Source organism: Cenococcum geophilum (assembly GCF_001692895.1).
Source record: "Cenococcum geophilum 1.58 unplaced genomic scaffold K441scaffold_4, whole genome shotgun sequence".
Lineage (NCBI taxonomy): Eukaryota > Fungi > Ascomycota > Dothideomycetes > Gloniales > Gloniaceae > Cenococcum > Cenococcum geophilum.
This window is the reverse complement of record NW_027137562.1, coordinates 2,738,882-2,876,866: the sequence shown is the minus strand read 5'-3', so window position 1 is coordinate 2,876,866 and position 137,985 is coordinate 2,738,882. Positions and strand designations below refer to the sequence as shown.

Below are 137,985 nucleotides of genomic sequence, written 5' to 3'. Positions count from 1 at the left end.
ACGTGCAACACAACCGGGTTGGTTCGATTATTGGGACGAACCCAGCCAGCCTCTAGATCGCCTAGCGTTAATGAGTGCGTTCAGTGGAGGTCCTCTTCCACGTAAAGATTTCGCCAATCAAGCGTGTGGCTTAGGCTGGAACTGCTCATACACAATATCTTTCACGGCGCCGGGCTACCAATGCAAAGAGCTTGCAAACGGCAGTTACCCAAATACACAAGGCCTTGAAAACATTGGAGCTCCGTTCAATATTAGTTCCTTAGCACCTATTGGTCCCAACATCTACAGGGGCGAAGTAAAGATCGGCGAATACCAACGCCCACAAGTACCAAGTAGTCGGGATGGCACACCTATGCAAGGACCTCCATATCCGGAAGACCTGGGTGTCTTTAAGATGGAACCAGTGATATGGATTGGGTATACTACCAATACCAGCCAGCCACTACCGCCAGGGTCTCCCTTTGCAAGCAAGTGGTTGACCGTGATGATGCCCAGGATTTTCTCCTGCACGCTCTACAAAACTCAATATTCTGTCTTCTTCGATCACACAGAAAGCTTCTCAAATGCCACTGTCACTGAAAGAAGATTCCTCGCACCAGTTATCAATACCACCTTTGGCTGGTTTCCGAACGGGACAGTTGATACATCCTCTGTCGTCCCAAGTTCCAACCTCGTACGCCCAGACACCAACATTACGAACTACAAGCTCACAGCGGCATATCACGCAATAGGCTATGAGTTCCGATCTTTTTTGCAGGGCCGGATTGAGCGAGAGCCAAACTTTCCTGGGCCCAGCTATTCCAGACCAGTGGATACTGACATAACGAAAACACGCCTAATCTATACCAAAGATCGCTTCAACCGAGATGTCCCTGTCGAAAATCTACAAACCCAAATAGAATCATTCTGCGATGACCTGATCCTTTCGCTTTTCTCCAGACCCAATCTCGTCATCTCCTCTACTACGAACGCGCATTGCGTCAAATCCCGGAGCGTTAACATCTTCTACTACGGTTCTCGCAACTTGTGGATTGGTTATGCCATTGTTATAACTATAGCCCTCGTTTTTCTCATCGTAGGCCTTCTAGCTATACGAGCAAACGGCATCGCCTCCGACATTGGGTTCTCCCGAATCTTGGTTACTACACGCAACCCTCTCCTTGATGATCTGAGTGTGGGTGCTTGCCTCGGGAACAGTCCTTTTCCGGCAGAACTTTCAAGAACGAAACTCAGATTCGGTGTTCTAGAGGAGGGTGCCTATGACGAGAGCGTGGGAGATCGGGGCGGATTTCAGGGCGTACAAATCTCGCACTGTGCTTTTGGCACCGAGGCGCAGACTGGGCAGGTCGTGGTGGGAAGGGCATATGCCTAAATGAGCACGCGGAAGCCTAAGTTAAGGCCACTCTACCTAGGGCTTGAAGTTAGCGGCTACCTACGCTAGACTATTTTGATTCGTAGCGGTCGGGATATTCGCCCACCTGGCTCCTTACAACAGACAGATTATCCATCAAGAAAGGAAACAACCTCAGGAGTGTTGTCGGGATAGCATACCAAGCAGTAATTCCGCAGAGGATCATTTCAGATTATGCTCCCATGGCCAACGGCGTGTACAGTACCTCGTTTCGGGAGTTTAAGGATTCGATACCATTTATTCCTCCACGCGGCCCCTAAATAGGAAGATAACGACCCTTGTAGAGTAGTGTCTTAAAATATGGGATTCACTCGATCGTCATTTTGCTCTTATGTCGAAACATGGCTAACTCTCATCAACTCCAACGCTGAAGTACAAGCAAAAGCAAAATACAGAGTGACAATGCCTGCGCCACCACCCACCAAACCAAAACTCCTTCCACTCCTCCCCCCGCTGAGTACGCGGTAATTCAACCCCCAAATATAAAACGGGTGCTTCTTGAGCCAAGCCGGTCAGTAGCCGAGACCTGAGACGCCATAGCTGTCGCGACAGTAAATTTTCTCCGAAATAGTCGGCAGTTCCTGGGCCGTCGCCGTCGGCTTCTTCAGCTCGTGCAAACCCATCCATAGTGAGCACGATGAGGACTCCGATGAGAGAGTGTCTGGACGAGCATGAGCAGCGTCACGAGGACGGAGCTGCCGCTGTTGGGGGGACTGGTCATGGCGGTGGTGGAAGAGGTGAGTATGAATGCTGGGCTGGGCTAGAGCTGGGCAGCTAGATTCTGGAATGCGTTGTGTGATGGGGGTGCTTTTTAGGGTTTTTCTGAGACTTCTGGGTTGTTAGCAACTATGGGCTCGAGATTCCAGAAATGGTAAATAATCAATCTGATAACTTACTAAATCCCGCTCCGCCCAATCCGTCCGTCTGCTGGGGTTTCTCTTCAAATGCTGCGCGAAACAAGCAACAGTCTCACCAGCAGCCCTATGCTCTCTTCAAATCCTCGCCTCCGTGTTTCTAAATTCATCCTTCGCTCTGCAACGGGGTTACAGCTCGGCGGGGTCAGAAAGTTCAACGTGGTCAGAACCCCCTGACCACGCTCAGCTTCTCACCAGGCTGAGCTTTATGCATATGCAGCGCATAAAAAAAAATAAAGCACTTAATAAATTAAATTTATATAACGCTTAAGTAGCATATGCGGGGCATATGCTTCCTACTAACTACAGCATTATAGGGGGCTAACTTATTATAGTATATGCTGTGCATACGCGTTACATACAGCTTGTACGAGCTTCGGTGTCCCCCCCCCCGTGCGCGCGCAACACCACACACCTAATTTCGCTACGTCTGCAGCTAAATTAGTATGTAGAGCTAGCAGGAAGGGGTGTAGTACGTGGCCAGGGCTTGAGCCACGGCCCACCTCGAATTGAGACCTCGGATTTGAAGCTGTTCTGAACTCCTCTCTCTCACCAAAAGTCGTGATATTGCCTCCAGATCTTGGTGTTTTACCCGTTGCTTTCCTTAATATGGCTCTAAATATAGGTGACTGGCGGTACGCCTTTATTAAAATCCTTCTTATAGCCGGCGCCAGTAAGCGTGTATACTACACCCCTTCCTGCTAGCTCTACATACTAGTTTAGCTGCAGACGTAGCGAAATTAGGTGTGTGGTGTTGCGCGCGCACGGGGGGGGACACCGAAGCTCGTACAAGCTGTATACTAAATATATACTTAATATATACACTCTACAAATTTTATATAAGGTAGGCTGCGCTATAGAATCTACTATATATATACTTAGCACCTAGTTCTATATTAGTTTAAATTCGTCCCGCTGTTCCTTTAGGGTGGAAGTTATGTTATAAGTAGGAGGACCGGCGTATATATATATAAGGCATTTAAATGGGAGCGAGGGCAGGCATATAAGACCTTATGTCAATCTTACGGCAACTATAATTAAGTAGAAGCATGGTATAAATGGTAGATAGGGTAAGATAAGCAATTAAGACACTTCCTTACAGGGGTCTTAGAGTAGTAACCTAATGGTATCTTTCCTCCCGTTAATGTACTATAGGTATTACCTAGGGGGTATATACTATACCACCTCTCAGGTCTCCCTTGGAGGTTTTTTATACCTAACTTAGTAGAATTCGTCTGTATAGACTAATTAAAACCGTATTAGACATTAATTAAGAACGAATATATATATACTTACCGAAAAGCCGTTTAACTACCGCGATATATTCTCGTAGGTGTATATATATGCTTAATATATGCTTGGTGCATGCATCGCATATTCAGTGCATACGGTCGCTTAAAGGCAAATTGTGGCGTTCTGTATGGGTAAAAGTGTGGTACCGCCGACCATTTTCCGGCACTCCATCGGTGACCCCGTTCAGCTTTCGCCGACCCCCAATCGGTGACCCCGTTCAACTTTTCCATGACTCGGCCGAGCTGGACGCCGCCCTGCAACCATAACCTTGGTAATTTTTTAATCCCAAGGATCTTGTATCTGCCCTCCTTGGCGCCACTCTTCCTGTCGCTTGGCCCCTTGGCTGCAAGACTTCCGCACCCTTGGCTTTTGTACGCTGCGACATGAATGATTGCGGGCGCTAATGCCGGGATCTACTCGGCTCTGCTTTATGGCGCGGGAAATATCGCATGTGCACGGCAGCCGGAGAGCGGTGACTTCTAAACTGCTTTTGGTTGGGCGGAGAGAAGAGGCTAGTGATATTTAATTTGGGGCTTGGTAGTCTGTGTATGGAGTTGGGGTCGCGTGGCGTTGTTGCTAGACGTTGAAGGGCTTCGACTACTCTTGGAATATTGGGCTATACATTAAAGAGTTGCTCTCCTATGCATTGTTGAGGTGTGCTAGTTTATACCCTTGTGATGAACTTTAGATATTGATTTAAAAAATTGATACAGCATGGTAGAAACTAAATAAATAGTTCGGTGGGTCACCCTTTTATTAGTTATGCATCAGACATGTTTCTACTCCTACGAGAAGGTTTATATTAAGCCGGATATATTCGGAAGACCTTCGCGCGTTGATTACAAACACCGTTTGGGTGACAGTAATTCTTCGAGGCGTACTTACGTACTATGCATATATTTCATCTACATAGCAAGAATGCAAGATGGCTGATGCTAGAGGAGAAGATACATATTCTCCCTCTCCCGACGAGTTTGAATGCTTACGCCCCGCAACACCACCTCATCATCAGGGACGCCGACACTCCCACACGCAAGCTGTGCAATGTACCCGCCGGCGTAGCTGTACGCTACCGAAGAGTATGGAGAATGGCTATAGAGGGTGATCCCGAAGAAAGAATTGCAGAATCGTGGTATATCATGAAGAAAGTCGATTTTTATAAGACCATAATTGTAATTGTGGGAAGATGAACAGACGCGACAGTGTAGGTGATTCATTGTCTTCGTGAGCTGGATGATAGTAAGATCGCGAGTACCAAGAGTAAGGGGGCAGTACGGCTACTGTTGTGACGATAGTCTGGGTTGTTGTCACGCGGGCGAGTATCGTGAGAGACCTAACGTTAGTGTAGCTGCAGGTGGAAAGGGCGCTGCAGACATATTAGAAGAGCCGGCACTATGCTATCTAGCAAAACTTACCAGTTTCACGTTGATATAAACACTCCCTCACTCACGAACAGCAGCGACTCTAGAAGAAAGCTGATAGTCAGTTATGACGGGAAATCGAAGCAATGTTCCTTCAATATTGGTAACTGTATGTGGAAAGCACTCCGGAGCACTTTTCAGTCTCGGAGTCAAGTTAATCTCTTCTTCCATACGGCCTTTTAGAAAAGCGAAGATTAGATCCCTGGGTCTGTTAAAGCTCATAGTTCATGGGGATGGTGTTGATGGTGTTAGTGGTGTTCATGATGGATATTGAAGCGATAATCATGGCAAAGTCAAGAATGGGATTCCGGGGAAGGAGAACGAAGAGCTTGGGCCACATGAATGTGATGCTTCGTCGACGTCATCCTCCTCCCATCTTCAAATACAACTGGGCAGGCTCAGTCGCCTCTCTTCTTCAATTCTTCACTTCTTCCTAAAATCCTCTTCCAGTTCCACTCCTTCTTCTCAAAACCCGACCCAATTGAGGTTCACCATACGCTAAGCTTTGAGCATACACTCCGACTCGATTATAACCCGTCAAACAAGCAACAAGAATGTCGATGCTCCGCACATCCTTGACGCGCCAGGCTAGACTCTTCAGCACATCGCCGGATTTCCGCAAGTCAGTCGTCGATTCGGCTAAGGATGCAGCAAAGAAGGTAGATAGGACGATCTCAGATGCTGCCGTGAAGGGCATCGAGACGGGAGGTAGGTTGTACTTTCTTGTTCTCGGTTAATTTGTGACCCTTTTCTACTATCTTGTGGGGCGGAGAGTTTCATTACGAGGAGGAACGAGGACAGATGAGTTAAAGCTTTGATAGGAGGGAAGAGTTACAGTTAAGGATGTTGAGCTTGAGGGGTCGAGTGCATGGGACTCAGTGATCTATTTGGACCGGCGTGAACACTCGCGCCAATTAGATCCAAAATGGCGGGCTAGCCTATATAGGTAACTATTGTTCCTATTTGGGTATGGTGGATTGGAATGGATTTGACCTCAGATCCACACCACGCCAGCCCAAATAGATCACCGATATTGTCATTGGGACTATTGGCAATCCGCTGTGCCTCTGCTACTCACTCTTCTGTTCATACCCTTTCTGGCTTCCTCGCTTCCTTTTATGCTTCCTTTGCCTCATCTCCCAGTCCTTTTGCTTCTAGTCGATTACTTACCCTTTTAGTTCTCTATCGCCATCGCCTACCATTATCTGAATCATTGCTGACCTCTCGTGAACAGAGAAAGCCGCGAACGCTATCAAGTCCGCCGTACCCAGCACCACCAGCGAAGCCAAGGGCAAGGCCTCGGAACTAACCGGTGAAGCCAGCGGCAAAGCATCAGAAATGACCGGCGAGGCAAAAGGCAAGGCGAGTGAGCTGGCGGGTAAGGCGGAGGGGAAAATTGATGAGGTCAAGAGCAAGGTTTAGAGTCCATTCAACTACTTTCTGACGGAACCCGGGGGAATGAATCAAAGCTGCGGAGGCACAAGTAGTGTTAGGATGTACGATAAATAAGGCAGATCACCAGTGGTTGCGAGTTGGGAAGAGGAAGCCAAGCGTTGTATCAATAGCGTGGAAGCATGTAATTGAATTGAACCTGAAGCGGCCCATGGGATGTTTACACAAGAGCTTTAGATCATCACGCCTCCACAATTATGCTTGTACATACTCGGATACAAAAAAAACTCCCTCCACCTACCGACCAAATTTCACTCGCAGACAGCAGCGAGACGTGACACATAATGAGAATGGAGACATAGAACGTGCAAGGTGACGATATTACACAAAAAGTAACCCACCTTATAATCTCCGCTCCAGGAAATGCCGCTATCCCTACCAACAATGCATCAACATGCAAAGAGAAGAAGAGAAGAGAAAAATGGTCATGACCTACCGTCCTCACTCAATGAGGCGGTACACAAACATCGTTCAAGTCATTACACATATGCAAATCATCATCCATCATGCCTACGCTCAGCTTGCTCACCTTTGCGCTTCGTTGAAGCTCCGTCGTTTAGAACACATGCGATGCAACCGAGTCAGCCCATCCCAAAGGCCGGCCCGAAAAATGCTGGGCTCGAGATAATCTCCTTCCGCGCCTTGCCTTTGCCCTTGCCCAGCGCGCCGGGCGTTGGGATGCCAGACGACGCGCCAGGCAAACACCGCGGCGCGCTGATGGTCCTGTTATGTGCCGCTTCGCCTGTCCGAGAGGCCATGCTGCCACCGATGCCGACGCCGAGGTTGAGCGCGGGATTGTGCGGCGAGCCCATCGCGATGACGAACGGGATCTTGCTGGTGTCGACGGCAGAGCCGCGCGGGAGTTGGCTGGGGGCCTGCATCTGGCTCTGGCGTTGCGTGCTGAGGCTGGACGCGGAGCGCGAGTGAGCGCGATGAGGTGAGTGCCGCTCCGCTTCCGCCATCACGTCCATCTTGACCGGCACGCTGGCCGAGCTAGACTTGGGCGACTCGAAGAGGCCGTAGCGCGGGCGTGGAGGCCGCTCTGGCGTCATCTTGCCGGTTGCTACTGGGCCTGGACCTGGTGCAGAGCCCGAGCCTGAGCGCGAGCGTAGACCAGGGCCGGGAAGGGATCCCGACCTGGAGCGCGTTCCAGTGCCGGGTGTGGCGCCGGTTCCTGGGGTTGACTTGGGCGGCGACCAATCTGGTGTGCGGGCCGTAGCGTACATTGTGATGATCGAGTCGCTCATGCTGCGCTGTGTGTCGACGCGTTGAGGGGCGGCAGGTGTAGAAAGCGGAAAGTTCGTTGCCATGTCGCCCTTCTGTTCTGCATCAGGAGAAGGAGGCGTAGGTTTTGTCCTCGATGGTGAGAGGCGCGAGACGGACCTCGGCGAGATACCTGGGCTGGAATTGTCGGCGTCGTTGGCAGGGTTGCGGCCAGGTCGGCGAGGTGGGGTCTGCGGCGTCATGGGGGTGTTTTGTGATTTTGGTGAAGGAGCTCTAATGGCTCTCTTCTGTGCGCCTGGGCCGGTGTGAGTAGTGCGTGAAGGAGATAGATGCGGCGTCGACGGCGCAGCGGAGGTGGCTGGAGTAGAGGGCTGAAAGGAGTTGGACGCTGACATAGGGGCCGACGTTGGCGACGATGAAGCAGAGATACCTAGGCCTCCAGCGGCAGCAGAGTTGAATCGAGAGCGTACCGGTGTTCCCGCCGAACTGCGGTAGCACGCCTGGGGATTCGGAGAATTTGCTTCACTGCGCACATTCTGCCCCCGGTTGGTGGTACGTTTGAGCTCTTTGATGTCTTTCTTGTAGCCGCGCACATCGAGCTTGTAGTACATGATTTCCCGTACGTAATACTCGTTTTCTTTCTTCAGTAGTTTGATTTGACTCTCGAGGTCGGTTGATTGTTCGAGGAGTTTCGTCTCACTGTCTGCAGACATATGTGCTTTGAGACGTTTCTGGAGACCTTCGATCATACGGTCCACGTCAGCTTTTGAAGCTAACGAACGCGCAGCCTGGTCATCTGGTTCTACTGTAAGTATGGCCAGAGTCGCCTTCCTCCTGATTTCTGCTTGCAAAAGCAGCACATGATATTCCAACTCTTTTTGCATTCTACGAATAGTCGATTTCAACTCCGAAATTTCTGCATCGGCCTCTTTCGCCTGTTCTGATAACTTGGCGTGAATCTCTTCTTGAAGTTTTAGTTTGGTGTTCTCGTGGAGTAGTTCGTTACATCGATGTTCATGATCATCTATATCAAGCCGGCGAAGCTGATTGTCTTGTTCAAGGTCGTTGATCCGAGATTCCTTCTCTTTCACCTGGTCTTGAAGTCTCTCAATATGTTCGATAAAGGTCGCAATAGTCGAGGGTGCTTTGGTCTGACCGCCGGCGGCTTGAAGTTGCTTTTCTAGGAGAAGGACCTGCGCTTCAGCTTCCTTCAACTTGACATTGAGCTGGTCGGCATTGGGCCTCGCGGATTGTTGGGATAACGACTCGGGATGTCTTGACAGACTCCGGTGTTGCTTGTGCATTTCTCTAATTTCAACTTGGAGATTGTGATGCTCCTCTAGCGCATCGACCTTCTCGACGTTGGCGAGTTCCAAACGAGCTTCTAGATTGTCCACGGTATTCTGTAAGGCCCTCTCGGCTTTTCTGGACTGATTGAGCTTGCTCATCAACGCCTCGACCTGTCGTTCTAATGCTTGGTTCGCTTGCCTTAGTCGATCTCGATCCATCACAACATCAATGGGCCCAATGTCTGGCTTCTTGGCTGAGCTCAGCCTTCTCTTCAATGCTTGCATTTCAGGGCTTGTGCAAGTTGACTCTTGTGAAGGCCGTTGTGGGTCCTCAAAGGCCGTTTGGAAGGATCTAATGCTTGTGGCGGATGGACCGGCAGTTTGCGGTTGAGAGGTGTTTTCTTTAGTTGGCGATCGAGGTTCGGCAGTATCAAGCATGAGTAAGAGATGGTTACTTGAAGCTAATGTTACTCATGTCAGTGATGGCCCTTGGTGAACGCACAGGCGCAAAGCCGCTACCTACTGTGGTGAAGAGTCCTCTGAGACTGCTGTTCCTCCAAAAAGTGCGTGTAGGTTTTCAATGTCGAAACTTCTTTTGCATGCGCTTCCATCAAACTTTCAACATGCGCTTCATGCGACTTACGAAGGCTTGCAAATTGCGCCGACAGGGCTGAGATGGTATGACCCTGGGCTGTAATGGTAGATTTGAGCTCTTCTACTTGCTTGTTCGGATTGAGCTGTCATTCTTTAGTATATACTATATTCGCAATGAGTGGCGATAGGAGGGGATATGAGAGTGGGGTGGTTAGAGTCATTCAAGGCTCAATTCAAGAAGCCGTACGTTGCGCAAACGTCAGGTCGTCGTCTTCACTCCGTTGGGGCGCTTCTCAACAGTTTTCAAATTCTTATATTTTCTGCGTTTGGGTCGCTGAAGCCTTCCAAGCAGATCGTGATTGCGCTTAAACAGTGTCGCGGCTGTTCAGGAACCCAAACGGTTGACGCGGCAACGTTTTCTTGAACAGAATCTCTCGCCGGGCTTACGGTGCAAGGAGGGGGGGATGATGTGACGAACCTCATTGCGCCGAACTGCTGCTTCGTTATTCGATATCCTCCCGTTCTTTCTCTCAACAATCAATGGCGACGGTCGCAAAGACCTACTACTATCCGGGCCTGTTCTGGCTCGCGCCGAGTCATTGCTGCTTGTTAGACCTTCAACTGTGGAGGCGGAACAGGTCGTGAGCTTGCCCTCCGAAGAAGAGGGTGAGTGATTTTGCGCCGGTCTTGCTTTCGCCCTCCTTTGCGCAATGCTTTCGCTCGAGGTTTTCTTATGTTGCGGTATCCCACTACGAGACTCTCGTGGACTTGGGCGAGGACCTGGAAGAGATGGGCTGAGAACATTTACACTGCGAACAGATTTCATGGTTTGGCTTGTTGCGGATCCCGCAACGAGCGAGCCTGGTGAAAAGCCCTGATTCTCTAGAAGAAGGGAGCCGGGCAGCTCAGCAATATCCGGCGTCGCTGGCAGAGAAATAGAACGTGGCCTGCCAGGTAAGGGTTTATTATGTAGCGGAGATCTGGGGCAGACATTTCCAGCTAGTGCAGGAGATCGGAGCATGTCATTGACAACAGCCAACAGATTTGACGCAGAGCTGACCGAACTGAGCGCGGCACTATGGAGGGCCGATGCGGGAGCCAGACACGCGCCATGAGCATCGTGGATGGGGACCAGGGAGAGGTTGAGAGGTTTTGGTCGATTGACCCGTCTGGGAGCATTCTACACAGATGGTTAACGAATCGCTGTCCAACAACGCAGACCCAGTTCCCTGCAGATGCTTTAGACCACCGTTAATCGCAGCGCCATGGGAAATGCACAACCACGTTGACACGCTTCACCCAATTGATGCACCAACAGCGCACTGCTCGGAAACTAGGGAAAGTCCTATCGTACCTTCGCTCTGCCATCGAGAAACACCTCGTTTCTCGGGTCGGAGAAATCTGTCACGATAGGCAAAGGCCCGCCTGTTCGATACGCTTCTGCGGCATTCCGACGGTCGCCCTTGGTCCAGGTGAAGAATTTGGACGCCATAGCGACACATGTTAGGTGTCTCTTCAGCCCTCCGACGCTGAGAGGAGGCACACGGGTACACGGGCACGATAGAAACGAGAGACAGCAACGAGCGACAGCAACGAGCGACAATAGCGGAGGAGAGCTGTAGTTGTAGCAAGCTCACACCAGGGCCGGTCGTGTAGAAAGCCGCTGAAAGCCATAAAGCCACCATGGTTAGAATTGCTGCAAGATGGAGTCTGCAAGCGCCCATTCCATTATGGACTGGTGCTTAACGTGCATCTCGGGACCCGAAGCAGCAAGAGAAGGTGTGCGGCGCAGAAAGATGGCGGGGTTTAACATGGGGCTGCATCCCGACTGCAGCTGAATTGAGTGGACACAAGCTTCCTAGTGCCGGCATTGAAACTGTGAATAGAGATCCTCTGAAACTGTTGCTGTATCTCCACTCCGTATGGCCAATTGGTGATGCGGGAGAGCCGCTGCGGCGCTCGTCAACGGCTCTCGCTTGATGGTGTTGCTCGCCTTTCGAGGCACCCCGGGGCCTTATAACCCAAACTTTTGGATATCAGCGATTCTTTTGCAACACTACCTAGACAACTCGCTGTCTGCCTCGACATCAATTCGCATGNATCAGCTCCTACCGCAGCCCTAATCACATTCGCCAAAGCTCAGAGCACCAACTTTCGCCTTCACAGCCCCCAAAGGCGGCATAATCTCTCCGCTTGCTGCGTTCTCAGCTCCATGGCGCATGATACGCCAGCGCCCGTATTGCCCACTCATAACCAAGGACGACCGCGGTCCCAAGAAATAGGCCGCAACCCAAAGGCCGACAGGCGGTCTAAATATGACAGCAGCAGCATTAGCAGAACCAGGAATCGCTCCATCAGCTTAGCGGACGAGGAACATAGGCGGACAGGACGCCACGACAACCCCAAGCGGCGATCGCTAAGCGCATCAGAAAATGAACGGCCTCACAGACGCAGACAGCGTTTAATGGATGGAGAAGAAAGTGAAGAACATACCCGCCGCCGCATGAGGCGAAGCAGAAGCCGGCACCGGAGTCGAAGCAGGGATAGACAAGTTACCCGTGAACGTAGAGCAAGACAGGGGCCTGGAGAAAGGTCACGGAATGTTAGGTCGAGGGAGAGGTCGGATGAGAGATCGCGGGGGCATGACTCAAGAGAACGTAGGCCCAGAGACACAGAGAGAGAGCGGAGGCCAAGAGACAGATCCAGGGAACGAAAGATTGGAGATAAGCCGAAAGATCGTAGGCAGAGCGATGTATCCATGGATTTGGATCCGAGAGATGAGTTAAGGGAGCGCAGGTCAAGGCGCAGGTCAAGAGATCGATCAAGATCCAAGGATAGATCTCGAGACAGGCGAAAACATCGAGATTCCCGTTCAGCAAGCCCTCTTCCCTATAGACCGTTCAAGCGTAGGGATCACTCTCCCTCGCCTCCACGTCGTCGAAGAGGCTCTCGTTCAAGACACAAACGCCAGAGACCCTCTCGAAGTCCTTCACCTCTTCCTCGGAGCCGTAAACCTCTCCTGTCTCAGGAAGTCTCCTTCCGCCGAGACAATTCCTCTAGTGCGGTCACAAAAGAAGAACAACCAGACAGGCAGAAACCTAATTTCGCCCCGACTGGCCTTCTCGCTCGCGAGGCCAACACCGTAGCCGGCACCAAAATTGCCCTCAAATACCACGAACCACCCGAAGCCCGCAAGCCACCTCCCTCCGCCCAATGGCGTCTCTTCGTCTTCAAAGGGCCTGATATGCTCCAGACAATCGAGCTGCATACACAATCTTGCTGGTTACTTGGACGGGCTCAAGAAGTTGCAGATATACTGGTGGCACATCCGAGTTGTAGTCAACAACACGCCGCCATACAATTCAGGTACATTGTAAAGAAAGTGGAGGATGAGTATGGAATCTCGCAGAGAAAGGGAAAGGTCAAGCCATACATAATTGATTTGGAGAGCCTCAACGGAACCATGCTTAATGATGACCGAATTGAGGGTGGCAGATATGTGGAGCTACGGGATGGTGATCTATTGAAATTTGGTGGAAGTGAGAGGGAGTATGTGGTAATGCTGCCGCCACCTGATATGTCATGACCTTAACACGATATTAAGGAAAGGGAAGTATTGCAAAAGAAGAGAGCATGCCGAAAAGCGATGTTCTTTCCACCGAAATTCTGAACACAGTACAACAATGCTAACGGGGCCTCTACGGCCTGAAAATCAGAAAAATATATAGCAGTTTAGGAGCATATAAGACAATGGTGGTTTGCACACCAATTTCAAACACATTGTCTTTATCCGAATTTAACACGACGTATTGAAGGTCTTCACAGTTATATCTACCAACCAAACCGCGATAACACCTCTAATCAAATACAGTTTTCCCTCGCCTGGTCTCCAAGCAACCTGCAACATCCCCTCATTTGCTCTCCCAATGACTTCTCTATAAAGTTCCGGCCTTCTCGCTGCTCTATACCTATACTCGCCAGCTTTCTCCAGTTTTTCTCTCGTGCACACTGCTGTTACCACCCCCTCCCCCAACTCGCGGCACTCCGCCACCACATCCCCAAACGGATCAAGCACCACCGCACAGCCGTTCTTCAATTGATCATCATCCATCCCAACCGGATTGCTGAAAACCGCATACACCCCATTATCATACGCGCGCGCCGGCAGCCACTTCATCAACCACTCCCTCCCCTTCAGGCCCTCAGACTCCGCGCGCAGGGACGTTGGGTCGCGCTCGCGGTTCGCCCACAGCGCGGGCTCGACAAAGCCAGCCCCGGGCCGCGGCGACGCCGTGCACATAGAGACGTGCGGGGCGAAGAGGACGTCGGCGCCGAGCAGTGCGGTCGCACGCGCGTTCCCGACTACGTTGTTATCGTAGCAGATCAGGATGCCCGCGCGCCACCCATGCGTCTCGAACACCGTGTATGCAGCCCCCGCCGACAGGTGCCGCGAGATGAAGGGGTGCAGTTTGCGGTGTTTGGCCAGTAGCCCGTCGCCTGAGATGCAGGTACGTGTTGTAAATCTTCTCGGTCCCGGAGTGCGGGTCGGTTTCTTTTTCGAAGAGCCCCGCGAAGGTGGTTAGAGAGGTGCTGCGGGCGATGGAGATGAGTTCCTGTGTGCTTGGTCCATTGGGGACGTGCTCGGCGAGCTCGAGGAGGGCTGCGCGTGAGAGGTGCTGCGCAAAGGTGTAGCCACTGATGGAGCACTCGTGGAAGGCGAGGATATCGGTATGAGGAGCTATGGCGGTTGGAAAGCAGCGGATAGTAAGTAGATTTGCGGACTTGTTGTCAGAGGCATTTTCGAATTGGGTTGTTGAATGCGGAGAGGATCTTTCATTTTGTCGAGGTAACTAGGTGCAGCTTGCGAAGTACTTTAGGAGGTGAGGATCTCAGAGATTGTAGACCCGACAGATAGTAAAGATGTATATCCATTTTACAGAGGAAGCCTTTCTTCGGCTGTCTCTTTTCAGTCCACTGTTTTTCGTATTCCTCGTATACAGACACGTAATGTAACTCTCTATTGTAATAGGCACATCTAGCTTTGACCAAACTGGTCATCAGTTGGGCTCCGCAGAACCAAGGCAGTAGCTCAATATAATTTTCAAGAGGACTTTATTCTACTTTAGCTTCCAGGCGGTTTCAGTGACTAAGAAAACTCCTTCCTCTTAACTGGTAGAATTGTGCTAGGAATCATCAGACAAGGCCGGTTTTCTTAGTATATGGGACGTCTGGGATTCTCACAGGTGTGGGTCACGAAACCGCATTAGGTGCACCGATGACTCAACACAAGTCTCTAAATATACCGTGGTGGTGGAGATCTTCGCCGCGGGGCCGGAGGCAGATGTCAATCTAGGGGAGTTTGTAAACTGACGACCACGCTAATGCGCGCGCAGGCCAACGTCGGTGCCCACAAGAAACCGTTTCCCCGATGTTTACTATGAGCGCGCCATAGTCAACAACGGGGAACGCGTCTATCAAAACATCACCCTCTGCCACCACCATACACCATCGTCGCCGGTTATTTTTAAAGCCAAAGTCCTCGCCCAAATGTCTATATTAATTGAAATCTTAGTGTAGTTCGTCTTCCGCCACTATATCGTCCTCATCACCTAAACAAAGCCTTCCTGCCGACCCTCCTGCTGACCCTCCTGCCGACCTTCCTGCCGACGCTACTACCATCACCCATCTGCTCCTAAATAACCCCCCCTTTATTAAACAATGGTAATCGGCCTTTTTCCTTCTTATCTAGGACATGGAGTTTAATTAGGACCGCTTCTAAACTCTCTAGCCGTATATAGACAACTTTTAGTCGCGTATAAAGATAGGAAAGATTAATAAAGGATAACGCGATAACCTCTATCGCTGTTGGTTCTAGCGCTCGCAGGGTAAAAGCGTAAGCACGGGTAAGAAGAATAAGCCTATAACGATTGTAAAGGAGTGCAATATAAGGCTTAAGATATCGATGTACTACTTAGATGGCTTCGCTGTTCCTAATTATATTAAAATTATGTATTACGGCGACTGTAAGGAATATAACTATACGCTTAAAGAACTAGATAGATTTAAGCATAATATAAAGCTTTAAAGCATTGCTGGAGAAGAGATGCAGAAAAGATATAGGGCCCGTGATATTAAGGACGCGATTAAGTTAAATAACGACCCTACTGCAAGTGCCGAATTTGAGGCTGCTAGTAGTTAATTTTTTAATATATTTAACGTCCACAACGCCGGCAAAGAGTGGAAGAAATTAAATCCTAATCCTATACTACTTGGAGCTAAATTAGATATAGAAACTTAGTGGTTAGAGCTGGCAGAGTACCTTAAGGGAGGTATATTTTTAACCTAAATTTAATAACTTTGGTAACTCTGAATAACTTTAAGTAATTAAGTGCTTACTTTATTAATTAATAGCAAGTTATAAAAGTTAAAATCTTATAGCCACGCGTACCCTAGACGGGTTGCCTAATTAGGGGACTATATAGGTAGACCCCTTGCGTCTTTAGACCCTTTCTAAACATAGCCGCTGGCTTATAATAATGGATGCCACTTATAATATAAATTCGCTTAATTAGTTCCTATTTACCCTTATAGTCCGCAACTCTTACAGGTCCTAGAGGCCTTACGCCTACTTCCTTACTAAATACCAAGACGGTAATATAATATTGGCGTATTTAAAGACGATTATAATATGGTATATATTATAAGGTATATTAGGGGAAAGCAGTAACTCTACCTAAACCCTTTACTTAACCTTTAGTAATGCTAAAACCCTTAACTAATCTAGTATAGGTACGGGGGTAGAGGAGGTTAGAACCTAAGATATTTCCTTACTAATAATTTAGCCGCTAAATAATTAGCGGTTAAACGTATATTTCCTAGCTACTTAGTTACTACTAAGATTATTTAACATCTGCTCTGCTAGAAGCACTTTAGCAATACCCTTAAACGTAAGTTTAGTAGTAATTAATATAAGGAAATGTTATAACACTATCTTACTGCGCTAAAGTATAGGTAGACAGTAAATAGCTATATAGAGTTAATTAACGCGGCTCTATAGGCGCTGCCTATTTAGAACTATAAGAAGGGTAGGTAGTATATCTAGAAGGAACTAATTGTTACGGACGCTTTAAGTACGATGTTACGACTACTAGGAGAAGAGTCGGAGGAAGCTAGTTAGTTGATTTAGGCACGGTCCAGGATGGAGCCGATAGAGCTATGTGACGAGGAATGGTAACTAAGGTTACGTGAGGTGATCTGTATAATCTATACGATCTATATAATCCGTAATAGAGTAGATAGAGTATACGTATATTATATATAAGAAGGATTTTATAGGAGTACGGTTGTATATTTAAGGACCCTTAGTCCCTACCTAGATAGTTCCTTCCTTGTAGTAATTCTCAGAATATAATTAGAGTTAATTTATTAGGCAACCACTCCACCAGTTATTATTACGTTGTTGACTTTTATACTTACATTTCCTATATACCTAGCCTAATAATAAGCCTATCGTAGTTCCTGCTACAAGGTTCCGTTATATAATCACTACCTAGTTATAGTATTAATATAAGAAGTCGAATAATATGCCACCAAAAGCAGCTACTATAACGCCATTAACGGCAGCAACTACTTTAAGGTTAGGTAACGATACCAGTATAGCAGACACTGACTTATAGCAACCTATAACGGTCAGACAACTACAGAAAATAGTTAACTAGTTAACAGCTAATAATGCGGTGTTAGAAGAAAGACTTAATAGGATAGGAGCGGCAAAGATTAAGCTACTATCAATTAAGAGATTTATAGGGGAAAGATTAAAGCTTAAAGGATTCCTTACGTAGATGCATTTTAAGGTCTCGCAGGAAGGGGCAAAGTTACCTATACCCGTGGATTGAATAGCCTACGCAGGACTATTTTTGTTAGGAAAAGTACTTAAGTAGTTTAAACCTTATCTTACGGAGATATAGGTAAATGGAATGACGACTACTAACTAAGACGTGCGATTTATGTTCTTAAGTTAGGAAGGATTCGCAGAGCGACTTACGTAGATATTTAGAGACCTGGAAGAAACAACTATAGCGGAAAGAAAACTCTAAAACCTTATGCAACGAACTTTAGCAATTAAGTATATAATATAGTTCCAGACACTAGTAATATAAGTAGAGTGGAATAATAGGGCGCTTATAGCATAGTATAAGTAAGGACTTAAGGCTAAAGTCTAGGACGTGATTATCCTAATAGAAGATGCGGACACCCTAAGGGAGTTAATAGATTAGGTAATTAAGATTAATAATTAGATCTACTAAAGGGAACAGGCTAAGAGAGGCTAGGATAGAGTTCTATAGTTGTATAAGACGTAGAGTACGCAACAACTAAAGCTAAGTTAAAAACTATGGTATGGCGCGGAGCTAATAGACCTAAGTGGTACTAAAGAAGCCTATAAGAGATGGAGCAAATTATAGAAACCTAGAGGATAAGGATTAAGTAATTAAAGGTTTAAGGAGTAGAGGCCAAACCAGGGATCTTAGCAGTAGAAGACGTTTAGGCGGACTCTATAATAAGAGAAATGGTTTAAAGAAGGAGCTTGCATAAATTACGGAAAATAGGGTTATTATATTAGAGACTGTAGAAGTAGGCAGAGTTATTACGCAGTAAAGGGTATAAGACTAGCAGACGACATATACGTACAGAGGGATAATAATGTGCTACAAGGAACAAAAGAGTGTTTAATTAGAAGTTTTGCGTTTTGTTATAATAACACATACCGAATTTATAAGGACGCTAAGTATGGCGTAAGCTATTAGCTATAAGAGCTAACACCTATAGAATGCAGAGGGACTAATAAACTAGTTCGCAGATTGGACATTAAGGACGATAAGTTCGATATAGGCGAAATATTCCGTAACAATAAGGTAATAAGAGTAGCTTACTAGGAGTAAGCGGACCTCCAAGATATTATAATAGAGGTAGAGGATAATTCCACTATAGAATAGGGAACATTAGTAGGGATTAAAACCCCACTAGACACGATGTCTATCGCTTTGTAAGACGTAAGAGAAGTAGGATAGCGAACCATTTTAGTACTCGATAAAGGCAAAAGGCTAAAGGCTTAAGATTTTTAGGACGAGATAAGAGATAACTAAGATTCTTAAGACGAGATAAGGCAAGCTTAAGGACCTATAATGGACAATAACCGATGGAGCAGAGCAGTAGCTTAGTTTAAGAATATATAAATAAGCTCGGGATAGAGATTCCCATAGGCATAAGATTCTCAAGATAAGATAAGTGAGATTTAAGACTTTTAAGATAAAATAAGAACACTAAGTAAGCCTAGTTAGACTAAGGCTAGAGCTAAGCTTAAGTTAGAAGCAAGCTTAGGATTAAAGAATCTAAGGGATTAAGAATTTGGAGTACGAATTAGGATACCTATAGGTAAGAGGCAAGGAGCTTCTTTATAGATTAGAGAATCTATAGTATAAATAGCAATTAGACTGGGAGACGAATATATAGACCTAGAAGATTTATTAGTAGAATACGTTGTTTAGATTAAAGATTAAAAAGTTAATACCAAGATTAAGAAGTAAGAGAACTTTAAAGATTAGAGCGCAAGGCGTAAACTAAAGGAAACTATAGAAGAGTTTAGATAAAGAATTATTATATAGTAAGAACAGAAACTAGATAAGAGATCTAGTATATTAGGACGTATAAAGGACAGAGCACTAGTATAAAGAATTACTAATAGGCCTAGGGCAGGCATACTAAGAGCTAAGTGGCTTACCGAACTGGAAGATAAAGAGAATCTAGGGATTCTAACTAGGTTCGAAGAACGACATATAAAGGGCTATTACGACGCAGTAATAAGAAGATACTTCCTTACGGATAGACTATATATACTCTAGCAGCTATACTAAAAGTGGTATAGGCAAAGGCATAATGATAAGTGGAAAGATTTCTATATATAGTTAGATGAAAAAGTTATCCAGGACTACCCAATTATAGAAAAGGCTATAACTTATATTAAAGGAGCCTTAATTATAATGTTAAGGGATCTAGAGGAATAATTAGAGGACTAGAGAAGCAAGAGGCGCATCTTAGTACCTGTGAATAAAGTTATAACGTTTAGATTAGCACGATAGAGGTTTAAACTTAGGGATAAAGACGAGCTATAAGTTAACCCGAAGCACCTAGCACACTATACGTTATTATAGATTGCGTGCGTGGATAATATATATAAGATGTATAAGAATCTAAAAGAAAAGAATCGGAAATACCCTATAAGGATATACTAGATAATAGACAAGTAATAGTATAGAAATGCCAAATATATGCATAGATAGCATCTAGTAGAGGTTTAAGAGGAAGGAAGCTTAGTACTTTAACTAGGAAGATTCCTTACAGAAGAATGCTTAGATAGATAATAGTAGTGGGAATACTTAGAAAATACGTGTCTATAGTATATTAAAGACAAAAAGCGAACTAGGCATTAGCTAAAGAATAAGCTAAGTATAATAGGATTAAGCAGCTAATAGTTAGAAAAAGTAAAGGCCCACAGAACTAGAGGGAGCTAGTAGTAAAGCCTTAGACCCTTAAAGGAATTTAAGGACGGCACCTAAATTTACAAGTTAAATAGCAAGATTAACAGTTTAAGGCATTAATAGATAGTGGAGCAATAAGGAACTATATCTTGCTAGCAACAGTTAAAAGGATAGGATTACCTTATAGATAAAAGAAGGAATTTTACCTATTAGTTACGATTTCAGGAGATCTAATAACCTATAGAGGAGGGATTATTAATCTTAAAACAGAACCTATTTAGATAACTATTAAAGGAAGACAAATTAAGATGTCTTTTAATATCCTACCATTAGGACGGGATAAGGCAGTACTAGGAATACCTTAGTTATAGGAATATAATCTAAGGATCGATTGGATTATAGGTTAGGTTAATATTAGGGATACTTAATGCCGCAAGATGCGATAACAAGCTAAGATAGTATAGTACTAAGTCAGAGTAATATATAAAGAGACTAAGCGAGGCTTAAGTTATATACTAAAGAGATACTATAAGTACGGTAAGAAACTATAGTTACTAGAAAGTAAAAAGCTGTTAGAGTATATAGCATAGGACTATAAGATAGAATTAGAACTAGAAATAAGTCTAAGGTTCTTTCCAATCTACAAGCTTACTAAAAAAGAAGGTAGAGTATTAAAAGAGTTTGTCCAGGAAAACCTACAAAAGGGATATATTAGACTATTGTAGTCATTAGCGGGTTATCCAGTACTATTTATACTAAAGAAAAATGGCAAACTAAGGCTATATATCGACTATAGATAGTTAAATAGCATTACTAGAAAGGATAGGTATCCTTTACCCTTAATTAGCAAGATCTAAGACAGGATAGGCAATACGCAAATCTTTACGAAGATAGATCTAAGATGGGTGTACTATTAGATTAGAATTAAGGAAGATAATAAATAAAAGGCAGCCTTTAGATTAAAGAAAGGACTGTATAAACTATTAGTTATGCAATTCGGGCTTATAAACGCACTAGTAACGTTCTAAAAGCGTATTAATAATATATTAAGAGAGTATTTAGATAAATTTGTTATGGTATACCTTAATAATAATATTATCTACTTAATAACTAAGGAAGAACACGGGGAATATATTAAATAGGTCTTAAAGAAACTATAAGAAGAACAGATGCTAGTAGCAATTAAGAAATGCAAGTTCTTTACTAGGAAGACTAATTTTATTGGATTTATTATTAAACTAGGCTAACTTAGTATAGATTTAAAGAAAATCGAGGCTATAGTAAATTGGTAAGAACTAGAGAATGTTACGCAGTTAAGATTGTTTTTAGGGTTTTGCAATTACTATAGAAGGTTTATAGCGTAGTAGTTAAAGAACATTAAGCTATTTACGCGATTAACGAAAAAAGAAGAACTATAGGTATGGGGAGAGGAATAAAGGGAACTCTTTAAGAAAGTTAAAGAGTTGTTTACCTAGGAGCCTGTCACGGAACCCTACCGCAGGGGCCTCCATAGGAGAGCCCCGTGCTCTCGCATATACCTCGCGTACAGCTTATGTCAGCTACGCGTAGGTATATCACCTCCTTACGCCCTCGACCCTTACGATCAATCGCGCAACGTCTTGTAGACTCCTCGAATACATACGTCTTGTAGCCACTGCCCCGTCCCNTNACATTACGTTGCGCCTTTTTACCACCGACACCTAGCCTATAACCAATTTTACGTCTCTATAATACTATAGGCGCTGCCAAAAGCAGCGTGCCTATAAGTTACCTTACTTTATACTTCTAAGGAACCTATAATAGTAAGACAATATTCCTTACTAGCTACTATATTAAACCTAAAGAATAATTTAATACCTATACTTAACCTATAACGCCAATTAATCCTAGAAGAATTTAATTTATTAGCCCTAGCCTTAACCCCTAAGGAGATAGACACTAATAATGTCTTATCTTTTATTAACTATATAACTACGGATAAGCAAGCAGAAGGGCTATTACCTATTAAAATTAAAATATAAGATGCCGAGACGTTTATAAAAATGGTAGCACGAGAACCTAATAAATATTACCGCCTTTTACAGAACTACTATTTAAAGCTTATACGAGCCGAGATGCGTATTGCCTAAAATTATAATATTATCTAAGACCTATAAGCTCGTAAGGCGCTTGCTAATAACACGCGTTAAGAAACCGAAGATAACCTCTGTGTATCTGAACGCGATATCTAATAGTTAAAGAAGGCTGAGATCGCACTTATTGCTACGGTTACTAAAAGAGAAGGCATAATTAAATACCTATAATCTTAGCTTAACGAGCATATTTATAATAACGCTAGACACCTCTCTACTGCATATAACGCTACTTAAGTCTCTATACCCCTAGCAACTTTACCTACTTAATGCTTAATAAAGGGTTAGCGCTAAGTAGCCTCACCTAATAGGAACCCCTACTAAAGCGACGATAAAAGCTATAATAACTAAACCTAAGCTGCTACTGTAGGGTTTAATACACGTTACCCTAATCCCCTAGTTTTTTAGGGAGACTGTAAAGAATATAGCTACTAGAAGATGTAAATCCGTAAGAAACTAACTTAGAGTGCCTGCCTTTTTCCTACGGAAGATATTAAGATTAGCTATATTATCGGGCGAATAAAAGGTATACTATTTAATAGACTCTTTACCTAATAGGAGATTAATAGCCCCTAGAAGTGGCAGTCCTATTAAGAAATCCTTAATAATTTTAACCTAATATACCGCGACTATAACCTACTAGCCACTAACCGAGCTAAACTACGTGCCCTAAAGATAAGCCCTACTAAATTATTTAATGAGTTCTATGTTAAATTCTAGAAATACACTAAAGCCCTCACCTAAGATAATACTAAAGACTAGGAAGATCTCCTTAAAAAAGTTACTTATTGCCTTAGTTACGTAGCCGCCAGCCACAACTATAATAATGTTTATAATATAGTAGCAGCTATACGGAAGATTAAATAACGACTAAATTAGATCGCTACTATAAACCCCTACCTAAAGACCTTCTTATAGAAGCCCTCCGGACCTACTAAACTACTAACGCCTACTACCCTAAGTAATACTACTGGTCCTAATATCGACCTTTTTATACTAACCTTCCCGTAGAAGCTACTAAATAGAGAATATAAGCTACTCTAGAAGCTAAAGCGTTACTATAGATATCGTTAAGAAGGCTATTATAGCTATAGCCTAAACTGCCTAATAGCTAGGTTTAGCAGCTACTACCTAATACCTAACCTAGTACCTTAAACACCAAATACGTTATTATATACCACTACTGTATAAGATAAAGACGTAGTAATAGTAGTAGAGTTAGATACGGAAACGGAAAACGCCAAGTCCTAGCCCTAAGTCGTAGGTTAGGACGCCCTAATAATAAGGGGATCTATATATCGGCCTGCTTAATAGATAACTTAGTAAAGATAAATAGACGGAAATAGATAGTTTTACCCGTAATAGGAACTACTGCTAAAAAATAATATAAAAGCCGTTCTATAATTAATTGCGGAGCTACTAATAAATTTATAGATACCTAATTTGTGCGTACTTATAACCTACCTACCTACCTTACCCCTTACCAAAGCCCGCGCCCTATAACTCGCTAATGGTAGTTATACCGCATAGAAGATTACCTATATAGCATAACTCTACCTAGATATAAATAGGCACTAGGAAGAACTCTAGGCCTATATTATACCACTTGCTAACTACCTTATTATCCTTAAAATAAACTGGCTTAAATAATATAACCCCGCTATTAACTAGAAAAAGAGAGAAGTAACCTTTAACTCTAAATACTGTAGAGAGACCTGCCTAGGATATAGCCTAGCCGCCTCTATTTACTCCCTAGGATACCAACCTAAGGAACCCCTTATTATCCTACCTATAACCAACTACTACTATATAAGTGCCGCGGCCTTCTACCGTATAGCACGTAGGAAAGGCTAAACTATTACCGTAGCCTCTTAATTATAACTATATAAGCTTAATAAAGAATAGGACTACGTCCTCTATAGTAATAGGATANATATAGTNNACCTNNTAGAAAANNATNCCCCNNNANAACTNTANNGACTTTTACCTTTAGACTTTAAGAAGTTTATAAAGCTTAAAAAAGGACTTACTAATAAGAAACTCCGTAAGCTCCTCCCTAAGAGGTACTATAACTTTATTAACGTGTGCTTATAAAAGAGCGTAGATATACTCCCCCTATATTAACCTAATAACTATACCATTAATATTAAATAAGGAAAAACGCTACCCTATAAGAGACCCTACCTAATATTAAAAGACGAACTTCTAGTTGTTAAAAAGTATATTAACGAACACCTTAATAAAGGGTTTATTCGCCCTAGTATATCCCTAGTAGTCGCCCCTATCCTCCTTGCTAAGAAGCTAGAAGGAGGTATTTAATTCTACGTTAACTATAGAGGACTTAACACTATTATAATTAAGAACTAATACCCCGTACCGCTTATATATAAAACTCTTAAGCGGCTTAGCTAAGCCAAAATCTATACCAAGCTTAATATTATTACTGCCTTTAACCGCCTTTAAATATAAGAAGGTGACGAATAGAAAACCATATTTATATTACGCTTTGGCTAATTTAAATATACCGTTATGCCCTTTGGCGTATATAACGGCCTAGGCAGCTTCTAAAGCTATATTAATAATACCTTATAGGACTACTTTAATGACTTCTGCTTTGCGTACCTAGATAATATACTTATTTATAGCAATAACCCTTTTAAGTATACCAAGCACGTTTAAAAGGTCCTATAGCGCCTTAGGGACGTAGGACTTTATATTAATTTAAAGAAGTGTGAATTCTTAGTTATAGAAGTAAAATACCTTAAACTAATTATTACTACTAAGGGTATCTGTATGGACCCTAAGAAGGTATACATAATTACTAAATAGCAAACCCCTAACTGTATTAAAGACGTATAAGCTTTCCTTAGTTTCGCTAACTTCTATTAAAAATTCATATATAACTTCTTAGGTGTTATAGTATTACTTATAGCAATAATGCGAACAAAGGGCCTTTTTATAAAAGGAAGAAAAATATATTTATATTTTATCTGGACGCCTAAATATAAGAAGGCGTTCTAAGACCTTAAAGATGCTTTTACTAAAGCACCTATCCTAGCTTACTTTATACTAGGACGACAACTCTATCTTAAGACTAACTCCTTAGACTATGTTAACGCAGTGTTACGGGACGGGGCAGTGGCTATAAGACGTATGTATTCGAGGAGTCTATAAGATATTACGCGATCGATCGTAAGGGTTAAGGGCGTAAGGAGGTAATATACCTACGCGTAGCTGACATAAGCTATACGCGAGGTGTACGTAAGAGCACGGGGCTCTCCTATAGAGGCCCCTACGGTGGGGTTCCGTAATACTACCCCCCCTCCTATAGAGGCGGAGCTCCGGCAACGCTGTGGTTACTATATATATATAGAAGGGACACTTAGGGTATAGAAAAGAAGAAAGGGGGGTATTGCTAAAGGCTTAAAACAATATTATATGATAAGGCTTGGCATCTAAGAATCCAACTAATTAAATAACTTTAACTGCTGGTCGAAGTTCCTGGATATCTCAACGATATTCCAGTCACGTAATCGCACTTTACCGCAATCTAACGGCAATCTAACGGCAATTTGCCCCTACGTGGTAATGTATAACGGTTTAACTCTATAAGGGCTCCTATAGAGGATTAGGTATAAAATCTCTGCTTAGGCCCAGTTTCTATGGGTTCGCGTAGTAAAAGTCTTTCTATAGTTGCCATTCTGGCTAATTTATGTCGAATCCTGTATATATAGCTCTATAGTAAAGCCATCGTCCTCTGCCTTTACCAAAGTATTTAGAGTTAATAATTTGTTTAACGGTCCACTCCTCGTGGTTCTTATCTTCGTTCTCGTCTTAGATTAGTACTAGTAGGGGTTTAGGCTATGTCTACCCCGGTAAGGGGTTAGGCTGGTGAAGGTATAGTAGCTATAGGTGAAATATAGGCTATATCCCGCGGGTGGCTAGGGCAGGCGGAAGCTCTAGCTCGTATGCGGCTCCCCTATCAATGACTCGTTTAATTAGGTAGGGGCTAAGGTTCTTATAATTAAGTGACTTTATAGGCCTCTGCGTAGAGATATTGCGTGCATCTAGCCATACCTAGTCGCTAACACGTATCTCCGGTGGTGGCGTTCTATAATAGTTAGCGAAGTAGACCTACTTTGCTTAAGCCCAGGCCATTTCTCCCTTACAGTAGTTGAGTAGATTTTTTATACGGTCTACATGCTGGTTAGTAAGTAGTATCTTAAGGCGTTTTCTATATAGCAGTTTCTTATTAATAGGTTCTAGTAGTTCTATGCCAGATTAGGGGTAATATTCCTTGTTCGCGAAGAACGGGGTAAGTCCTATAGTAGTTAAGACGTAGTTATTCGCTGCGAATTCACCTAGTGGGAGGTAATCCACCCAGTTATCTTGACTATAGGCGACTACCTGTCGTAGGTACGCTTTTATACTAGCATTAGCGTTTTCTAGTTACCTAGCAGTTTCGTAGTGAAAGGATATAGATATCTTAACGGAGATGCCAAGGCGTTAGTAGATTCGTCTCTATATATTAGAGCCGAACTATATACCTTAGTCGGACGTAATTGAGTTAGGTAACCTATGTAATCGGTAGATTTCGCGAAGAAAGGCGTTAGTAACGTCGCTAACGGCTACGCCTTCGGTTAGGACGTAGTGGCGCTCTTTTATAAGTCGGTATATTATTATAAGGATATTCTTATAGGTATGGCTATGTCGCTTATAGGGTAATAGGTTAATAACGAAATCTATGGCGATATCTGCCTATCGTTATATAGGTACTAGTAGAGGGTATAGTAGTCCTTGGTACTTTATATTAAAGGCCTTAGCGCGCTTATAACCATAGCAGGCGCCTATAAAGCGTTTAACTAAGTCTATTATTTTAGGCCAGAAGTAGTATTAGCTAAGAAGCTTATAGGTTCCTTCTTTACCTAGGTGGCCGCTTAATCGGAGGTCGTAGGCCATTTAGATTAGTTGCCGTTATAGATTTTCTAAGTTGGGGATAAATAGACGGCCTCTATAATAGAGCCTATTTTCTTTTACTTCTAAGGCTGCTATATTAATCTGGCCTAAGCTTTAGAGTTTAGTCGGCAGTATATAAGCGCTGGCGGTCTTTACGGCAATAAGTTAATACAGTAATAGGTTAATAGAGGTGTTATATGCCGTAGTAATAAGCTCGTTAATTTTAGGAGGTAATTCTAGTTCTGTAGTATGGAGCTAAGGTACAGTTGGCTCTATTGTAGGTAGTATACCTAGGGCCAAATTCCGTGCTTTTAGGATTATTTGTTGTTAAAACTAGTTATAGGGGTTATCTTTGGACTAAGGAAGGTCTTATAAGCGGCGTATTAGGCTATTAGGCTTAGTACCTTATACTCCTAGCCTGTATGCGATTTTAAAGTTAAAACTAAAAAGGAACTCGTTCTAGCGTGCTTAGCGTCGGTTTAGCTGTTTTATAGTTATAAAGTACTTAAGGTTGCGATAATCTGTAAGGACTTTAGTTGGCTAGTTAGGTTCTGCTAAGGAAAGTTCTAGTTAGAATTCCTTAAACGCTTATATAATCGCGAGAAGTTCCTTATTATAGATCTTGTAGTTATATTCTTATAGTATAAGCTTAGATAAATAGAATGCGACTAGGTAGAGGAGACCGTCGTCACCTATTTAGGAGAGGACGCCTACATTAACGTGGTCTAAGGAGTTAGTCTCAAGATAGAGTTGTCGTCCTAGTATAAAGTGAGCTAGAATAGGTGCTTTGGTAAAAGTATCTTTAAGGTCTTAGAACGCCTTCTCGCATTTAGGCGTCTAGATAAAACGTAGATATGTTTTTCTTCTTTTCGCGGAAAGGCCCTTCGTTCGCATTATTACTATAAGTGGTGCTATAACACCCGAGAAGTTGTATATAAATTTTTAATAGAAGTTAGTAAAACTGAGGAAAGCTTATACGTCTTTAATGCAGTTAGGGGTTTGCTATTTAGTAATTATGCGTACCTTCTTAGGGTCTATACGGACACCCTTAGTAGTAACAATTAGTCCAAGGTATTTTACTTCTATAACTAAGAATTCGCACTTCTTTAAATTAATATAAAGTCCTACGTCCCTAAGGCGCTGTAGGACCTTTTAAACGTGCTTAGTATNCTTANAAGGGTTATNGCTATAAATAAGTATATNNTCTAGGTACGCAGAGNAGAAGTNNTTAANNTAGTCCNNTAAGGCGTTATTAATATAGCTTTAGAAGCTGCCTGGGCCGTTATATACACTAAAGGGCATAATGGTATATTTAAATTGGCTAAAGCGCAATGCGAATATAGTTTTCTATTTATCACCTTTTCGTATTTAAAGGCGGTTAAAGGCGGCGATAATATTAAGCTTGGTATAGATTTTAGCTTAGCTAAGCCGCTTAAGAGTCTCACGTATAAGCGGTATAGGGTATTAGTTCTTAATCGTGATAGCGTTAAGTCCTTTATAGTTAACGTAAAATCAAATATCTCCTCCTAGCTTCTTAATAAGGAGGATAGGGGCGGCTGCTAGGGACATACTGGGGCGAATAAACCCTTTATTAAGGTGTTTATTAATATACTTTTTAACAACTAGAAGTTCGTCTTTTAATATTAGGTAGGGTCTCTTATAGGGTAGCGTTTTTCCTTATTCGATATTAATGGTATGGTTATTAGGTCGATATAGGGGGAGTATATCTGCGCTCTTTTGTAAGCACACGTTAATAAAGTTATAGTACCTTTTAGGGAGGAGCTTATGGAGTTCCTCGTTGGTAAGTCCTTTTTTAAGCTTTATAAACTTCTTAAAGTCTAAAGGTGAAAGTCCGTAAAGTTCTACGGGGGCATCGTTTTCTAGGAGGTTAACTATATCTATCCTGTTACTATAGAGGACGTGGTTCTGTTCTTTATTAAGCTTATATAGTTATAATTAGGAGGCTGCGGTAACGGTCCAGCCTTTCCTATATGCTATGCGGTAGAAGGCCGCGGCACTTACGTAGTGGCAGTTAGTCGTGGGTAGGGTAATAAGGGGTTCCTTAGGTTAGTATCCTGGGGAGTAGATAAAGGCGGCTAGGCTATGTCCTAGGCAGGTCTCTCTATAGTATTTAGAATTAAAGGTTACTTCTCTCTTTTTCTAGTTAATAGTGGGGTTGTGTTGTTTAAGCTAGTTCATTTCGAGGATAATAGGGTAGTTAGTAAGTGGTGTAATATAGGCCTAGAGTTCTTCCTAGTGCCTATTTATGTCTAGGTAGAGTTATGCCATGTAGGTAATCTTCTATACGGTATAACTACCGTTAGCGAGTTATAGGGCGCGGGCTTTGGTAAGGGGTAAGGTAGGTAGGTTATAAGTATACACGAATTAGGTATCTATAAATTTATTAATAGCTCCGCAATTAATTATAGAACGGCTTTTATATTGTTTTTTGGCAGTAGTTCCTATTATAGGTAAAACTATCTATTTCCATCTATTTATCTTTACTAAGTTATCTATTAAGCAGGCCGATATATAGATCCCCTTATTATTAGGGCGTCCCAACCTGCGACTTAGGGCTGGGACTTGGCGTTTTCCGTTTCCATATCCAACTCTACCGCTATTACTGTGTTTTTGTCTTATACGGTAGTAGTATATAGCGATATATTTAGTATTCAAGGTACTAGGTTAGGTATTAGGCGGCGGCTACTAAACCTAGCTATTAGGTAGTTTAGGCTATAGCTATAATAGCCTTCTTAACGATATCTATAGCAACGCTTTAGCTTCTAAAGTAGCTCGCGTTCTTTGTCTAGTAGCTTCTACGGGAAGGTTAGTATAGAAAGGTCAATATTAGGACCAGTAGTATTACTTAGGGTAGTAGGTGTTAGTGGTTTAGTAGGTCCGGAGGGCTTCTATAGGGAGGTCTTTAGGTAAGGGTTTACAGTAGCGATCTAATTTAGTCGTCGTTTAATCTTCTGTATAGCTGCTACTATATTATAAACATTATTATAGTTATAGCTAGCGGCTGCGTAACTAAGGCGATAAGTGACTTTTTTAAGGAGATCTTTCTAGTCTTTAGTATTGTCTTAGGTAAGGGCTCCAGTATATTCCTAGAATTTAATATAGAACTTATTAAATAATTCGGTAGGGCTTATCTTTAGGGCATATAGTTTAGCTCGGTTGGTGGCCAGTAGGTTATAGTTGCGGTATATTAGGTTAAGATCATTAAGGACTTCTTAGTAGGACTACCACTTCTAGGGGCTATTAGTCTCCTATTGGGCGAAGAGTCTGTTAAATAGTATACCCTTTATTCGCCCAATAATATAGCCAATCTTAGTGTCTTCTGTAGGAAAAAGGTAGGTACTCTAAGTTAGTTTCTCGCGGATTTGTATTTTCTAGTAGCTATATTCTTTACGGTCTCCCTAAAAAACTAGGGGATTAAGGTAATATACATTAGACCCTATAGTGGCAGCTTAGGTTCAGTTATTATAGCTTTCGTTGTCGCTTTAATAGGGGTTCCTATTAGGTAAGGCTGCTTAGCACTAACCCTCTATTAAGCGTTAAGTAGGTAAAGTTGCTAGGGGCGTAAAGACTTAAGTAGCATTATATGCAGTAGAGAGGTGTCTAGCGTTATTACGAATATGCTCATTAAGCTAAGATTATAGGTATTTAATTATGCCTTCTCTTTTAATAACTATAGCAATAAGTGCGATCTTAGCCTTCTTTAACTATTGGACATCGCGTTTAGACACATAGAGATCGTCTTCGGTTTCTTAACGCGTGTTATTAGCGAGCGCCTCACGAGCTTATAGGTCTTAGATGATATCGCGATCTTAGGTAGCACGCATCTCGGCTTATATAAGCTTTAGGTGGTAGTTCTATAGAAGGTGGTAGTATTTGTCGGGTTCTTATGCTACCATTTTTGCGAACGTCTCGGCGTCTCGTATTTTGATTTTAATAGGTAGTAGCCCTTCTACTTACTTGTCCGTAGTTATATAGTTAATAAAAAATAAGACATTATCGGTGTCTATCTCCTTAGGGGTTAAGGCTAGGGCTAATAAATCGAATTCTCCTGGGATTAATTGGCGTTATAGGTTAAGTATAGGTATTAGATTATTCTTTAGGTTTAATATAGTGGCTAGTAAGGAATATTGTCTTACTATTATAGGTTCCTTAGAAGTATAAAGTAAGGTAACTTATAGGCACGCTGCTTCTAGCAGCGCCTATAGTATTACAGAGACGTAGAATTAGTCGTAGGCTAGGTGTTAGTGGTAAAAAGGCGCAACGTAATGTTATGGGACGGGGCAGTGGCTATAAGACGTATATATTCGAGGAGTCTACAAGACGTTGCGCGATCGATCGTAAGGGTTAAGGGCGTAAGGAGGTAATATACCTACGCGTAGCTGATATAAGCTGTACGCGAGGTGTACGTAAGAGCACGGGGCTCTCCTATAGAGGCCCCTGCGGTAGGGTTCCGTGACACGCAGGTATCCTTTCCTAGATAGGTAATAACGGTCTCCTCCACCTAGTCGTATTCTATTTATCTAAGCTTATACTATAAGAATGTAACTATAAGATCTATAATAAGGAACTTCTTGCGATTATATAAGCGTTTAAGGAATTCTAACTAGAACTCTCCTTAGTAGAACCTAACTAGCTAACTAAAGTCCTTACGGATTATTATAACCTTAAGTACTTTATAACTATAAAATAGCTAAACTAATACTAAGCACGCTAGAACGAGTTCCTCTCTAGTTTTAACTTTAAAATTATATATAGGCTAGGAGTATAAGGTACTAAGCCTAATAGCCTAATACGCCGCTTATAAGACCTTCCTTAGTCTAAAGATAACCCCTATAACCAGTTCTAATAATAAATAATCCTAAAAGCACGGAATTTAGCCCTAGGTATACTACCTATAATAGAGCCAACTATACCTTAGCTCCACACTATAGAACTAAAATTACCTCCTAAAATTAATAAGCTTATTACTACGGCATATAATACCTCTATTAACCTATTACTATATTAACTTATTGCCGTAAAGACTGCTGGCGCCTATATACTGCCGACTAAACTTTAAAGCTTAGGCTAGATTAATATAGCAGCCTTAGAAGTAAAAGAGAATAGGCTCTATTATAGAGGCCGTCTATTTATCCCTAACTTAGAAAATTTATAATAGTAACTAATCTAAATAGCCTATAACCTCCGATTAAGCGGCCACCTAGGTAGAGGAGGAACCTATAAGCTTCTTAGCCGATACTACTTTTAGCCTAAAATAATAGACTTAGTTAAATGCTTTATAGGCGCCTACTACAGTTATAAGCGCGCTAAGGCCTTTAATATAAAGTACTAAGGACTACTGCACCCTCTACCAGTACCTATATAATGATGGGCAGATATCGCTATAGATTTCGTTATTAACCTACCACCCTATAAGCGATATGGCCGTACCTATAAGAACATCCTTATAATAATATGCCGACTTATAAAAGAGCGCCACTACGTCCTAACTAAAGGTGTAGCCGTTAGCAACGTTACTAACGCCTTCCTCCGCGAAATCTACCGATTATATAGGTTACCTAACTTAATTATATCCAACTAAGGCATATAGTTTAGCTCTAATATATAGAGACGAATCTGCTAACACCTTAGCATCTCTATTAAGATGTCTATATCCTTCCACTACGAAACTGCTAGATAACTAGAAAACGCTAATGCTAGTATAAAAGCGTACCTATAACAGGTAGTCGCCTATAGTTAAGATAACTGGGTAAATTACCTTTTATTAGGTGAATTCGCAGTAAATAACTATGTCTTAACTACTATAGGACTTACCCCGTTTTTCGCGAATAAGGGATATTACCCCTAATCCGGTATAGAACTACTAGAACCTATTAATAAGAAACTGCTATATGGAAAACGCCTTAAGATACTACTTGCTAACTAGCATGCAGACCATATAAAAAATCTACTTAACTACTGTAAGGGAGAAATGGCCTAGGCTTAAGCAAAGCAGGCCTACTTCACCAACCGTTATAGAACGCCACTACTAGAGATACGTGTTGGCGACTAGGTATGGCTAGATATACGCAATATCTCTACGCAGAGGCCTATGAAGTCACTTAATTATAAGAACCTTAGCCCTTACCTAATTAAACGAGTTATTGATAGGGGAGCCGTATACGAGCTAGAGCTCCTACCTACCCTAGCCACCCGCGGGATATAGCCTATATTTTACCTATAGCTACTATACCTTTACTAGCCTAACCCCTTACTAGGGCAGATATAGCCTAAACCCCCATTAGTATTAATCTAAGATAAGAACAAAGACGAGAACCACGAGGAGTGGACCGTTAAATGAATTATTAACTCTAAATACTTTAGCAAAGGCAGAGGACGACGGCTCTATTATAGAGCTATATATATAGGATTCGATATAGATTAGCCAGAATAGCAACTATAGGAAGACTTTAAAAATGTAAAGGATCTAATTAGCGACTTTTACTACGCGAACCTACAGAAACTGGGCCTAAGTAGAGATTTTATACCTAATCCTCTATAGGAGCCCTTATAGAGTTAAACCGTTGTATATTACTACGTAGGGGCAAATTACCATTAGATTGCCGTCAGATTACGGCAAAGTGCAATTACGTAACTAGAATATTGTTAAGATGTCTAGGAACTTTAACTGGCGGTTAAAGTTATCTAATTAGTCGGATTCTTAGATGCCAAGCCTTATTATATAACATTATTTTAAGCCTTTAGCGATACCCCCCTTTCTTCTTTTCTATACCCTAAGTGTCCCTTTTATATATATATAGTAACCATAGCGTCGCCGGAGCTTCGCCTCTATAGGAGGGGGGGTAGTGTTACGGAACCCCACCGCAGGGGCCTCCATAGGAGAGCCCCGTGCTCTCGCGTACACCTCGCGTATAGTTTATGTCAGCTACGCGTAGGTATATCACCTCCTTACGCCCTCGACCCTTACGATCGATCGCGTAACGTCTTATAGACTCCTCAAATATATACGTCTTGTAGCCACTGCCCCGTCCCGTAACAGAGCAAGTTCTTAAGATCTATTAACTAGGACTAAAGACGGTTGTAGAGATGGATGCATTAGACTATATACTAGGGGTATACTTTATATAAAAATATTAGGATAGATAGCACCTAGTGGCATACTATAGTCGGAAGATAACACTACTAGAGTTAAACTATAACATCTACAACAAAAAGTTGTTAGGTATAGTTACAGTATTAAAGGAATAGAGAGCATTCTTACAAGGCATAAAGAAACTATTTATAATTAAGACGGATTATAAGAACCTAATAGGATTCCTAATAATAAAGGAACTTAACTAAAGATAGGTTAGATGGGCAGAGATGCTTACGGAATACCATTTTGAGATTTAGTATACTAAGGGTACAGACAATACGCGGGTAGACGCTCTAAGCCGTAAAGCTAAACTATAAAATGACAAGAAGCCATTAGGGGCTTTATTGCGAAAAGATATAGATAGATTAATTAGGTATAATTATTTAAAGATTATAGTAACTCAAGAAGATAATAAGTTAGAGAAAGTCTACGAGATACTAGGAAGCTTTTGGGAATAAAGAATTCTAGAAGTATAGCTAGAAGATCTACAGTCGGATATATACGAAAATTAAGAAGTAAAGTATATCCTAAGAAGTATGGTAGAGTAGTTTATAGAGGACTTTTATAAGGGACTAACTTAAGGACACAATAGAGCTATAGGCTTAGTGTCGAGACTCTAAGAGGAGTATATTATTAATAGAATCTGGAATATCGCAAGAAAAGTAATAAAGGAGTATTTAGATTGCTAAAGGAATAAACTAATAAGGTATAAGCTATATAGAGGGCTATAACCTATTAAAATACCAAAGAGACTATAGGAGGTTATATTATAGGACTTTATTATTAAGTTGCTAAAATTAAGAGATTCTATTACCGGATAAGATTATAACGCAATCTTAGTAATAGTGGATAAGCTTATAAAGTGGGGATACTTTATAGCATGCATAGAAGAAATCTTAGCGGAAGATGTCGCTAGAATCTATATTAAAGAAGTATTCGCAAGATATAAAGCACTAAGCAAGATTATATCGGATAGAGACCTAAGATTTATAGCAGCATTCTAGGAGGTATTTTTAGCGGAGTAAGGAGTTTAAGCAGCAACTTTTACTATATATTATCCGCAGACAGACGGTTAGATAGAAAGATTAAATTAAACACTAGAGCAGTATCTAAAGCATTATATTAATTATATATAGAATAATTGGGTATCGTTATTACCAGTTATATAGTTTATATATAATGCAACACCTTAAGAAGGAATAGGCACATTACTATTTAAGGCAAATTATGGATATAAGCTAAGAATATCGTTGTTACTACGGCAAGTGAAGAAAATAAGTAGTACAGCTAAAGAAAGAATAAAGATGTTAATAAATCTTTATATAGACCTTATGGAATTAGTAAAGAAAGTATAAGAGAGAATAAAAAAGTACTATAATACTAGGAGATCTAAGGGACTAGATCTTAAGGAGGGAGATAAAGTATAGCTACTATATAAAAATTTTAAGAGTCGATAACTAAGTAAGAAGTTAGACTACGTTAGACTAGGACCTTTTAAAATTACGTAGAGGATTTTACCGGTTACGTTTAAATTAAACCTACTAGCTAAGATAAAGATCTACCCTATATAGCATATTATAATGCTAGAGCTAGTATATAGGAATGTTAAGCTACTAGTTTATAAAGTAGACACGTATAGAGGATAGGAAGAAGATAAATAGTAAGTTTTAAAGATTATTAGTTACGAGGATGTTAACGATGAAATATAGTATAAGGTAAAGTAGATAGGCTATACTAAGACTACCTAGGAACTACTAGAGAATTTAAAGAATACTATAGGAAAGGTATAGGAGTATTAAAAGAGATTAGGTTAGGTAGCATTAATAAAAAAGAATCGCCAAAGAACGAGCTACCTAAGGGGGACTTAAGAAGAGTAGTTACTGAATTACTTAGATCTATTTCCTTCTCTATTAGAGGAGAATCCGTTCTTTTATTACTAAGTTCCTGTAAACCTTATTCCATAAGTTTCTACTCCTTAGAACATACCTTCTTACAAACCTTCTTAAGATGGATTAATTAAGTAGACGCAGCGAGACGAGACTTAAGGGCCCGTTGCTGAGTATTAGCAGCCTCTTGTTTAGCATTACAAGAATAACGTAGTTCCGCGAGAGTAATAGACAGTTTATTATCTAGCTGCGTAGCAGCAGATTAAATATAAGACCCTAAGATAAATTAATTAGGGAATTAGACGACTATTAAGAGTAATAGGTCGCGTATATTTAGCATTAGAGATAAAGTAAACGTCACAGGACGAATAAATATTCGCTTTAGTATACTTTAAGTAAGAGGACAGTTGTTATAAAGATAGGTTCACTAACGCAATATAAACTAACCCCTCTTTTAAACAGCGAGAATACGGAGACGGTATAATCTCACTAAGAGATAATATTGCAGCAATAGTGCGAACATAACAAGCGGTTAAAGAAGAAGAAATTACTTTAGGTATAATAAGTAATAATATTAACCAAATTAATTAGACGGATATTACACCTTTAGTAAACGACTTGGAGATATTTTAAATCTTTAAGGACGAAGATAAAGAGGAGGGAGATGGTGTTACGGACGCTTTAAGTACGATATTACGACTACTAGGAGAAGAGTCAAAGGAAGCTAGTTGGTTAATTTAGGCATAGTCTAGGATAGAGCCGATAGAGCTATGTAACGAGGAATGGTAACCAAGGTCATATGGGGTGATCTATATAATCTGTACGATCTATATAATCCGTGACAGAGCAAACAGAGCACACGTATATTACGTATAAGAAGGATTTTATAGGAGTACGGTTGTGTATTTAAGGACCCTTAGTCCCTACCTAGATAGTTCCTTCCTTATAGTGATTCTTAGAATACAATTGGAGTTAATTTATTAGGCAACCACTCCACCAGTTGTTATTACGTTGTTGACTTTTGTACTTGCATTTCCTACACACCTAGCCTAATAATGAGCCCATCGTAGTTCCTGCTACAAGGTTCCGTTATACTAATTAAGAAAATAGATCTCTAGGCGCAGTATAAGCGGGAGTACTTAATAATACTTATTTAAATTTGGACGATAAACGCTGTTAAATTGTGGCATAAGGTTCTTAAGCATTTAATTGGTAAAGAAAAGCTTTAAAAGATAAGCCTTACTAGGTACGCTATGCACGTTATAGTTACTGCGAAGGACTATAATCGGCGAGCGCATATAGTAGAGCTTAATTTCCGCACTAAGCGCCACCCTAAGGTAATAGAATAGCTATAGATGGAAGGCCTTCCTTACCTAGTTTAGCTGCTTATAATTAAGGAGCTATAGAAGGCCGAGAAAGCATAGGAAGAAGCTGACGATAGCGACGGAAGAGAGCTTTAAGATAAGGTTTACTGTAATTATAAGTTCTATTAAAGCTACTAGCTCCCCTGTGTCACGGGACTCACACGTTCTTACGTCCCTGCGCGTTTTGACGTTCTTGACCCGTGCTCACGTTCGTCCCGAGACACCTACGCACGTTCCCCTACAACCCCTATTTATACCCGACCTGGCACACGAAGAATCTTCTTCTTCATCCAAATGTCTTTGTATCAACCACGCATAGTTACGCGTACGTAGCCTTCTTCAATTACTACCCTGTTTAGTACATTGTATTCCAGCTCGTGCCCACTTCCGTAACACCCTACCGCTATATCTAGACTAATAACTTCGCCTTTAGCTGCCTTTGTGATAAGGATTTTAAACGATATAAGTGTATATAGGAGGACTGTGGCTTTAAAACGTACTATAGTAATAATCAGAAGTACATGGAACAGGATATTAATAATAACCCGTTTGCTCTGGTTCGGCGGAGGCTTTAAATAAGAGAAGCGTTGGAAAGTATAAAGGATCGGTTCTATTAAATGGAAGAAGCTGCATCTAAATATTAGGAGGATAATCCTTAAATGGCAGAGAAGATAATAGATTAGTGGCTTATAAAGCTTAATTAAGTCGCCGGCGAGGTATCCCTTAACCTGCTGATTCGGGTCCTACGTTATTGATAAGAACCTGGCCAATAGGAAGCTCTTATTCGAGCCTCCGTGATGAGAACTGCAGTGACCTGAGGTTCTTCGTACAGCTCGGTCAGACCTGGCACCGATACGAACCAATACGAACCGATAAAATATCGGTTATCGGAAATATATCGGCAATATGATATTGCCAATATTGGGTAAAAAATGAAAATAACTAGCTTTACGCAGCCTTATATTATAAAAGAGCCTTACTACTTTATAAAAAATCTTTTTTATAAGGTAAGATATAGATAGAGAGTTTAATTAATAGAATAATATGGTATATTATAAGAATAGACGAATCCTTAAGGAAAAGGAGGTATCCGGCTACGAGCGCACGTGCCCCATATGCGAGTCGCCGAGGTTTTAGGCCTCTTTAGGGGGCCTTTGGCGGGTCTAGGGGCATAGACCGCCTAAAATCTCGTTGCTTAGGCGATAGAGCCCCCATAACTTTGGCGACCTTATAGGGGCTCTGTTGCCCAAGTAACGAGATTTTAGGCGGTCTACACCCCTAGACCCGCCAAATGCCCCTAAAAGAGGCCCAAAACCTCATGCTACCTACCCCCCCTATCCCCCCCCCCCCCTCCCCCCTCCCCCTCGTACCCCCTCTACACTCCCCCTCTACTAATAGTATTAAAAATAAGAGATAATTTAAATTTTAGAAGATATATTATATAATATTATATAGATAGAAGATAACCTTTAGGCATAATATAAAAATTTAATATGCCAAGCAATATTGCAATATTATCCGAATATTGGCAATATTGGCAATACCGATATTTTATTGGTTCGTATTGGATAAGATTTTATCGGTGCCAGCACTGCAGCTCGGTACGGTGTTCGTGCACGGTGCATCTTGGCATTGCACCCTAGCAGGCTAAGGGATAGCAGCAGGGAATTGAGTAGTTTATTAAGGAGGAAGGCCTTCCTATAGAGATTAATAAGTGAGCAGAGGTAGAGGATAGATACTACACCAGAAAATCTGTATATAATCGACTTCTTATATATTTGGATAACCTCTTTTTTTAACGATGCCTCGTAAACCTTAGAGGTATGCGCGTTCCCCGTTGTTAACTCTAGCGCGCCATAGTAAACATCGGGGAACGGCTCCTTGTTAGCACCGACTGTGGGTCGCGCGGGCACAATTATGTAAGTAGCGTGGTCGTCAGTTTACAAACTCCCTCAATCCCTCAATCTAGTGGGGCAGACGTTTTAATCCCCGCCATCGTCATGGATCGTGGATTGTATCCCATCCGTATCCGCCGTAAGCAGGCATATATAAGTCAAATCCCCTCGGATCGGATCTAGAACTATCCTGCCTCGGATCCCGACTACGTCTAGCAAAATGGGTACGGAAAAAGATATCGTATTGGCATTCGACGCGTATGGTACCCTCCTCTCCACCGAAACCATAGCCAAGAAGCTAGCGGAGCATTTTGGGCAAGAGAAAGCGCAGACGATAGCAGCGACATGGCGGAAGTATCAATTGGAGTACACATGGCGGTTGAATAGTATGAGTGCGTTAAAACATCTCATCCGAATTGTCTATTTAAACAAAGCTAAATATCCCCAAGATCAATATGAACCTTTCTCGATTATGACAATGCGTTCTCTTAGGCATGCTTTAAAAGAATCCAGAGTTTCTCTAGATCAAGCGGGGATTGATGGACTCATGAAGGCATACGATTCTCTCTCGACGTTCCCAGATGTGAACCCAGCATTAGAAAAATTGGCACAAACACCAGGTATTACTGCAGTTGTGTTTTCTAATGGAACACATGAAATGGTATCGCAGTCTGTGAACCATTCTCCCGATCTGTCGCCTCATGCCCAGGTCTTTAAACAGATTGTTGTCATAGAGGAAGTCAAAAAGTTCAAACCTGCGCCAGAAGTGTATGAGTACCTAGCAAAGAAGGTGGGAAGGGATAGAACCGAGATGGGGGATATCTGGCTCGTCAGTGGTAATCCATTTGATGTGGTAGGCGCCAAAGCAATGGGAATGAAGGCTGCCTGGGTTGACCGAGCGGGAAGTGGGTGGGCGGATCAGCTAGTTGAAGGTGACCAAGGGCGGCCAACCGTTATAGTGAGAGGGCTAGATGAGGTTGTAGATGCGGTTAATGGTTACACTGAGGCGTGAAAAGTTGTCACGAAATAGCCATTAAGACAAAGTGCCGAAATATAATCAAAGGGATCAGGACTAGTATGTGAGAACTTTGTAGAGGCAAATTAGGAAACTCGTTGATGTTCTCAGTATGCTGATATGTAACCCTACGTCTCTAACACCTTTATCTCTTCTTCCACCTAACTCTCCCAATCCACTTCACCCAATCTTGAACATCATCCCTCCCTCTTAGCAACTCCATCGTATACCAGTTCTTTGCCAATTCTTCATTCGACCCGATGTGATGTACAAATGAGTGGCAGGCTCGACACAACCATGCTACGCTATTAAGCTTCTCCTCCGGATGCCAACCGCGTTTAGTGACTTTCGCATGTGTTGATCTGGGGATTAGATGATGGTAGGTCGTCGGTATCCACTCTCTTTCGCACAGTTCACAGAAGTCAGTACGGGTAGCTGACCAGATGGGTGGCAGTGCTGTTGCAGATGCAATGTATGACTCTAGGACAGGCGTTATGAAACGTCTGAGATCGTTAAGGTCATAGTCAGATTGTAAGAGACCATAGCTGCCCAGTGAGTCTGCAGCCGAGGATGGAATTGCAGCTACGAGGATCTCCACTGAAGATGTGGAGAGGGGTGTGCTGTACTGATCACGCAAGGCAGGAGAGGACTGGAATGCCGTGTAGGAAAGAGTGCGAACTATTTGGGGGAATGAGGTGAACACTTCATTTGCGAGGTACTAAATCAGGGAATTAGAAACTTCTGTACTGTAAATGGATGCGGGGAGAGTGGTGATCTGGAAAATAAAACATGCTGGTAAGAGAGGTCAGTAGAGAGTTTTCATACATCAATAAACTCCCCCAAGTCCTCTGCATCATTGCTTTCTTCTTGTCCCACACCTTGATCGCCCTGTCCCTCCTTCACCGAACCCGTTCTCTTCCCACCGCGACGTCGTCTCTTCGGCTTCTCAGGCGTTACGGCCAGGGTGCGCAGGACAGGTTCAGAGAGGCATTCGCGGAAAGTTTCATAGTTAGACTGCTCTTTTGCAGGTACCACGGAGATTGGAGGCGCCATTGTAGCATTACAAAACTACATCGGGGGTTGTTTGCAGAAGACATGTTATAGGCAGCAGATGTGTGAGCCGTGACCTGCAGGAGCTGAGGCCTTGGTGCGTTGAAGAGCTCCATGGGTCCAAGCTTTTCGCGCATCATACACCGCAGTCTTGCGGTCGATACTCGATACCCCCGATACGTATCGCCGATACCTCCGTATCCCGATACGGCCTAGTATCCGATACGTATCGCCGATACTCGTACGAAGGCTTGGCATTTACACAAATATCTAAAATTTTACTTATATCTTATTATAATAAGTCCTAGTATACCCTAAATAAAATTTCTATTACCTTTTTCTTTATTATTGTATAAAATATAGCTTCAGAAGTAGAATTAGAAACTCTTAACTCTATTAATACCTCACGGAGGCTCTGCGCGAAGCTCTGTAGAGGCTCTGCACGAAGCTCTGCAGAGGCTCTGCACGAAGCTCTACACGAAGCTCTGCGTACGGAAGCTCGCACAAAGCTCTACGTATGGAGGCTCGCACGAAGCTCTGCACGAAGCTCTGCACGAAGCTCTGCACGAAGCTCTGCACGAAGCTCTGCACGAAGCTCTGCACGAAGCTCTGCACGAAGCTCTGCACGAAACTCTACGGGAGGCTCTGCATGACGGCTTTTGTCGGACGGACAAGCCACTAAGAAGAACTCTGTCGATTAAAGTAGGCTCTAGAAGCTCTCTATATATATAGGGTAGAGACTAAAAGACTAACGACGACGCTAACGACGCTTGCCACTATGGACGTTGCTACTTAGTAGGTAATAGGTAATAGAAATAGGTAATAAGATATATAATAGCAAGAAACAGGGTGTGAGTTATAAGGTGGTACCTGATAGTGACCTTAACATTTAACAGCTTTGCGTATAACGGTTCTATGTATAACGGTTCTGCGTACAACGGTTCTACGTATGACGGCTCTACTACGGAGACCATATAAAAGCTTTGTGCAGAGCTTTGTGTAGAGTTTCCGTACGTAAAGCTTCGTGTAGAGCTTCGTGTAGAGCCTCCGCAGAGTTTCATGCAGAGCTTCGTGTAGTGCCTCTGCAGAGCTTCGCGCAGTGCCTCCGTACGCAGAGCTTCGCGCAGAGCCTCCGTACGCAGAGCTTCGCGCAGAGCCTCCGCGCAGAGCTTTGTGCAGAGCTTCGTGCAGAGTAAGCATAACAAGTGCACGGGGCAGAAGTTGCGGATATTTCGGGTATTACGGATATTGCGAGCGGATATCGTAAATATTACGAATATTGCGGATATTGTAGTATTATAATTAGTCTTTAATTACTGGGTTGGTAGAAACAGGTGGACGTATATAAGGTATCATGGGGGTGTCCTATAATAGTAGCGCAAAATACTGCAGTATCGGATACGTATCGGGGTATCGGCGATAGTATCGGCCGATACTCGGGTATCCTGATACCGGGTATCGGAGGTATCGACCGCAAGACTGATACACCGTTCAAAGTGCGTTTTATTTCCGTTGATCAAAAGCATCCTTCTCTTTCTATACAAAATAAAGGCCCAGATCAGGTAGCATCAAGTAAATCTAGCTGTGTATTTCGGTTAAAGAGGATGATGGGTTTATCCTATTTAACTAAAGATTAAAACGTTATTTTGATGGGATACCATAAGACAGTATTGGACGGCTCAGCTTCAGAGAAATAGTCCAGCTTAAATATTGGTCGAACATCATCGTATTCTTCTTTTATTTTGAAGCTCTGTTTGACCAGAACCATGCCCTCAACGAAATCTGTTTGCTGGAAGCCTTATACCGATCGACCCAACACTAAGGATTGAACCTAGATAGAGCTTCTGCTAAGAAATAGTCAAATATTAACGGCTTCATACGTAGAGCTTGGCAAAAGAATTCCTCTTTTCTCATTGGTTACTTTAAAAGATTATCATACATCATTGGTCGGATAGCCTGTATTATCCTTGTCAATAATCCATGTCAGATGGGACGTACTAACGAAACTTATGCCTGATACCGTAGTAGATTCTTAGTGTTGTATGCACGGGCAATATCCTTATCGATAACCTGGTACCCTAACGGTGCAACTCCATACCTTGACTCTCAACCAAACATTATAAACACACCCAGAAAACCTTTACCTCTCGACAGCCATTCTCATGGAGAGGTCATATATTAGTTGGTAATTTAATGACTGGCACAGCCGCTCCAACAAAAAGGCGCGACCGATTCCGGCAATTACACAAGTTCTTTCCCCTACGAACCGCGGCTAATCAGACTGGTCTTTCCTCTACCCCTCTCTCAGCCCAAATCCCTTCAACCCTAGCACCGTCTTCAGTGGCACAGCCATCCCTTAAATCAGACCTCGGAACGCGTCCTGCATCGCCTGCCCGCGAAGTATTGTGTCCAGCCCAGCCTTGTTCAAAGGCTCCAGTCGCCCTTGGGCGAGAGCTCTTGGACAGGGCATTACAACTTCTCCCACAGCAAGAACGAGCAACAATAAAATAAAAATTCCTGCCTACTACAGACGATATAGATTCGGCGCTTCAAAAGGCATTCAATGCTACCCAAGAGAAGCAGAACCTCTGCCAAAACAAGAGGTGGACATTTACTTTTGGAGAACATACAGTGAGATTGGCACAGGAGGCAGATAAAATTCTGCTATGGTTGGATAGATTCAAATCAGTGGGGGATATTGCCGTGAATACGGATTCAATCCACGCTGGCTTGCCCTGGGCTGGGATTCGTCTTGCTTGAGGTATGGAGATTCGTGCCTAGTTGGTTTCAAAATACAAAATAATTCTATAACCTTCTAATTCGGTATATAGGCAGCTGTATCTGAGAGACGTCAAATGGCCGCTCTCCTAGCAGGTCTTAAGACCTCACTTTGCATGATAAATCGACTGAAGGCCTACATGGACTATCTACGGGACCTACCAGTAATACAAACGCGGGACAATTTCGAGACGGCATTAACCGAGCTCCATGCACTCATATTAAAATTCCTAGCCAAAGCAATCTAGTCATATCAGAGGAGCTCTCTTACTCGTGCTTTCGATGCGTTTTGGAAGCCCAAAGAAATGCGTGATTTTGAGGATGAGTGTGAGAGAATTGCAACACAGGTCGAGACCGAGGCTAGTAATTGTGACCGTACTCTAAGTGCTTGTGAGCGAGAGGAAGCAAATCTACGCAAGGAGCATCTACAAAGAGTATTGGAGGAGTTAGAAGAGCTTCAAGATATTAAAGAGTCGGTTAGCGTCCTAGAGAGCAAGATTGACCTAGCGACACTACCGACTGCTAAATCTGCCGCTCTCAATTCCTACGTCGATGAGCTCGATGCAAGATGTCATCCTGACACTCGAATAGACCTGCGACATCAAATTAGGGAATGGGCTGAGGACTCACAAGACAAATGTATCTTCTGGCTGAATGGCATGGCTGGCACTGGAAAGTCTACAATCTCTCGAACCATCGCCCAGTCTCTCGACAACGATGGTCAATTAGGGGCCAGCTTCTTTTTTAAAAGAGGCGAGGGTGAGCGTGGTAATGCCTCTAGGTTTTTCACCACCATCACTGCTCAACTCTTGCGTAGGGTGCCCGCGATGATACCTCACGTCAGAAATACAATCAACACGGAACCTGAAATCTCCGAGAAATCATTGAAAGAACAGTTCGAGAAGCTTATATTTCAGCCTCTATCACAAATTCGGACAACTTCCACACAGGCCTCAACATTGGTTATAGTAGTTGATGCATTGGATGAATGCGAACGAGAAGGGGACGTGAGAACGATTCTCCATCTTTTGTTGCAAACCAAGAATCTCAAATCTATTCGTATGCCAATTTTTTTGGTCAACGATAATCATACACCCCCTAAATGATAGGCGTACACCCCCCGATTGATATGCATACACCCCCCCCGATTGATACGCATACACCCCCCAATTGATACACGTACACCCCCCAATTGATACGCGTACACCCCCCAATTGATACACATACACCCCCCAATTGATACGCATACACCCCCTACCTTATTTGGTTTGGACGCCTCCCCATTAAGTTAGATGCTTCCTCATTAAGTTAGAATATCATGTGTGTTTAACTTGTTTGCGCCTGTATCACGAAAATTAAAGTATAGTATAGCCAGTATTTCGCTCAAATGCTAAGGGCTCTCTACGAATAGATCTGTTGACGCGATTTGCAATTGTAGAGCCGGTTATAGGGTTAATTGGCCGACTGCCGCGACGCTCTATAATTGCAGGCCCTTAGATGCGAAGCAGAAGTGTTAATTTAAGTCCCACCGGGCGCGCGTGGGTGCTTGGGTGTGTGGGCGCGAAGCAGCACCTAAATTAGTTTGCGCGACGCCTTATAAAGCACTACGTAATCCAATTAATCGACTTAGTCGCGATCTAAATTTAGACTTTACTACTTATACTATAACTAAAATTAAGACTTAATCGTAATATTGCATATAGCGCACTTTGGTTTTCGCGATTTAAGCGCAAACAAGTTAAACGCACGTGATGTTTTAACTTGAAGTGGGAGGATCTAAGCTTGTTTGGGTAGGGGGTGTATGCGTATCAATTGGGGGGTGTATGTGTATCAATTGGGGGGTGTACGCGTATCAATTGGGGGGTGTACGTGTATCAATTGGGGGGTGTATGCGTATCAATCGGGGGGGGTGTATGCATATCAATCGGGGGGTGTACGCCTATCATTTAGGGGGTGTATGATTATCGTTGACCATTTTTTTAACCAGCAGACCTGAATTTCCGATTCGCCTTGGCTTTATGAAGATGTCGTCAGACACGCATCAAGACGTAATTCTCCAAGACATACCTCAAATTACAATTAAACATGATATATCAGCGTTTCTAAGGTACGGATTTACAAAGATTAGAGAAGACTATAACTGCTTACATCCTTCTGATGCTTTACTACCTTCATCTTGGCCTGGCGAAGAGCACATCCGAGCTCTGACTGAAATGGCTCTTCCTTTATTCATTTTTGCGGCAACCGTGTGCCGTTTCGTGGGAGATCCTAAATGGAATCCCAAAAACAGGCTGACCGATGTACTAAAGTACCAGATGAGCAGGCAGGCGTCTATGTTGGACAAAACGTACCTTCCAGTCCTAAACCAGTTGCTAATCGATCTCACCGACTCGGAGAAGGAAAGCTTGGCCCAAGAATTCCTAGAGATTGTTGGTTCCGTCGTCGTCTTAGCCGATCCCCTAAGCACTTCCTCTCTAGCAGGACTTCTCGGTATCGATATAGAGATTATATATTGCAGACCAAATTCGCCACACCCCATCCTCAGCATCCCTCCCGACCGGGACTCTCCCGTACGGCTGCTCCATCTTTCGTTCCGTGACTTCCTTCTTGACCCGGAAAAGCGGGGAAAGAGTCCGTTCTAGGTCGACGAGGGGGAGACGCACGAGATGTTAAAGACCAGGTGCCTCGAACTAATGTCTAGATCAAAGAGTCTCCGTGAAAATATCTGTCGTCTAGAGTCACCCGGAACGCTAAGAAGAGAGATCCACAGCCAAACTATAGACGACTGCCTTCCAGGAGATGTCCAATACGGTTGCCGGTATTAGGTCCACCATTTGGAGCAAAGCGGAAGACACATTCGCAACCGAGATACAGTTCATATTTTCCTCCAGGAGCACTTCCTTCATTGGCTTGAAGTTTTGAGCCTAATAGGGGTGATATCTGAAAGCATTGCCCTGATTGGTACTTTACAGTCACTTATCGCGGCAAGTTAATTAATATAGCACATTAATTACTGCATTTATACTCACATAGAGTATTTAGACGGATAGAGGTAGCGAACTATCACGCTTCCTCTATGATGCAAGGTGCTTTGTCCTACAGAATCGGGGGATGATTGACACTGCACCGCTTCATCTATACTCTTCGGCGATTATTTTTGCTCCAGAAACGAGTATCATTAGACACATGTTTAAGGACCAAATTCCTAAGTGGATTCGTAGGTTGCCAAAAATGCACTCAACTTGGAGCCCGGAGCTACAGAAGCTCGAGGGCCATACCAACTGGGCCACCGCTATTGCATTCTCCCACAACGGCCAGTTGCTGGCATCAGCGTCATGGGACAAGGCGGTCAGGCTCTGGAATCCGGCAACGGGAGAGGAGCTACAGAAGCTTAAGGGCCATACCAGCCCGGTCAACGCTGTTGCATTCTCCCACGACGGCCAGCTACTGGCGTCAGCGTCACGCGATAAGACGGTCAGGCTTTGGAATCCGGCAACGGGGGAGGAGCTACAGAAGCTTAAGGGCCATTCTGGCCTAGTTAATGCTGTTGCATTCTCCCACAATGGCCAGCTGCTAGCGTCAGCGTCATGGGACGAAGCGGTCAGGCTATGGAATCTGGTAACGGGAGAGAAGCTACAGAAGCTTGAGGGCCATACCGGCCCAGTCAATGCTGTTGCATTCTCCCACGACGGCCAGCTACTAGCGTCAGCGTCACGCGACAAGACAGTTAGGCTATGGAACCCGGCAACAGGAGAGGAGCTATAGAAGTTCAAGGTTAACGTTACAGTTGAAATGATATCCTTCTCTACTAAGGGACCATTTCTAGAAACTAACAAAGGCCTTTTAAAAGTCGAACGCTACACGACTCCGGTTTCTCTACTACAGACCGACACGATAACTAAAATATTCGTCAAGAAACATTGGTTTACTCGGGATTTAGAGAATCTTCTTTGGCTCCCTCCTGAATATAGACCTATACGCTCTGCCTTTCAAAATAATGTCTTTACTCTATGGTGTCCATCTAGTATTCTAACCTTCGTGGAATTTCGTTAGTCCTTAGTAGATATAGTACCTACCTTTTGAGAAAATCTAGTCGTGTTCTAATGTTAGGAATATCGTAAGTATTATTTTTAATGTCTTTTTAATAATCTCTATTTTATTAAGGGGTCTAGGGGAGTAGAAAAATATATAATACGATAAAGTCTACCACTACGATTCTAGTATCTTCTAGAGAGGTCCGGTGCTTTAGAACCGAATATTACGAGTTAACACTTGATAGAAACTGCCGGAAATGTGTAACTCTTTGTCTGCGATATCTCTAATTTCTCACTTTCTTAGGTAGGCCTTTTCCTAGTTTATAATAGGGAAAAGGGGTGATGCTAGTCTTTGAATATTGGGGAGAATTGTAATATACAGTAAAACAAGATTAACCCCCTAAAGTAAAAATGATCGGATAATGACACCCAATTTCATTTAGTTAATAAAGAAGCGTCTTGGTAAGGAGTAGGAATGGGTTTTAGAGGAGCACTTGGGCAGAAGCCGATTTCGCTAGTGACTGTACTGTGACTATTGCTGTGCTTTCATGAATCTCGTCCTTATTCACTATGTTCTTGCAAGGATGAGACTCCTTGTTGCTCTCGTTCTTGTAGCTGCAACCTCCCTCGCTAGTGCTGTAACTTTTTCTCACTCTCTCCACTCTTTGCCTTGTATAGAAGATAGGTTAGTGTCAAATGAGGATTGAGTGCGTAAGTAAATTTTATCATCTTTTTAGATAATTCCCAGTCTGCCAAAGAAACCTAACATTTTACTCCATTAAGTGTATCGCGCTATCAACCCTGCTTCCGGGGAAGGTTTTCTACCCAGATGGAGCAGAATATCAGGCTTCAATAATATCATACTGGTCACAGCAGGAGGAGGCATTCATGCCCTCATGTGTAGTAATTCCGGCTGGCGCTACAGACATTGCGACTGCCGTGAAGCTGCTCCGAGATGCAAACCTAGTTGCGCCAAGATCTTGCAAGTTTGCCATTCGTAGTGGAGGGTAAAGCAATGTCTGCACTGTGGAGGAATCCAAATATCCTAATTTACGCTAGTAATACCCCGTTTGCCGACTCAGCGAATATCCAAGATGGCATAACCATTGATTTGTCTCAATTGAACGAAATTACAGCCTCTGAAGACAAGACAAAAGTCACAGTTAGTACTGGCAATCGCTGAAGCGGTTAATCATAAGCTCGACCCTCTAAATGTCTCCGCACCTGGCGGCCGTATTAGTGGTGTTGGAGTTGGTTGTCTAGTTAGCGGAGGTACTATTATGGCGCTTTTCGATGTTGCAAATATCAGGTTAACTTGTATTTTTAGTTTCAGTCAACTCGCACCTACCTCAACCCCTTCGATCGTTATTCTTTTTCTACCACAAGGCGTGACTCAAACCCCTTCTTATCTCAGATCTGTTCTCAGATTCCTCATGTAGGTTGTTCTTTCCTCAGGTTCCATAGCCAACTTGACACATAGCTCCGGCCCCTTCCGCGCTCTCAAAGGTGCCAGCAACAACCTCGATATCATAACCCGCATCGATCTGCCTCTGATCCCGAACGGAACCATCTGGGTTGGCTTCCTAGCCACACCCACCGCCTACCGGACTCAGGTCTTCTCATTCTTCGCCAATCTCACTAACAGCTCGAACTACGACCCGTACGCCGCCCTCATCGACACTAATGTCTTCTCCAATGGATCATGGCACACGCTTCTACACATGGCATACACGAAACCCGACGTCGTCAACCCTCCAACCTTCGCACCCCTGATAGCCCTCCCGTCATTTTACAATACGCTAAGGTCCGCAACGCAGGGCAATCTCACTGAATTCGAAGCCGGCAGCCCCGCGCAAAGCCGGGCTCTGCTGGCGACCATGACGCAGAAGAACGATGCCGCATTCATGGGGACCTTTTCCCAGCTTGCGAACGCCACCACGCGTTCAAGGATATGGACAACTGAATGTCGATATGCTAAGGAGTATGACCAATCGCAGCTGTTCCAGGTCGGGGTTCTGGGAGGATTCAAGCTTTCTGAGTAAGGGGAGAATGAAAAGCAATGTGTGGATGTGGAGAAATGGGAGACATGTTAACGTCCCCCAAGCACAGATTCCTCCGGTGGCTGACGAATTTAGACGAGAAAAATACTCTGATGCTAATTCTCTTTCCTAATCAATCGTAGAGTACATGGGTATAGGCATAACCTAGAGAGTAAAGTAACTCTCTAAAGCCCCATCTAGATTTCCAAGGGTAGCTAAGGCCCTTGAAAGCCGTGCAAGAAAACTTTATGGTTCATTAATTACCGGTGTCTTCAGGGACCTGATGAACTGGATCTGAGGATAAATGAATGAATGAATCTATGGAATCTATCTACGAGGAATATAGGCCTTGATATAGGCCTATATCTACGGGGTCCGGGGTGACTACTGCGGATACCGAAGTAGTTGCTGCGGAGACCGAACAAGAAGGGACTCTGCTTATGTAAGCAGGAAACGCGTGTAGACGCATGTGGAGGACTCTTCCAGAGCCATCGTCAGGACCCAAGACCCATGGAACCTTACTCACTAAAGAGCGCTTGATTCTGCAAACAACCGTACCGCACCTGGATCCAACGATGTACCAGGGCGTGAGCGAGAGCTATACTTGGAGCAAAATCGGCATGAATCAAGTTAGTAGTTTCCATCCTATATCGTAATATAATCCGCCTGGGAGACCAAGATATCCACCCTGTTAGTGTACAAGGGAACTCTGGACAGGGAATCCCCTATACGGATGGAGGAGCCACTTACTGTAATAAATATACCCCGAGCCGTTTACATTACGTTAGTTACTTACAGGCGCTAGCCATCATCAGACATCCTAGGAGCAAGCTGGTAAACCCGCGAGGAAGTTTCTAGGCGGCCTTTACCGTCACACGTCATCAATAGCAGATGTACTGGTTGCCCATCCTACTCAGTCGACGTCCTCCGCAACACGTGTCACAAAGGGTATAGAGTAGTATGGTAACAGGCACTATCAACCCTGCGAGTCCCGCGGAATCGCCGTTTTCCCTCCGGGTGCTATTCTATGCCGAACCCATCAACAAATGCAGTCTTACCAATCTAGTAGGAAATCCGGCCATTCGATCCGGAAAAGGCTCTACAGATCCTATTTCTAGAATCCGGGTGTAGGGGACCGCGTATGGGTGAAGCCTCGCTGCAACAATCCAGCACCATCTAAAGCCATTCTATATTGTCATTGTTGCAGGACTAAGGCGAAATCGGACTCGAAGTGCAAAGAATGTAATGAAGAGACCCGGTGATGAAATTACGACGGGCAAGTTATTCGTAGGCAGACTTGCTGATAAGCAAGCAAAACCCTGCTTGCTTGCTTGCTTGCTTGTCTTGGCAGTAAGCAAGCAATCAAGCAAGAGGCCTCATTTTGGGCAATCAAGCAAGCAAAGGAAGGGCTTGCTTGCTTGCTTGCTTGTTTATTGCTTGTATATAGTTAATTTAGTAGTAGCGGTGGTTGGTAATAGACCTTTAGTGTTTTTAGAGTTAATTTCTAATGGCCAAGGCAATGCAAATAGTGCAAACAAGTCCTTTTAGGCAACCGCTAAGCCTATTTAAAAACGGTTTTCCGCGCCGACCCAAAGTCTCACGCAGCTTTTTTCTTCGATCCTCTACACCACGCCAAGATCCGATATACGCGCTGCCTTTACCACGTCTACCTCATAGACTGCCTCCGAGCCGCGCGAATGAGCTTATACTACAATTGATTGATGGTGGAGGAGCTTAGTGGGCAATATACTGCTGCTGGGCGAAGCCATAGCGGATTTTCTATACAACTTCAGATTCTATACTGTCTTGGCAAGCAATTAACAAGCAAGCAAGCAAGCAGACGTGATTTTGAGACCAACAAGCAAGCAAGCAAGCGGAGGGCCTCCAAATCGGGCAATCAAGCAAGCAGAGGGGTGTTTTGCTTGCTTGCCTGCTTATCAGCAAGTCTGTTCGTAGGTGCGTGCGGGGAATGGCAAATTGCAACCGCAATGTTTTATTGCTCAAGGTCGGATGGCCCGGATTCATCAATCGGACAAACCGGGAGAAGGGAAAAGCTAAGAAGACTTGACCAGCGGCTGATGGATACTTCGTTAAGAAGAGAAGAGCCCCTGGTGAGGATGGCATTAGGGTAGATATTCCAAGGATAACCATGTCTGCGCTTTGTGGACGGATCATGGGAACTTATTTCAAAGCCTCCTTGACTCACTGTTGGAGGGGTACGTGCTTCTACAATGCCAAGTAATAAGATGTCAGAAGTTATCCAGGCCACAGTCGGTTCTAAGCTATTCCCCGCATTTGTAAGTTTCTTTAAAGGCCTTCTGATTTTTATCTTGGTGTGGAAATGTCGATCTGGAGAACTCGTGTATTAATTGATCTATGAAAGAAAAGAGACTATATATACATAATGTAGGTGCAGGACCAGTGGGGGGTACGTAATAGGGGGTAGGTGATCGAGTCAAGCAGGGGGTAGGTGACTGGGTCGAGGTGTAGGTAACTGAGTCGGGTGGCAAGACAACCTGATTCAGGTCGACAGGAGATTGTTAGATGGATCGTGCCTCGTACTGTTCCTTCTAAAACCAACCGACATGCGTAGCCTAATATCAACTATAGTAGGAGAGGCTTAGGGAAACTTCAGTAATATATCAAGTCAAGAGCTTAACTAAACCAAAACTTCTTTTAACCATAGCAACATTCCTTACGTCGTTAAGTAACATCTGACCTGTGCGCAATGATTTGGTTGGCTCGTCTACTGCTGGACCTCCATCGACGGTTTAAGGGACAGGGTTGTTTTGGATAAATCTTATCGCGATAAGTCTTGGCATACCCCAAATAAATTTTCAGTCGCCTTCTTCTTCTTTATTATTGTATAAAATATAGCTTTAGAAGTGGAATCAGAAGCTCTTAACTCTATTAATACCTCTAAATTAAAAAATATAAGAGGTTGCTTAGCTCTTTTGATATAGAAGCATACTTATCTACTAGGTAGTAATAAGCCCGTATAAAATAAAAAAGCCTGTCCTTTATTCTATTCTAAACACTGCATAGAGTTATACGCTGTATAGTTAACTTCTAACTTCTAAAACTACTTGGTGTTAAAGTATGGCATTATAGTTAAGCCTAAAACTAGTTATATAAAAGAAGCAATATAGGATTAATTAAAAGACCTTTACCTTAAAGCGTTATCTTAAAATAAAATAAAAGAACTAGATTTAGAAGTACTCCAAGTAATCCTAAATAAGGAAGTTATTAATAAGGCCCTTATTATATTAATTATCGTACAAAACTTACCATTTTAGATAGTTAAGTAGCTAAAGTTCTATGTTCTTCTACAGTTAATTAATCCTAAAGTAGACGGCCATATAACTATAGCCTATTTAACAGTTAGTAAAAAGATCTATAACTTATAGCTATTATAAAAGGATATTATATAAAAGAGGCTATAGTCTGTATTAACGAGTATTTATCTCTCTATTAATATCTAGACCTCTCTAAATAATTACCTTCTCTTTTGTAACGGAATTCCCCAAAAGGTACATATTAGATAAGATAGAAGGAGGTCTTATCTATGTTCTAGAAGGAGGTCTCATCTATATTCCAAAAGGAGGTCTTATCTATATTCCAGAAGGAGGTCTCATCTATATTTTAGAAGGAGGTCTTATCTATATTCTATCTACGTCCTAAAAGACACGGTTAGATAGATAAGGGGTAAAGGGTTTTACTAGCGTCTTAGAAAGATTATATAGGGAGCTAGTTCTCCTCTAGAGAAGAACTAGCAATTAGTCTCTAAATAGAAGTAGTTAGAAGCATTTATCCTTCAATACGTAAAACTTATTCTACCTTTAACTTACCTTCTATTTACCTTTGACTTACCTTCTATTTACCTTTGACTTACCTTCTATTTACCTTTGACTTACCTTCTATTTACCTTTAACTTACCTTCTACTTACTAGTAATACTGTCAATTAGATAATTATACGTTCCGGTTAGGCTGGCCTCTTACAATTCTAATTACTTACAATCCGTTAGGAACGTACGGCTATTAATTAACAATGACGAATTATACTCCTATACCCCATAAAGCAACGCCCTTACCGTAAGAGGCTTAAAGAGTCTCCCTAGAGGAGCGTATTCCCTCTTCCTATAAAGAAGCTACGGCTAGTCCATTTAACCTTACAAGACCCTTAGGAACAATTACCGCTAGGGAGTTATTAAAGCGGTCGCTATACGAGACCCTATAAAAAATAAAGGAGTTGGAGATATAATTAAGATAAGTATATTAAGACTACTAAGAACAATTATAAGGACAATTAGGGGAAGTATAGACACCCTAGACACGAAGTGGACTCAAAGGGGTAACGCTATACTATACTATAACGTTAGAAAAACCTAAATTCCGCATAAAGGAACCTAATAAGTACTATAGTAATAGTCTTTAGAACTATAATCGTTTTATCTAATAATACGAAACTAAGTTTCGGCTAAATCCGAAACGTTACTCTAATAAGTATAATTAGACACTAATTGCTTCTACCTTCCTACGTAGCACCGTTAAGAGTTTATAAATACGCTATAAGAAGAAACTTACTATATCCCTTAAATTTAGTAAACTTAGGACTTAGTTAGTTAATTAGGTCTAAGACCCTACTAATTAAGGGATGGACTATAACCAGCGATACTATAATACCAAACAGCAGGATAGTTAGACTGTGGTCCAGTTTATAAACTACTTAGAAGAACTAAAAAATAATATACCCTACTTAGATTTATGGGATAACGCTATACGACTTCACTAGCTACTCGCTAAGCTACAACCTAAGATTCAATAGGCTATATAAGAGAAGGGCGAAATTCCTACCTCTTAAGAAAAGCTTATCTCTAAAGCTACTTAGATTAAAAGTGCTAAAAGAGACCATTTAGGCAAGTGAAAGGAACGAGACGCTAACGATAAAGAGCGTAGGACTAGACCTAGCTTTAATAATAGGGGCAGATTCCGACCTAACCGCTCTATAGAAGGATAACGTAAGTAGGCCTCGCAGCCCTAGAGTAACGCTAGTTAACCCTAAAATAATAATAGGTAGAGACCTAATCCGCAAGAGGGGAACTAGGAGATACGTACCTATTATAATTGCGGTAAGAAGGGCTATATAAGCTGCTTCTGCCGGTAAAAGAAGTAAGAGTCGGCCTAATTGGGAAAAGAGATAGCCTAGTGGATCTTTACTCCCTTATACTAGGCTAGTAAGAGAAGGAGGGAGTAAACTACCGTATGGTTATTCCTGTCTCCATTTAAGTTAATAATAAATAGGTGATATAAGACTGCCTTATAAACAGTGGCGTAAGTATAAAGTTTATTTCTTAATTACTAGTAAAAGAATTAGATTTAGACCTTAGCGGCTTATAAGTGCGCACTATTTAAAGTATTAGAGGCCACTAGATTCCATACTATAGGGAATAGGCTTTTTCCGTAGCTAGCTAGGACCGCGATAGTCTATAGGATACGCAGGAGATGCGCTTCTGTGCCGTAGAAATTAAGGGGTATAACCTTGTTTTGGGATACCTATAGCTTTACTAAGTTAATCCGGATATTAATTGGCCTTTAGCCTTGTATTAATATTAAAAGTCTTAACCGCGCATTATAGTTAAAGATTAAGAGACTTTCTTAAACTATATATAAGAAGAAGGGTGGGTATATACTATATATACCACTCTTAACACTAAGAACGGGGACACAGGATATTTATTTTTAAATATCCGGCTATACACAGTTAAGGAACTAGAGATTCTATAGGAATATATAGACTTAAAGGATATTTTTAGTAAAGAGGCTATACAAACCTTACCTAACCCTATATTGGTTAAGTATAAGATAGATATAAGGGATAAACAACCTCCTTTTAGACTACTATATAACCTATCAGAAAATAAGCTAGCGGTACTACGTTAATATATAGTGGACAATCTTTAGAGAGGATAGATTTGGCCCTCTATAAGCCCAGTAGGGGTACCAATTATATTTATACCCAAGAAGGACGGGACCCTTTACCTTTATATTAACTATTAGGCGCTAAACAAGATTACTATAAAGAATTGCTACCCGTTACCCTTAATAGGGGAGCTTATTAATAGGCTGTTAGGCGCAAAGATATTTATAAAATTAGATCTAAAAGATATATACTATTAAATCTGGATTAAAGCCGGCGATAAGTAGAAAACAGCGTTCCAAATATGGTACGGCCACTTTAAGTACCTAGTAATACCATTCGGGCTTACTAACGCACCAGTAATATTTTAGGCCTATATTAATAAGGCATTATTAGGCCTATTGGACACAATATATATACTCTACCTTAATAACATTATAATCTACTCTAATAACTATAAAGTATATACGCACTATATATAAATAGTACTAGAAAGACTATAGGAATATAAGCTCTATATAAACCTAAAAAAGTGCACATTCTATACTACTAGCATTAATTTTTTAGGCTTTATTATTAGCGTCAACGGAGTATTAATAGAGAAAAGTTGGGTAAACGCTATTAGGGAATAGCCCTACCCTATAATATTTAGAGAAGTATAGGTTTTCTTAGACACGGCGAACTTCTACTAAACGTTTATTATTTACTACTTATAAGTAATACTCCTAATTACTAATCTACTAAAAGAATTTAAGAATGGCAGGAAGTTAGAACCCTTTATATTTAGGGAAGCTACTAAATAGGCTATAGACCGGTTAAAGGATTTGTTTATATCGGCGCCTATCCTAATATACTTTTACTAGGAGCTATATATATACCTTAAAACGAATATATTCGGCTTTACCCTAGGGGCAATTATATCTTAATTAAAAGACGGAAAATAGTATCCTATGGCGTTTTAGTTAAGGAAAATAACCCCTATAAAGCAGCGTTATATAACGCACAACTAGGAGCTACTTATAATAATCGCAGCAATAAAGCACTGGTAATATTATTATATAAAAAGCAATTATTTTATTAAAGTCCTTATAGACCACAATAACCTAAAATACTTTATAACTATAAAGGTGTTAAGTAGTTAATAAGCTAGGTGGGCAGAGGCACTATTATAGTACGATTTTAAGATTACGTACCGCCTAGGAAAAATAAATCCTACTAATAGGTTATTAAGACGTCTGGATTATAAGATAGAGAGAATCTAAGACAGTATAGGGGAAATAATCCCTATATTGCAAAATTTGCTTAAAAAGAAAGAAGACTCTTTCCCTAGAACTATAGAATTTTATAATAGGGTAGAGGTCCTAGTAATATAGCTACAAAGCGACGCAATTATAAAGCTATAGGATATAGTTACAGACTAGGTTATAGACTAAGCAGACGTTATAAAGTTAGCGTACCCTAGAATTAGCGAGAATTCTACGGGATATGCTAAAGGTATCGCGGCACCTTTAACTTAACGGTGTATTAGCTACAAGTTTTTAGATCTAAGGGGGATAGGCGAGATACCTATCTATAGCGTGGCACACTATATAACAGTAGGAGAATCTACTAGCACTAATAGTTTAAAACGTCTTATACTACGCCTTAAGTCTGTAATAGCGGTAGGCGAAATAAAAGCAAGTAATCTATACAAAACCTTTCCAGATCTTCTTCTTTAAGCTTAATAAAGGGACGCCTTTGCCTCTAGGGAGAGGTAGAAAAATATAGTAGAGACTAACTTAGCTAGAGTTACTAAGAAGCTATAGCAGCAAGACTAAAAGGGTCTATTGCGCTTTAAGGGTGCTATATATATCCCAAAGGACTAAGCGATTTAAGATAAAATTTTAAAGGTCTTTCATAATAACCCTTTTAGGGGTTACTACGGTGCTAACAGAACCCTTAAGGCCGTTTAAAGGAAATACTTTTAGGACGGAATATTTAAAGAGGTTAAGGACTATATATTAAGGTGTAATACGTGCTAAAGGATATAGATATCCAGGCATCGCCTATACGGCGAGTTATTAGTGCTTCCTATTCCGTAGGGACCTATATTAGAATTAACAATAAATTTTATTATAGGCTTACCCCCTACTAAAATAAGAACTAGAGAGGTTGCTAACGCTATCCTAATAATCGTTAACAGGTATATAAAGTTTTTAGGATACTTTACTATTATAATAATAATTATAGTAGCAGAACTGGCAGACCTGTTTTTAGAACGGTAGCTCTTATTTAGCATGCTAAGGGGAATTATGTCTAATAGAGGCACTATATTTAATAGTGCATTTTGGTCTTTATTCTATCTCTTATTAAAAATACGGCGAAGGATAAATACTACCTTTTACCTATAAATAGACGGGTAAACAGAGCGTCTAAATACGTTATTAGAACACTACCTCCGCTGCTATATTAATTATTAACAAGATAATTAGATATTGTAGTTGGCTCTAGCGCAGTACGTATATAACATAAGCATCTATAGTAGTATAAAAATAACCCCTTATAAAGTATTGTTTAGGGTAAAAGTAAATAACCCCTAGAATGTTAAGGATATTATTCCTAAAAGAGAGGCACCGGCGGCGTCTAAAAGAATTAAGTAAATAAGAATTTATAGAGAGAAACTTAAAAAGCACTTACTAGACGCCTAAGCCGTGCAAAAAAGGTACTATAATAAAAAATATATACTAAAAGAATTCGAGATAGGAGACGAAGTCTTACTATTTATAAAAAATATTCAAATAAAACGCATTAAGAAGAAGCTGGATTACTAGTAGCTTAGACCCTTTAAGATAGTTAAGAAAACTAAAGAAAACTAAGCCTATAAATTGGAATTACCGAAATCTTATCTAATATATCCCATATTTTATGTTTCCTTACTAAAGCTATACTAGAGAAGAAATAGTGCGGAACCGCCTCTACCTAGCGAAATTAATAGGGAACTGGAATGGAATGTAGAAGATATTCTAGACCAAAGATGGCGCTAAAAAAAAGCGCGAATTTTTAGTTTATTAGGAAGAATACTCTTAGGCGTATAACAGTTAGGAACTTAAAAAGTACCTTTAGCTGGGATGCGACACCGTAATTAAAACCTTTCTAAGAACTAAAGGTAAAGACTTAAAAATAGTTCCGGATATGCCATAGGTGAAGTAATAGGGAAGACCCCGTAAATTAAAACTATAGGATTAAGCATAGGTATTAAAAATAGAAACGTTTCGCTATTATAATAGAGATCCTAGAATTCTATAAGAGGAAGCCTATAAGGATCTATAGGAGAACCACTAGGGATACTATTTAAAGAAGACGCTATATAAGAAGGAGCAGTAGTACTATAAGAAGTGGCCTTGGGGATTTAGAAAGATCCCCTAGGAATAAAAGGAGAGTATCCGGCCTAGCACTAGAGATACGCAGTAAAGTTAATAGTACGAAGAGGAGTAAAAGGATAGTCTATAAAGAATTAGAAATTTTAAGGAATTATAAGGCACCTATAGGAACACTACCCGTTTATTATATATAGGGATTATAGTAGTGCACTGCGTTTATATAGATTATTACTAAAGCTTAGAATAAAGGCATCCCTAAAGTATAAAGTTAATTCCTAATAATAGGGCATCCTAAAGGTACCTAAGAGGCACTATATAAAGCTATTTTATAAAAAAAAGGAAAGAGCTAGGTAATAACTTAAATACTAGTAGTAGTAATAGGAGCCTCCTCTTCTATCTTAATATTATTATTAATAGTATTATTAGCTCCTCTATCCCTAAAAGCATTAGCACTTCTACTAATATTCTTCTTAGAATAATAGGTACTAGAAGGACTAATACGGGCGGGAGACTAGCAAGGAGAACGTTTATCTTAACCTTTATTACTATCCTTAGTATCCCTAAGTTCTAAATTGGCGTCTAAGTAGGGATTAGAGAGATATTAGCTAAAGGAGTTAGTATAGTTCCTAAGTAAGTTACTAGAGAAACTCACCTAGCTAAAGTAGCCCGTGTAAGAGTATAAATGTTATTATTAATAAGGATAAGCTGTTTGCATATACGCTCCTAGACACTATATATCCGAAAACGTTACGTCTCTATAGTAGTGGAAACCCTTATAGAATTAAAGAGTCTGCAAGTAAGGGAAGACACCTTCTATCCCCACCTGTTACTATTAGGATATTAGCAAAAATCTTAGATGGCGCGTTAGAGCCTATAAGTCTTATACGCATAGACAGCGGGGATTTAGTATAATTAGCGAAATCTAGAATAGGACGGAATGGGAAATACCAGGACGTAGGTCTTTCTCCTACTACAATAATAGGAGCACTTAGATTTGTTTTTGCTAGAGCGAGGCATCTTATAGACGTAGGAAGGATCCTACATAAGAGCATAAACGCAGCGATAATAGTATTTTAGGGAAACTACTATAGGAGCAACAGACGCTGTCTAGGGCGTCACTAGGAGATTAATAATACTGCCGCCGGTCTGGGGACCATAAGCCATTATAAGAGAATACTCTAAGAAGTTAGTATTATTATAAGAAGATAAGGTAGGGATCCTATTACTTATAGACGTGTTATAAGAAGAGAATAAAGTAGCTATAAAAGAATAGCTAGAGATATAGAAGCTAAAAGTAAAAATATAGAGGAAATAGCCTGCTAAAAGATAAGATAAATGGTGTTATTAATAAAAAGACGTATAAGAGGCGACAGCTTATAAACTAAAAGAAAATTAAAATAAAGACGTCATTATTAGAATCCATTTTAGGTGAATGGGAATAGTAGCTTATAGACACGTTGTACAGGACAACCTCCAGATCAACTTATAATAAACTCTTATAATAAGAAAGGTGAATCCCATCCAATTATTATTATTATTATTATTTTAGTTCCATTATAAAGGCATTATAAGGAACTATAGTAGGAAAAGAGCAGAGAAACTAAGGACAAAGTAAGGTTCTACGCTAGTAAAGAACTAGCTATAAGCCGCATTATAGAGTACCTTTCCACTAAGAATTTCCTTAGTGGTTTTAGCCGGAACTCTATAAAAGCTTAGTAAAGGCGAAGTTTTAGAGGACCAAGACCCTTAAAGGGGAGGTAATTGTAACGGAATTCCCCAGAAGGTATATATTAGATGAGATAAAAGGAGGTCTTATCTATGTTCTAGAAGGAGGTCTTATCTATATTCCAGAAGGAGGTCTTATCTATGTTCTAAAAGGAGGTCTTATCTATGTTTTAGAAGGAGGTCTTATTTATGTTCCATCTACGTCCTAGAAGACACGGTTAGATAGATAAGGGGTAAAGGGTTTTACTAGCGTCTTAGAAAGATNATATAGGGAGCTGGTTCTCCTCTAGAGAAGAACTAGTAATTAGTCTCTAAATAGAAGTAGTTAAAAGCATTTGTCCTTTAATATATAAAACTTATTCTACCTTTAACTTACCTTTTATTTACCTTTAACTTACCTTCTACTTACCGGTAATACTGTTAATTAGATAATTATACGTTCCGGTCAGGCTGGCCTCTTACATCTTTATAATTTGCGGCTATTTTATAAATAGTTAGAAAAAGCTTATAAACGCTCTTCTTAGCCTCTATATAGTAGCCTCCTATAATAGGGACGAGTAATAAAATACTCTCCTTTTAGTGCTTAAGGACTATGGGATTATATAAAAGCTAGGTGCTATTATATCTAATAACTATACTATAAATAATAAGCTCTGTTATACGATAAGCGACTAGCTTTTTTAGAAAGAAGGAATTAAATAGATTCCCGTCTACTAATAGATCCGCTATTAGGGTTATATTCTTAACCTTACTATATAGGCTTTCCTCTTTAAAAACTTAATTAGTTTTAATAATATTAAGTTATATAAAGAAGATAAGGTAAAAGGAAAAGAGTTAGATCTAAAAAAAGAGAAAGAGAAAAGTAATATATTTTGGAAACTTAGCGTACTTAGAAAGCTTTATAATATTATTATATATACCTATAGCTTAGCTAGTCGTATAAGGGAGTTTAAAAGTCTTATAGGGAGAATAATTCCGCTTAATAATTATATAAGATGGAATAGCTAGTATTTTATACTTAGTGTAGCAATTAAAAAAGAGTCTGCCCTTAATATATATACTAAGCGTAACCTTAATACGCTTAAAAAGAACTATCTTAGTCTAAAGGACTGGGAGGCGCTTTATATAATAAAAAGTTTTCTTTAGATATTCTACTAGGTAACCCTAAAATACTAAGGATATAAAGTAACGCTTAAGTATGTACTCTTTATAATAGATATTATAATTAAGCACCTTAATAAATCCCAGGTTAGTTTATCCCCCCTTTTTATTCCTTAAGTTAGCTAATATTATATAATAGAGGGAGTATATATCTAATAAGGAGTTCTCTAAACGTATTAAAAATGCTTAAAATACCTTTAATAGATATTATTATAAAACAGATAACTTGCCCCTTTATACCGCTGCACTTATTCTTTATTTAGCCCGTTATATAAGATATATTAAGTAGGTTTAGAAGAAAAAGTAACGTAAGCCTATACTTAATAGCGTTAAAGAGCTTTAGGAAAGATATTAGAATAGAAGTTTTACGCCTAGAAGTATATTATTATATAAAAGGCTAGCTCTAGCTTAAGACCTTAATAAGTTTAATAAGATTACTAAGGATTTTAATAGTATAATATTTTAACTAAAAAGTTAAGATAAGTATAAGGACTTTATCTCTAAGACGCTATATAAGATTTTAATAACTATACTTTAGTAGTGGTCTTAAGAACAGCAATAAAAGCGCTAGCTATGGCTCTCGCTTATAGCAATTAAAATTCTCTTAATTTTAGTAATAAGCAATAAGCTAGAAAGAGTTTTTTTAGGAGGACGTTGTATAGTATTATAGGAGAGAATATAGATAGATTCTAAAACTCTTAAGAAAACAAAGTGTTTAAAGAATTGGCATTAGAGAAGAACTATAAAAGAAATAGGTAATTTTTCTCTAAGTATTTAGCTATATAGTTAGGGGGGAAAGGTATTGTAATATCCGTAATATCTACAATATCCGCAATATACGCAATATCCGCAGTATTCGCAATATCCGCAATATCTGCAATATCCGTAATATCCGCAATATCTACAATATCTGTAATATCTGCAATATCTGCCAAATTCTGCTAAGTCTACTAAATTCTGCCGAATTCTGCCAGGAGTCTTACCAGTTGGGGTAGAAAAGCTCCGCACGGGCACTTTTATCCTTATCGATTGCGATATTTTATGCATTTTCTATTGGATAAAGGATATTTTATGCTCGCTTATTCGCATTATCCAAAACAACCCTGTTAAGGGATATACATTAGCTAAAATAGTCTAATCTTTACTGGATTATTCGTATCTCTAGAGTGTCCTATTAATTTGGAGTTTGTGCCTCTAAACCGTCAACGCGTCTCCTTTTAACTACGTCGTCTTTCCGAATGTCAGATAGAACTAAGTAGACCTCTCCTATTTCCAAAGTCATTCATATTATCAGAAATACAAGGCCTTCTGCCACCAGACACAGCGTTGGTTGGCAGTGTCATCGAGAATGTGGGAAATGCTGGTATAATTTAGATCCAGGATGGTTGCGTTCGGCCCATACATATTGAATACCGGCATGCCTTTCGCGCTTGGCTGCCCCGTCTTCACAAAGCTCGTGAAATACTCTTGCATGGCGACCGCTACCGTTGTGTTTGCCACGGAAGTGGTTGGTGGACCGCCAGTGTAATATGTATATGGGACGTCTTGGCCGTGCAGGGCTGGTGGAATGGAGAAGAGATATGCGTAGGTGCGATTGGCGAACGCCGTATCCAAGTAAAATGTATTACACGTAAACACCAAGTCTGACAAGGTGAGAGATGTGCGCTGGGTCTCGTTGATATAGCCATATGTACCGTCAAACACAGGCGGATAGAGCTGTTGAGCAAGGTAGTACACAACCGCAGATGAGACGCCTGGGAACGGTATGCGGAAGTATTCTTCATAAAGATCTTCGGTTTGCACGTATGGACTGGTAAATATCAAACCCTCATCGGAATTATGGCCGACCATTACGCGGAGAGATTTGTCGAAGCGGCCTTGAGCGAGGAGTTGGCCCGCGGGCGCAGGAGCAAAGTCGCCATCCACAACAGGTCCGTAAACGAACCACCCATAGCTAGCTTCGCTAATTTGGGCGATGTTGGACTGCATAATAAGTGCTGTCGGAACTTGCCTGAGATCCTGCAGGCTTGTGCAATTATTGAGTTGTAAGGCTTGGTTGTAGATTTGCTCCTGTCTGTAATTTGAGGCCAAAGGTAGGAATCCTGGTGACTGAGAAATTGCTTGCTGGAATGGTACTGAGCCTTGGCTTCCCCCGTACGCCTGGATATAAAGTTGAGTAGTGAATCTTGACCTGAGGCTGAACGCCGATTTAGAAGAAACATACTGTAATTTGGTGCATCACACTTCCCCCACCTGCACTCTCCCCCATGACGGTCACCCTATCCTTATCACCTCCGAACAGGCCGATATATTGCTGTACCCATTCGAGGGAAAATCTTTGATCCAACAGCCCGGCGTTCGCTGCGCCACCCTGAGCTTGGAACGAGGGGCCGGAGAGCCATCCAAAAGCACCAAGTCGGTAGTTCATGGCAACGTAAATGATCTCGCCGTTCGAAGCATTTCCACTTGCTGCCAGTAACCCGGCGGGGTTGTGTGAGGCTTTCTCACCGCTCGTGTAACCGCCTCCGTAGATCCAAACAAGCACGGGGGCGCCATAACCAAGGCCGGCCGACTCGAATACTTGCCGCGGGACGAATACGTCCAAGAACAGGCAATCTTCGGATATCCTGGGGTCTGGTTTTGGTGTGGTCGTAGGAGTGGGGATTGATGAAGATGGGTTGAAAGGTATTGATAAGAGAATATCTGAAACAAATATTCCTGCGGTCGTTACCCACGACGGAATTGCTTGAGGGCAAATCCTTCCAGTACTACCATTATCTACTTTTGAGCGGTTCGTAGTAGGAGTCTGGGGAGGTGCGAATCTCAGGTTTCCAACAGGGGGAGCAGCATAACGAATGTTACTAAAATTATAAAAACCACCCGCTTGCTAGACGTTTGTGAGCTTGGAGGGTTCAGGGAGTCTGCTAGTTAAACTTGAAAAGAAACCCACATTAAAAGATGAAGCTTGTTGCAGTTAGTAGCCTAAATCAACAATAAGCAAGGATGAATTAGTAGAGGCCGCATATACAAGACTAAATGACGAAAGCACTAATTCTAGTGTTTTGAAGCTATGGAGAAGCATTGCGGAGGAGTTCACAAAAGTAACAGCAGTCGCAGCAGTAGCTAGCAAAACAAGATGAGGGGGAGAGAAGCGCTAGAGGGTCAAAAGCAGGAAGCTGCGAGGAAAGTTTCAAAGTCATATATATTGCAGCAGGTATAAAATACTTCTTTCTACGAGTATCTTCTCCGCGTCCACAGCCTAGCCCAGCCCCAGACGGCGCGAGAGAATTGGGCCTTTCCCACGCCTTGGGATTTAAGTGTGAGTACGTCACGCGCGGGGAGCTTCCTAGCAGCAGCATAAGCCGGTGGCTTATTGGACGGGGCGTTAGCGGAATCAAGGATAGATGAGCCTTTGCTAGCATGCTGTAGTGAAGTTGCGGGGCAATAATCTGGAGTTTTTGGAGCGAGGGTGCACAGGCCATTTAGACGTCGTCAGCCAGCTTTGAGGCCGTGCCAGGCGTGGACAAATAAGTCGTGGCACACTTTTTTTTGCCCATGCGAAGAACAACTGAGGTTTAACAACCACACGTTGAATAAAATCGTCTAAAGTTTCGTATACACAGCCCATTAATAACTTTATACTTAGCATAAATTTTTTAAAAGTTTATCTCTTACCAGCTTTTAGAATTTTACGCTAAAGAAGCTTCTTAGTAAGAAAGTTGTGCCACGACCTATTTGTCCATGCCTGGTGCCCCCGCGTACGACTCCCGAGGGTGCAGAATAGCTCCAAGGCGATTGCGGCTGAGGGCTGAGGAAGTTGCTGGTTAGCCAGGGTAATGACAAGAATTTCGCTACACGGCGCAGTCTGAGGTCGTTGGAGCTTTCATTTGTGTTGCGGCCACGACTAAAGCGAGCGCATCACCGAACGCATTTCAAAGCCTATAGGGAAACCTCGGCACCTGGGGGAAAAGTACCGCCATGCTGGAGGGCAGACTTGTTCCCCCCCGATTCGATCCCGACTTGATCCCTGCACTGCTTATTCATGCGCCCAATGCCATGATAGGTAATGAATGCATGAACTATGCCACTATCATGGAATTGTTCAACCCATATGAGCCGAAAGAGCGAAAACTTGTTCATTTACACCAGACGCCTCCAAAGCCAGTGGTATGAATATCCAGCTATGTACAGTTGAAGTCCCACAAAGCGCCCCAGCCATCATAAATATCCAGTCTCCTACTTAGGAAACTAGTAAGAATACTCGACCCGCCGACTCTTCAGCTACGATTTACATCACATACAGTAAATTGGTATCTAGCGGGATCTGGCGGTTAGTTATAATGCAAATGGAAAACGGGCGAATGGTGAAGCTTACTCAGTGGATGGCTGCAGCTGAGCTGTGGCTTTTGAGTGTACTTGCCCTCCAGCTCATCACGGATACTGTTGAGCAGTTGCACGTAGCTCTGGTTCGGGTTTTTCTTAAGTGCATTGATGAACGCCCAAGACATCGCTCCTGTCGCCTCACCGCCAATTGACGCGTCCGCTCTAATAAAACACCTGTTAGATTGTCGAGTTTGAAGAAGTATATTTTATTGACGTTGGAGTTTGCGGATGTGCTTGGTAAGTTGAAATAAGTGAAAAGCATTGTAACTTACGAAGTCTGAGTATCTTTGCTGCCGGACCACATGATCACATCCGCAGGCGAGGTCTTCGTCCGTAAGTTCCTTTGGTATACCTCATCACCGGACGTGATCTTCTTAAACAAGCCTGAAGCGTTCGAAATCATCCCACTAATATCTTTCCGAGCATATGAGGAAACAATGCCGAGCAAGCCTTGGCCAGCCTCTTTGGCAAGGTTGGGTTCCTTGAGGACACCTTGGGTGGAGTAGATATACGGAAGGTCGAGAGCTGAGCCGGAGTGGCACGAGTCGAATATGGCAGTCAGACGGACACCTGGCTGAAGAGGAGCCACCCTAGAGTGTCCAAGATTAGTTCACGTCGCGGTCATTTCGGTGACACAAGACGTACATAATTCGGTGCATCTCATCATCAACAATGTGACCCGCAGTCCTAAAGTCAACAGGGTAAATAACCTCATCATAACCGTCATCTTCATCGCCATCAAGATCCTTTGTCTGACCACCATGTCCTACGCAACCCTTAGCACGGCTTAAAAGATTAAATATCGAAAATCGTACCTGAATAGTGGAAGAACAAGGAATCGTCAGGATGGGCGTCTTTCACAAGCCAATGCATCGCCCGTAAAATGTTTACCTTAGTCGGCTGGCTCATAGGGTTCTGCTGGTCATCGGTCAGGATTACCATATCTTCCCGTTTATAACCAAAATGGCCGTTCAGGTAGGTTGACATGTTTTTGACGTCGTTGATGCATCCCCGCAGTTGCCCACGTTGTCCGAAGTAGTTAATGCCGATCAGTAGAGCTTTCCTTCGTCCGTTACAACTAGAGTATTGGAAAGTGTAGCCTGCTGGAGCTCCCGGCCCGAAATTTTGTGCTTGGGTCGGAGGAGGCGGAGGCGCGTTGTGGTTACCGTGTGTCCATTGGTTACTGTTTACTGTCGGCATCACCCCTAGGTTACGTTGTCAGAATTTACGCAGAATGGATTACGATCTATCAATTACCCGGTCTGGGATACTGTCCTGGAGGTGCGCCTTGCGGAGGCGCGCCTTGGTTTGGAGGAGGATATCCACCATACTGTGGCGCCGGTGGGGGAGTCTGGACAACGTGTAAGCAGAGCATGTTGGTCAAGTTCCGTGTTCCACGCACCTGGTGATAACCACCATACTGTTGCGGCGGAGGAGTCGGTTGCCCATAGCCGTTATAAGGTGGTTGTGGGGAGGGGGGCGCTTGAGGTGGATAACCGCCATACTGTTGCGGCCTGCAGTAAGAGTCAGCTTAGGAACGTGGCGGCGAACCAGTGCAACTTACGGCGGGTATTGCTGCGGAGGATATCCTTGAGGCTGGCCATAGTTCTGCGGCGGCGGAGCTCCATAGCCCCCTCCATGATGAGGCTGGCCACCTTGAAAATTCTGTCCTGGATAGTAAGACATGGTATTGTGTAGCAATATGCCGAGGTCGGCACGCTGGAATATGGCTCAAGGCGGAAGGGCGGGTATTTAGTGGAAAGTGTTACAGGTATCGCTGAGGTATGTCGAATGTACGGAGAGTATATGGCTGGTATGAGAATTGATGCGCGGTGGAATAGGATCGTGGTCGGTTCTTAAGTATGTTTGCGAGGTGGAGGGTCGAGGTGGAGGTTTTCAACACCGCGGGGTCACTTGATAGGGCTGAAAGACGACGAGACCGGAGGCGGTGATGTGATGGCCAACGAAAACGGACGACAGAGGAGGATGGGCTTTTTGAGGTTACTTTGACAAACTCCTGCACGACGTTGTAGCGTATAACCCCGGCGAAATGATGGTGTTGAAGGGTCGGGGTGTAGAGCCACGAAACGCCAGAGGGCCGCGCCGAGAAGCCCAGTGCGAAGCGAAGGGCCTTGTCCACCTCTCTATGGCACCTCTTCATTTTCCACCACGTTGGAAAGAGCTCGAGCTCCAATCTCCTTTGCCGCTCCGAAGCTTTTGCGCCTCCAATCGCAGCTCTCAGGCGCTTTCTAGACCATCATACTGCTGGTGTTCGACCGTCGAACCATCAAGCCCCTTTGTGGCTGTTGCTTCCGCGGCCTGTCCGGGCAGCAGACGGTCAGAACTAAGATTTTCGGATGCCCGAAATGGCTGGACATGGCTGGACATGGCTGCACAGCTGGCAGCAGTTGTACTTGACATGGGAAGGAGTCCCACCAGCGACGTGCCGACCACCAATGCCGCCAATTACAGCCCAATCGAAGCGACTCTGCCCCAATCGCGTCGTGTGTTCTAATGTGTTCTGATGTGAGCCTTTCCCGTTTCTCTCTCATCGTGCTGCAGCTCGTCCGATCAGTAAAAGAAAAAAAACCCGTGTATTCCTGCCTAGAGCTCTGTCTGCGGAAAATGTGGCTTGCGTAAACATGGGTAACCGAGCGGTGAAGACCGAGAACCACCACGACATCCACCACAACATAGCCCTACACCCAGTGTTGGCACTGTGGCCCTGTGGCTCTGCGGCCCTGTGACCCTCTACCTATGCTTAAATCCCCATGTTTAGCAGTCTTCGCGGCAGTGCAGGTCTGCCTGCAGCATGTTGCATTTAACTCTATGGCACCAATTGTCCAATGAAGTTGTCGCAATTACCCAAGTCGTTCTCTAGATGCGCGTGAAGCTATACTTATCCTCTCAACCACCTCAACTTCTCTCCGCCTTCACCGCACCACCATCTCTCATGGCTTCAATCAAGATATTCGATGCAACATAGAGACACCGCCGACGACATCTCCTGAGCCTCCGCCCTCCCCGGAAGCTTCTGTTTTCATCCTATGCAACACCGAAGCGCGGAGCGGTCGAGGACGTTGAGTGAAGAGCTAGAATCAGTCGCTCTGAACGGTAATGTCTCTGCTTAATTCGCTGCCACTGCTGTTACTGCTGCATACTGCACAACTTTAACACAACAGGTTGAAGGTGTTGCTGGCGCCAATGATCCGGCTCCAGCTGTAGGATCTCTGTCCTTGATAAACAACGGTGAGCTTCTACAGTACTGATAGGACCTAGACTTTAGCTGGCTTACTTTGAAATCGCAACCCGAACCATACACATGCCGATTGCCTCTCAGCTCCCAGTATTGCTATATTAAGAAGTCTTACGCCTTATCATAGCCACAGGACAAGACGAGGGAGACTTTGGAATTCTAAAGTAGATTGGCCCAACTCAAGGGCCAGACATCTTGCTGAAGCGCTCCAAGATCTGGATGCAGTTTTTCTGGCATCTTACAGGTTTATCATTCGTGTGCAGGGGGACTGGGGGTACTGTTTTCGCAATCCAAGTAGGACCCCTTCCATGCGATACATCTGGACCTCATTGCGTTCCCGGTCACTCCTTGTCGGCCACACGTTCGTCCCCCGGCAACTCTAGTACGATTCCTGGATACGTATCTCTAGACCCTGCCAAGCCACGATTTGGTCCGAGAGTAATTTCCACGTGGATGGGGCGAAAGGAGGCTCGGGGAAGTTTTGACAAGAGTGGGACGCCCCACGGACGTCAAGAGAAACATGACTAAAAGAGCATATAATTGTTCGCTTGTGACCCCCGAAGTATCCGTGCTTAGGCTGGGGTATTTGGTCGCCTTCGGGGTATATTTTGATTGGCACGGCTAGTCGGATTTCAAAGTCTGGCGCTTCTTCTTTAGGATACGATGCTAGAAGTGGTCGGGATTTGCACCCTATTCGAGCTTGACCCTTGTCTTCACGCCACATCCTATGCCCGCGTAAGCTTGTCAAATTTTTTCACACAAGGGCTCCGAAGGTTGAGATTGATGACGACTCTAGCCTTGCGCTCCCTGACACGACTGGGCTCCTAGGTTCAACAATTTCGTGCATAGCCCGGACCTACGTCAGTCCACCGATAACGGCTGCTGGCTACTTTATCTATTTTCTCCTTGCTGCTGTCTGCGTAATCTGGATGAGATACATACACCATTCAATGAACAATGGGTACGAGTTCAGAGCCAGAACTGCAGTCCATCCTTCTATTTGGGGATCTCTACCCTTGTTTTCCGTTTAATATAACGTCTAAACTAAAGTCCGTTTTAATTGAGTTTGTCAAACCCCTAATTGTAAGCCACACTGAGATGACAACTTTTTCCAGGGTTTAATGCTTTTGATTCTAACCTTCTTACATCCTTTCCACAGCTGAAAATTTACAGCATACTATGTAGACACCATTTAATAAGCACTCGATTACATTATTACTCGAGCATGTTATAATTGCCCCGAGCGAATAATCTTCATGTTATGGTAGCATTTAGCTTTCATAACTCTGAGAAGACATCGTATTCAAAGTGGCGCTCTTTGGTATGATTTTGGTAATTGCCCTTTAATGATACTCTCATTTCAATTAATAAGTCCACCCTCGGCTATGCCTCCCAGTGACAATCCGGAGAACGGCATCCATAGCAGCGGCTCCTAAAAAGAGCGGCTTTTAATCAAACCTTAATAGCATCGTAATTAAAGTGATTCAAGATACCCTTAACAATACAACAAATCAAGTTGTCCTACCTGACTGTCTCAAATCGGGCTGACAACTTTAATATAACCTACTACATACTATGTAGAGGTAAATGCATAATAACGTTGTCCAATCGCGCTTTTAGGAGTGGTTTCAGCTACTTCGCTATTAGCTTAAGGACGATTTTGATAGTCTTTTGAGGAGGCTTTTGTTTACCTAATGACCCTCTAGAGGCATCTAAACGCTTGTCGGAAGCCTTTCTAGCATGGAAATACCTAAATGAGTCCTACCCCGCTTAGTACGTTGATCAATAATACTCATCTTCACTAGCTAAGGGGAAGCGTGAAGTACAATTCGTGCGTCAGAGTCAGATGCTGAGAAAGATCAGTCTGCCAACAAACTGCTCCCACCAAGGACGTTGCGACACGGCGTTGACTTTAATTGCAACAGGGGCCCCACAAGTTGCAATTGTTAGAGTCACTAAACCTACTTATGCTGATCGCCCTCCGCCATGTGCAGATCAGGTAGTTGCGCACCCTATGGTATAGTCTATCGGTATAGGCATAAGGATCCTTGGCAGGATGGTCTAGATAGCACATGTAGCGTTGAGCATGATGATTTGATAGGTCGTGAATGTGCTTCAGTCAAAAGGATGTAGTACAAAATGTAGGGAAAATTCCCGGTAATTCCTTTTTCATGCCTCAAATTTTAGTACACAAGAATTTAGGCAAGAGCAGCATAGACAGGTCCACTCGTTCCTTATTATACGATAGTACGTGATGATGCGAACCAATTCCAATGTCTCCGTGGGGACAATCGAGCCCGGGTATACTTTCTCATCTAAGAATACAAAGACCATCTGCGCCCCGCACAAGCGCTCATTAGAGAGCGTCGTGATATGCACAATGTAGAATAGATAAAACGTCCGCCCAATTTGAGAAGCCCAAAACCCTTTAGCCAATAAAAGAAGATAAAATTCCCGTCGTACATTCCGTCAATCGTTGCTCTCCGGCGCGGTGCTCAAGACAAAGGAAACTGGATCAGGCAAGGACACAAAAATGTCCGCATGTAAAGGAGCACTCCCGTTCGCTGAAAAAGTGAGATTTGAAGTTTGGTCTTCGAAAAACGCACAATTACAAATATATATGAATTTTTTAAGGCTCCGACTAAGGGTGGAGATAAGAGCGGGAAGAATGAAGTAGACGAAGCCGTCGCATGGTCCGCTGAAGAGGGGCGAGGGCTATGAAAGAAAGCAAAACAGGCATTAGCAGGGTCCAAAAAAATCTATGCGGCAATGAGCTCGGAGTTCCGGGTAGCTACGACCCCACCATCAGTATCAATAACAGTAGACTCGGCGGCGATATTCTCGTTGCCATGAATTTCGTTCTTGGCCGCCTCGGCCTCACGCTCAGCATAGATCTTTTCTTTTAGAAACTGTGCAGCAGTAAGCGAGTCGATGTACGTGCGAAACTTGACTATTTCCCGGAGGAGATACGACGATTTGCGTTCCCAGTTTGCCATGGCTTTAGCAGCGTTGGGGTGGCGAGGAGAGAACTGCAAAATAGTATTAGTACCTTGAAAAAAAACTGTGAGAGATCTGATAATACTTACAGTAATGAGCATAGGCGCCCGCAATTCATTGTGGCGGGCCAGCTCGTCCTCGATATTCTTAACATATGCAGTTAGGGCCTTTAGCTGATCGACCTCCATCAGGTTGCTAGCCATCATGCTCTGCGTCGGTGGGCACCACTCAGATAGAGGTACTTTGTCGCCGGGCAGTCTCGCTTTGACAGTTCCAGAAGTGTGATCCATAGAGCTGCGAATCGAGCTTTGCATGCTCGGACGTGGTATGGAGACGCTATTCGAAGGTGCGCTATCTTGTCGGATCAGTGCTGGATTGATGACATTCTCACCCCAGCCATATTCAATGTTGCTGACGCCGCCAACGAGGGGTTCCTTAGATAATCTTGCAGACCAGTAATTTGCTGTTGATACGAACTCTTTCACAATATCTGGCGTACCGACTTGGAAGAGGTGCACAGCACCTGTAGGCAGAGACAAAGCCCAGACATGTGGCCTTGACTTTGAGTATCCTGGCGGAGGAAGAGCGCTGGCGATCGACTGTCTAAGCAAGAAGCTACCTAAAGCTTCCGCATTGTCCATCCAGTTGCCACCACCGACAACGCTACCAGCAGAAGGCCGAAACTTGTTTTTCTGGCGCAAGGATTTTGAGTTCATGCTGAATGAGAAGAGACGCATGTAACCCTTCTCAATGACAGCGAAGCACTCGTTCCAATTACGGTCTTTGGCCTTTTTGTCAAGTGATTCGAGATGATGTTTGTGCTTCAGAATACCTTCCTTCGCCCAAGGCGCTCCCGCAAGCTCAAGCGTTTCGTCTTCAAGAAGTGGTGCGACACGGCTGAACTCCTCGGAACTTGTAATGGTCATGCCTTCCTCACGAATGATAGCTTGGCTAAGAGCATTGGCGAATCCGATGGACTGTTGATAATCCCCGTGGGCAAATTGCGACCCAAGAGACTCCATAGACATGGATGTCTGGGTTTTACCAAAGGAATATTTGCTCCAAGTACTAGATCCAGCGGGGCTCCAAACAGACTGATCGTCCAGACTGGTCCTGCTTGATCCGATCGTGGAGGTTGGGTACATTCGCGACCTAGATCGTGTCTTGGAGTTCCAGCGGGCTGCTACGCTGCGGAAATCGGTTTGGGACCGCCCACGGTAGCTGGCGGTATCGGAAGGTGCCTTGCTCAAAACGCTTGGAGTACGCCGCAACATAGAACTGACGGAAAGACTATTTGTGGATGGTTGGTCATGAGTTTGTACTGCACCATGCAAAGGCAATCGCTGTTGTCGGATTGAATTGTAGAAGTCTTTCAACACAATCTCAACCTGGAATTCCCAGCCTTTGGCAGAGCCTTCGTATGGCGCTTTTACAAGGACATTGCAATTATCCGCGTGAGCTGAGTCGGGCGTCGTAAGGAGGCCGTCAGAGCCTGTTCGTACAGGGGGCCTGACGGAGAGTCGATTGCGAGACCTCTTGGTTTCAAGGGAAGGTCGCTCTTCTGAGACTTCAGGTGGAAATGTTGGAGATTCAGCGGCGGGTGAACTCGGCTCTGACCATGGAATCCCCCCTCTGGCCTGTGTTGTTTGTGGCCGTAGAGTGTCATCAAACACATCCGGGGCTGCTTCTGCACTTACACGACGGATTGTGGGGAGAGTGTTCTTGACGAATTGGTTTCGAGTCATTCTCGATTCGATATCAGCAAGATGTAGGTCAGTGTTGAGGAGAAGGACGGAGTAACAAATAGTATGCACAACATCTAGGTAGTCAATATTAGTGGGAAGGACTCGCGCATGGTTGGGGCTAGAAAAACTGACCTGTCGCCTTGAAGCCATGATTGGGATTGCACTCGCACCATCGTTCGGAAAATGACATGAGGATACGATCCACTTGTTGTGTCTCTGCCCTGAGAACAAGCTTGCCGCAGAGATCCCTCATCGCAGACAGAATGTTGAGGCCAGACCAGTCGAACAGATCCATGTATGCTTTTCGAGTTCGCGAGCTTGTCGGGCTGACATCCCCTAGCATTCCAGCAGCCTCAGCTTTGGTGACGAGGTCCTCTTCTCCATTGAATATCTTCAAAGCTCTATCCCTGTCTTCTTTTGTGGGCTCTTCGTCTTGGGAGGAGCGATCTTTACCGAACCCATCCACAACCCCACCCTCACCAATGTCACCTCCATCAACTTGCACGACAGGCAGACTAGTGGCCGATTGGAAGATATCGCTCGTGGAGGATGGGGTTGCTTGCTCGGTAGTTGGAGAGACTTTCTGCGAAGTTCGAGCACCTTCAAGAGGAAGGGACAGTAGTTCCGGCTCGTCAAACTTCTCCTCCGATGAAGTAGGTTCAATCCATACACGATTGGTCCTACTAGATGCGCTCAAGAAAGAGAGCTTCTTGATGGGCGTAGTGATAACCCATCCATCGTCCTCACCGTCAGCCGAAGGTGATGACTTGCCAATGTCGAGGACATGTGAACTGAGCAGCTCTGATCTCTTCTCACCAATATTCGCTTTCCGCCGTGGTGTTTCGCTTTCTTTGCCGCGCATGGGAAATTGGAGGATGGATGGAGATGTGGGGCAGATTTTAGGCCTCCGCGTCTCGTCTGGAAGGCCAAACGTCGGGCTCTTCCCCGAAGGTGTGACACCTCCACTTCTATCCTCATTTCCACTGCTGTCTGCAAGGAAAGAGTCGTCGTGTGGATTGGTGAGGTTTGTCCGACCGCGCTTCATCTTTAATTTCAGTTTGGGGCTCTCAGTGTTAAGGGAGTGGGAGGTTTTAATTGCTTCTCCCCGCGAAGACGATACGCTATTATCAGTACCACGGGAACTCGGCTTGACCGTACGGACGGTTGCATCTTTATGGGGCGCATATCCTGGCGAGAAGCCACCGATATGCTCACCGTTTGTCTTATCCTCCCCGGCGGGCTGGTATTCCCGACTGTCATAATATGTCTCCCCAGGACTCGCTAGATCGCTTAGGTATGGATTCATTACCTTTCGCAAACTACTTATGGAGGGACTTGGTTGGGCGGCAGGCATTAATTGTAGTGGCATTACGGGCGGTAGTGCAGTCTCCGACACTGACTTCTTCCGCCGTCGGAAGAATGAAGAATGCTTCTTGTTCAGCGTTGGTGCTGGTGGTTGCTGCGGTTGCGGTTCCGGCTGCGGTAGCTCTTTGGCAGCTGCTGGGGCGGTTTGAGGAGGTGATTTGGGTAAGTATTTAAGCTGTGAAGCAATGTGATGACTACTCCCTTGGGTTGTTTTAGGGCGATTGGGGGTATCATCTACAGGATAAATATCGACTGGAGGTAGTTGGGGAGGAGCTAAGGAGGCTTCGTGATGTTGGGGAGGATGATGATTCTTGGAGGACCAAAAGACGCGTCTGAAGAAGCCCTGCTTTTCTTTAGGGGCATTTGAGGCGGTTGGAGAAGCCATGGGTGCTTTGCGTAGAGCCACGGTTGGACTGGGTGCTGGTGGATCCGTAAAAGCTGGGATCGGGGGTAGTTCGCGTAGATTGCTCGCGTTAAAAAAATCATTCGCCTGTGACCTCATATTCGACTCTTGTGTGTGGCTTCTGCCCTTCCGGAGAGTTTTGCCCGTTGAGGATCGAATACTATTTTTACGTTGAGGGACAGGTGCCTGAGGAGGGGCGTAACTCGGTTGTGGTGGGTATATAGGAGAGGTCGCTGGTGGTTCTTGCGGCCTCCTAGGTCCTACGGGCACAGTTGGCTCCGGAGCAGCGTCGTAGTGGTTGTATGCCGTGGCTTGGGGTCGGCCCCTATCCAATACTGTATTCGAGAATCCTTGCGCAGGGGATGCCCGCGTCCGATCACCGTAACTGTGATCAAAACTAGCAGAGCGGTTTCCAAAAGCTAAACGATGTGTACCCAAAACTTGGCTATAGCCAAAGTCCATGCTAGATGAGCCACTGCCCTTGCTTCCCTTCTTTCCACCTCCTCGAACGTGCGCCGAGACGGGTGGATCGCTGAATACGCCTTTTGACTGCGTGTCGGCGCTGATCCTCGCAGAATTGAATCCTCCCCTCAGACTCTCAATTCTACTAAGGCCATTCTGAAAGTTTGAACTACTATTACTCCTCCGTCCTCGTGAATGGTGACTCGAATATCGGCTGGATGTGTCATCGGGAGGGGGCTCGTAGTCGGAGGAGTAGGAAGAAGTATATGTGTGACCACGAAGTCGTGAAGGTTTTGGCGGAGCGTATTGAGAATTGGCGGAGGTGAAGAAATGGTCGTCGTCAAAATTCGAATAAAGCGCAGTGTGACTGGGAAAGGAGGGAGCGCCGGTCGGGAGCTGGTCCAGTGACAGCAGCATATTGTCCACAACGGAATCTCTGGTGCCATCGGCAAAGGACAAATCATGGGAATCCCTCAATCTATCAAATTCCCTCTCTCCATTTCTGTGATTGTCGACTGGGGTGGAATCGTCGAGGAAGGTCTCTTGTTGAGTAGGCCGGGTGTTAAGCGCGCGCATAGACGTCTTGCCCTTTTGAAGCCTTGAGAAGCCCGTCCTCGGCGTTCTTGGAGGAGAGTCGTCACGCATTCCACCCCTTGAATTGGTCTGCTCTGCCATGGTATTGTGTGCCTGGCGTTCGGTGGTGGGATGTAGGAGGTCTTCAGGGCGGTGCTCTGCGGCATTTCCAACCCCCAGGCGCAAACCAAGGGTACAGAAAGGCGTTGAGCGTTTACGGCTCCGCAGGAAATCGTGTAGTTTGCAATTGCAGACGTGGGGAATGCAGACGGGATTTTGTGCGCGTGCTAACGGGACGGCGCGGTTTCAATTGCGGCTCGATGCCGCGGGAAGCAGGGTGGTTGTTGACGGCGGCGACTGCTCCTGAAATCTGCCTGAGAGCCCAGCACTGCTGGATCTCCTTTGCAGAGAAGTCAATTCAAAGCTCCGTCTCTCATGACACGCTCGGAAACGATCTGGGAGTGCGGACCGTCGTGGTTGCGGGCAGGGTGCTGAAGACGATGCTCGGCAGTTTAGCTCAGGGGTGCTGCGATGGCGGCATGGGAAGGCGCCAAGGAAATATATGCAGCGTAAGTGTAGGTAGGCGTGAAGGCGTGTAGGCGTGGTAGGCCTCCTAAACAGGCAACAGCGGCCGTTGACGGTCAATTTACCAGTCAGAAGCGATTTAAGGAGAGTAAAAGGAGTCGGAGGCGCATTTGTATATAGCAATTGGCGGGCTATAATGCGCTGCTGGTGCTGGTGCAGGTGCTGGACGACAAAAAGCAGGCACAGCAGCCTGCAGGGCTCTCCTCCACCGCCGAAAGCTTTTGCATCAACCAAACGGGTCATCCCTGCAGCACCGATCGCACCGGCTCTCCCTCAAAAAGAGGACGCGCACGGCTGGGCTTCTCTGGCTTCTGACGCTGCAGACGCATCTTTCCCCTCCAGCAGCCAGCGTGGCAGGCCACCGACTCCATTCAGCCCAAGTGCCTGCATCGTGCAACCCTTTGAAACACCCGTACGAAAAGGATGCGGCCAATCAAGTGTTGCGCGCCCCTGAGGAACACAGGTAGCAGCAACTGACATCCTGACCCTGCCCGGTAACAGTGAGTGAGAGAGTGCACCCTGAACCGGCACTATTGGATTGATTCGGCACGTTGGCTGGCCGGCACGTTAAGATGGATTATCTATCCAGATCCCTCCAATCACCAGCTGTGAAGAGGTCAACAAGCTCAGTACCAAGACTATTTGAATTTCGCGGGGCGCAAATGGGGTGGCGCTGGTGGGCAAAAGCAAAAGCAGCATGATCGACAGCCAGAGCGAACTGGCGCCCCTGATTTGGCCGATTTCAGGCCTCCCACTTCGAGAACAACCGTCGACCTGCCCATCAAGCAGAAATCGCTCTGGGACTTGCGGGGATGGCGTCAGCTGCCATGAGAAATGTTTGGCATGCGAGCCCTGCCATCTGTAATTGTGCCCGTTGAGCTACGGAGCCGCTCTCGGCTTCTTAATCATCCTGCTTTTCTCGACAGCAAGAGGAAACACTCGAAGACAGCATCGTTGAAGCCACCTCCCAACCTAGGTGTCAGTCACGCGAATGCCGTCCGGCCCACAATCTGGAGGCCACCCACTCCGCCGTACCCATCAACCTTCGTGCCCGGAAAACTTTTGCCACATTTTCTTTCCCTCTCCTCTGCCTAGACCCACTCTCCACTTCTTAATTATGCATGACAGTGGTCGCATGAGAACTTTCACTCATCTCCATGCAGGAGACCTTTTCCTACAGCTATCGTCCTACCTATCCGACTTTTCTTGCAGCTTCCAAACCAGTTTAGGATCATTTTGGCTAAATAGGTGACCCTTCATGCACCCAATGTCCATGGACAGTCTCCATCATCCGCTTGTATTGTAGGATTCTCGAGAGAATTCGAAATGGCAGTATGCGCCAAGTCATACTGTGGTTTTAATGTCAAGGTATCCAGAGGCGCCCCCTTAAGTACTATGCTCTAGTTTCGTATGGATAGCCTGAGGCTGGTTTACAGTACCTCCCAAATTCCTGGGTTGGGCGACAACTCGTCTTTCATAATCCTGGAACTACACCACTCCACATTACTGCTTTTGTATCACTAGCCTAGCCTATTTTACAGCCTCTTAAGCTTAGGGCTACCACTTTTCCGTTCTTCGTTGGGTCTTCTTTAGTGCCGGCTTTTAGGTGCATTTCAAAAAACTTATCGGCCACAGCCTTACAGTTTGATTTCCCGCTCAAGGATATGCCTCGCATATTGAGGCACTATCACGGCTGGCCACATCGCTGGAGAAAAAGAAATACCCCGAGTCCGAGCTAAACGGCTTATTGTTAAGGCGTCTTACCTCCATATAAGCACTTGCGGAATGCCAGCGCAAATTTGACATGGCCTCGGCTCTTGGACCTCAAAAACTATTGATAAGATTGGGCTAACCAACAATTTAGCGGTCTTCCAGCGGCGCTTAGAATAAGGGCCTTGCGACATTCCAGGAACACAATCGTGGGGCCTGGCACGCATACGCGAGCCATCATCATACTGGATGGTTTCACAGTGAACACACTGCGGCCCGATAGCTAGAACTATCCACCATGATTCCACCATGGCATGAGAGCTGAACTGCCCGTTTCACCGTGTTGCTATTTTAAAGTCAGGCCCTGTGTAAGTGAGAAGTTTCCATTTAGACAGAACAAACTTAGTCTAATTGTCGGTGAAAGAAGGTGCACGCCTCGCGCACGTGTAGTGTACAGAGCATTTATTTATTATTCTACTAGCAACTTTGTAAAACAATCCTACACTTCCAGGCCCACTGAATTTGCAATTGCGGCCTTTTGCAGTGTTGCTCTTCCCCTGGCCATGCGCGTCAGATTTAGCTCCATGCTTTCAATCACGCAAAGTACCTATATCAAACCGTCAGCCAAGACCATCCACAAACAAAAGCAAAAAAGAAAAAAAGTAGGCAAAAAAACAAAACTCACCTCGGTTCATTAAAGACGTGATACTGATGTCCCCTGACACCCTGCCCCCTGAAAAGTGCTGGGAACCTCTGTCCAACAGGTACCTGGTCCTCCGAAATAATTTCGTCCGAGCCTTCTGGTGCATCAACCACAAACTTGCCCACTTGGATCTCCGTATCCGTGATCGTACTCCTACTAACACGCGCATATCCAGTCCTCTTCATACCTTTGTACAGAATATACTCGCACCAGCGATCCCAGTCGCTCGGGTCTATATCCCGCATACCGCTCTTGGCGCCCACATATGTGTTATAGTTGCCCTCCAGCGGCTTCGTAACGAGGTATGAGAGAAGGATACTCGGGCGTGGGCTGTCCGCCATCAGTTTAGCCAAGTACTCAGACTGTAGGCGCCGGTCCTCTGGGTCCTCTTCTTGGCCGGAGTGGAACACGAACACATCTACCAGCTTGCCGTACATGTCCAGCGTTGCGTGGATCGCTGGCGCCAGTTCGCCGACTGGCGAGGGGAGCAGGTGGTGCGTGCTGTTCACAATGGGGAACTTGCTCAGCAGCGCCGAACCCCATGTGTGCTTGTTAGGTCCAGGGCCGTAGTCGACGTACATGCCTAGATCTTCAGCCAGGAACTGTGTCGTGTCACGGTTGCCCATGATGATGCGCTGCAAGTCACTCTCTAACAATCCAACCACGTCGAGCTCGAGCTCCTTGATCACATCGCGCATGCGGTGTTCCGAGCTCCACATGTCGTTGTCGAGAGAGAAGTGAATCGTCCAGATACCTGCTGTCACTAATTTATCCTCCGCATGATATGGCGTGTAGTCGTAGCTCGGGAAACGTAGGTAGGCGATTGCAATAGCAAGAGCTTCGAGACAGAGCAGAATGTAAAAGTAATAGGAACGTTGTTTCAGGGCCGCAGGATTGATGCTGCCGAGCTTAACACGATATTTAGGGTTCGAGGGAGACACGGTGGTGGAGTTGGCAGCGAAAACACCACACCCAATAAGTAGCATAGTTGCAGCCATGACCCAATCGGTGTGCTCACGCATCAGCGGGCCGCCAGGTACAAAGGCGTACGCGACTACCCAGACATGCGCAAGGACGAGAATATTGTAGATCAGGAAGCCAAGACCAAAGGTTGCAGCGGGAGAGTGTTTTGCAGCAGAGGAAATGAGAACTGGTGTAAGAGCCATGATATAAAAAGCTAGAGTAAGGGCACCGTAGTATCCAAACCAGCGACTGTAGCAAGTCAGGACTGCTGCACCAATGGAGCCAGCCCCGTACAAGGTCCAACTACGGGTAAAATTAGGATAGAAGAGGCCTACCGCTAGGCCAAGCCCCATGGCAATAAGGCTGTAGGCGCCGTGTGGAGCCGCTAGAGGGCCGCGAACCGGGTAACCCTCCCACACCCATAGGATCATGGTGCTGGAATCCGAAAGGAGAGAATGCATGGCGAAGAAGAGGCCAGCTAGCCCGAGGCCAGCAAGGGTAGGAGAGCCCCTGCTAGGCCCTGGAGCAGGCATATCGGCTCCTGGACTGGCAGTATATCGAGTAGATCTCCAAATAGAAAGTACAGCAATGACAAGGCCGACTTTGTTCCATCCACCGTTCAGGGAATGCATAATGGGCCAGATAGGATTGTTCGTCCAGAAGGCAAATTTAGCAATACTAGAAGCCAACAAGCCTAAACCAAAAGCAGAGATGCGTGCCTCGAGACGGTGCGGTTGAGACCTTTCGGCGTAGAAAGTTGCTGCCCACGAGAGACATGCCATCCATACACCGAACCCAACAGAGAAGAGTCGGCTTTCGGGAGACTTCGCGAGGAACGCAAGAAGGCCAGAGAGGGAAAATAAATGGCAGATGCGGACCCTCCGAACTATGAGGAACCGAAGAGGCTTGATACCAAGTAAGAAGGGCGAGACGGTACACATAACCATGACCTCGTAGCCAGAAATTCCCATGTGCCACAATGGGAAATCTGGTTAGTTAGTATATCGAGTGGTACTGTGGTAAGCTAGAACTTACACCAAACAAGGAGGCCAAGAGAGGTAAGCATAGACCAGAAAACAAACTACACCAAGTCAGAAAATGCTTGCTGGCCTACGGGTGGCAATGCTTACCCCATTGTACACATCAGCAGCCGCATCAATAGCAGCGGGCCACGAAAAGCCTCCAGCAAAGACCCGGCTAACATCTTTGTCTTTCCTATGAAAAGTTAGGAACTTCAAGGAAGTGGGGCGTGATAACAACATACTGTTTTTCCAAGACAGCGTCGGCAACGGCTTTTGTATTACTGAACAGAGCCAAAACGCGATCAGAAATTTCTCATGAAACATTGCATTTTTTTGGTCGATAGTAATACTATCTACTTTGGGAGCCGTGGAACGTACCCTCGGCTAATACCTCGTACATCCTTGACTACTATCTCGAAACTCTCAAAATCTAGCACAGTAACAGCATCAAAGGCGACATCAAGAAGAACCAGCGACCACTCAAAGAACGCGTAGGTAGTGTAGGCTAAAAACAAATTAGTCTATAGCATGTCATTTAGTGAACAACTAGGAATTTACCTCCTGCCACTTTATGGACCTTGTGCTGGATGAAGAAGTATATTAGAGGTACCAAAGTGCCAAAGAAAGCTCTCGCAAATATCTTACGATACTTCAATGCCATTGCGTTTCTTGGACTTAGAGCAAGGCACCCGAGTGTCCAAGGGAGAGTAGCAACCAGGTACGAGATCATGAATATATCATGCCAACCATGATCATCCGTCGATGTCACATAAGTCCATCCGCCGCAGGTCAATGTCCGGAATATTCCTACCCCAGCGACGAATTTGGCTAACGAAGAGCCCGATTTCCGTGTCATAACATACCACAAGGCAACTAACGCAAACCGCGGTCCTAATTATCCAATTTCAGTACCTCCATTTGACATATAGCCGATGCGCATACCGGATGTAATAGCGATAAAGACCATAAAGACGGATCGCTCAGGATACCTATCTCCAATTGTTGAGGATACAGATGGAAACCATTCGTCAGGATAGCCCTACGAGGCTTGGTTAACTCCATCGAGACATTTCTAGGGTTATTTGACCAACATAGTATTCATTCTGCACGATTTTGTGGTAATGTAAAGACCTGTGGATTCTAAGCTTGGAATTGTCGGAATCGAGATGGAAGCTTTACATTCCAACCACTAAAGCACCAGCAAACGCGGCTATGATGATCAGTACGTGAATTTTACACATTTCATAATGGGCATCTCACCATATGCTGCAATTGTATGCGCCCACGATATCCATCTCCCAGAGAACTAGGGAAGAATGAGCAGAAGAAATAGGTGAATCAAATTAATGCATTTACCGTCGCGACAACGTCCCCATCCTTGTGTTTAGTTGCCATGTGGAGTGATTGAAAGAGCTGCTTAGCAGCTACGCCCCATAGAATTAAAGAAGACTAAAAGGAGCGTGAAGAATGGAGGGTTTGAAAGGAGCACCATCTCCTATCCAAAGGCGGTGAGGCTATCGAAATCTTGGCGTTAATATTCTCCGCCGAAATTCGTTGCAGCAACAGTTGCCCAAACCAAATCGCTATTGCAATCATGGCGGGAGCCAGCGACAAAGCACGCTTCTATTTAGAACAGTCTGTTCCAGAGTTACGAGAATTTGAGCGTAAGAAGGTGTTTACAAAGGTCAGTATATTACTGTGTCTAATAACTATTTCTCGTGCTAACTTCAATACCTAGGAAGAAATCCGTACAATCGCAAAAAAAAGGTCCGACTTTGAACACGCCCTCAACGCTCGAGGTTCACATCCTTCAGATTACGCACGCTATGCAGAATTCGAAATGAATTTGGAGGCTCTCCGGCGGAAAAGGGTCAAGAGGTTAGGAGTTAAAGCATCTGGATTCAGCGGACAGAAACGGATATTTTTCATACTCTCTCGCGCAACCCGCAAATTTCAAGGAGACATTGGACTATGGATGCAATACATTGAGTTTGCAAGGAAAGAGAAAGCCTATAAAAAGCTGAGTGAGATCTTGACAAGCGTCTTAAGGTTGCACCCTACAAAGCCGGAGCTTTGGATATATGCCGCTCGCTATTCGATGGAAACACAAGCCGATATCACAAATGCCAGAAGTTACATGCAACGCGGATTACGGTTTTGCAAAAATTCCAAGCTTCTATGGCTAGAGTACGGCAAGCTGGAAATGATTTACATTGCTAAGATTGCGGAACGGAGCCGAATTCTTGGACTACATATTAGTCCACCGGAGGAAAGAAGGGACGAAGATCATCATTCCGACATGATTACTCTCCCAGATATCACCGCAGAGGATGACAATCTAAGTTTGGCCAAAGAGGACACTGTGGACGAGGTTGCATTACAGAATCTCGCTTCCACCCCTGTTCTTACAGGTGCTATTCCTATTGCCATATTCGACGCTGCAATGAATCAATTTGAAAATGAGCCCAAGGTCGCAGAGAAATTCTTCGACATTTTCGCTGAGTTTGGCAGCCTCCCTTGCATTCAAAGTATCCTTAAGCGTGTGGTGGATCATCCTCAAACCCCTCCTGATACAGTTGCGGCAGTCGCTTGCAATTTCAGGAGACCACTCATTGGTATTGATCAGAATTCCCCTAACTTTCCACGCGCCCTCGGGCTTTCCCTAGATGCTCTTAATTCTTCGTTACAACGGTATCCTAAAATCAAAGGCGAGATTGCGACACTCGCCATACAATGGATACTCCCAATTGCACGCGCAGGAGAGAAAATTGACCCAAGTATCAAAAAGGTCTTCTCCTCATCGCTACGGAAGTTGTGCTTCGTTCTAGGAGAAGTTGAGCAAGGGACCTCTAAGAACAGTGGTGATCCTGTAGCCGATGTCGTTGTCGTCCTACAAAGAGAACGCAGGGTGGAGGACGCAAAACATTTGGTGAAAGTCGGCTTGAAATGCTGGAGCTCGAACGAGAGACTCCTAAAAACTCAAACTTCGTTAGCTCAATGACCTACCGAGGGATTTCTAGACTCTACTATTGACCCTTTTCACAATAATGCAGCTGACGAAAGCCCCAACGATGCTCTTACCCGGTTAACATATTGAAGGGGTTCTTTGCTGCGAGCGTGGCTGTTCTCGACAACCGGAGCTCACGGCTACTCCACGTAGTAGCCCACATTCAAGGCCTTGTCATACTTCAACCTTTTAAATTTGCCTACAGAAAGTAATTCCAGGTTTTCGAGGATGGATCAACGTTGCCACTCCACAGATCCTCCAACTTTTCGCTCCACAATCTGTGTGCGAGATGAAAAGCTCCACCAACGTATCAATCAATAGTCACTATTGCTACCACCACTCTTCCTTGCGATCTTCTTACTGCTGTGAACCTTTTTAGTCCGCAGCCTCTGTTCATTCTCAGACTTCTGCCTACAAGCTTGTTAGCAAACTAGGCATGGGCATAGTCAGTAACGGTAAAACGCACAAGGCCTTGACACGCTGAGATTTATCGGCCGATGTCTTCCCAGGGAGTGCCTGCCTGCCTGCTTCGATAATCATGTTTTGAAGCTTCGCATAGCAACTATGCATGTTATCATTTTGCTTCCTGCTATCATCCGCTTGAATGATTATGGAATTGGATCTCGGGGCATTGTATCGAGAAGATCTGATTTCGAGGTGAAGTGCGCTTGGCACATGGGATAAGAGCGAATCGAGAGGCACCTTTAATGTAGCTTTGGAATTCACTCTTTAAAGGCTTAGTCTGGGCATGACTTCCGGATTCCTCGTACATACTTATTAACATTTTGCCCACCCGGTCCGGAAGACCTGCTGAAGGATAGCTCACAGATGTTCTTTGGAATTGTGTCCGGTTCAAGCTTCTCGAGCCATTTCCGAGCTTTTTGGAGGTCCTCTTCGCTGCTGCCATTGCCCGGCTTGTGTGAGGCATACAGCCTCAGGCCTAATATAGACTGCAGGCATGCAGCTGGCAAAGGCGAAAAGAGAGGGCGCGCAGTGTTGCGCAGCATTGTGTTGAAATGGCAAAGCAAAGAGCCTGAGTTAATGAGAGAGCGCCAAGACGGGTGACTAACACAGCCCTGCGCCGTCAAAAATTGATTCCCGGCAAGTTCGCGATCACCTCCACCTCCACCTCCACCACTCTCACCCTCACCCTCACACTTCCATCGCCATCCACCTCCCTCGACACCCATCGCACTGACAAAGCCTCTCTGTTCCCGTGTCTTTCTCCCATCGGGACCCACCTTCTCTAGTGGACATTTGAATTGTCAGCGTCCCTTTTGCTCACTGAAGTCCCACAGAAAATCACCCCGCTTCACTCCCAGCGCAAGCCGCATAGTTGCCCTCACCACTACCGCAATCCATTGTAGATGACTTGAGTTGAACCTTTCCACTTGTGGCTGCATCCTTTGAGTGGTGCCTTGCGCCTGGCTTAGCATACATGATATCCAGTCCTCCACAAGAAGCAGCTCAATTTCGCGGCAAAACGCTCACTCCCGAGTCGCCGAAGCCCGTCCATTACCCCTCACCTTCAAACATCCCAATTCTTGAGAAGCAGATGGACCCTATGTTTCATGAATCCTCCCTCAATCTCGGCACGCCGTCCGCCTTCCAATCCATCTCGCAACAAAGCCACACGTCAGGCGCCTCTTCATCCAATTCCTACTACGACGAGCAACAGGGAGTATCAAGCTATCACAACGCATCTGCAAATGGCGCCTTGGGGAATGGGCACAATGACTACTCCAAGTCATTAGTGTACGGGAGTGGAGTTGGTTCGAATAATCAAGATACTTCTGCAATCCAGAATTTCGCACAACAGCATCACACAGCCGCTCCTGCGTACCGTGACGCCACATCTACTCCTAGACAAGAAGATCGAAACTCTGTATCCATCCCATATGACTCTACAACTCGTAGTCCATACCCAGGCGCAGACAATCAAGCCCAATCGACACAAGGGACCCACTACCAAGAGCAGTCCAACGAGAGCTTTAGCAACGGCGGAGGCGTCAATTTCCAGACACTTTTGGATAATCTCTCCCCTTCCATTGGTAACAATCCTTCACATGAAGGAAATGCCTCTGCTTCTATGCCATCCCAATCCTCCCAACCACAGGGAATTGCTACGTCGCCCACCTCTGCATTACCGGCTGCTCCAAACCTCCCACCCCGACCTCCTCCTCAGGAGAAACCCGCTACCCATCCTAATTATGCCCCCGAAGACGATATTCGGTCGTACCATCCACACAGTCGAAAAACGCCCAATGCCCCATACCGCGGCCAACCCGGCCTACAACCTTTGATGACTACAACAGCACCGGGTGCTGTCCCTCCAAATGCGATGCCAAGTGCTACATACCCACAACAAGCTCCACTCTCAGCTACTCAATCAAACCAAAGCCCAGGCACTCCCAATTATCGGCAGCGAGACTCCATTGATCGACGACAAGATAGGGATGCCGCCGATGATGAAGACTCTCGGTGGCCCCCCGAAATCAACAGAATATATGAAGAGTTTCTTGAAGAGGAGAGAAGATTTGTAACAGACGGGCAATGGGATCAGTTCCCGTCTAATTCTAGGCTCTTTATCGGTGGGTAAACTACAGTTTTAGATACAAAAGATATGATGACCAACCACGTGCAGGCAACCTCCCCACCGAGAAGGTCACGAAACGAGACATATTTCACCGATTCTACAAACACGGTAAACTTGCGCAGATTTCTATCAAACAAGCTTATGGCTTTGTGCAATTTCTAGACGCTGGAGCATGCTTCCGCGCGCTTCAAGCTGAGCAAGGTCAAATTGTTCGTGGGAGAAAGATGCGTAAGTTAGATTCAACTATGTCATACTTTTTTTTTTATCTGACCACCATAGATCTTGAAATATCGAAACCACAGAGAAACACTAGAAATGCGGATGGCGGTAATAATGCTCGAGGCGGCGCCCGCCGACGATCGCGATCCCCAGATTATACTCGAGGAGGTTCAGGTCCACAGGGAGGACGTGGAGTAGATCGATACACTGGCAGTCAAAATGGAGCATCTCCTCGAGATAGGGACTTTCGTCGGGGACGTGACGACTACCGCCCTGGCCGCTCTCCATCTCCTCGAGGCGGTGGACGTGGTGGACGAAACAGGGACCGGAGTCGTGATAGATATGACGGTAGGAGGAGGAGTAGGTCACGATCGCCATATAGTCGGGGAAGATACCGGAGCCCGAGCCCGAGAAGAGATCTTGATGACGATCTCCCACTGCCTCGCAGAGCACCAAAGGATGTGCCAGATGTACAGGTCATTGTAATAGACGATCTCCCACGGTACGTGCGAACATCTTCTGTGCTGCATATTTTCTGAGCTAACGTACCTATCAGGGATTTCATAGCCTGGGTAGAGAGATGTTTCCAAGAGCGTGGCCTGCGGTGCAATGTGCTCCTGCTAAGCCCACGTCTGTCCGAAGCGGCAGTCGTTCGCAGGCAGATACTAGAGGGTGTCCAAGCTGTATCAAAGCTCACACAGCTTTCAGTCCAGACAAACAAAATACCACTTCAGGTGTTTGATAGAAGGGGCGGCGCTGACAATGTCCGCTTTGAAGGCACGTGCTTCTCATCGAAGAGATGTGCAATTTGCTAACTTGCAACAGAATACGCCAATCTCGACCCGTCTATCGCCGCCGTACTAGTCGTCAATGCGAAACAAACTCACGGTATTGTGCCTGTTGCTCCACCAGCGCCAGCCCAATACGGCATACCACCACAGCAGTACGGCATGCCTCCAGTCCCGCAACCCAATTACCCCCCACCCCAAAACCCACCCAACCAATCTCTACCTCCAGCAAGTAACGCCAATCTCTCAAATCTTATTTCTTCTCTCGATACAACTGGCCTGCAGCAGTTGCTTGGTGCCATGTCACAGCAAGCTCCTTCCCAAACCTCACAACAGCAGCCACCTACGGGTCTAACTCCCGACCTTGCGCGTCTGCTTAGCTCCACTGCAGCGCCACCCCCTCAGCAACCTGCATATGGACAGCAAGCTCTTCCACATACAAACTCTAATCCATATGCGGCTATGGCAAACAACCCTGCGCTCGCTTCTCTCTTGGGTGGCCAAGGCCAAGCTCCATTACCCACACCACAGCAACCTCCTCCGCCTCCGCAAAATCAAACCACTAATCAGGTCCCATCTCCAGGTCAGCCGGACATGAACGAGATCATGGCGCAGCTAGCGAAGTATAGACGATAGATACAACAGCTTTCAAGCCTGCACCTTACCTACGTTTCAGAAGTCGAGGCTGAAAGGGTAACTAGCTCTCCAGCTGTTGTACTTAATTTCATCCTTTTCTGTCTATTTCTCTCCCCCGCCGGTCTTCGAATTCGCGCGGCGTTCACTAGGTAAGCATGGGAAGGCAAGGGGAGCGTGTTGCCTTAAATATTGTTTGATTCGCGCTGGATGTTCCGGTCGCTTCCAATTTGTATCTAGATAAGGGATGAAGTGTGCAAGTGTGCGTTTTGGAGTTGCTGAAGAAATGTAAACCCAAGCAAAAAACGTGAGAGAGTTTACCGGAGTAGTCAAGCTGCGCCTACCTTGACCTCCCAATGTTGGTGCGTTGGCGCATAACGTAGTCTGCGGGCATGTGGCTAAAATCGCGAAAATCGCGACGCGTTACTTAAACTACTACCTCAATGGCTACACCACAACAACAAACCCCCGTTTTTTAAGAGGGCAGACTTGTTCTAGCTATTGATGCCCATAAGTAAGGCCAATTTTAAAGCTTCCGAGCTGCCACTAGCACGTACGATGTGCCCCGAACTACAGCCCAGCGACGCGATAAAGGCACTAAAGTAAAACGCGGTTCTGTTACCTTAAATCGCCGTCTTATATTAGTATAATAAGAGAGCCTTAAGCAGTAGATCCTATTAATGGATTAATGCGGTATGCCACCTATTGCTACTACCGTACGGTAGATAGCTAGCCTTTTAGCTGCCTAGTACGCTAGATCGCGACTAGTTAGCAAGTAATAGGTATACGAATTTATTAAGCGCTATAACTACCTGTAATCTAAATAGAATTATAAGTATAACTACTAGCGTACTAAATATAAGGATCCTATACTTATTTAGGGCTAATTTAAACGCGTTTAATATATAAATTTTTAATACGTCAGGAAAAAATTTACCAGCATTTTTGCAGCATTTGGCAGCATTTGGCAGCATTTGGCGGCATTTGGCAACCAATGCGCAATCCGCGCACCGCGCCCTGTAGCCTATGGTCTCGACCAAGGAGCGGCAAATTGCTGCATTTAACAGAAACTAACAATGTGGTGCAGCTAATTGCGCATTTACAGCTACCCAGGCAAATAGTGTCTTTATTTTATTAAGCTTATTTTACACTTAATACATAATTAACATATAATGCCCTCCTCGCGCATTTTATATATCTTACTCACTTTAAGCAATAGATAAGCGTTGCTTATCCCGCGCATTTAATAGTATTTGTATAGTGTTCGCTAGCTAGTTATTTAAACAGTTGTTATCTAGTTCTAGTAACAGTCGTCTAGTTTTAGCAATAGTCCTCTACTAGCTGCCGTTCTAGTGCCTCCCTAGGTAGGAAGGATATAAGGAAGGAAGTATAGGTAAAAAAAAAGGTGGCTATATAGGGGGTATACTTAGTAGAGGTATATGTAAAGGCTATTAGAAATATAGCGGGGACCTAATATAGAGCCTCCGTATATAGAGCTTTATATAGAGCTATATATAGAGCTTTATATAGAGCTATATATAGAGCCTTATATAGAGCCTTTATATATAGAGCTTTGTATAAAGCTTTAGGGGTAATAATTTTAATATTTATTAATAAAGTTTCTAAAAATTCTAAAAATTCTACTTTTATGTATACTTAGTAATCTTATAGTTAATACTTAATAGTTAAATGCCGCTTTTAGCTGCTGAATGCTAGAAAATGCTAGGAATGCTAGGAAATATTAAAATGGCAGAAAAGTAAAATTAAATGCTAATAAATTTTTCCTAACGCATTATGCCGTAAATTTAATTAGGAGTAGTTATTTCTTCATTAGGTAAGTAGCAAGCGTATTCTACTACTATAGCGGCTTTTTAAGAATATTATATATTATATATTATAGTATAAACTAAATACCTCTACTTTTCTCTCTAGTTAAAAATTTTTTTAAATAAGAAACTATATTATTTGTTCTATTTATTGCCCAATTTAGTCCTCTTTTTAGGTCTATATAGACTTCTACCTTCTATTTATAGGAAAAATCCCTAGTAAGGGAAAAACCTAGGTATAACCTTTTAACTAGTTTTACACGCTCCTCTTTTACCTAGCCTATTTACCTTTATAGTATATCTACCTTTTATACTATACTTCTAAGGTATCTTAGAAGGCCTAGGGGGTAGTAGGAGGGTCTAGTAATTTACCTATATACCGCCTTTAATATAGTAAGAGTATTTAGTCCTTAAGGGGCTAGAATAGGGCGTATTATTTAGTGTCCTCCTATTAGATCTTATACACTATTTAAAACTACTAAAAAACACCTTAAACTATAAGCTATTATACTACTATAGAAGAGGCCGCCAGGCAATGCACGCTTACAAAGCAATGCACGGTACCAATATCCCCCCACCAAAATACTTATAACTTATTAACTACAATAGTTATTTATATAAAATTTTAAATATAGCTTATTAAATAGTAAATTAAGCTTTTTATAAGGTAGAATTTTTTAAATTTAAAACTATACTGTCGGTATGCATAATCTAATCAACGGGCACGAATATCACTTGTAGTGGCGATACGTATGCGGTGTTGATATGATTGATTATTGATCCTCCTATTCTCCAATGCAGTGTCAATAGTACATGCGCGTCTCGCGTAGGTCACGTGCTCTATACGCGTGATACGTGAGACGAATGTCTTCCAACATATACTATATATTTATATATAATATTAAAATATATTTATAAAATACTTATAACTTAATAACTATAATAGTTATTTATATAAAATTTTAAATATAGCTTATTAATTAGTAAGTTAAACTTATTATAAAGTAAAAATTTTTAAATTACTATTTTATATAATATTTTATTGCCTTTTTTTTTATTAAATGTTTTTTATTATATTTTATTTTTATTTTATAATTTTTATAAAAAAAAAATTTATAAAAAGTTTAACTTACTAATTGGTAAGCTATATTAAAATTTTAATATAAGTAGCTATTACAGTTATTAAGTTATAAGTATTTTGGTGGGGGGATATTGGTACCGTGCATTGCTTTGTAAGCGTGCATTGCCTGGCGGCCTCTTCTATATAGGCCCCTACTTATAAAAAGCATTTAAGTAATATATAATTTATATCTGCCCTAGCAAATAGCTAATCCCTTACTATATAACGTAGGTGATAGGGTTATAACGGTCGGCATAGTTATAACGGTGGGGCACCGCCTTCCTAATCAGGCTTACTGCCTGCCAAATTAAGTATAACGTAGGTCATAGCGTTGTGATGGTTTGGAACATCAAAATTCTGCCGGATGCCCAATTGCAGGTGAAATACTAGCATAATTGCGTAGGAAGGCTCTGCGTAGGGAAGCTCTGCGCGAAGCTCTGCACGAAGCTCTGCGCGAAGCTCTGCACGAAGCTCTGCGCGAAGCTCTGCACGAGGCTCTGCACGAAGCTCTGCACGAAGCTCTACGGGGAGGCCCTGCGTAGGGAGGCTCTGCGCGAAGCTCTACACAAAGCTTCGCACGAAAGCCCCCTAAAGCCTTTACGAAGGCCTCTATAAATACAATTACAATTACAAAGCTCTACAAAGCCTTCCTACGTAGAGCTTCGTGCAGGGCTTCGCAGAGGCTTCAGGGGGTTTTCGTGCACAGCTTCGTGTAGAGCTTCGCGCAGAGCCTCCCTACGCAGAGCCTCCCTACGCAGAGCCTCCCTACGTAGAGCCTCCCTACGTAGAGCTTCGTGCACAGCTTCGTGCACAGCTTCGTGTAGAACTTCGTGCAGAGCTTCGTGCAGAGCTTCGTGCAGAGCTTCGTGCAGAGCTTCGTGCAGAGCTTCGCGCAGAGCTTCCCTACGCAGAGCCTTCCTACTCAGAGCCTTCCTACATAGAGCTTCGTGCAGAGCTTCATGCAGAGCCTTCCTACGCTAGTATTCCACCTGCAATTGGGCACCCGGCAGAATTTTGAATGTTCCAAACTGTCACAACCCTATTACCTACGTTAAGCCTAATTAGGAAGGCGGTGCCCCACCGTCATAACTATGCCGACCGTCATAACCCTATCACCTACGTTAGTAGTTATAAAAGAGTTAATAAAGTTAATAAATATTACAAAAACTTATTTATATAATAGTTATATATGGATTTTTTGGCTATATAATACGTCTATTAATTTTATTATTAATAACTGTTGGTACCAATTTAATGGTATAAGTGAGTCGTGTCTAGGGGCACGAAATACGTATAGTATCGTATGCTCATTTAGACGGTGGTGACTGTCGATTCTACTAAGGTGGGCTACATGGTCTATATACTAACGCACCTCCCCCTTAACTAGCTAGTGATTTAGGAGTGTACCAAACGCGTAAGCGAGTGGGTATATTAAACGTGTAAACGCGTAAGCACGCGGTTGGTACGACAGGTGCTGTAATTATACACTGGCGGTACTTGGAAAATGGAACCACTTGCGTATAGCCTCCGTAATTGCCTTAATAGAACCATAAAATATAAAAGAAAATATATAGGAAATCCCTCCCGAGGTGCCTTTTGGGTTGCCTTCCGAACGGTACTCCAAGCTGGCCGTAAGTCCTGCTTACGGTCCGTAAAATAAACTATACGGCCTTTTAACGGGCCGTAAATGCACTATACGGCCTTCCGAACGGGCCGTAACTGAACTATAAATGCTCCGTTAGTCTCGCTCTACCCATTCTGTGACCTTTAGGTTAAGCTTATTTGTGTTAATTAGGGTTTTAAGAGCTTGACACGGCTTTGCCTTCGTTATAGCGTCTGCTGGGTTGTCTCCGCTGCTGATCCATTTGACCTCCGTAATCTCGCGTCGTTCGTAGGCCTAATGTAGGTACATTAGGTCGACTATGAGCCTCTTCTCTTGTATTGTACCTAGTTTAACTAGGCAGTCGTAAAGGGACTTTAAATCGGTATATAAAACTAGGGGTAGCTGCTCCAGTTATAGGATCTTCTAGATCGTTAATTTAATTACGGCTGCTATATTAAAGCCATGGGCTAGTGCATATAGTTCAGAAGCTAGTACACTGCGGGTTACTTGCTTGCATTTAATTAAAGACCAATATAGTATATTTGCGTCTTAATTACGGTCCGTAAGTACAATTATAAAGCCGATTTGCGATAACAGGTCCCTATTATTAGTGAAGGAGGCGTCCGTAAATACCATTACGCTAATAGAATTTAGGTCTAGCGGTATAAAAGTAAGTCCTCTTATCGCGTTGTTAATCTGCTATTAAATGCGCTTATTAAGCTGCTTAATATTTTCTTCTTGCGGATCTACTGCCTAGGCCGTAAAGGATAAGTCGTAAGCAGATTTGGGTTAACAGATTGTGGTAATATAGGCACCTCTTATACGCTATACAGCGTATTGGTCCTTTATATTTACGGTTTTATAGGTCTCTCTGTGGGAACTAGTAAGGTCCGTAGGCTTTACTATAATGGGCTTTAGGTTTTAAGCTTAGCGTTCCTAAGTTAGCTAGATTAAGTTGCCCTTTTATATAATTAAGCCTCTGTTAAACTTAATTAAAGTCTACTTAGTTAACTGCTCCTATAGCTTTACTAGGAACTTAGCCTCTTATAGTTTAGTCTCTTCCGCGTCTATAAAAGTTTAGTCCGCTAAAAAGAGGGTATTATCTGTTTGGAGTCCAATGATGCTAAGGCCGTTTAATAGGGTATATAGGAGGCAAGGGTTATAGGTCAACTGCTCTATCTTGAGTTTACTGACGTAGTGCTGGTGGTACGTCTTAAATTAGTGGTTTTTAGCTTCTGGTACTCTATAAAGTGGTTTTATAACCCGTAAAATTATTCCTAGTTATAGATTAAGCTCGAGCGGTGGCCGTATAAAGATATCCCTACTTAGGTAGATATTAGACTGCACGTAGGCTTGTAAGATGTCCCGTAAGTAGAGAGCTATAGGTTTGGTTTTCTATAGACCCAGTATAAGCGCAAGTATAATCCGTTGACTGACCCGTTGAATTATAGGCAATTGCGTAAGGACGAGGTCCTTTCCCTGGTCGTTATAAGCTTATACGACGAGCCTTAACTTTTTAAAGGCTTTATTAGTACTAGGGTGCTTAATTTCGTTGATGAAGCGCGAGTTAAATATACGGACGCCTTGCGGAACGTCTCTCTTCGTTATAACCGCAAAGACGCCCTTCTTAAGTAGTCTATTAATCTCTTTGCGTTGTAAGTCCGTAAAAGGGGTTTCCTGTACTAGAACTAATATATCCGTAGGTAGAGGTTGCTTTGTAGATGTGTCTGCGGAGGTATCTATAGAGGTTAGGTAATTCTCTATTATAGGGTTCTTAGTTATAGGGTGCTTTTGGGGGCGTCCTCGGCCACGTTTTACGGCAGGTTTAGCGGGTTTAGTAGGTTTGCGGGGGACTTCTAGAGTAGGTAAGGGTGCTTCTAGTTCGTCTAGTTCGGCGGGTGCTTCTAGTTCGTCTGGTTTGACGTTATTGGTATTTTTGGGCCGTAAATAGGGTTTTACGGACGTGCTTCTAAAGCTTGTTGGTCCGCTAGGGAGCTATATATAGTAGGTCTCGTCTTTTACGGCTAGTAGACAGTAAGGTCTAGTCTAATTGCCGCTTTCTTGCTATATGAGGACTTTAGAGTTAAGCGGGAGGTTGTGTACTGGGGTTATATTAGGTCCGTTACGGTAGTATAGGGCGTTATTGACAGCTTGTTTGGCCCGTAGCTTAACTATCTCTACTATTACCTTCCGTATTGCAGCTGCTTGTTCTGTAATAGATAGGGCCGGAGGGTCTAGGTTACTTATCCTTAGGTAGGCTCCGTAGACTAAGAGGGTAGGTACTAGTCCGTTAGGGCCGGCGGTGTTGTTAATGGCTTTTATGGCTATCTATAAAGCTAGTTCCTTTTAGATGTTTTTATACTTGTCTATAATAATCTAGTAAGCTCTTTATAAAGCTAGGTAAGCTCGCTTAATAAGCCTAACGGACTAGTGCGCCTTAACTAGAACGGCTTTTGTTAATATAGCTATGGCCGTAGTATACTGCTGGAATTCCTTACTGATAAAGTTCCTACTAGCGTCGTGGGTGATATATTTAGGAGGTCTAAGGTATATATTAATTTAGCAGGTCTATAAAATATCCTAAGTATATTTTATGGATATATTTTGCAACTAACGGGCGGCTTAGTAGTGGGTTGCCTTGTTAATTATATATAATACTGGGCTGCCGTTAATGTATATAATGTCTATATACACTAAGTGGTTAAAATTAAGATCCTTATAAAGGGTGAACTTAAATCGGCCTAGGGAACGTCTGTATTTCTAGCAAAAGAAGCAGTATTTGATTAGGTGGTTAATTGCCTTCCTATTAACGTTGTCGTGTCTAGAGCGTTCAAGGACTCTATACAGCTTTTTAGCTAACGGGTGGCCGAAACGGCGGTGTAGGCGGTGGATTTCCGTACTAGTGAGGTAGCACGGGTTATAGTTAAAAGATTCCTAAATATAGGTCTGTAAAGTCTCTCCCTATATAAGGAACGGGTGTCCGAATCGTCGTATAATTAGCAAGGTAATATACTTACTTCCTAGGGCAGTTATAGGGCCAGTTAAGGTATCCATTATATTATTATAGTAGACCTATAACCTATCTATATCCGCAAGGCAGAGTAGAAAAGGGGTGTCCGCTTTTACTATATAGAAGTTAACTAGGCTAATTAGGGTCTTAACTGCGACTAATCTAATTAATGCGGTTAAACTAATACTAAATTAGACGTTTATGGCCCTAGCTTGCATAGTATCAATGTCCGTATTGCTATTTGCGGTAGTCTTGTATATAAGGTATTATCTGTAACCTATAGTAGACTTCTTAGAGGTACCTGTATCGATTATAACGCTATAGAATTCTTTAGGGGTATAGCGTTCTGTAGTAATATATGCAAATGGGTCCTGTTCGTAGTCTGTAACGTCTATAACGGGTCTAACAGGTATGCTTACGGGCTAGTTTTTGGGTATAATTAAGTGTATAAAGGAACGGTTGGCTAATATGGTCATAGTATTAAAGGCTTAACTGTCCGTAAAAGGTCTAAAAGTAGTTAGGAACGTCTCTAAGGTCTTCTATTCCTAAGCGTCTAAGTTAAAATTAATTATAAGGGCTTCTATTAACTTATTAAGAGACTCTTCTACTTTCTCTCCTTTATATTCTAAGATAAACTGGTTAATCCGTTTATTAAATTTCTTCTTAGACCTGTTATGTTCTTCTTAGGTATGCCTTATAAACTAATATCCTTCCTTGCCGCACACAAAGCACTTCTGATTGGTTCGTCTACGGGGGTATGCTTTTGTACGGGAGTTACTGCGGAGGTTGCGGGTAGAACCTGGTCGATGTGGGTGCTGCTGGCGGTAGCGGCGGTCCGTAAAGTAGGCATCTAAGTCAGTTTGCGGATCTTGTAGGTCCGTAATGAAGGCTTAAGTACTACCTGGCGGGTTTAAGGCTTCGTACGTTGTAATAGAGGACCGTAAATTGTTAATAAGGCCAGCTACGGTATCTGTGGGCTTGTAATAGGCGTATTTGCAGGGTTCCATTTCCTGGCAGGCTGTAATTAGTTTGTTGTGTAAGAAGTCGTCCGTTTGAAGCTTAATATTAAGACTATGCTATAGGTGGCGGAGGTCTTTGATAAGGATTTGTAGGCACTCTATAGTTAATTTTTTAGTATTCTTGTCTATTACGGTCTATAACTTAGTCGCATTCCATTGGGTAAGGATATCACGCCTATATTCCGGCCCTTTAAAGTAGTTGCGTATAGCCTTATATAGCTTATTAAAGGGAACGCCAAGGGGGTTGCTCTTAAGGTTGGTGTAATAGTGGTTAAGTGCTAGGCCGCGTAGTATAGTAGAGTAGGCTTAGCTGAACTCCTGTTTAGGGATATTAGCCTTCTAACAGAGGTCCGTAAAGATAGTTAGTTTAAAGTTAAAATTATCGTTTTTACTGCTGTACTTAGATTTGTCAGTATAGAGCTTAGCCAGATTAGCTAGCTCCTTACCATAGGTCTTTACTTAGGTAGTTTGCGGATCTATAGCTTGCGGATTTATAGCTTGCGGATATATAGCTTGCGGATATATAGCTTACGGATCTATAGCTTACGGATATATGGCTTACGGGTCTGTAGCTTGCGGATATATAGCTTGCGGATCTGTGGCTTAAACAATAGAAGGGTTTTAGTCCGTGTTTTGGTTTACAGGGGTGTTATAGTCCGTAATTTAGGTTATAGGGGTATTTTGGTCCGTAACTTAAGTACTGGGTATACTTTAGTCCGTAAGGTTAATTCTAAAACTGCTTAGGTTTATAGGACGAATTTGGTTAAGAGGGTTAGGTATAAGGCTAGCGATTATATTAAGTTTAGAAGAAGTAAAGAGTTCCTTAGTAGTGTTAAACTGGTCTAGGATTTCTTCCTTAGTCCATTCTGTTTGGTCCTCCTTATGTATTATATTATATAGAGACTGTGCTACAGTAACTTATTTGTCCCTTTTAACCTATACGCCTTAGTAACGTAAAAGGGTTCGTAGGTTACGGATAGTAGTAGGGTTGCAGGCCTTAAAAATAGCTTCCGTAAAGTCCGCAAAGTCTTCCTAGTACTATTCCTATAGGTCGTCGTTTATAAACTTAAAGTATTTGTACTTAAGGGTTTTGAATTAAATATAGTCGTTAACGTCATCTATAGACGTAAGGTCGACTCCTTATCTCTACTTCTTTTAACCTTCGCTAACTTGCTTGCTGATGTCTACCATACTATATAATATAGTCTAGTGCATAGCGGGTGGGAGAGGTCTTATAAGGGTCCGTAAAATCGGTTAACGGGCCCGTAACGGTTCGTAGGAGGGTAAGGGTGTTCGTACGGGGTCTTAACAGGTCCATAGTGGTCCGCAGAGGGGTAGGAGGTCTCCGTAACGGTCCATAAAAGTAATTAACAGGTCCGTAACGGTTCGTAAAAGGGTAAGGGGTCTCCGTAAGGGGTTAGAGAGGAGGCCGGGGTATTACGGTAGGGTATAGTGAGGGTTGGGGTTCGAGGTGGTTGGGGTGGTTACGTTCTTGGTGTAATCGCGTTCTTAATGTGGTTGCGTTGACTACTGGTACAGTGGTTAATATCTCTAATTAAAGTGGAGCGTAAATGTCTTCTAAAACCAGGGTAGATTTAAGGTAATTCTAGGTAAAGTAGAGCGTCAGACGTCTTCTAAATCTAGAGTACTTTAATTCTCTTTAACTGAAATAGGGGCTTGCAAGGTGGAGCGTCAGACGTCTTCTAAGCAAGTGCGTATCTCCTAATCTGTGCGCGCTCACTAATCAGTATTGGTACCAATTTAATAGTATAAGTAAGTCGTGTCTAGGGGCACGAAATACGTATAGTATCGTATGCTCATTTAGACGGTGGTGACTGTCAATTCTACTGAGGTGGGCTACATGGTCTATATACTAACGCACCTCCTGTTCTGCCCAATACCGGTATACGGCTTATTCCGGAATATTTCTGCCTTATTCCGGAATAGATTGTCCTTAAAGAGGAATAAATCGTGTATCGCTTTAAGCTGCTTTATTCCGGATTAATTGCTTTATTCCGGAATAGATTTGAAGCTATATAAAGCTTTTTGACGAAGCTTTTTAGTAGATTTTAGCTGTTTCTACGAGTTGATTTAGGAAGTATAGTGCAGTCAATAGTTATAAATAAGGACTAATATATAATCTTATTAATTTTAGGCGTAAAATAAGTAATAATATATCCTTAATATTATAATTAATTATCTGGTGGAGCATAATTATATAAAATCTTAATTTTCTAATGAGATTTTGCAAGGCTCTAGAGATCAAATTTGACTACCCCCCTAAACCACTATAATACCATTAGATTCCATCTAAACTAGGTTACGCTATAATTTATAAGTATATTTAAAGGCCTTTCTATGTTGTGGATATAGTCTATAGGTAGTAAAAACTAATTAGGTGGGGGGTAGTTAATCGCGTTCCCTGACACTAAAATTTGCAAATCGCGTAAAGCCTTAAACCTACTAAGATCTGTTGAAATCTAGGCTCTCTAACGTTCTACTAGCCATAAACTAATTACCTAATTAGGTTTAGTGCAGTTATAATTTAGATTTCTCCTGCCTGCGCTAGCCTTACCCGCTTTGTTGTCCTCCTCTCCTTTAACTTCCGTAGCCTTTGTGGTGGGCTTAATTGATTACTTTCCTCATTTACTATTACCGATTAAGGTTATATGAGGCTTTAAGGTTATGTAGAGCTTTAAGGCTTCGTCTTCTACCGGGGGCGCTTTAACTAAGAGGTTATCTAAGAACTAGTAAGTCTCCTATAGCTTATAGCTCTTAAAGGTGGTTCGCTAGAGTTTTCGGTTGGTTAATTTATATAAGCTCTCCCTCTATAGTAGTAGGAAGAATACTCTATATTTCCTTTTTAATAGCTATATCGCTGATTGCTATATCCTTGCTTACACCTATAGCTGGTAGGTCGCGCAGTTATTAGATAAGCTTTTACTATTGTAGAAAGCGGTATAACTTTACTAATACTTATAAAGATCTGAGCATTATAAGTCTCTCTTAGTTTAATTAACTCGCTGCTAAGGAAGGGCTCTTTGACGATTCCGTACTAAGTGCGAATTTTATAATAGCTATGGTTTTGAATCTTATATATACAGCCGGGTATGCAAGAGATCTTAGTAGCCTTTTAAAGCTTTCTAGGAATTGGAAAAAGGACGAAGTCACCTATATTAAATGTAGTAATAGAATGCTGCGTACTATACTTCTTCTTTATCCGTTCTTGAGAGCGAGCTAATCACTATTAAACTCTCTCGTAAATATTCGATATATTGTGAAGGGAGCTTAACCCTATAGAAGGCCTCTGCAGCCGTAGTTCCTTTTGGCGCTCCTCTAGCTTTTTTAATACCCGCTGCTTAAGCTCTTGCTATAGTAGAATTACGTATATAGGATCATTGGAGTTCTTAATTGCCCGAACTGAGTTATGCCTATAGGCAGGCTTGGCAATATTATAATACTCATTAAGATCTATAGGTGGAACGCCAGCTCCGCCAGCTTCGCGATAGAGTTATACTTATAAAGCTTTAATTTAAACGGTAAGATTGTCTATAAAATAACCTCTGGGGGTATAGTAGGAGTCCTCCGGATCTTTAATCTAGTTATTTGGATATAGTTCCTCCTGCTGCTAAATAGATTGCAGAGCTCTCTTAGTATATTAAAGATTAGTAGTACGCTTAGTACTTACTACCGCCAAGGCTGCAGCCTCTTTATTTATTGCTTCTATTATCTTATAATATAGTTACATTCTAGCTTCTTAGCTTAGTATAGGAAAGCCTTCCGGTAGAGGCGGAGGCTGCCTAAATCCACTTGATCCTAATGACTGTATAGTATACTGAATTTATTACGTTTGAATTGAGACTGGTGAGTAATTGTAAGAGAGGCGATCGTTGTTAGATAAAGTATGGTTTGGAGGAGTTACCTGCCTCTAGTCTCCCTTAGCTAAATCGTTGTTGTTATCATCGTTATTAAATTAATCGCGATTGCCTGCGGAGCTAGTTCCTAAGCTTGGAATGATACTATTAGAATTACTATCTTTATCGGCGGAAGATTCGCCGGAGGCTAAGATTTAATAACTATTATCTTCTATATTAGAAGACATATTATAAGCCTTATTGGTAGTAGTAAGGGCGCTAGAAGTAATGGATTAATTATCCTTATCCTTACGCTCTTGCTTAGCGGCCTTTCGCCTATTACTATTCTTATCTAGTTAAGGACCTAAAACTTCCTTATTGCCATCTAGATCCTTATAATTAAATTTAGCGTTACTGATATTGGATAGAGGCTCCGCTGTAGCCTAGTAGGTAGGCGGCAGTAAAGCAGAGGCCTAAGGATCTCTCCTATATAGGTAACGAAACGGTATACAGCTAATTGACTTATAGTAGGTATAATTAATTAAGGCCGCAACAAGTGGGTAAGCCGCTGCCCATTATAAAGTTCCTATAACTCGCTTTACTATATAAAGCTTCTTCTTTATAAAGCCGTTGGCCTACTCTATAAGGCCTTACAATTGCAGGTAACAGGGACGGCTATTAATAACTTTAACTCTATAATAATAAAGTAAAATAAGAAGGGCGCCTTTAAATTCTAAACTATTATTACTTTACTAAATACGAGGGTAAACACTATAGTGATATAGCCATTGTAAAACAGTAGCGGCAACTTCCTTAGCAGTCTTCTGCTTAAGAGGATAGAGGGCGCAGTATTTACTAAAATAATCGCGTATCTATAGAATCCATTTATATTCGCCATCTGGCTTAGAGCGCATATTAATTAGATCGCCCTAGATACAGTCAAAAGGAGCCAATAAGACGATTACATTAAGCGGAGGCTTTGTAGTAGAGGCTGCTTTTCTATAAGAATATTAGTAATATACCTTTAAATCTAGAATTTTTAACTTACTCCTTATAGATCTGACAGTAATTAATTAGCTAGTTAACTTCAACATTTCTTATACCGTAATACTCTGTCACAATTATACGGTACGTCTTCTTCTGCCCTAAGTGTTTAATATACTTGCTTACAATTACATCATAAATCTCTAGCTTAGAAATCACCTTTAAAGCCTTTTTATTGGCGCCTAATAGGCGCCTCTAGAGGCCTTATAGATCTAGGTAAATATCTTCCCTTATAAACTACCGGAGGTTAGCCTTTAATTTAGCGTTGCGTTCTGCCTATATACGAGCTTTACGATCTAGATTGGCAAGCTAGGAAATAAGGTCGTTATATTTATATTAGGAGACTCGCTTTATAGAGTTCTTCTTAGTTTCTTCTAAATACTTTATAAAGGCAGGCTTTACTATAACTAAGAAGGCAGGAATAGCTTAAGCGGCGTTATAGAACCCGGATATAGTAGAAGGTAAGGTAGTATTAGATACGGAGGTAGGTGCGGGGTTAAGCACGGAGGCCAATATCGCTATTACTGTCAGATTTAACCCGGCAATTAAGTTAGATATATATTTAGAACTTATAGAGAAGGCCTGTATATTATTAAGGGTCTAATTAAGTTATAGATAAGGTGATAGCTAAGGAGCGATTAATAAGAATTTTTTAAAGCTCGTTGCAAAGTTTGAAGTTTAAGTTCGAAGCCCCTGAGCTAAGCCTAATTGGGCGATTACTAAGCAAAATCAACACTATAAGGGGCTTTACCTCAGAAGCTCAGACTAAGAAATCGATTGCGCTGGCGCGCTAATCTCCTTCGGATATTTGATCGATTTCTTGGTCTGAGGCACTTTGGCGAGATTTGTATGGAAACATAAGCATTTTTAGTAAGGAAAACTCACAAACCCCAACAAAATTAATCAATATCCCCACAACATATTTTAAGGTAAAAATTATATNAAATTACTCAGGAGATTNAGCTCTATAGATTATGAGATTTTAGGCTTTTTATATTTTTATATGGGCCCGTACGGGCCTATACAAAAAGTGCTTATGCTTTTAANAANAGGAATTTNAACTTTAANGAAATTAATCTCAGATTNGGGAGGGGATAATGNAATTTAAAGCCCTTTGATGTATAAAGTAGCGCCCTAAAATTTATGTATTAACTTTTGGAGACTTTATTTTATTATGTCGTGGAGGAAATCCCCTTATAAAATTGCCAAAACTAAGATTTTTGCTTATGCTTTTAACAAAACTCGCCAAACGCTCTCAGACGTGATTTTGGTGGATGTTAGTCAACTTGTTGACGGGCCGAAGGAACATCCGCTCCAATCAAATTCACGTCTGAGCTCGCTGAGGTAATAAGGGGCTTACGAGAGCTCTCTAAAAAATGCTTATAGTTAATTGCGAAATATTATTTAACCACCAAATATACACTTATTAAGTAGATCTTTTAGCGATGTTATATAGGCGTCGCAGGCGCAATTTAGGGTTACTGTGGGCCTTATGCGATAACTATTTACTAATAAAATCTAAAGGTGAAATAAAAATTAAGCATATGGCGTAACTATTTTGAATAGCTTCGCGATTGGCGGTGTAGATGCAGCGTTGGTGAGCCTTAATTGGGCTGTACCGTCTTGTAATTGGCCTGATCTTTAAAAGATCTGTTCCGGAATAAAGCAATTAATCCGGAATGAAGCAGCTTAAAGCGATACACGATTTGTTCCTCTTTGAGGACGATCTGTTCCGGAATGAGGCAGAAATATTCCGGAATAAGCCGTGTACCGGTATTGGGCAGAACACCTCCCCCTTAACTAGCTAGTGTTTCAGGAGTGCACCAGACGCGTAAGCGAGTGGGTACACCGAACGCGTAAACGCGTAAGCACGCGGTTGGTACGACAGGTGCTGTAATTATACAATAACTTAAGTTTATATTAAAAACGCACCTTTTTTAACCTTATTTTTTTTATAAATAGTTTATTATAAATCTTTTTTTAAAACTATAGTTAACGTAGGTGATAGGGTTATGACGGTCGGCATAGTTATCCCTTGACCCGTCAGGGCGAGCAGAGGGGAAGGCCCGTGCGCGAACACCAGAATCAGAACAACGCATAGAATTCAACCATCAAATACACCACCACCATGTCTTCTAATCATGCTAGAATTGATGCAGATCTTGTTCGGAAGACTCAATATAAGATTCCCCCAAATAAGTCNGCGAAAAANNCCCCCCCGAAGCCTTGGCCACTCCCCGAATTTTGTATTCCTAAGCACGGCTACCAAATCCTACTGATCTGATTGGTGGGCTCTTATCGATAACCTGCGTGCCCAAGTTAACGGGTCAAGGGATAACGGTGGGGCCCCACCGCCTTCCTAATTAGGCTTACTGTCTACCTAGTCCGGAACTTCAAAATTCTGCCAGATGCCCATTTGAATGGTTTGGAACATCAAAACTGCGTATAGATGAAATTTGTTAACTATGCCGACTAATATAACCCTATTACCTACGTTATGCGATATATCTATCTTGCACGCCTCTGTAGGCCGTTGTGGAGGCCCTAATAGAGTTGCAAGCTCTGCGTCTGCCCAGAGCCGTAGAGCTTTGCGAGACCTCTGCCGAATGAAGCTCAGGGGGAGACGTGCACGGAGCTCTGCACGGAGCTCTGCAAAATCTCTGCACGAACCTCCGTACGAAGCTCTGCAAAGGCTCTGCTCGGAGCTCTACTTAAGGCTCCGCTTAAAGCTCTGCTTGAAGCTCTGCTTAAAGTCCTAATGTAGGTAATAGGGTTATAACTATCGGTATAGTTATAACAGTTCCTACCAAATTTTGTTTATGCGCAGTTTTAATATTCCAAATGGGCATCTGGCAGAATTTTGAAGTTCTAAACCGTATATTAATTAGGCAGGCAGTAAGCCTAATTAGGAAGGCGGTGGGGCCCCACCGTCATAACTATGCCGACCGTCATAACCCTATCACCTACGTTATAGTATTTAATAGCTTATATTAAAAAAGTTGTAAAGTTATATTAAAAGGTTATTAAGTTATAGGTAGTAGAAAAAGGTGTATTTAGGTAGATTTTGGTGAGGAAAACCGTGCACGAGCCGGCATAGACGTCTACCTACATCGGAGCTTGAGCATTCCCTTCCTTTGGCGTGGAGTCCCCTCCCACGCCTCATTCCCAACTCCCCTACAATAATCCAGGTCTACATCGTCTAATACCATGAAACCGCAGCCGTCCCAATCGTCCTTGATATTGTTGAGATCTCTACTCCCTCCAATTTCCAAACCTTCGACCCAGTGCCCCCGCCGCGACTTCCATTTCAAACCCTCAACTGCAGCCCGCCCTCAGGTCATCGTCAATCGCAACCTCGTTCAAAATCTTAGTCAAACCCCAAGTTACACAATCTCACTTCGATCCAGCCATTATACTTCTACCCTGTCTACGACACCTTCTACGCGAGTCAATCCACCAGATTCCACCCACGCGCCACTTCTCGATGTCTCCAAACGCGGCTCAGGCCAGGGAGTAGCGTCATACCTCCTCCAATGTGGAAAAGCCTATACAGCATTCTATAAAGAAGGGATTCGACGAGTGTGGAGAAACCACAAGTTGGCGCAGCAAGCGTCGTCAAAATTACGCAACGTTGCGAAAAATACTAATGGCGCTGCAAGGCTTTCCAACATAACCACAAGCGCTGGTGTGGTCTCTTTGCCGCCGCTATCAAGAGCGGAATGGCAGGTTATACGCAGAAGTAGGAAAGATATACTCCGCTTACCTGGATTTAGTCTTCTTTTATTACTGCTGGGCGAGTGGATACCCCTCATTGCACTTTGGATTACTCCTGTAGTGCCAATTCCATGCCGCATCCCATCCCAAGTTCGTAAGGAGTTGGAGAGTTTGGAGCGGAGGCGGCGAGAGAGAATTAGGAGGCTAGGGATGGTGTACGCTTTACCAGACACTCGACCTCAAGAAAAGGGCGAAAAATCCTCTCACGCTCCCGCTCAACCTTCCGCCGGGAAAACGTCAGAATCTGCAGTACTTGACATCAAACAACTAAATGCACCTACACTCCAGAAATTATCTGCACAACTTTCTGCGCACTCGGCGATCTGGGACTTGCTCCACCTCGACCCTCCAACATATCTCCTACGATGGAGCGTTGGTCGCCATCTACAATATTTGGGCGTTGATGATGCTATGATACGCCGAGATGGTGGCGTCACAGCATTGAATGCGGAGGAAGTTCGTTTGGCGTGTATAGAGCGGGGTTTCGATACTCTAGGGAAAACAGAAAATAATTTGAGAAGGGCTCTAGCCGAATGGTTCGGTCAAGGTAAGTAGAGACTGTGTAGGGCCGCTCACGTTTGGGATGCTTTGGTTTACGACTTAGATGGTGTATTATTACTGCCCAGTGTACTGTATAATACTGGAGCAAGGTGGTGGAAATGGTGTGTACTATACTGTTCTTGTACGGATTGGTTACTCGAGGCTCCAAAGAGGGAAAGCATTTAAGTAGATTGGTTTGGCATGGGGATGGCGCTATCTTTTCTGTAATCTACTCTGCATGCAAAACTACTATACACTTTGCTTCAGGACATGCAACTGGTCCATACCTTTCTAAGGCAGCATCACCCTCGTACACTGCCCGTTTTCTGAGTTACGGCTTCTCGCTCGGAGACGGGATTCGGCATTGCACTTAAAATCATCTCAGATGTCTTCAGGGAATGATTAAGGTCATCGAGTTGGAAACCCCACTGCCAATATGTTCTTTTGTTCGTTTCCATTCCATTGGTGTGTATTAAGGTGATGGTCTGACCATTCTTTTCTAGTATTCAAAATTAAGGCCCGTGGAAGCCTAATGCTACCAGGACCGAATAAATATGGAGAGGAGTACACGCCGTGGCCTATCTCAACGAAAGGCTGAATTATATGGCCAGGTGAATGGTTTGATGGCAGATCGAAAGGTCTGGAAAAATACGAGGAAGTGGGGACAAATCGGCAGACTTTATCATTCCTTTCCGGGTTCAATTATGCTAATCTACTCTTATGGCGGTTCTAGGCAAACCTGCTATTAGGCAAGCTGGCTTGCTTGCTTGCCCGCTTGATAGGAAATATATATGTAAAATTTTGGTATAGATCTGAAGTTCGTGATAGATTTTTGGAGTTGTAGATGATCGATTTTGGATATTTCTAAGTATGCAAATGGAGCAAATAGGACTATTTAGGTAATACACCAGCCACGTGGCTCAAAGCTCTATTGTCGAATGTTGAGGTCACTGTCAGGTACCACTTTATGACTCACACCCTGTTTCTTGCCATCGTATGTCTTATTACCTATTTCTATTACCTATTACCGACTGAGTGGCGACGTCCACAGTGGCAAGCGTCGTCAGCGTCGTCGTCAGTCTTTTGGTTCCTACCCTATGTATATAGAGAGCTTCTAGAGCCTGCTTCAAGGGACAGAGTTCTTATGAGTGACTGGTCCGTCCGACATCTATCGACACGTCGGACGAATACGAAGCTTGGAAGACTACCAGACGATCACCCATTGGTGAACGACTCAGCCGAAGCTCGCATGGATGGCTCTTAATATATTGATTATATTGGCTATAAGCGACGACTGCGAACGGGCGTTCAGTGAAGCTGGTGATCTACTAGAACCGCGTCTCTCGAAGCTTCGCCCTAATATTATTGCTGCTTTATAGTGTAATCGCAGCTATTTAAGAATGAGCTTTAAAGGATCTAGTGGATGAGGTAATAAGTTCACCGGGATTGGTATAACTAGTAGCTAATCGTTGGAGTTAACAGCAGGATCTTTCTACCAAAGCCTTCCTAGCGAAACCTTCCTTACCGCCATGCCAAGCCTTTTGATAGACGCCCTCAGCCACGCGAACTTCCTATTACGTTATCTCTATGCTATCTTATATTACAATGACTATAAATCGGGGCTGCAGAGGCTTTTTGGCCAAACCGGTGGCTCGGAGACTTGATTTTGTATATTACTCTAAAATATCTATAAAATCAAATAAGCCTTCAAGCAAACCAAGCAAGCCAGCAAGCTAAGGCTCTCCGGTTTGCTTGCTTAATAGCAAGTCTGGTTCTAGGTCGAATGTTTGTATTCCCTTCTGACCTTGCTCCCTAGGCCATTCTAGCAGTTCTTCTACCCACTTAATTTTCAAGAGTGATAGTATTTTCTTCATGATTAGGTTGTTTCGGCCTCGATTCGTATCTTTGAATAGAGACTTCTCTTATGTATGTTGAGCCACATTGTTGACTTACTAGAAAGCTCGGCACTAAACACGAAGCTGCATTTGACTACGTACCCAGGGCTCCTTTTCCGCCAGGTATATCCGCTCCGACTTCTCGATTCATTATGAACCCTAATAAATGTGAGCTTAACTCAAAGCAATATTTTGCATTCACAAGTTCCCTGGGAGCTTAAACACCAAATGGAGTGATTTATCAGAGTCCTGGCGTTATCTTTTTACGAATATAATTTACAGCTCGGCAGGATATTCTTTCTAATCTCTCCTAGGGCCTTTTTGTTATGATCCTTTCTATAGAACTTAGTAGCTCTTCACCTAGGGATCGTGTGTTTTGGGGTTCTGTTTCCAATGAAGTCACTACAGAAATAACTCTCAGCACTTCACCGATTCTCACGTCTTCGGTGTGATCCAATTCCGTGTTTGTATTCGTATTAAATACTGCTGTAGTCTGAAGTCTATATGGTACAAGGAATGACTAAAACAGATAGGGAAACCGAGGATAGTAATTACATGCGAATACTGGGGACTATGCTGTGAGGGTACCACTAGTCAAGCCAAGAGTCAACCTTAAAATGACATTCTGTATATGTCTTAGTCATTATATTACAGAAAGAGAAGTGTCTTCTTCAGGTGCTGTTGTACCAGCATTAGTCAATGGTGCAGCATAAACCTTGTACCCGGATAGAAATCTCCATAACGCTTTTATTTAAACATTCAACCAAGGGCTCACAAGAAACCTACGGTACCTCTTTACATGTGTTTGAAAAAGTATGACAAAATACCTGGTGACTGTCAAGCGTTTGATTTTTGAATCAGTAAGGGAGTATGGTCTGTGCTCAGGGCGTCTGCATATCAGATTTAAGTGAGGTCTACTTACAATAGTCGACTGTAATATACCGACTAATGACGTAACTTCGCTGCTGGCGTTTATTAATGTCAACTGGAAATACTAGGTCAGGAACGAACTCGTTTGTAGATTGATCTACGAAGAAGAATGAATATATATACACGACCAAGAGACACCCCTGATCTACTCTCAATCTGGTAGAGGACAATCAGTGATCGGCGCCCGGTCAACAATTGAACACTAAGTAATCATGTTGGAGCCGCCCCGGCGAGTTCAGAATTCGTGTAATGACGTGTAGTACACACCTATCCCTTGCATTGATAAATGCCAGATAACCAAGACCTCGTGGTCCGAGGGCTGGCGGTGGCTTTTTCACGACCCTTTGGGAAGTAGGATATTGAGTAGGCTGTACAAGATCTATATCAATAGGAATGTAGTTGCGAACCATTGTAGTGGTGTAATTAATTGATAAAGTTATCTATTCTCCACTTGACATGAGGAAGTTGTTCTTTGATCGCCACACATCTAAGTACACTATCAATGCAAGGGATACTCCCATGTTTTACAGTGCCTATGAAACAGAGTAAGTCTTACCGCTGAAAAACAGCAAAGGCCCCAAAGTCCCATAAAACACCTAAGATCTCATAGAGGCCCTACATAACCACTGAATAGCCCACAGGAGCAAGGCGTCTTGCTCACCCCTTTTACCTGAACTTTTTCATACAATTTTTGCGGGACGCCTGGGTTCCCAGCTAATTAAAATAGTGGGTTATTTTATGTACAGGGTCAGAGCAGCGCTGCTAAAGGACGGTTTCGACAGCTCGTTCGTTTCATATATGCGCCCCCTAAAAGTAGTAATACGTGGGTGCCCGTCCAATACTTCTTGACAGCCCGGACATAATCTTGCTAGCACATTCACATTTCAAACTCTTCATGTTTGTGCGTCACATAGAGTACAGCGTACATAACAAGCGAGCGGACAGAGAAGATGCGAAACATCCCCACCAGAAGAAACTTGCAATAGAATTCGTAACCGCGCATGAAAAGTCACCCGGTCCGAAGCAAAGCTATCAAAGTGTTTAACAAGCAAATGCCACCACCGTAGCAAGAATTGCAGTGACAGCCTCCAAATGCCAATGCAGTACCCTAACGCAATGCAGAAACACTCGAAATGCACAAAACCCCCGAATATGCTGACCTTAGTTCTGTACATGCCATAGGAAAAGAGGAACAGTAAAAATACAAAACCAATGTTCAGCCTGAACGAATAAAAACTTGAATACTTGAGAGAGAAGCAGCAAATTTTTACCGCAGGGACGGGTAATCGTCAATCATTCGATGCTCAGATGGCTAGATTCGGAATCAAAACTAAGCGAGGGTTCCGAAGAACCTACTTTAAACCGGCCTTGCCGGTCTTGACAGTATGTGCAATAGGCTGGAGGATGCCCTTGTTATTCAAGGCACCAAGAGCAGTACCACTGCTCCAACCCATCTTCTCCAACATGGCTCGACCGCGGTTATCGGCACCGATTTCTGGTGCACTTGCTCCGACGACCTCGCCGTCTCTGTAGGAAACAACAGGTTTGCTGAAGCCTTTGGCGTTTTTCCTGAGTTTGTGCCCAGCCCCAGTGCCTGGACCATTACGAAAGGCTTTGTTGTGCAAGGTGCTTTCGAAGCGATTTTCATCAAATGTACGAGTGCGCGTCGTCTTCGAAAGGTTCGTAAAACGGCTATTGCCGCTTCCGACAGACTTTGAAGTCAACCCCAAAGCGTTAGAAAATCGATGTACGAAGGCGCGCTCATGGGCTTCCATTGGTGGTAGGGCAAGACTGATGAATTAGCAGAGATACTTGAGTGAAAACATGGCTGTTTTACCTGGTATGCTCCGATATCAAGAATTCCTTGATTTCGTTCTGGATCTCGGACATGGTAAACCCATCCTTATATTTGATACTAAGGTCAGCCTTGAACTTGTTCTTCTTGCCCAAAAGACCCTCGTCTCTTAGCTGCTCCCGCTCTTGCTTCTTGAGACGCTTCTTCTTGCGATCTGTTTCCCAAACAGTTCGCAGATGCGTTTCTATCCCCGAATCAGACAGTTCGACAGGCAAGACTCCCTGGCGACCCTTGGGTTTTTTCTTTAGGCTCGGTCGCTCAGTATCCATGATATCAAATCCATTATACGGGTCTTGTTCGAGGGCTTCAGCCATGAGTAATGCAGAAGGGAAATTAGCCCGAGTTTTTTTGTTTCGCTGACGAGCCCGCTCTCGTTTGGAAGGATCTAATGCCGGGCTATGCATGATATTGGTGGCTGTTTCCTCAAACACTTCGAAACCATCTTCCTCGTCAAAAAGCAAAATTTCCTCTGAGCCTAGGCCAAGCTCTTCTTGTTTTGCTAGGCGCCGTGCAATTTGTTCATCCGTCATCCGCTCAAGCCTTCTAGCCATAATATCTTTTTCATCTTGGAAGTCGTCATCCACGTCGTCAACATTTTCTTCGGTGGAATCGCTATCACTATCTTCAAAAATGTTACCGTCTTCATCATCAAAGTTATTACTATCACTGCTTTGGATGGCATTCTGGAGTAGCTTTTCTTCGAAAACCCTAATAAGCTCAAGATCACCTCGTGTTGTTAGGAATGTGTCTGGAAGCCATCTTGCGTCATCTGCATGTGAGCCTTCGTACACAACAAGGTATTGGGGGCCACGCTTTCTTTGTCTCTTCGCCAAAATACGCTCAATGGAATCCATGACATCAGAAGACGTGCTCATGTTATTGAAATCATTCGGCATGACAGAGTTCCATTCGCCTCCGCCAGTGTAGTCTTTTTTCTCTTGGCTACTTGGCGTATAGTTCGAATGATTGGCTGTATCAGAGGATGGAACGTTAGGTGACCAATCATTTCCATCATCAAGTGACAGGTCGCGTCTTCCAAAGGAAGATTGAGCCAACACTGGGCCAAGTTCACCCGCCTCAAATTGCTCCTTAACATTTTCCATGTAATCGTGCACAGCCTCATCTTGTTCGTCTTGTTTGATTCCCCGCCTTTGTCGGTTCTTTCGAGGCCTTGACTCACATGGGAGGGCTTCTGGCGGTGTCCATCCAACACCAGGTTTACTGCGATGTACCCAAGGGGTTGTGCCAATCTCCCAAGGCGATCTGCCTGCTAGCCTTTTGCTCATAAAGGTTGACAAGACATCTTCCGAGCCCTCACTCTGACTAGCCTCGCTTTTGCTACCAATTGCAGTGTGTAATTGCAACCAAGTTTGTGAGGGGGGATCGTCTGAGACAAGTGTCGGAACAGTGTTGGCAATTCTCGTTCCCGATGCGTCATTCATTGAAGCTTTTGGCTGGCTTAGAGGTTGGTAATTTAATGGTTGAATTCGTGGAGGCTTTTGGCTTTTGGCCTTTTTATTCAGTGAAGATTCGTCTCTTCCTGAGTTAATTGGTGTTGTTGTTTCGGATACGCTTTGTACGGCCAAGTTGATATCCCTTTGTGACGGAGGTACAGAAGAAAAAGGCTTTTCCATGGCATCTTCATCACTCTTTATTGTCTCATAATTTTCTGCCTGACCGCTATTCTTAGTTAAGCGTCGAGATGATTTCTGCTGCTTCGACGCCGAGAGTGAATCACATCTAGATTGAGGGCCTTTCCTACCCTTGAAAAGGATTACCTCTTCACTTGAGTCAGACGAAGTGGGTGAGGCGCTTCGTACTTTTGGAGGAGGAAGCCTAGTCTGGATTGTCTGGGTGCCAGTGGTGTCGACTAAAAAAATTGGTGCAGGAGTTACGACGACCTGTGGATTATGCTCCACAAACTTATTTCCGAGAGGAATTCTCACATCATTTTCAGAATTTGGGGTGGATGCAGAGGACGAAGATGAAGAGTTCTCGCCGTCAGATTGGATGCTCATCAGAGCCATTGCATCAAGATTATCAGAAGCTTTTTTGTCCTCGGACCCCTTTAAATCGTTTCCTGCAGGCTTGGGGTCATCTCCATGTAGAGTTCCTGCACTAATGAAGTTGATCTGCTTGTGACGTAGCTTTAAATCGGATGACCAGAACGAGTGGTGGCGTTCAGTGTTTCTAGCTTCGTCACGCAGCGAGAAAATTGGTGCGCGACTGGATCCTGCTAGAAAGACTGAGCATCGATAATTGTTATGAGTAGAAGAGATACCAACCATCGTAGGAGTTTGAGGCATGAGTGCCGGAAGTACGAGAGCTATAGGCCGGGCGACCTCTGTGACGGTGTGGGGTAGAATTTGAAGGCCCTTTTCCTTTGGGAGTACCTCCACCCTTCTTGGATTTTGCCATATGCACGGGTAGTTTCTGCAGTAATTTGGGTCGAAGAAATGTACAGTGAAGGCGGTGGGTGAGGCGTGTTCAAAAGATAGAGGGAATGTTCAGTTGAAGGCGCCAAGATTTTCGAACCGCAGTTCCATGCTTGCCCCGCCACTGACAAGGCAGCATGCCCGCAGAGCTCAGCCCTGTCACTCTCACTTGCAGCCATCCATACCACTACTTATCCCATATTACCTATTCGCAGAAACATCCTCGAGTATGCTTCGTTTCTAGTTACTATTTCGTACTTCCCTACCTCAGTTCCTCCGACCCATGCAAGCGTTGCGTGTACTGCGATCCTCCAGATTCCCTACTCTCTGTCACTTCCTAGCCATACTAGATATCTCAAACGATGAATAATGTAGAGCGAATGGGCAGGGCTATAGTGCAGAGGTTTTATGACCCTCCACCCGAGAATGGGGATGATTCACCAATATGGTGCCTTGGTAATCGCTATGAATCGAAACCTGCGATCAACGGCTACAGTCCATACCAAGCTCAAAACACACCAGACACCTCTTCTACAACGCAAATCTCGCATGTAACAACGGCCGAGGAAGACAATTGGATCCAGGCAAGCTGTGAAGTTCCTGCCGAGCAACAAGGTTATCCGAAATATGTGGGAGATCCGTTGATAGCGAAAATATATGGTGGATGGCCAAGGCCTTTTTTGGATGACTTTGAGTCCCGAATATGGATGACATATCGTAAGGACTTTCCCCCCATGCCAAAGTCGCAAGATCCGAAGGCTGCTTCAGCCATGAGCTTCCGTGTCCGACTACAAACGCTGAACCAGACTGGATTTACCTCTGACACGGGGTTTGGATGCATGATACGATCAGGGCAGTGTATACTTGCAAACGCTTTAGCCAGCCTCAAGCTTGGAAGAGGTAGGACAGAGCATTATTATTTGGATTTAGGTATCGTTCTAATATATCGTAGCATGGAGAAGAGGAAACCGTAGCACAGAAATAGAGGAACGCCGTATATTATCTTTATTCGCTGATGACCCCAAGGCGCCTTTCTCAATACACAAATTTGTACAGTATGGAGCATCAGCCTGTGGCAAGTATCCCGGAGAGTGGTTTGGACCTTCTGCCACTGCTAGATGTATAGAGTAAGCTTATTCCCTTCTACACTATAACGCGTCTCACAAGTACTAGAGAGCTAGTGAATGGCTATGAATTAGCTGGCCTTCGAGTTTATATCACAGGTGATGGCTCAGACGTTTACGAAGATAGCTTCTTTAAAACCGCCAAAGCTGCTGACGGCAACTTCGGACCAACATTGATACTTGTTGGTACTCGATTAGGCATCGACAAGATTACACCAGTCTATTGGGATTCCCTCAAAGCATCATTACAGATGCCACAGTCTGTTGGAATTGCCGGGTATACTCATCTATTCGACTCTGGAGGTAAATTATAAGCTAATTCATCTCTTCAAGTGGCCGCCCTTCTGCCTCTCACTATTTCGTTGGCACACAAGGCAACTACTTCTTCTATCTGGATCCCCACGAAACACGCCCTTTCCTCCCCCTCCATTCTGATCCTGTGTCCTATACTCAAGATGAAGTTGACTCATGCCACACGCGGCGGCTGCGCCGCATAGACGTCAAAGAAATGGACCCGTCCATGCTTATTGCTTTCCTTATTCGCGACCAGACTGACTGGGAAGAGTGGAGGAAAGAGGTTTCGTCTGTGCAAAGTAAGGCAGTTATCCATATTGCTAAATCGGAACGTGTACTACATCAGGGGGCGGAGAGGGAGGAAGCGATAGACGAGGTAGAGTCATTTGACGAAAATGAGGATGACGATGATGAGGGGATGCTGCAGTGAACGATTAGTTTTTACGATGGCAATCTGGGTTCTTTTTTATTATTTTAAAAACATGAGAATTCGAGATTTGGAGTTAAAGCTAAGGGCACAGAGTTCTAGAGGTTTGAATACGCGTCTATCAACGCCATACTGTTCGAAGTTATTGCAGAATCAACAAGCTTCGAATCTTTTCTATGACTACAAGCGGTTGCTAACACCTTGTTCCGGAAGCATTCTCACGAATATGGATGGTCAAACTGTAGCTATTTATCTCGCATAAATAATACACGCCTCAAGTTTCGAAATGAAAGGATTCGAATTCCTTTTCCGGCTACAGAGGTATAATATACAACCCCGATGTATTGGACCCCCCAGAAATTCAGACCGTAAGACGTATGGGCCCCGGAACACAAGCAAACCATCCCATGATCGCATTAAAAAGACCCATGAACACCATCACCCCTGGAAAAACCGCCTTATACTTAACCAAGCGACCTGGAATCGCGACAGCTAAGAAATCCCAACCCAAAGAATTCACTAAGCTACCTGTCAAACATTCTATTTCGTAGACGAGGAATACTTGGTCACGGCCTTGGTGCCCTCTGAGACCGCGTGCTTGGCAAGTTCACCGGGCAGAATCAACCTGACTCTATTTTAAATAGAAAATAGCATTAGCGATCGAAAGCGATCGAGTTTAGTAAGAAACTTACGAAGTCTGAATTTCCCGAGAGGAGATGGTAGATTTCTTGTTGTATGCAGCAAGTTTAGAGGCCTCGGTGGCGACGCGCTCGAAAATGTCTAGAAGAATAAGCCTAGATTCAGTACACAGGGGGCCGAACTAAATATTACATACCGTTGACAAATGAGTTTAGAATAGACATAGCACGGTTGGAGATACCAGTATCAGGATGGACCTGCTTAAGGACTGCATGAAACACGTATTAGTTTCAATGAAATGCGACCGATGATAGAATTCTAGAATTGGAGGTGACTGGATCGGAAAGGTAAATCGGGCTACAAAGTCTCACCTTTGTAGATGTAGCTGGAGTAGGTCTCCTTCCTCGACTTGGTGCGCTTCTTCTTCTCGCCAGAGGGAGCGGCGGTCTTCTTGCCAGCCTCCTTCTTCTCGGCAGGCGCCTTGCCAGCTGGGGCCTTGCCGCCAGTGGTGGGAGTCTTCTGTGCTTTGGGAGGCATTTTTGGTGGAAGTTAGATTTGTTTGGGGTTGGAAAAAGCGATTAAGCTGAAGCGCAAAAGCTTTGCGAGATGAAGGTTGAGTTAGATGGATGGATTGAACTAGAAGTTGAGCCTGGTTGTGGGTGTCGAGAGATGAAGGAAGAAAGAATATCGACGGCGGGGGACGCGCTACTTATGGGGTGCGCGATCAATTGTTGTTGATCCGGCTGCCGGTGATTCGCTTAGCGACGTGCGCGCAGGAAGAGGCACCGCGATCCGCGCTAACGAGCGAGTTGATCTCGCTGCCACAGCAGAGCGAGCCGACGACCTTATAAACTGCCCGCCCCCCACTGCCTCCTCCCTCCTCATCGACTTCCATCCACGACATCCACAACGCGACTCTATCCATCAACTCCACCTCGCTCAACAATCCATTTAGAACCAACCTGTTCAAACCCAAAAGATCAATCAAAATGACTGGAGGCAAATCCGGAGGCAAGGCCAGTGGCAGCAAGTCTAGCGCCCAATCGTGAGTTTCCATCTATTTGACTTTTTCTCATCGGCGCCTCACTATGTATTTTTCTCTCTGATTTCAACGCGTCTTTTTTCTGTTCAATTGCGCTACGTAAGCTAACATCAGCCTTCAGCCGTTCATCCAAGGCTGGTCTCGCGTTCCCAGTTGGTCGCGTTCATCGTTTGTTGAGGAAAGGCAACTATGCCCAGCGTGTCGGTGCTGGTGAGTCATTTGAATTCTGATTTCAAACCATACTCGTTTCTAAACCACATTAGGTGCACCGGTTTATCTCGCTGCAGTCCTTGAGTATCTAGCTGCTGAGATCCTCGAGTTGGCCGGTAACGCTGCTCGTGATAACAAGAAGACACGTATCATTCCCCGTCATCTCCAGCTAGCAATTCGAAACGACGAGGAATTGAACAAGCTTCTTGGTCACGTTACCATCGCCCAGGGTGGTGTTCTGCCTAACATTCATCAAAGTATGTTTCCAAAACCACATTAAATGGATTCCGCTAATTGGTTTCTCAAAGATCTTCTTCCAAAGAAGACCGCTAAGGGTGGTAAGGGTCCCAGCCAAGAACTATAGGCGTTCTCTCTTCTTTCTGGCGTGGTGGCTTTCGGTGTCTACTTTTTCTGCAATGATAATGGGGTTTGGTCTGGGTCCTGGGTTCACGGCTTTTATTGCACAGGGGGTTTGCACTACTAGGGCTGTACATTACGTCCATGGCAATGGATGAAATTTTACGAGCTTGAATCACTTCATTAAACCAGAAAAACTTTGCGTTTGTGATTGATTTCACCTATCTTTAATTCTGGCTATACGCTATTTTAGACTGGTTTAAACGTAAGATGCGTCTTAGCCAATCAACGCACGTCCAATTGTATCCCCAAGAAATTGAGTATCACATGATATTCCGAGGACCCGTTTGTGAAGCATCGAGATAATTTAGAAAGGGCTTTCTTAATTGTGCTAGACGTACAAATGCGCGGCCTTCCTATTCGAAGTATTTGTTAAATAGTTTGGGGGAGGGGCGGCGACTGGACAAGTTCTACGCTTTACGCTAGAGCATAACGTGGCTTGGCAGCATATTGTAAAATGTAACGGCTTTAACTTCAAAAATGGTATCCCATCCTTGCCAGGAAGCATTTGTATTAGCCGTTCTAGCCACGACAGGTAGCACCTCACATCTACAATTCATTATATTAAGTCAAAACATATGTAAAGCAAAACTTCAGATCGCAGTCGACATCTCTCGTGTTCGTTGTATATACAAATCACCATCTTCCAATTATGCCCATATTATCAGAGTCAGATATTTACAAGGTCATATGAGGAGGAGCTATAACTGTTAGCGCACAATATTGCTCAAAAGAAAGCTTACTTACGATCGAGAATAGGGGCCGGTAGATTGCGCTCATACTTCGAGCCTGGAATTCATCAGTATTTCCTGGCACAGGGTGATACTGAATGCTATCGTACCTCCCGGGGCGGTAGGTGGGCGGTACGGATCAGGATGTTTCCATTTCTCTAACAAGTTCTCAGTTTCCTGTATCAGAATCTGCGGTGAAAAGGTCAGTGAAGCTTTAGCGGTGGACTGTTTCTACCTCCGTACTCGCTGCTGTCGGGGCTCCGTAACATGCTTGTTCGCTTCGAAGAGAGATCGAATGTACAGGGCTTGGCTTCTCCAGATATATCGATGGACAGCCCAGTCGAGGGAAAGCTTAAGGGAGCGTCGATAAAGGGAGCTAGGATGACTACATGTTAGCTTGGGAGTCTCAAGAGTGCAGCAACAGACTGACAGAACAGCTGCCTTGCTCGCCATTGCGGATAAGGCCTCAGCCTAAGGTTGCAATAATTCAATTCAATTCAAACGACTGTGTACAAAGAGTCCCTTGGTAAAAGTGACGTTCGTCGTGATGTGGTGGATGCTAGCTGTGGCTAGTGTTGACGGTGGTCGTCGATTCTGGCGAAGACGATTTGAGCCGTTTCCGGTTCAAAGGACCTCGCAGCTTTCGGGCAGGAAGGTAAAAGTTAAAGTGAACGATGTGGAGCGAGCTTTGGCGGCGGGCGGAGGTTTCGCCTATCGGGCCGACCTTTTAGCGTGGTCTGGCCGACCTGTACCCACGGCATCACCAAATCAAACCCTCAATCTGTTGGTCATAAATCTCTCAACTGCCTAATTCTTCCCTCCTAAGCTAGAACTACCTTCCCTTCTTTTCATTATGTCGGGGCAGCAATGTCTTCGTCGTGTTGCAACATCCTCACGTCCTATGCAGTCATATTCGCTATTGCGCGCCTCTTCATTCACAGCAGCCCGACTATCACAGCATAACTGTGCCCGGGGATACTCTGCTCTATCCAAGGCGACAGCATCTATGCTACTTAGCTCCTGGCCAAGGTTCGATTCGGCTTGGAGTTGAAGCCATTGTCCCATATTTCGGCACTGCTAACATCCAGCAGGAACACACAGCCAATAATACAACCTACGCACCTCAGCCTTACTCAACAACGTAATTATGGTTAGTATCTCTGTCTTCCAGGCCACCAAGCCTTCTAAACTGATGGTGAGTCCCAGCCGAAACGGTCATCAAGGTGCCTCAAATGGCAGAGTCGATCAATGAGGGAACATTGAAGCAATGGTCAAAACGTAAGCATAAACTATTGTAGCTCTTGCTTGACGTTACATTGTCTAGTAGGGTTGGATATCTAAGTACTATTGCAGAGGTCGGAGACTATGTGGTGCAAGATGAGGAAATCGTGACAATCGAGACTGATAAGGTACGGCCCCTAGCTCTTCGTTCCTAGATGAGAGTCTAATATGCTGATAACAGGTTGATTTTTCTGTCAACGCCCCAGAGGCAGGCACGCTCAAAGAGCTCTTGGTCAAGGAGGAAGATACAGTCACCGTTGGGCAGGACTTGGCAATATTGGAGCTTGGTGGTGAGCCTTTGGGCGGCAAGAAAGAAGAAGCGAAGGAAGAGTCAAAGGAACAGGAGACTTCTTCCCAGCCTGAAGGTGGCCAAGAACAGCCAAAACCACAGGAAGACAAGCCCCAACCCCCTAAAGAAGAATATCAGCCAGAATCCCCGAAACAGGAGTCAAAACCGCAGCCTCCCCCACAGAAGAAGCCAGAGGCGCCGAAAGAGGCTGAGCAACCGAAGAAGATCGAAGGAGCCGTTGGTAGTCGCGAGGAGCGGCGCGTAAGATGCAGTTTTGATTAATATCCTTGAGCTTATCTGACTTAGTAACAGGTCAAAATGAATCGCATGCGTCTACGTATCGCCGAGCGCCTTAAACAATCCCAAAACACTGCTGCGTCCTTGACGACGTTCAACGAAGTCGACATGTCTTCCCTTATGGAATTCCGTAAGCTCTATAAAGATGATATCTTAAAGAAAACAGGAGTGAAGCTCGGATTTATGAGCGCTTTCTCACGTGCTTGCGTCTTAGCTATGAAGGAAATCCCTGCGGTCAATGCATCCATTGAAGGCCCAAAGGGCGGAGACACCATTGTATACAGGGACTACGTTGATATCAGCGTTGCGGTTGCTACAGAAAAAGGTCTCGTCACCCCAGTCGTGCGGAACGCGGAATCTATGGATATGGTCGGCATTGAGAAAACGATTGCGGATCTGGGCAAGAAGGTTCGCACCGTGCGTCCCCGTTATGATAATATGCTAACATTGTTAGGCCCGTGATAGTAAACTCACAATTGAGGATATGGCTGGCGGAACATTCACTATTAGCAACGTAAGGCAAACCTCTACAATTTGAGCAGCTACCTAACATGCAACAGGGCGGCGTTTTTGGCTCATTGATGGGAACGCCAATTATTAATCTTCCCCAAACTGGTACGGAAAACCGTGATATGAATATGATGATTCCTGCTGACATACTATAGCTGTTCTTGGACTTCACGCTATCAAGCAGAAGCCTGTCGCTGTTGACGGAAAAGTTGAGATTAGACCCGTAAGACACGCCTAGTCAAAGTTTAATAAACGTTGCTCCCTAACTGCAAGATAGATGATGTATCTCGCCCTCACTTATGACCACCGCCTACTAGATGGCAGAGAAGCTGTGACCTTCTTGGTAAAGGTACTAAAACAACCTTTATACTTCTGCACTGTAGCTGACTATGTATTTAGGTTAAGGAGTACATCGAGGACCCACGCAGAATGCTACTCGGCTAAATCTTTTGTGATTCTATACTGAAAAAGTCACATCTCTCTCATACTTTATATTATATGTTCTATGCTTATACACTGCCAATGGCTTCTTGGCCGCATCCGATTGCTAGAGTTTAACGTTTATGTAAAATATACTAGTTCAATTGTTGATTATAAGACCATAAATTGAATACTTATAGCTTTTATGGAGCAAGGTAATATATAGCTATTACAATAAATAGCCACACGCTTTAACTGTTTAATTGCAACTATAAAGGACATATTATATATATATATATATTTTTTTTATATCCGTTGTATTATACTACGTACAATACTGCGCATGCAGCCTCTAGGCTATGGCGCTATAGTTCTATATACATGAATCCTTCCTAGCAGCTTAACATGTACTAGTAGCTAAGTGGACACTCTGGCCCGTTTTAAATACTAGGGGGAGCTCCTAGCCTATTGGTGTTTTGTCCTGATATCTTCCTGCTTACTATGGTCTAGTTTATGCCAAGAAAATCGCACTAAGGAAAATCCTGGCTCTTTTATCTATTTCTGCCGTATTCTGCCGTTCCTAGAGTAGAAAAAGCGCTCTAAAAGAAAGATTTTTATTAAATAGTTTTGCACTTAAGAATAAGAGGCGTTACAATAGCTTGCTAGCTTGGAAGCAGCTACCAATTACCCCTAAAGCGACTTTTTTATTCTGTACCCTATCTCTTCTCCTTGCTAAAGAAATGGGTAGGGAATTTAGTAATTAATAGGTACTCTCCCCAAAAATAAACCTACTAAATGGTATTTTTTTATAAGGGCGAACCTCGTTACGTAAACCCACTCCCATAGGAAAATTTTCACGAAGTTGTCTTGTATAGGGTATAAACACCATTCGCCTATACACCCTTAGATTTAACGTGCTAAAGTAACACGGGCCGGCCCCTCCCCTCCCCTACTATAAGCACACCCTATCTGCGCATCTGCGGTACGCCTATAGTGCGGTATTGTATGGTATGTTGTGGCGGTGGTGGCGGTTGTGGTAGAGGTCGTCTGCAGCGCGATGGCTGTAGATAGGTTGTGGAGGTCGTCTGCAGCGCGATGGCTATAGACAGGTTGTGGAGGTCGTCTGCAGCGCGATGGCTGTAGACAGGTTGTGGAGGTCGTCTGCAGCGCGATGGCTGTAGAACAGGTTGTGGAGGTCGTCTGCAGCGCGATGGCTGTAGGCAGGTTGTGGATAGGTCGTCTGCAGCGTGATGGCTGTAGACAAGGTTGTGGAGGTCCGTCTGCAGCGCGATGGCTGTAGACAGGTTGTGGAGAGGTCGTCTGCAGCGGTAATGGCCGTAGACAGGTTGTGGAGAGGTCGTCTGCAGCGCGATGCCGTAGACAGGTTGGAGAGGGGTCGTCTGCAGCGTGATGGCTGTAGACTAGTTGTGGTGGAGGTCGTCTGCAGCGTGATGGCTGCAGACTGGTTGTGGTAGAAGGTTGCGTCCGGTGACGTGTCCTCAGGGCTATATAGCCTGCGGCGCCATAGCGACGACGACGGAGGAGCGAGGGGAGACGACGACGGAGGAGCGAAGGGGGAGACGACGACGGAGGAGCGAAGGGGGAGACGACGACGGAGGAGCGAAGGGGGAGACGACGACGGAGGAGCGAAGGGGGAGACGACGACGACATATTATTAATTAGTGTAGGTTATTTAACATATTATAAAGACAAAGAGTAAGACTAAATATTATGTCAATGATTTACCTCAGCGAGCTCAGACGTGATTTTTTAGCTAGCGTCGGAATAACCTACGCCGTCTTCTGAATTGCAAAATCACGTCTGAGGGCGTTTGGCGAGTTTTGTTAAAATCCTAAACAAAATCTACAAAATGGAGATTGCGGATTTCTAATTTATTTATTTACATAACGCGTTATTATTACTAAAAGTTTATACATTATTTTTAAGACTTAGGGCTTCTAAATGGTATAAATTTTATAATACAACTATTGCTTAGTCCTAACATTAATTTCGTCAAAGTTAAAAAACGCGTTGTTAAAAACCTAAGAATGTATTTATCTTATTGAATAGTCTGCTGATATTAATAAAACTATATAGATATGTAGATATCTACTACTTAAAGCTATTACAACACCTAGTAGGTGTTATAGTTAGGCCCTTCCTTAAAAACTGTCAATGATGATCTCTGATGTTGCTTATGTAAGCATTACATAAGAACACCCTGGAAGAACCCTACGGCTTTACGCGGTGTATTAGATGGTATCAGCTAGTGTATTAGCTAGTGTATTAGATGGTATCAGCTAGTGTATCAGCTAGTGTATCAGGTAACGTATCACCTAGTGTGTTAGGTAACGTATCACCTAGTGTATTAGGTAACGTATTACCTAGTGTGTTAGGTAACGTATTACCTAGCGTATTAGGTAACGTATTAGAATACGAGGCGGAACGTAGGTGTTCTGGAACTAGGGTCTTCTAGGTATATAGAGACTCGATCCTCCGCAGATAGACATTATTAATTGCATTAAGTTCATCCACTTCACTTACTTCACTACATCGTTTACCCTGTTGTCCTCCGACCTCCGCTTATGCAAATTAACAGGTTATGAGCCTGGCTGCTCTAACCTCAACTAAATCTCGATTAATTTTCGACTAAAACTCTAAAATCTGACCTCGACCAAATATTAATTAATTGTTGACCAATTTTTTGATTAAATCTAAACTATATCTTGAGTCAATTTTATCTCTATTTCACTATCACTTGAATTTCATTCTAGTTAAATCTTAATCAAATCTTGATCGAATCTTAAGTATATTATTTAGTTTATCTATTCTTTTGATTGTATCTATTTGTTCAAATCCTATTATTCGATTTTATTTATCCAAATCCTATTATTTTGATTTTGTTTAAATCCTATTATTTAATTCTATTTATCTATTTGTAGATAAAATGTTAGATAAAATCTTAATTGAAAAGCTTATTGGCCAATCCAACTATGAAGTCTGGAGCCTTTAGGTCCAATCACTTCTCATAAAAGGATCGCTTAGTGATGCTATAGAAGAAGGAGTTACCCTAAAAGGGGAAAATGACTAAAAAGCCTTAGCCAATATAAGGCTGATAATTGAGGATGGACCTCTCTTGTAAATACGGTATTCCAAAACAGCTCTGGAAGCATGGAAACTATTGAAAAATCTCTATAGCCTAAAAGGGTTTAGCTTGGAATTCTTAATCTATAAAGAGCTTTTTGAGACTACCTTATCTAAATACTCTTCTATAGAGGAGTATTTGAATAAAGTAAAGTAACTTACCAACCAATTAAAAGCTAAAGGCAAAAACCTTCACCGCACATGCAACCTTACCAAAAGGTAGCGCCACACTCTAAAACTTACGCATACCCATCTTACCATCAAAAACAATTGATTTTCAAGACCTAATTCCTACCGCCTAGCGAGCTCAGAGGTGGATTTATTTGTCATTTTACCCCCTTATTCCCAATAGAAAATTTTCTCTAGGGGGTGGTCCTAGGCTTATAAGCGAGGCACGGACAGGAACACCAAAACCACTACTACTACCCACCAATACCAATACCAATAGGGGCTAGTCTTTCTACTCCCTTTTAGCCTAATCTCCCCAAAAATCTTCTAGTAGGATTAGTAAGGAGAAGAAGGTATAAGGGTAGAAAAAAAAAAAACTAGGAAAACCCCCCTATAAGATGCCAAAGTCTAAATAGGCATAAAAAAAAAAACCTCCTATAGAAAATAAAGTGATAATGAGTCTACGACTACATTCACTTTTTCTGCCCCTTCTCCCTTCTCCTGGCCTATTTGGGACAGGAGAAAAAAGAGGACATCCTCAGTCTTCTACTGAAAAAGAAAACCAAAAACCTGCAAAAAAAGACAACAAAATTAATGACTTTTACGGCTGGTTATTACCTAGTATATTCTTTCCCTCCCCTTTCCCCTAAACAACACCTACAAAAGGCCCTAGAAAGGCCTAATACAGGCCTATAAAGGCTAGAAGAAGAAGAAAAAGAAGAAGAAAAAGAACAAGTCAAACAGCTAGAGGACTATACACGAGTAAATTCTAGCAGGAGAAAATCCCTTAATAAAAGGAAAAGAAAAGGCAAAAGATATCCTACAAGGATTAGTCGAAGAAGTAAGAGCTCTCCGTAAGGAGGTAGCTCCTACTAAGGAAACCTACGCAGAGAGACTAAAGAAGAACCCTCCCTTTCCTCGCCCCCTGCCCCTCCTTACCAACACTATCTCCTACCCCCTTCTACTTCTACTAGAAGTAAGAAAAAAGCAGCTACAAGAAAGGAAGCTAGTCCTTATTACAGACCAAAAGGACCAACCTCTAGATACCTTCTCTATACGCGAAACAAAAGTTAAATCAACTATTTGCATCAAAACTGCAAGTAGAAAAACTGTTTTAGTATCCATAGCTAAACTAAAGGAAAACAAAATATTCTCTTAACAACTACGGAAGAGTATAATGCGGATTTCTAGTTAAATACAAAGGAAATCTGGCATAATTGCTTTACTTTTTAAGAGAACAAAAAACTAGAACCATGGGTTCAAATTATAGCCCAGGGGTTCCTACCCTAACCTTTCCTAGGAGAAGGAGGCTCTAAGCTTCTAAAAGAAGAAATTGAGACCTTTAATCCTATAAGGATACAAGAGACTACCTAGATGGATCTCATCTAGTGTAAAAAGACACGATCCACAGACCAGATTCGGCTCTATTAGTTTTTACTATAGAAAAACGAAGAAAAAGACAAGAAATCCTTAAGCAAAAAGAGATATCAATTGCAGGTACAGCTACTTAAGGTAGTAAAATACCTCGAAGTCTCTCCTACTACGCAGTGTACGAGCTGCCAAAAATTTGGCCATATAGGAGACAGGTGCTCTACTAGGGCCTGTAGATACTGTGCGGCTGCACATTTATCTAAAGACCATTCCTGTTCTACCTGTATAATAACAGGCAAGCCTTGCCAGCATACTACCCCTCTTTGCATTAATTGTAAAGAAAAACACTTTGCTAATAGTAAAGACTGCGAGACTCTTAAAGCTGCTTAAACTAGTACGCGAAGAAGATTCTATGGAAGAATAAAAACAGATAGGATTCTAGAAGGGAGGCAACTCCTACTAGGCTCTTAAAATGATATTAGAGAGCAAAAGGACAGAAATAAATTGCAAAAAGGACAGGGACAGGGGTTAGGATTTCTTATAGTTTTTCTTACCATTTTCTCATTCCCTAGTAGTTGTAGTATCTTAGTATTTTACTAGGAAACTATAAACTCCTAATTTAGGGGTTTATAAACTACTAGGACATAGCTACTAGTATATATTAAGCTGCCTAGAAAGGATTTATGTATATAGAACTATAGCGCCCATAGCCTAGAGGCTGCATGCGCAGTATTGTACGTAGTATAATACAACGGACCTAAAAAAAAAAAAAAAAAAAAAAAAAAGCTAAAGGCATAGAATTGCTAAATTAGGTGATTATTGCTTGGGTTTTAAATAACCTAACTAGTCCTTATAAGGGATTTGTTATAATGGTTACCCAATCTTATAGAACTAATTCTAGTACCATTAACTTAGAAAACCTGTTTTTTAACTTGCTGGACGAATCTAGAAGACAGGTATCTAAAGATCAGGAAATAGCCTTGGTTATAGGGTTTAGATGATGACCTAGGACTAATTAGACAAATTAAATACATAAAAACAAGTACTGTAAGAAGTGTAGAACAACTATGTATTCTATAAAGGACTGTTTCTATCTATTTCCTAAAAAGGCCCTAAAAGGCTTCAAAACTAAGCACTAATATGAGCCAAAACCTTAAGAAGCTCTCGTGTCTATAAATACTAGTGATAACTATCCTAGTAATATAGAAGAAGACGATTTTGAAATCGATCTTGATTTGATAGATACCAATTAGGTACTTATTACTAATAAAAAACCCTAACTAAATTAAAAAGGAGCTAATTTTGTATTAGACTTAGGAGCTACTAAGCATCTAATGACTAAAAAGGAATACTTTATAAGCTATAAAGATTCCTATGGGAAAATTGTTTGGGGAACCGATGTATTAATTGATTATATTAGAATCGGAAATGTTGAATTGGTAAATAAAGGAAACAAAATTGTACTAGAAAATTGTAGATATGCACCCAATTTTTAATATAATCTTATCTCTGTTAGTAAGCTAGATTAGCTTAGCTATGAAATTATAGTTAAGGGCGGTTAAGCCCATATTTACAAAAATAAATAACTACTTATCTTAGCTATGGGAAGAAACTCCCTGTACTATATAGATATAGTATAAAATAATCTGCCTAGTGAAAAGACTAAAAAAGTTAAAAGTAAGTAAATAAAATTAATTGAGCTAATAAATAAAATTAATTTGCTTAAACAAATAAATAAAATTAATTTACTTGAATAAGCAAATTAAATTAAACTTTGGCACTAAAGAATGGGCTATATAAATCCTATTTTACTATAAAAGACTCTAGGTCTTTAGTTAAATATTCTATTTAATAAATGCGAAATTTGTATAGAATTAAAGCTGATAAGTTAGCGAAATAAAGAAATTATACTAAAAGCAAAAGTTTACCTAGAAAAGGTAGTAACTGACTTATGTGGACTAATATCCCCTGAAACTATAAATGGTGAAAGATATATCATTTTCTTCCTAGATTCAGCTACTAGATATTTAGAATTTAAATTACTAAAATCTAAATTAGAAGCCTATAAAGCTTTTATAGAATTTAAAAATCGGGCTGAAAATCTATTAAAAAGGAAAATATAATACCTGAAATTAGATTAGGGGGGTGAATTTATAAATAAAAGGTTTAAAGGAGCCTGCTTTATATATGGTATTGTTTAGTAATATTCGGCTGCTTATACCCATGAATAAAATGGGTTGATAGAACGAATAAATAGAATAATACTAGAAAAGGTACGCTGTATTTTATTCACTGTAAAACTACTAAAGAACCTTTAGGGGGAAGCAGTAAGTATAGTAGTTTACCTATATAATAGGACTCTATATAGTCAATTGCAATTTAAAACGCCTTATGAAGCACTTTATAATACAAAACCAGATATTACAAATATTAAAGTATTTGGATTAGTTGCGTATTATAAAAATAAAGCTAAAGGACTTAAAAAACTAGAGCCTAGAGCTAAAAAGGCGATATTACTTGGATTTAGAAGTAATCTTTACAGATTATATAATATAGATTTAAAAAGGCTTACTTGGGCTAGAGATGTTAAAATACTGGAAAACCAGTTTTATAATTTTAATACTAGCAAAGAAGCCGACCTAGAAGTTAATAAAGAAAGTCTGTTTGATTTAAATGATGAACAGATAAATAAACAAAATTAAGCTATTAAACAAAATTAAGCTATTGAACAAAATTAATCTGTTGAATAAAATTAATCTATTAGATAAAATTAACCTGTTAGACAAAATTAAACCAAATAAAATTAAATATTAAGGATAAATTAATCCAGTGAATTAGAGGATAATAATATAGACGAACTAGCTCTCCTAGGAACCAATTAAAATAAACTAAAGTCCTATAGAGAAGCTATAAAATCGCATGATTGGCTAAATTGGTAAACAGCGATGGGTGTAGAAATTAATTAACTTAAAAAACAAAAGACCTGGAATATTGTTAATCTACCACCCAATAGAAAGGCTCTAAAAACTTAATAGGTGTATAAGATTAAAATAGATTAAAATAACTAAATAATCAAATATAAAGCCAGATGGGTAGTAAAAGGCTTTAGTTAGTAATATGGTATAGATTATAAAGAAACCTTTATAAATACTTACCGCCCAGAAGTGTATAAAATGCTACTATATTTAGCAGCTTACCATAATTGGGAAATAGTATAATAGGACTTTAAAAATGCGTTTACGCATGCTAATATAGATAAGGAGCTATATATAGAATAACCAGAAGGTGTTACTATAATATTAAATAAGGTATATAAATTAAACAAAGCTCTATATGGCCTAAAATAATTACTAAGAATATGGTATAACCACCTAGCAAATAACCTTAAAAAAGAAGGATTTTATCCTATCTTTGTAGATTAGGCAGTATTCAAAAATATTACACTAGGCATTATAATAATCTGCCATGTAGACGATCTACTAGTATTTGGCCCAAATATTAAATAAATTAATAAAATCTAAATAAAACTAGGCAAAGACCTAGAATTAACAAATTTGGGACTAGTTTCCTATTTCCTAGGTATAGAAATTACTAGAGACCGTAAAAATAAGGTTATAAAATTAAACCAAAAGAAATACACCCAAGATATCTTATAAAGGTTTAATAAACAAAATCTAAATCCAGTATCTACCCCTAGAATTATTGGCTTAAAAATAGAAAAGAATACAGAACAGGCCTCTCCTAAAGATATAAAACAGTATTAATAAGAAGTAGGAAGCCTAATATACTTATCTATAAAGACTAGGCCTAATATAGCCTACAACGTAAATACCTGCGCTAGATTTATATTAAATCCAAATAAAATATATTACCAGGCACTAAATTAAATTTAGAAATACCTAAATTACACCCCTACCTTAGGAATTACCTATTCTAGATAATTAGAACCTTACATTTTAGGTTACTGCGATTTAGATTGGGGGGGTGATATAATAGGTCAAAAATCAACAAGCGCATACTACTTCTCATTTAGTAGAAGCCCTATAAGCTAGGCAAGTTAATTACAAAAAATAGTTGCTCTATTTAGCTGTGAAGCTGAATATATAGCCCTAAAAGAGGCTATAAAGGAATATCTATATTTAATAAGCGTTATTAAATAGCTTAATATAGAAAATAAAGAGAAATTCCATTTGTTCACAGACAGCCTATTAGCAATTAAATTGGCGAATAATCCAGAATATTATGCTAAGACTAAGCATATTAATATATAATACCACTTTATGCGAGAACACGTAATAAATAATATAATACAGCTAAGCCATATAAGTACGATAGAACAGCTAGCTAATATGCTTACTAAAGCACTAAGTGGACCTACTTTTAAGAATTTGGTTAGGCAGATGAACTTGCTACCAATAGATAAATAAAATCGATAAATAAAATCAGCAGACACTCTTTTCCTTCCTAATTGGACCTTTTATTCCCACTAGGTTTTGGCTATATAGGCTAAGGTTTTTATTAAGGCTGCTTAACTTACTTCTTGGGTCACTTAATATATAAAATTAATAAACAAAATTAATAAACAAAATTAATAAACAAAATTAATAAACAAAATTAATAAACAAAATATTGCAATACAATATATTGTTTATAAGGGCGTGTCAATAATGATCTCTAATGTTGCTTATATAAGCATTACATAAGAACACCCTAGAAGAACCCTACGGCTTTACGCGGTATATCAGATGGTATCAGCTAGTGTATCAGCTAGTGTATCAGATGGTATCAGCCAGTGTATCAGCTAGTGTATCAGGTAACGTATCACCTAGTATATCAGGTAACGTATCACCTAGTGTATCAGGTAACGTATTACCTAGTGTATTAGGTAACGTATCACCTAGTGTATCAGGTAACGTATCACCTAGTGTATCAGGTAATGTATCACCTAGTGTGTCAGGTAACGTATCACCTAGTGTATCAGGTAACGTATCACCTAGTGTGTTAGGTAACGTATTACCTAGCGTATCAGGTAACGTATTAGAATACGAGGCGGAACGTAGACGTTCTGGAACTAGGGTCTTCCAGGTATATAGAGACTCGATCCTCCGCAGATAGACAAAATCAATTGCATCAAGTTCATCCACTTCACTTACTTCACTACATCGTTCACCCTGTCGTCCTCCGACCTCCGCTTACGCAAATTAACACATAGATCGCTTAGTAATGCTATAGAAGGAGTTACCCCAAAAGGGGAAACCGACTAAAAAGCCTTAGCTAATATAAGGCTAATAATTAATAATAATTCATTGCTTAACGTCCGATTCGGATCCCTATTGGGCCCACGCGGACTACTCCTTATTTACATGTGGGGAGAAAACTCTATTTAAGAAAAATGAGAAAACCCCGTNATCCATCTCCCCGCCTTTTGGGACTCGCCTNCTTAGCGCCTNNNANTCNCCTATNGTGCTCTACTACCTTACTGTTTAACCTCCTTGGGAACCACTGCTGCCGTAACAAGCCTACGGACGCGCTAGTATCATAAACTATTACTCTACTACTATAGAGTTACTAGGGGGCACCTGCTGCTCGCCCCCTTGCCTTCTATTACCATTTCCCTTGCAACCCGGAACTAATTTAGCACATTTTAACTAATAAGCCACTGGGTAACCGCCTTAAGGCCTTTTTATATTAAGAGCAGTATATTATAGTTCTCTATGCCAGCTACTGAGAGCATTATTTCTTAATTGGTGTATAGGGGGCATAGCAGTATTACGTGTTTTGGTGTCTGTCTTGGCTAGCCATATTCGCATCTCGGGCTACCTACTAGGACACCCACCCAGTAAAGCCAATCTTTTAGTCCTATTATTTCTGTTCTTAAAAGTATTGCTATTATATTTTCTGCCTTTATTAGGCCTTCTCGGAGCCCTTAAGTATTTACCCCCCATGGCGTTAACCATGCTATAGCTTAGGTTCGTCTTACCTAAGTTAGCCTTTATACCTTTAACTCCTATTCACCTCTCCAGCGTTAGTCCAACCAGTATTGCATTACAGTAGATAGTTTCCTGGCGTTCTTACGTGTTCTACTTTAGCTCCTTTCTCTATCTTACTGTTATCTTTGCTAACCTCTTACGCGTTTTCCTTCCTCCTCTATATAGGCCTGGGCCCTAAAGCGGCACCATTTTTCTTCTGCTTTCTTTACCTGTTTCTCTAATATCTCTTCCCTACTTTAGGGTTATTGGTTTGTTCTCCTACGGGGCACCCTAGGGTCCCTCTATAATTTACTTAGGCGTGTCTTAATATACTTTATAACATTAGAGTTACGTTTATTTTATATTCTTTATATTACAGCGGCTTTAATATATAACTATAGGGGGGGAATATTGGATTCCTTCTTAAGCAGTGCTATAGCCGTTCGCTTGTACCCACCTGTAATACTCCAAAGGTAGGCTATTTAGACCTTTTAAAGTAGTTTAAGGAGTAATTTTAGGGGGCCCTTCTTAGTTTCTCCAATGGCCCAGATACTGGATCCATATATCATAGTTAGCCAGACGACTGCTGTATATAGTAGGCGTAACCTCTAAAAGCATGGACCCTATATAGAATTAACAATCCTAGATAAAGCGATAAACTATACTTAGCCTTTACGGGCCGCTTGCGCCGCATATGCGCTCCACCGGAGCTTACTGTCTACCCATACTCCTAATACCCTTAGGCCCTAAACTAGTTAACCCCCAAAGCCTTAAATGCGAATTATATGCTAGAGATCTGCAGATTGGTTGCGTTTTCTTATAAAATGGATTAGCTGGTATTTCTCTAGTAAAAATTGGACTCTATAGCGTTTTGCCCACTCTATATAAGTGTTATAGGCTTTCTCTAGTGTTCTACAGTTCTCTGCGGCTGTTGGCCCATATATAATTAGGTTTGTATCATTAACAAAGCCTATCCCCTAGGTTGCCCTTTCCTTAAAAGAGTTAAGCAGGTTGCTTATAAAGAAAAGAAAAAGTATAGGCGAGAGGGGTAATCCTTATGGTATTCCTGTTGCAACTGCGATGGGGGGGCTCTAGTATCCGCTAAAGACCAATAATGTTTCTTTCTGGCCTGTAAACCCTTGGACAAATTATATAATCCATTCTAGAAAGCCCTTTACCCTAAGGATATACAGGAGACGCTCATAGGGTATATTATCGTAGGCACCACTAATGTCTAGGCTAAGCATTAATACTACAAAGTCCTTTCGCATCGCCCATATAGATTTAATAGTAGCAGCAAGTAGCGTAAGTGCTAATAGTGTTAAGCGGTTCTTTCTTGCCCCTATTTGGCTTTATAGTAGTAGGGCGTGTTCCTCTGCCGTATCTACTATACGTTCCGCTATTACCCTTTCTAAGATCTTACTAAGGGTGTTTTCTAAGGCAATAGGGCGGTAGCTTCCTAGGATTAAGTAATCTACTTTACCTTCTTTTTATAGGACAACCGTCGTTATAGATCTTCCAAGTTATGGGTAGTAGCCTATAGTAAAGTATGCTCTGGCTACATCTACAAGCTAAGGTGCTATAAGTGGCCCATAGGTTTTTAGGGCCTTATTTAGAATCCCATCTGGTCCTAGTACTATATTATTTAAAAGGCGGCTAATGGTTCTAGCCATTTCCTCTATTATTATGTCGCTGTCGACCCACAGGCGAGTCACCAGTATTTCGCCTGTAATATTACTAAGGTCTACTAGAGCCGGTTAGGGGAAGAACCTTTCTATAAAAATCTTTGCCTTCTTATTATTGTCGTTTATAGCCTATAATTCTCCTGCTCTTCGTAGGGGTAGTAGATATAGGTCTTCTGCTAGGCGCCCTGCCTTTTTTTTTGCCCATTTTACTATATCCTAAAGGCCCTTATTATAGGGGAGGCTCGGGTTAGAAGTATGCTTATTTATAAACCGTCTCCAGTTATTCCTTGCTTCTTTTTTTAGGGTATTCTTTAGCTAGTTTCTTATATCTTTATATTATCTCTTGTCTTTAGGGTTATAGCTACTTATATATTTCCTTCTTACTCGTCATTAGCTGGCAACCAGAACTGCGCATTATATAGACCATGCGTATCGCGCATAGGGGCCCGGTTTTAAGATCGGGCAGTGCTCTTCTAGCCCATTTTTAATCGCTACCTAGATCCTTTCTAGTCTTCGGTTAATTTCCTCGGGGGTAGTTAATAGGCCTCGCTCGTTTAGTATTAGGTAGATTTCTTCTAGGTCTTAGAGTTATTGTTTAACTATATTAAGGAAACTATCTGTCTTAAGCTTCCTTATTACATATTTTTTTCTATTTAGTTACGCTTTGGTATCTAGGTCTAGCTATATTTAGATAGGGATATGGTTTAGGGTAAGTGCCTATTTTTCTTTAGGGTTATACCTTTTAAGTCTCTAGTATAGGCCTTCGTCTATAAATATAAGGTTAATTATACTTCTGGCGGTGCCTCGTTGCCATATAATTACTCCTAGGGGGGTAGCTAGCTTAAGGCCCTAGATATCCATAGCTCTTAGTAGGCACTCTAACTATTAGTCTACAGCAATATGGATACCCCCCTACCGCAGGTGGTGGAGGTTTATATCTCCTAATAGGATAGACTCTATACCTTCGGTTTTTAGTAAGCTTATTACCAATATAATATTCTCTATTTATGGGACCCCTTCAACCCTAGGGTTATACACATTAATAATTTGTACCGGTCCCCTATATATTTGGATTATTATAACTACAATATCTAGGTTAACTACCTGCTATAACTATAAGGACAGGCTAATAGCCTTGCTAATTATGAAGCACACACATATAGCTGCTTTTGGTTTATATAGGAGCTAGAATCCTTAGGGGCAGTATGTTAATTATATAAAGGTATTATAATACGGCTCTTGTATAGCAAGGATATAGTGTTTCTCTAGGTCTAGACTGTCTAGTAGGGGCCTTGCGAGGCGGTGGTTTGTATTGCCGCAGTTATATTATATAATGGATAGGTGGCGGACCCCCAGCGAGGGTCCTTTAACTCTCCTTTATTCCTCGCTTCTTCTATTTCCACTTTCTCTAGGATATTTGGAGCTTCTGTCTCTTGTGTCTACACCCTAGTTACTACTTATTTTGTGTAGAGCTTTCCATTCCCATATCTTATATTCCTATTAGCGCTTCTATATCTAAATCTGTTATTATTACTAGTTCTTCCCCTATTCTTACTAGTCGGCTATATGCCCTTTATAGGTCGGCTATAAATATTATATTTGCCGCATTAAGTCTAATTCTTAATTATCCTGGTCTTAAGCCTACTATCGCTGTCCATAGGGGTCTTCCTACGGGGCGTCCTCTCCCTTGTATCCCCTATAACCCTTATGTCCCTGATCGGTCTGGTGATGTCGCGCGGCGTTGCTTCTGGCCCGTTAAGGCTTGGGATGGCTGGCCTAGCCCTCCAGTATTAAAGGTAGGAAACGCTAGGAAGGCACCTATGTCCCCCTGGCTTATCGCCTATTGTTTCCATTTGTATAACCTAGCATGCAGTTGTTCCCGCAGCTATTAAGCCCTTGCCTTCCGTTTTCTATATTTAATGCAGTCTTCTCTCTTCTACGCCTTATATATGCTTCGGTGGCAGTTCACGCATTTTATTTAGTCTTGATTTAAGCAATATCTCATATTATAGGGGCCTACACAGTGGCCGCAGTACACCTGTGCTGCGCATATAGATTAGGTGTGTCCCTATTATATACAGCAATAGCATCATTTTAGGCGTAGTCTATGGTTATAGAGCCTTATGTTATATATAAGGCTATTTATAATTATTCCTTTTTAGATAAGAAGTTTTTGCATTCCTAGTGTATATATGCTGACGATAAGGGAGCTATGCGTTTGTCCGGCGTCTCTCTAGCGAGTCTCCGGCGACCCTTATATCCTCTTATTATTCTCATTATATACTTAGTTTATATTTTCCTATTAAAGCCATTAGATTTGGGTGATTTTAAATCCTAGTATAAGGCGTTCCGTTTGTCTTACTATCTCCTATATAATTACTATATTATCCGCCTAGTGTCCCTTTTCTACCCTAAGGCTTATAGGAACCGCTGGGACTTTAACTAGGTAATCCTTGCGGAGTACTTTTATACTAATACATTCTCCTAGCCTATCCCCTACCCTTACGGCTTGTTCCTTTACCTATTAGTCCTTTAGGGTAACTCTAATGTCTCCGCTCTTAAGGTATCAGACTACAATAGCGTCATAAACCTCTTTACGTATCTCTATAAGGACTTCTGTTTCTAATTGTCCCCTAAGCCCCTCTACTTATTCTGTATTTGGTCGTATTATAATTATATACCCGGTTATTAACTTAAGGGGGGTAGGTTCCCTATGCTGTAAAAGCACAGCTACGGCGGCCTAGGTGCGGTTCGCCGGTAAAGGGGGGTTATACTTATTTTTAATTTTGCTTAGCCGTTAGAGGATTTAATTAAGGGTTTACTAGAGGGGCGCCTAAGGTTCGCTAGACTGGCGGAGCCATTCTGCTAGCTATATTAGTTCGTTATAGCTAACGGTTACTCCCCCGCAATTCTGGATACTAAACGCGTCTAATAGGCTTTGTATTTTATCAGATGCCTTTTTAATAGAGGTATTTCCGCTTTATGGTGTGGTATTCGCCTGTCTTTGTTATGGAGGGCCATTGCTAGGCGTAGTTCTAGCGGTCGCGCGCG

The 137,985-nt window shown here is 42.9% G+C and overlaps 25 protein-coding genes across 25 annotated transcripts in view; 14 read left to right on the top strand and 11 right to left on the bottom strand.

Moving 5' to 3' along the window:
• Positions 1-1,372, top strand: part of K441DRAFT_538197 (uncharacterized protein) — a gene marked incomplete at both ends in the record, with an annotated part of 2,498 nt that extends 1,126 nt beyond the window's left edge. The window contains one exon of the mRNA XM_067642517.1: positions 1-1,372. This exon is cut by the window's left edge and continues 201 nt beyond it. Coding sequence (XP_067508863.1) covers positions 1-1,372 — 1,372 coding nt within the window.
• Positions 1,373-5,599: 4,227 nt separating this feature from the next.
• K441DRAFT_539604 (uncharacterized protein) lies at positions 5,600-6,461 on the top strand (the record flags this gene model as incomplete). Its single annotated transcript, XM_067642564.1, has 2 exons — positions 5,600-5,747; positions 6,274-6,461. The coding sequence occupies 2 exons, from the start codon at positions 5,600-5,602 to the stop codon at positions 6,459-6,461; spliced, it is 336 nt and encodes a 111-aa protein (XP_067508862.1).
• Positions 6,462-7,276: 815 nt separating this feature from the next.
• On the bottom strand, positions 7,277-11,512 carry K441DRAFT_627622 (uncharacterized protein; the record flags this gene model as incomplete). Its single annotated transcript, XM_067646172.1, has 6 exons — positions 10,953-11,512; positions 10,077-10,778; positions 9,528-9,741; positions 9,035-9,465; positions 7,606-9,010; positions 7,277-7,554 (listed from the first exon to the last, which is right to left on the bottom strand). Coding segments are annotated over exons 1-6 (3,168 nt in total), but the record flags the coding sequence as incomplete, so codon positions are not given.
• A 1,114-nt stretch (positions 11,513-12,626) lies between these two features.
• Positions 12,627-13,175, top strand: K441DRAFT_510101 (SMAD/FHA domain-containing protein; the record flags this gene model as incomplete). Its single annotated transcript, XM_067642087.1, has 1 exon — positions 12,627-13,175. A coding segment is annotated over one exon (549 nt), but the record flags the coding sequence as incomplete, so codon positions are not given.
• Positions 13,176-13,394: 219 nt separating this feature from the next.
• K441DRAFT_692925 (uncharacterized protein) lies at positions 13,395-14,781 on the bottom strand (the record flags this gene model as incomplete). Its single annotated transcript, XM_067652605.1, has 3 exons — positions 14,471-14,781; positions 14,019-14,274; positions 13,395-13,960 (listed from the first exon to the last, which is right to left on the bottom strand). The coding sequence occupies exons 1-3, from the start codon at positions 14,654-14,656 to the stop codon at positions 13,395-13,397; spliced, it is 1,008 nt and encodes a 335-aa protein (XP_067508859.1). The 5' UTR covers positions 14,657-14,781.
• A 24,834-nt stretch (positions 14,782-39,615) lies between these two features.
• K441DRAFT_652833 (haloacid dehalogenase) lies at positions 39,616-40,592 on the top strand. Its single transcript, XM_067647430.1, has 2 exons — positions 39,616-39,914; positions 39,972-40,592. Exons 1-2 carry the CDS (start codon positions 39,743-39,745, stop codon positions 40,532-40,534), a joined length of 735 nt encoding a protein of 244 aa, XP_067508858.1. The 5' UTR covers positions 39,616-39,742; the 3' UTR covers positions 40,535-40,592.
• A 90-nt stretch (positions 40,593-40,682) lies between these two features.
• K441DRAFT_702857 (uncharacterized protein) lies at positions 40,683-41,590 on the bottom strand (the record flags this gene model as incomplete). The annotated part of the gene is made up of 2 exons (XM_067653433.1): positions 40,683-41,255; positions 41,363-41,590. The coding sequence occupies 2 exons, from the start codon at positions 41,588-41,590 to the stop codon at positions 40,683-40,685; spliced, it is 801 nt and encodes a 266-aa protein (XP_067508857.1).
• Positions 41,591-43,780: 2,190 nt separating this feature from the next.
• On the top strand, positions 43,781-48,498 carry K441DRAFT_702856 (uncharacterized protein; the record flags this gene model as incomplete). Its single annotated transcript, XM_067653432.1, has 6 exons — positions 43,781-43,871; positions 44,127-44,290; positions 44,614-45,372; positions 46,390-46,996; positions 47,418-48,028; positions 48,281-48,498. 6 exons carry the CDS (start codon positions 43,781-43,783, stop codon positions 48,416-48,418), a joined length of 2,370 nt encoding a protein of 789 aa, XP_067508856.1. The 3' UTR covers positions 48,419-48,498.
• Positions 48,499-52,065: 3,567 nt separating this feature from the next.
• Positions 52,066-52,825, top strand: K441DRAFT_213123 (uncharacterized protein). Its single transcript, XM_067640547.1, has one exon. It carries the CDS (start codon positions 52,160-52,162, stop codon positions 52,568-52,570), a length of 411 nt encoding a protein of 136 aa, XP_067508855.1. The 5' UTR covers positions 52,066-52,159; the 3' UTR covers positions 52,571-52,825.
• A 10,850-nt stretch (positions 52,826-63,675) lies between these two features.
• K441DRAFT_652830 (alpha/beta-hydrolase) lies at positions 63,676-65,057 on the bottom strand. The gene is made up of 2 exons (XM_067647429.1): positions 64,826-65,057; positions 63,676-64,761 (listed from the first exon to the last, which is right to left on the bottom strand). The coding sequence occupies exons 1-2, from the start codon at positions 65,027-65,029 to the stop codon at positions 63,892-63,894; spliced, it is 1,074 nt and encodes a 357-aa protein (XP_067508854.1). The 5' UTR covers positions 65,030-65,057; the 3' UTR covers positions 63,676-63,891.
• Positions 65,058-66,598: 1,541 nt separating this feature from the next.
• K441DRAFT_652829 (uncharacterized protein) lies at positions 66,599-69,139 on the bottom strand. Its single transcript, XM_067647428.1, has 8 exons — positions 68,549-69,139; positions 68,387-68,498; positions 68,242-68,335; positions 67,800-68,189; positions 67,630-67,750; positions 67,257-67,574; positions 66,977-67,146; positions 66,599-66,915 (listed from the first exon to the last, which is right to left on the bottom strand). Exons 1-8 carry the CDS (start codon positions 68,668-68,670, stop codon positions 66,890-66,892), a joined length of 1,353 nt encoding a protein of 450 aa, XP_067508853.1. The 5' UTR covers positions 68,671-69,139; the 3' UTR covers positions 66,599-66,889.
• A 3,860-nt stretch (positions 69,140-72,999) lies between these two features.
• On the bottom strand, positions 73,000-77,887 carry K441DRAFT_539477 (uncharacterized protein; the record flags this gene model as incomplete). The annotated part of the gene is made up of 3 exons (XM_067642558.1): positions 73,000-73,269; positions 73,327-75,056; positions 75,115-77,887. The coding sequence occupies 3 exons, from the start codon at positions 77,885-77,887 to the stop codon at positions 73,000-73,002; spliced, it is 4,773 nt and encodes a 1,590-aa protein (XP_067508852.1).
• Positions 77,888-77,996: 109 nt separating this feature from the next.
• Positions 77,997-78,468, top strand: K441DRAFT_213020 (uncharacterized protein). The gene has a single exon (XM_067640546.1). The coding sequence runs from the start codon at positions 78,106-78,108 to the stop codon at positions 78,382-78,384; it is 279 nt and encodes a 92-aa protein (XP_067508851.1). The 5' UTR covers positions 77,997-78,105; the 3' UTR covers positions 78,385-78,468.
• Positions 78,469-80,490: 2,022 nt separating this feature from the next.
• K441DRAFT_652826 (calcofluor white hypersensitive protein-like protein) lies at positions 80,491-84,233 on the bottom strand. The gene is made up of 12 exons (XM_067647427.1): positions 84,125-84,233; positions 84,029-84,074; positions 83,948-83,978; positions 83,860-83,899; positions 83,711-83,807; positions 83,327-83,659; positions 83,147-83,273; positions 83,011-83,049; positions 82,877-82,961; positions 82,782-82,827; positions 80,766-82,734; positions 80,491-80,687 (listed from the first exon to the last, which is right to left on the bottom strand). Exons 1-12 carry the CDS (start codon positions 84,161-84,163, stop codon positions 80,675-80,677), a joined length of 2,865 nt encoding a protein of 954 aa, XP_067508850.1. The 5' UTR covers positions 84,164-84,233; the 3' UTR covers positions 80,491-80,674.
• Positions 84,234-84,362: 129 nt separating this feature from the next.
• On the top strand, positions 84,363-85,978 carry K441DRAFT_729759 (uncharacterized protein; the record flags this gene model as incomplete). The annotated part of the gene is made up of 2 exons (XM_067654205.1): positions 84,363-84,452; positions 84,507-85,978. 2 exons carry the CDS (start codon positions 84,363-84,365, stop codon positions 85,767-85,769), a joined length of 1,353 nt encoding a protein of 450 aa, XP_067508849.1. The 3' UTR covers positions 85,770-85,978.
• Positions 85,979-86,089: 111 nt separating this feature from the next.
• On the bottom strand, positions 86,090-86,965 carry K441DRAFT_684289 (peptidyl-tRNA hydrolase domain-containing protein; the record flags this gene model as incomplete). The annotated part of the gene is made up of 4 exons (XM_067651764.1): positions 86,090-86,186; positions 86,242-86,502; positions 86,550-86,715; positions 86,920-86,965. 4 exons carry the CDS (start codon positions 86,963-86,965, stop codon positions 86,090-86,092), a joined length of 570 nt encoding a protein of 189 aa, XP_067508848.1.
• On the top strand, positions 86,899-90,403 carry K441DRAFT_692914 (uncharacterized protein). The gene is made up of 5 exons (XM_067652604.1): positions 86,899-88,366; positions 88,420-88,599; positions 88,651-89,092; positions 89,147-89,367; positions 89,416-90,403. The coding sequence occupies exons 1-5, from the start codon at positions 87,214-87,216 to the stop codon at positions 90,012-90,014; spliced, it is 2,595 nt and encodes an 864-aa protein (XP_067508847.1). The 5' UTR covers positions 86,899-87,213; the 3' UTR covers positions 90,015-90,403.
• Positions 90,404-106,425: 16,022 nt separating this feature from the next.
• K441DRAFT_702848 (uncharacterized protein) lies at positions 106,426-108,071 on the top strand (the record flags this gene model as incomplete). The annotated part of the gene is made up of 2 exons (XM_067653431.1): positions 106,426-106,460; positions 106,895-108,071. The coding sequence occupies 2 exons, from the start codon at positions 106,426-106,428 to the stop codon at positions 107,814-107,816; spliced, it is 957 nt and encodes a 318-aa protein (XP_067508846.1). The 3' UTR covers positions 107,817-108,071.
• A 3,818-nt stretch (positions 108,072-111,889) lies between these two features.
• K441DRAFT_212865 (uncharacterized protein) lies at positions 111,890-114,998 on the bottom strand. The gene is made up of 3 exons (XM_067640545.1): positions 114,767-114,998; positions 112,464-114,714; positions 111,890-112,417 (listed from the first exon to the last, which is right to left on the bottom strand). The coding sequence occupies exons 1-3, from the start codon at positions 114,897-114,899 to the stop codon at positions 111,979-111,981; spliced, it is 2,823 nt and encodes a 940-aa protein (XP_067508845.1). The 5' UTR covers positions 114,900-114,998; the 3' UTR covers positions 111,890-111,978.
• Positions 114,999-115,278: 280 nt separating this feature from the next.
• K441DRAFT_692911 (uncharacterized protein) lies at positions 115,279-116,764 on the top strand (the record flags this gene model as incomplete). The annotated part of the gene is made up of 4 exons (XM_067652603.1): positions 115,279-115,816; positions 115,869-116,043; positions 116,090-116,343; positions 116,502-116,764. The coding sequence occupies 4 exons, from the start codon at positions 115,279-115,281 to the stop codon at positions 116,762-116,764; spliced, it is 1,230 nt and encodes a 409-aa protein (XP_067508844.1).
• Positions 116,765-117,021: 257 nt separating this feature from the next.
• On the bottom strand, positions 117,022-118,073 carry K441DRAFT_692910 (histone-fold-containing protein). Its single transcript, XM_067652602.1, has 4 exons — positions 117,772-118,073; positions 117,597-117,668; positions 117,454-117,541; positions 117,022-117,392 (listed from the first exon to the last, which is right to left on the bottom strand). The coding sequence occupies exons 1-4, from the start codon at positions 117,935-117,937 to the stop codon at positions 117,302-117,304; spliced, it is 417 nt and encodes a 138-aa protein (XP_067508843.1). The 5' UTR covers positions 117,938-118,073; the 3' UTR covers positions 117,022-117,301.
• A 316-nt stretch (positions 118,074-118,389) lies between these two features.
• Positions 118,390-119,016, top strand: K441DRAFT_539773 (histone-fold-containing protein; the record flags this gene model as incomplete). Its single annotated transcript, XM_067642570.1, has 4 exons — positions 118,390-118,445; positions 118,564-118,652; positions 118,706-118,909; positions 118,961-119,016. The coding sequence occupies 4 exons, from the start codon at positions 118,390-118,392 to the stop codon at positions 119,014-119,016; spliced, it is 405 nt and encodes a 134-aa protein (XP_067508842.1).
• A 549-nt stretch (positions 119,017-119,565) lies between these two features.
• On the bottom strand, positions 119,566-120,437 carry K441DRAFT_652813 (uncharacterized protein). Its single transcript, XM_067647426.1, has 5 exons — positions 120,231-120,437; positions 120,044-120,176; positions 119,911-119,989; positions 119,817-119,858; positions 119,566-119,770 (listed from the first exon to the last, which is right to left on the bottom strand). The coding sequence occupies exons 1-5, from the start codon at positions 120,251-120,253 to the stop codon at positions 119,748-119,750; spliced, it is 300 nt and encodes a 99-aa protein (XP_067508841.1). The 5' UTR covers positions 120,254-120,437; the 3' UTR covers positions 119,566-119,747.
• Positions 120,438-120,569: 132 nt separating this feature from the next.
• K441DRAFT_652812 (dihydrolipoamide succinyltransferase) lies at positions 120,570-122,877 on the top strand. The gene is made up of 11 exons (XM_067647425.1): positions 120,570-120,829; positions 120,892-120,950; positions 121,007-121,078; positions 121,154-121,209; positions 121,263-121,631; positions 121,683-122,075; positions 122,122-122,181; positions 122,228-122,282; positions 122,333-122,400; positions 122,455-122,526; positions 122,577-122,877. Exons 1-11 carry the CDS (start codon positions 120,654-120,656, stop codon positions 122,619-122,621), a joined length of 1,425 nt encoding a protein of 474 aa, XP_067508840.1. The 5' UTR covers positions 120,570-120,653; the 3' UTR covers positions 122,622-122,877.
• A 4,475-nt stretch (positions 122,878-127,352) lies between these two features.
• Positions 127,353-127,670, top strand: K441DRAFT_729742 (uncharacterized protein; the record flags this gene model as incomplete). The annotated part of the gene is made up of 1 exon (XM_067654204.1): positions 127,353-127,670. A coding segment is annotated over one exon (318 nt), but the record flags the coding sequence as incomplete, so codon positions are not given.
• Positions 127,671-137,985: the final 10,315 nt, after the last annotated feature.

Bases quoted from the DNA above. Each gene is read 5' to 3' on its own strand.
- K441DRAFT_213020 (XM_067640546.1), top strand. From the start codon at position 78,106: ATGCCGCGGGAAGCAGGGTGGTTGTTGACGGCGGCGACTGCTCCTGAA.
- K441DRAFT_652826 (XM_067647427.1), bottom strand. From the start codon at position 84,163: ATGGCAACTAAACACAAGGATGGGGACGTTGTCGCGACG. The intron at 84,075-84,124 runs GTAAATGCATTA...ATTCTTCCCTAG, and splicing joins ATGGGGACGTTGTCGCGACG to TTCTCTGGGAGATGGATATC. The intron at 83,660-83,710 runs GTATGCGCATCG...TTGGATAATTAG, and splicing joins CTTTATCGCTATTACATCCG to GACCGCGGTTTGCGTTAGTT.
- K441DRAFT_213123 (XM_067640547.1), top strand. From the start codon at position 52,160: ATGGTGGAGGAGCTTAGTGGGCAATATACTGCTGCTGGGCGAAGCCAT.
- K441DRAFT_692910 (XM_067652602.1), bottom strand. From the start codon at position 117,937: ATGCCTCCCAAAGCACAGAAGACTCCCACCACTGGCGGCAAGGCCCCA. The intron at 117,669-117,771 runs GTGAGACTTTGT...TGTTTCATGCAG, and splicing joins CTCCAGCTACATCTACAAAG to TCCTTAAGCAGGTCCATCCT. The intron at 117,542-117,596 runs GTATGTAATATT...TTATTCTTCTAG, and splicing joins TCTAAACTCATTTGTCAACG to ACATTTTCGAGCGCGTCGCC.
- K441DRAFT_652812 (XM_067647425.1), top strand. From the start codon at position 120,654: ATGTCGGGGCAGCAATGTCTTCGTCGTGTTGCAACATCCTCACGTCCT. The intron at 120,830-120,891 runs GTTCGATTCGGC...AACATCCAGCAG, and splicing joins CTACTTAGCTCCTGGCCAAG to GAACACACAGCCAATAATAC. The intron at 122,182-122,227 runs GTAAGGCAAACC...AACATGCAACAG, and splicing joins GAACATTCACTATTAGCAAC to GGCGGCGTTTTTGGCTCATT.
- K441DRAFT_652830 (XM_067647429.1), bottom strand. From the start codon at position 65,029: ATGAACTACCGACTTGGTGCTTTTGGATGGCTCTCCGGCCCCTCGTTC. The intron at 64,762-64,825 runs GTATGTTTCTTC...CTTTATATCCAG, and splicing joins GTGTGATGCACCAAATTACA to GCGTACGGGGGAAGCCAAGG.
- K441DRAFT_692914 (XM_067652604.1), top strand. From the start codon at position 87,214: ATGATATCCAGTCCTCCACAAGAAGCAGCTCAATTTCGCGGCAAAACG. The intron at 89,093-89,146 runs GTACGTGCGAAC...CGTACCTATCAG, and splicing joins GTAATAGACGATCTCCCACG to GGATTTCATAGCCTGGGTAG. The intron at 89,368-89,415 runs GCACGTGCTTCT...AACTTGCAACAG, and splicing joins TGACAATGTCCGCTTTGAAG to AATACGCCAATCTCGACCCG.
- K441DRAFT_652833 (XM_067647430.1), top strand. From the start codon at position 39,743: ATGGGTACGGAAAAAGATATCGTATTGGCATTCGACGCGTATGGTACC. The intron at 39,915-39,971 runs GTGCGTTAAAAC...AATATCCCCAAG, and splicing joins ATGGCGGTTGAATAGTATGA to ATCAATATGAACCTTTCTCG.
- K441DRAFT_212865 (XM_067640545.1), bottom strand. From the start codon at position 114,899: ATGGCAAAATCCAAGAAGGGTGGAGGTACTCCCAAAGGAAAAGGGCCT. The intron at 114,715-114,766 runs GTTGGTATCTCT...TCTTTCTAGCAG, and splicing joins TGCCTCAAACTCCTACGATG to GATCCAGTCGCGCACCAATT. The intron at 112,418-112,463 runs GTAAAACAGCCA...CTAATTCATCAG, and splicing joins TTGATATCGGAGCATACCAG to TCTTGCCCTACCACCAATGG.
- K441DRAFT_652813 (XM_067647426.1), bottom strand. From the start codon at position 120,253: ATGGCGAGCAAGGCAGCTGTTCT. The intron at 119,990-120,043 runs GTACGGAGGTAG...TTTTCACCGCAG, and splicing joins CGGAGCCCCGACAGCAGCGA to ATTCTGATACAGGAAACTGA. The intron at 119,859-119,910 runs GTACGATAGCAT...GATGAATTCCAG, and splicing joins CCCACCTACCGCCCCGGGAG to GCTCGAAGTATGAGCGCAAT.
- K441DRAFT_652829 (XM_067647428.1), bottom strand. From the start codon at position 68,670: ATGTCTTACTATCCAGGACAGAATTTTCAAGGTGGCCAGCCTCATCAT. The intron at 68,190-68,241 runs GTAATTGATAGA...AACGTAACCTAG, and splicing joins AGGACAGTATCCCAGACCGG to GGGTGATGCCGACAGTAAAC. The intron at 66,916-66,976 runs GTAAGCTTCACC...AGATCCCGCTAG, and splicing joins CAGCTGCAGCCATCCACTGA to ATACCAATTTACTGTATGTG.